This window comes from Falco peregrinus, chromosome 5, assembly GCF_023634155.1.
Source record: "Falco peregrinus isolate bFalPer1 chromosome 5, bFalPer1.pri, whole genome shotgun sequence".
Classification (NCBI taxonomy): Eukaryota; Metazoa; Chordata; class Aves; order Falconiformes; family Falconidae; genus Falco; species Falco peregrinus.
The window spans coordinates 40494751-40638929 of record NC_073725.1 but is presented as its reverse complement, the minus strand read 5'-3'; the positions used below and the strand labels follow the sequence as shown (position 1 = coordinate 40638929).

General features: G+C 38.6%; 1 protein-coding gene across 1 annotated transcript; it reads left to right on the top strand.

The window, feature by feature from the left end:
* The first annotated feature begins 46990 nt into the window (after positions 1–46990).
* Positions 46991–120855, top strand: ZNF804B (zinc finger protein 804B). The gene is made up of 4 exons (XM_027777587.2): positions 46991–47225; positions 84329–84472; positions 110581–110711; positions 113486–120855. Exons 1-4 carry the CDS (start codon positions 47217–47219, stop codon positions 117174–117176), a joined length of 3975 nt encoding a protein of 1324 aa, XP_027633388.2. The 5' UTR covers positions 46991–47216; the 3' UTR covers positions 117177–120855.
* Positions 120856–144179: the final 23324 nt, after the last annotated feature.

Here is a 144179-nt window from a genome sequence, read left to right as displayed (position 1 = left end):
CTAGATACAAAAGTTAGAACACATTTGTTCACAAGCAGTACTTTTTCTGCATAGGCCTTTCTTACAGAGAAAAAAGTTGACTGTAGGTACTTTAAAATTAAGCTGGTGTTTTATTGTTTTGACCTATGTTATTGGATCAATGCTTTTTTTGAGAGGTTTGTGGAAATAGAAGGTGGGGGAGCCGACATTTCAAGGATGTCTTTTGTACACAGAAGAAATCAAGTATAAACACATTTTGGATTCATGAATTTGTATGTTTGTACAGAGTTATCTTTCTGATTGAAATACAAGGACTGCAGCTATATGGATCTTATGCTGAAATTCAAGATACATTTGCTGCTGGTGAAAAGCAGATGCTTTTTCCTGGCAAAACACCTATAGCTTTAGTATGTATAGCATTATTGCTCATATTCTGCTCTGATGTTCTTATGCAAAAGCAGTATGTATTTAAATTAGCATTATATTTTAATGAATTAATTCCCTGTTAATAATGACAGGGTTACCAGCTCCCGTCTCTAGTTACGGAACTTCTTCCACATTTAATCTAGGAGCTTTCCTCATTGATATTAATACATCAAGCTAAATATAACAGCTTTAGATAAAGGGGCAAAACAAATGAATTTCATTCAGCCCTGCCTCATAGTCACAAGAACATTTCTTTCCTGTTCACATATCTTTGCATTGCAGGTCATATATCTCATAAATTTTCAAAATAAAGCCTGCTTATTACTAATTAAATTTGCTCTCAACAGTGCCATTGAATTCATTTTCCACTATGACACTATTGCAAATATTCCATTTTGTTGCTAGCACTGAACATCCTTATGAAGTCTTTGCCACTTGTTATTAGTCAGTAACATGTGGCTTATAACAAGATGTCTTTTATATTCATTTTTTAAATGTTTAAATATCAAGTTGCCTTTACTTTGCCCTATGTAATAAACCACTGAATGTGCAGGAGAAGGTTATTGTAATAGGCAAAATAAATCAATTTCAAGTTTCAACTAATAGCCTTAATAGTTCGGCAAATCTCATCAAAGTTTTCTGTTTGAGGCTAATTTGACAGTGGGCCTAATGTCAAGAAACAATTACTGGCCTTAAAGTGATTCTTGTCTTGATCTCCCATTTTAAGACACATCAAATAAAAATTAGAAGCAGCAAGTGAGTGGAAATGTTATAGTTAACATTAAATTCCTGAGCACGTGACGTAAGTTCATTTTACTTGCATAGCTTGAGAGGCCAATGAAATGCAAAAGCTAGGACCTGACCTCTTTGCATTGTATTTTGTAATTACAGCTTATGGGAATTAATGTAATTGTTTAGAGCAAGGATGCCGTTGGATGTCTGTGTGAGTGAGTTTCTTTGTAATTGTTCTAATGATTTTTACTAAAGCCATAGCTGCCAGCTCATAGTTCCTAGCTGGAGACTCAAAGCAAGGACATTGTCTAGAGTGAGATAGAATGATATCACACTTCTGGCTCCATCAAGAAGCTTGCTAGTAGTTGATTCTTCCTTTTGATGAGCATGGTCACCTGATGGGCTGCAGTCCATGGATGCAGAGAAGTTGTATTAATTCAGAAATGAACAGGATGAGTGTGTGTAGAGGAATGAAGGCAGTGGGTTGATTGACATTGATAACATGCAGCTGTGGCCTTGCCTCAGAGGCAGTGGGTTGGTTGGCATGGATGATGTGCAGCTGTAGCTCATCCTGCTAAGTGGTTAAATAGCCCTGAGGGGTGTGGGAGCTTGGAGGAGTTATAGGGTGATCTGATCTTGGGAGGATGAAAAAAAAAAAACCCCAAAAAAATGGCACAGACAGTAGAAAATGACCCACGGTAAAGTCTTGTTGCAGCTTGCTGGTTTTGCTTGTGCTGTGAAAATTGGTGCCCTGTGTGAGGCAAACTGATTTGGGCTCCACTTGCAACAAGTGTCTAAGAAGCATTGATTTTACCCTGAGACCTGTGTTTCTTCAGACCAAGTCAAGTGAAAGTCCTAGATCCTAGTGCTAGGTAGCATTAATGGCTTTAATAGCTTTCCAGCTTAGTGTTAATTTGCTGCTAAAATGGATTTTGGAAGCTGAATAAAGCATAAACAGAAACACACAGAGAGCTATTTCAGGATAACCAAACTGGCATGCCTTCATTCAAATGATAAGCATCTAGCTGTGTCTGTGAAGCTAGACACATCAAAATGTCCTTGTGCTATCATAAATTCTTAAATTCAAACAAAAAGAATTCAAACATTTTATTCAAAAATTTAGAAACCTGGCCTCAGTTTATTGACTGCTTGTGTGCTGTACTATATCACTTGCCATACTCTTATAGGCAGCAAATATGTCCACTTGGTGCAGTGGACCGAATGTGTAGCAGCAGGTTAGAACTTTCCTTGAATCCCAATATTTGGATGAATAGTCCATACAGAACTGTTCCTACAACATATGCATTTTCTGGTACCAGTGAAGATGTATTGTTGCAATATATTTAACAGACATTGTCTAGCTGGATTTCTGCAACACATTTGATGCTGTCCTGAACAAAATCCTTGTGTGTAAATAGGGGAGACATGGATCTGACAGATGGACCACTCTGTGGATAAGGAATTGGCTGGATGGTCGCACCGGAAGAGTTGAGGTCAATGGCTCGAAGTCCAAGTGGAGACCAGTGATGAGTGGCGTTCCTCAGGACTCAGTACTGCAACCAGCGCTGTTTAACATCTTTGTTGGTGACATGGACAATGGGATTGGGTGCACCCTCAGCAAGTCTGCTGATGACACCAAGCTGTGTGGTTCAGTTGACACGCTGGAGGGAAGGAATGCCATCCAGAGGGACCTTGACAGCCTTGAGGGGTAGGCCCATACAAACCCCATGAAGTTCAACAAGGCCAACTGCAAGGTCCTGCACATGGATTGGGGCAACCCCAAGAACAAATACAGTGGGGAAGGGATTGAGAGAAACCCTGCGAAAAAGGACTTGGAGGTGTTGATTCATGAGAAGCTCAACATGGCCTGACAATGTGCACTGGCAGCCCAGAAAGCCAGCAGTATCCTAGGCCGCATCAAAAGATGCGTGACCAACAGGCTGAGGGAGGTGATTCTCCCCCTCTACTCCACTCTCCAGAGACCCCACCTGGAGTACTGCGTTCAGCTCTGGAGTCCCCAACATAAGAAGGACATGGACCTGTTAGGGTGAGTCCAGAGGAGGGCTATGAAGATGATCAGAGAGAGAGCTGGAGTACCTCTGCTATGAAGACAGGCTGAGAGAGTTGGAGTTGTTCAGCCTGGAGAAGAGAAGGCTCTGAGGAGACCTTCTAGCAGCCCTCCAGTACCTAAAGGAGACCTACAAGAAAGCTGGAGAGGGACATTTAGCAAGGGCATGTAGTGATAGGACAAGGGATAATGGCTTTAGGCTGAGGGAGAGTAGATTTAGTTGAGATACATGGGAGAAATTCTTGACTATGAGTGTGGTGAGGCGCTGGAACAGGTTGCCCAGAGAAGCTGTGGATGCCCCATCCCTGGCAGTGTTCAAGTCCAGGCTGGATGGGGCTTTGAGACACCTGGTCTAGTGGAAGGTGTCCCTGCCCATGGCAGAGGGGTTGGAACTAGATGATCTTTAAGGTCACTTCTAACCCAAACCGTTCTGTGATTCATTTATTACTTCTGGACAATGTCACGGCACATTTCTTACTTGAAATCTTCCATAAGCGATATGATTAGCCCATGACATTCTTTGGGAGATTTTGCAAAGAATTTCATTTTTACTATCATAACCTGATTTGCAATCAGAGTAGCCTACAGTCTAAGTCCAGATTATAAAGCTGCTAATTGAGACCCTGGAAAAAGCTGGTGGGATACAAATGAAAAAAAAAAAAGAAAAAAAAGCAAAAAAAAGGAGTGTAACTACTGATCTTGAAAGCACAGAGAAAAATAGCATGCCAAGTATAAGAATCAAAATGAAAATGAGAATACAAGACATAGATCAAAGCTGACCCGGAACTGGTAATATTCAAGTGACAAGCATAACAGTGCCTGTATTGCTGTTGATAAGTATTTCCTGCAACAGGAAAGTGTTATTTACAGTTCCTATAGGAAGAGGATAGCATCAGGTACCACTTTAAGAAATGTCTTTGGCCAGTTTTTCTGACATGGGTTAAGCAGCAGATCATACTGGATGATGAACATATAACACCTTTCTGACCTTAAAATCTGCAAAAGGTCAAGAAAATGTAGTTAAAATAAAAGTGAAGAAATATGTGTGGAACAGTATTACTACACAGTTGTAGTGATTGCTATTCATTTCCACACATATTTCTTCAATTTAATTTTTAACAGGCTCTATTTCACCTACATAACTGTCCCTCTAGGAGCATGAATCCAACATTTAGATAATTAAAATTCTCACCACTTAATCTTTACAAGTGCCTAAAATGTGTAGTGGTCTATAACCTGGCACATGTACGGGGCACAGTGCAATACTGCCTTGAAAGCAGTTAGATTCATATGGAAGTTGCATTGCACCTGAACTAAATGCGATGCAGGAGTTTTAGAGTTGGCTTCATCAGTCCTGTCTCAAGGATTTCTGCACCATCTCTGTCTTAGGTACTCATGAAATAAGGTTTACTTGTCAGTGATTTAGCCCTGCAGATGTGTGTGACTAAATCATAACAAGTTTAGGAATGAGTGAGAATATAGGTACTTCCTATTTTTTTATTTCAGCTATTCCTGTTCTATGTTTGTTTAGTATCAGTATTCATGATGTATATAATTAAGGCTCATTTATAAACTCTCGGCTTTAATTCTTACATCAAATTTTCAAAAGAAGGATTTGAGCAAAGGAAACATTAAAAATGTTATACCAACAAAACCTATATTTTCAATTCAGCACAACACAACAGTTAGAAATATTTAAAGTTAGAAATATTTAAAGTATGTTTATATATTCACATATTTTATGGGTTTGGATAAACAGAGAAATCTGGTGCATATTTACAATAAGTTTGGAAGTTCAGTAATTATCACCAGAAGTCTTCATTAAGCCTCCAGATAAACAATGAAATGTCACTTGGTTTGACAGTGCAATAGGAATAATTTCTACTAATTATTCCTGTGATGAATTTGGCTCATTAGCTTTGACTAGAGGAAAAGGAAACTGAGAAATCAGTATTTCAGTTCAATCTTTTTTTCTTTTTTTTTTTTTTTTTCCCATCATCTGGGAATGCTAGTTATGTTTTGTGCAGTAATAAAGGGAACCAGAGGACAGTCAAGGAGACTAAAAATGCTGAACTTGGAACCAATAGTGATTACAGTAGATGCAGCTGTTATCAGAATGCAAAGAACTGTTGATTCAGAGGAAAGTTCTGTCCTTTACAGTCTTTCCTTAGAGACTCACTTTTTTCCTTTTCCTTATAAGAATCATATTGATGGCACTTTTGGGCAAATTACCTAAACTAGTTTCTGTGTTGATTCAGCATCACTTCTTTCTTCCTTTGCATGTATAATGTCTAACCGTAAAACTTGTTTATTCTCAGGTTTTTTTTTTTATTAGGGTGTTGTTTGCTACCACTGTAGCTTTGCATTTAGTTTTGCCTTTTTTAGTATCTTCACTCAATCTCACCAATGGTGATGTGAGATCTTCCCTTTGCTGTCCGAACACATCTAGAAAAACCAATGAACACTTAAAGCTTTTTAAACACAGGCATTTTAAGCTGGGGAATTGCTTTGGTTGGGAGCATTGGTCAGCCATGCTTTCAGCTTAAACTGCAATTTGATTAACTGTGATGCCAGAGAAGATGTCAGGATTGTGGTGTGCCAGGAGCAAGTCACCAGCTGGTCTGCAATCTTTAGGGGATCTACAAGGCTCAATCAATACTACTCAATCTAGGATGCATTGCATGCTACTCCCATTAATGAAAAAAAGAATCAGTGTTGTTGAAGACCAGAACTGATCAGAAACTTTCTGACTGAATTTTTTGCCTTGTGAAAATCCTGATTTGTTGAGGAGAAATGTTCCTGTGGTGTGTAGCACATGGGGGAAGCCCAGCTTGTTCTCCAGTATCCCAGATATTGGCACCTATCCCAGCCTCTACCACCCTGGTGCTGCTCACAATCCCACCTTTGAGCACCCGAGACTCCAAAACTTTGACAAAGAGAACCTCAGGGGTGATTACAGAAAGTCAAAGAATAGGATTGTTCTTAGAGTGTTTTGGTTTGGTTGTATACCAAATTTGGTTGGTTATGGATACCACTCTTTGTAGTCATTGCAGAAAATGGTTAAGCCAGAGAATGGTTTCATCTCTTCTTCTTTAAGGTATTTCAGCTGAAAGAGACCATCCTTTGGGAACGCCTGCTTCCTTCCATTGTTCAGAAGTCCTAAATTAGATTTCAATGTAAAACTTCTAGACAGGAAAGCTGGGACAGAAGAACCCTTCCATTTCACCACCATTTCAGTGAAGTCCCTGAGGTCTGCTACTCCAGCAGATGTGCTCTGGAGCAGAGAATTGCACCAAGGGACTGCAGGGAGCTTTCTGTGAACCAGCAAAACCACATAGTGAGTGCAGAGCGAGAGTGGGTGTACTCAGTACTCCCAAGGGTACTGAGGGAACTGGTGGAAGAACTTGCCAAGCCACTCTTCATCATTTATCAGCAGTCCTGTCTAACTGCGGAGTTCCCAGAAGACTGGAAGTTAGCAAATATGATGCCCATCTACAAGAAGGGCAGGAAGGAGGATCTGGGAAACGACAGACCTGGCAGCCTGACCTAGGTGCCAGGGAATGTTATGGAACATATCATCCTGAATGCAGTCCAGCATGTGTAGAACAACTGGGGCATCAGGCCCAGCCAGCACAGGTTTATGAAAGGCAGGTCCTGCTTGAAGAACCTGATCTCCTTCTATGACAAGCTGAGCTGCTTAGTGGGTGAGAGAAAGACTGTGGATGTTGTCCACCTAGACTTTATTAAAGTCTTTGACACTCTTTCCCACAGCATTCTGCTGGAGAAACTGGCTGCTCATGGCTTGGATGGGCATACTCTATGCTGGGTAGAAAACTGGCTGGATGGTCAAGCCCAAAGAGAGGTGAGCCCAGGGCTCAGTACTGGGGCCAGTTTTGTTTAATATCTATATCAATGATCTGAACGAGGGAATCGAGTGCACCCTCAGTAAGTTGCAGGTGACACCAAGTTGGGGAAGAGTGGCTGGAAAGTGCCTGGCAGAAAAGGACCTGGATGCATTGGGTGACAACTGGCTGAACATGAGCCAGCAGTGTGCCCAGGTGGCCAAAAAGGCTAATAGCATCCTGGCTTGTATCCCAGTGTGGCCAGCAGGAGTAGGGAAGTGACTGTCCCCCTGTACTCAGCACTGGTGAGGCCATACCTCAAATTCTGCATTCAGTTTTGGGCCCCTCACTGCAAGAAAGGCCTTGAGGTGCTGGAGCGTGTCCAGAGAAGGGCAACGAAGCTGGTGAAGGGTCTGGAGCACAAGGCTTATGAGGAGCGGCTGAGGGAACTGGGGGTGTTTAGCCTGGAGAGGAGGAGACTGAGGAGGGAGGGACATTATCGCTCTTTAAACTACTGGAAGGAGATAGTAGTAAGTTGGGTGTTGGTCTCAAGGCACCAGGGGAGGTTTAGATTGGATATTAGGGAAAATTTCTTCACTGAAAGGGTGGTCTAACATTGGAACAGGCTGCTCAGGGAGGTGGTGGAGTCAATGTTCCTGGAAGTGTTTAAAAACATGCGTAGATGTGGTGCTTACAGGCATGGTTTAGCGATGGGCCTGGCAGTCCTGGATTAACAGTTGGACTTGATGATCTTAAAGGTCTTTTCCAACCTAAATGATTCTATGATTCCCAAAATGACATATAAACTCATATGTATGTTTATAGTTACAGTTATAGTTGTGTATATGTATATATAAACATATATGCAGATACATACATATTGATACCAATTCTGCATATTTTAATTATTGAGTTCCCTTTTTTTTTTTAAGGATACAGTTTTTAAATCTGGGAATTTCCGTAGAATGGCAGTTCCAGTTTTTATAGAATTCCGTGTGTATAACACATATCTTGCTTTGTCTTTTGTGTAGATGATGAAATCAGAAGTCTGCTAACCACAGATGTGAATGGCATAGCTTTCTAACAGAGTTTCAGAGAAAATAGAGCATGAAAATCAAAGTATTCCTGTAGTTCTGATCAGAAAATAAAACCTTTTTTTTCAATGTTGAAAAATAGTATTTTCAGTAGTCACACCGATCATATTGAAATGATTTTCATCAAAGGCGTGCATACACATAGAAATAAGTGATCTAAATGCAACTCATATTTTTCAGGCTCTCAATATGGCTATCATTCTAGGAAAAGAGGAGTACTCTGCCATTGCTGGTTGAGCTGTTTCAGCATGGCAGTGAATAATTGGCTAATAGGTTCTCAAACAGAGGTAAAGTGGCAGTGAAATGTTTCCAGTACGGTTATTATAAAACACTTGCTTTCTTAGTTTCCAGTGTAGAAGCCTTTGGGCCGCATCAAAGAAATTGGTAACTAAATGAAATCCTTATTCTATCTAGAAATAAATATAAATTTATGATATTTAGAAGACCCTTTTACTGTACTATCTCAGTACCTCACAAGCCTTACAGTAGCTCTACTTATATGTAAGTAGGAAATGGAGGCTCTTGAGTGACTTGTCCAAACTCATCAGAAAGGTCTGTGACAAGAGTGGTGCTGGGCACTGAAGTCTACCCACTTTCAGGCTAATGATCTCACTGCAAGCCACTTTGTCTTTTCTCCCAGCAGAAAAAGTATAGCTGCATGCAGCTGAAAATTGTAAAGGAACTTGATATAGAAAACTGTAGGAGAGATAAAAGAATCAGTAAATTCAAAAGTTGAGGTTGTATCTGGGCTGAACATCTTTATGGCAGCAGAGAAGATATCTAGCTGCAAGCAGCTAAAGGACATTCTGTGGTTTCAGATATATATGCCGCTCCCGTTCCTATTTCCAAGGTTGTTTGCTATTATGACACCATGGTTTGCGATATCAAGTCATCTCATATAATGCTACTGACATTTCAGTGCATGTCAGATATGTTTTAGTACTGCATGAAAACATAAGATTTTTAAAGAACATATGTCTCAATGTATTCCATTGCATTTCAAACATCTAGCAAGTACAGTGTTGGAAATGTGTCTTTGATACCTTTTAAGAAACAGAAGGCTGAATTCCATGGTTACACCCCAGCATCTGCAGAGTTTTCTCTGCAATTCTAAGCAAAACTGGAAACAGAACATTTTAAAGCATTCCTCCATAACCGGATTATTTTAAGGTTTTGGTCTTCTTACTGCAGCATACAGAATCTTCAACATCTGTGACTGACTTTGAATGCAACCTCTGTCTATTTCTGTGATTATGCGCATAGTGAAAACTATGGCTGGATTGAAAAAAAAGCAGGCGTATGGCTTCTGTTAATAATTTTCTTGAGTACTTATTTACCTGGTTACAATTTATGCAATATGTAACAGTAGAATGTGTCTGAATGGCTCACAAATCCATCTTTAAGTTGTGATGATAACAGGTGAGTTGTATCTTCAGTTACTCTCCCAGAATCTCTGAAGTAAAAACCTGGGCAGAGAAGTTGATTTTGGTTTACCTTTAAACTGATATCTAAAAAGTGTTGAGAGCAAAAATGCTGTCTTTTGTTGTAATGGTGATGGAAATTCTCTCTTTGTTTTCAATTCTCTGAATCACATGCACTAGCAGCATGCAGGAAAATGTGCAGAATGCAAAATAGTATTAGATCCCAAAGAGTGTGTGGTACATATTTTATTTCAAAACATCAGTTACACTATTGAAGTAGGACGCTGAAGTTGCCAGCTTATCAGACAATTATGCATAATTCAAAATTTCTGGAGACTTGAGTCTCAGGCTTTCTAGTTAGTTGTTTAGTGACTAAATTTGTAGATCACTGCCCGGAGTTTGGTGCCTGGTTTCGGTACAGTGCTTCAGGAGACATAACTGTCTTATAATGAGATTTGCAAACTGTGCTGAGCTACTTAAGCTAGCCAGTAGGAACTGTTGTGAACAGAGGTGGTCTTAAGCTGTTCTCCAGTACTTATAATTTTAGCCCCAGTGGGTCTTGCAATGCTGAATATCTACTGTATAAGGTGCTATTATTCATTTCTCACAAAATGCATCTGGAGAAGGCAGTGGTGATCCTTTCCTAACCTTTTATCCAATAACACGATTAAAGCACTCACCCAGGTTGCAGGAAAGGCAGATTCAATTGGCTCCTCTATTTAATGGGATTCAACACACACACACACACACACACCTCCCCACCCCCATGTCCCAGAAGAGCATCATAATGGCCAGACTATAGGCTATTCTGAGTAAAGGCTTTCTCAGTCCCAAGAAGGCTGTTTCATGCTGTCTGAAATAATTGGAACTAGTGGTAGTGCTCTTGTAGCTGTAATGGTCTTAGAATAATAAGAGAAAAGCTTGGTGGGAAAAGGTAATGTCTCCTATAAGAACATCTGATGTAGCTGAAAGAAAAGGACAAGCTCAGGGTCATCTAAGACATTCCCCAGATCTACAGTAGAAATGTAACTTCACAATAGTACAATTAATGTAAAAGACGTAGGGCCAAAGAGAGAATTATTATGACATGGGAATGTGGACATCATCTCTACTCAGATGAGCACTTAATATATATTACTTATTCATGGGATGAGGACATGGCATTTGGGTAGCTAAATTAGATGGCTCTAGCTTCATTGTCATTTTATCCATCCACCACGTAAAAATGGATAAAACAGGACATGCAGCTGGAAGTTGTAAACTATTATATTTTTTTCTAGCACAGTTTTTTAAATACTGTTCATCCCTGTCGGTGCTTGACATCCTACAGATATCCTGGTAGCCTGGGAAAGATGTCCTTGTCCAAGGCAACATCTCAGGTTTTGCACATGTGTTCAGTGAGTTATTTCAGAACGTCTCACCTCTGGTTTATGTGGAAAACTGTCTATTTCATGATATTTTTCACACCAAGTGAGAAAACAGAAAACTGCAGAAAACACTTGTTTTTCATCAGAGCTGCTTGAAAACAGTCTTTCATTCTGGGCTGGATGCTCTAGGATCTGCCTTTCCAGATACCCCCCTCCATGGTGCACACCTGGAGGTGTCCCTGTGCACAGGGAAACGTGCGGGCTGGGTGCATGTGGGGTCCACCAGTGTGCCTGCAAGGACAATGATGCTCATGGCCCTGCCTCCCAACTTGGTTGGTCTGACGTCAGCTCAAAGTGACAGCTCTTACCTTCATCTTACCCTTTTTCTCACTTATTAAAGGAGGTATTACCTGCAGTCTGGAGAAAGGATTTTTATTGTTTTTCACAATTACATACACAATGCCAGTTCAACAGTGTCCACCAGCCAGGATCACATCCCAGAGGTCCAAGAGTACAGCTGTACTATTTTCCAGACCACCAACCCTTCATTTACTGTTAACAATCTTGTCAGCATTGCTAAAAAAATCAACATTTTCCTTATTTATCTTGGAGAATTACGTACTGGCAGCTGTAGCCCTTAAATGTTAGGGTAATGGGTAAAAACAGAGTTAATTCATAATTTATTTTTTTATTTTCTCTAGGATTCTTTTGTATTTCAGCCTTACTTTTAACTTGAATTTTAATAAATCTGAATTATACCCTTCCTTCCTGGCCTGTCCTCTTCGGCCTGTCCTCCATAGAAACAGCTATACTATAGGAAAGACATGGGGTGGGGGTAATAAAATAGGATAAAGGATTCAGACAAAAAGTAAAAATGCTAATTCAGATTCTTTGTTTAATCAGCTATAAAAATTCAGTTAAACAATAAGGTCATATAGGGAGTCTTTGGCTGGAAATTCTGTATTTTTAGGTCTTTAATAACACATAGAAAGCATAAAATTCAGTCACATCAAGGCTTAAATCTAATTTGAAAAAGAGTCAGCCTTGGAGGTCTCAATTTTCTTGTTATTTGTGCAAAAATGTTCATTACGAAAACATTTGTCATTAATGGTAAGCATTAAAATCAGAAGAAAAACTCAATGGATTGGTCAAAAGGTTAGGTAAGATAGGTTTACACAAAGTCCAAAGAAGCAAAGCATGCGTTTCTTCTTGGCATTGCAGTGTCATTAACAAGGTCAAAATTTTGCACAGAGCCCTCTCACTGGTGCTACAGGACAGCTGTAAAGGAGGAACTTGTTGATCTGCACTTAGCATTTTCTAAAGTTGGAAACACTTTTAGACCTTTGAAAGTCTTGTACTACTCACTTCTCAAAATAATGATCTTTCATATGCTGAGTGTGATTTCCTGCTTGCAGGGATGGCAGATGCAAAAGTATTGCAACAGCTTGTGAAGTAGTTAGAGCTGAAACATGCACCAAATGGAATTTTACTGAGGCAGTACCATTCACCAAAGACTGGGTGGGAAGATGTCACAGCAGCTGCAATCCATGTAGCAAAGAGGCTTACTATGTGCTATACCCAAAACCTTTAGAAGAAAAGTGGGGAAATTGTGCACTTAAGAATACAGTTTTGTTTGGTTTTTTTTTTATTTTGATAAAATTTTCAAACAAGTGTCAAAACTAATGCTCTCTGCTCTTCAGAATGTGTAGCAGAGAAAAACTCATTTCAGTATGACATGGTTCTTTCACATAATGTCATTATATTCTAGTTGCTACATCAGGAATGCTACTTATGTGGAGCTTTTTTCACGTTGTCAGACTGTATTGTTCATCTCTATTATAATTTTTATTGTTTTAATATTTTGTATTTTTCCAGTGCTATTGAAATGCTTTTATCTTTCTGAGACAACATATTTTGACATTAGCAAAGTGTGACAATTTGACATTATCAAAACAAACAATTCAATATTTCTGATTCCACATTTCTTGGAGCTTCCATTCTGTGAAAATTGATGACATTTTGACATTTCTGTCTGATTTAGAACGAAACCACACTTTTATTTGTAAGACTATTTCATTGAAAGGAACCTCCATTTGGAGATTGGACCTAGTTGTGACTCTGATACTATGGGGAGGCAGATAACCATCATCTAGGAGAAGCAGGCAACTCCAGAGCGTGTTTCATCCAGTTCTAAAGCAGGTGTTCGGAAAGCTGCCATAGATCATCCACTAGAGGTGCCCATTCCCCTGCACTGATTGGGAAATGTGTTTAGGCAATTAGTTTAGACTTCGGCAAAAGATGTCTGAAGTTGGACAGCAGTCCCATCCAAAATGGACCCAAATTCAGAGATAATTTACCTATTACCACGGCAAGTAAGGAATTATAAGTAGTTACAATTAACATTTAGGTTTGAGTAAATAGTGGGAAGGTAATGTTATTTTAATTTACACTATCTTACAGTTTCCCAGTAGGGCTTCTTTTGTTTTTTTCCTTGCTATATTCCTTCTATTGCATTCCTCTTGTAGTCTGGTAGGTTATAAAATCTAAAAATGCTGGCTCCCCTGAATCCATGTTTGCATCGCTTCCGAATTTGACCTAATGTCTTTAGCCACACCAGTCAACTAATCACATCAATCCAATCAGTTGCCTGACCTGCAGCAAACACAGAGTAAAGAATCCTGATTAGCTGGTGAGGATGTTAGCTTTCATTCTTGCAGGACACTCTGTAAGAGTGGATTATGTTTTAATAAGTAAACAAAGTCACAGGGAGACTCAGCTTTAGAAAAACATACTTTCTGATCCGTTATTCTCTTCCCAGAAGCCACATGTGATAGATGTCATTTTTCTTGAGCTGTAAAAACTAATTACCCTTAGCCTTGTTCTGCGGTTTCCTCTCTGCCTCTATTCAGAAAACTGCTTTCAGAGTATAATTAGGACTCCTGATGCTATGTTATACTCCAAAGAATTACAGCAAGAAACAAACTTGTGATTTGTACTGTTCTGCATGCAGACTGCAGTACACAGTGCTATGGTCAGACTAAGACAGCAAAACTCAGGGTTTTGAACAATGATTTTCTTTCCCTATTAAGACTCTTGAGTGATCTGAGCTCTACTGAATTAAATAAAAGATGCCTGCTGCTGCTGGTGACTCAGTCTATGGAGAACAGTCCCTCCTGCCTTTTTCACATGAGCAAAACTGCACAGCTGCGTACCTCACAGAAGTTTTAACACTTTTTTCAGGACGGCACTAATACTCTCCTTGACTCAGCCATGCCATCAGCAGTCAGTGCTTTATAAGCAGAATACATCCAAGATCTCATGTATCTTGCCTCAGAACACCCAGGGAAAGCAGGAATCATCTTTTATCTGTATTTTCACCAATGTGGACTGAAACACAGAAAAGGTAAATCTTCTCTAGACAGTGAAAGCAGATATAAAGCCACCTTGCTCCAAACCCAGCCCCGAGTCAGATGCAGTCCCAGAGCCATACAGCTGCATTCCCGTAGCTGGGAGCCATCAGCAGGGCCCAGCTGAGAGGATGATGTGTCTGGTAACTGACTGGTTTCTGGCTGCCACACTGAAGCTGTGTCGTGGCCGTCAGGGACAAGGAAAGGCGTTGGCGGTGTGCCCATCTGCGATTTCCCAGTCACCCAGGCAGTCTGTGGAGGATCTGGGACTTGGGCAAACCTTACGCTTTGGAAGGTAACAGTATGCCCACATGTTAAAGTGCTCAGAACGATACCAGCTCTGTGAGTTGTTGCAGCATGTATTTCTGAAAGATGTCTTGTAAAACAGTTATTCTGCAAGTGCCCTGATTCATTATGTAAAGCTATAAAGAGCCAGTAATATCAGATGTGAGCCAAAGCTTGTAGGCATTATATAGTCCATTAAAGAAAGACGAAGAACGCTGGTTCACTATGGTTATTGCATGAACTATGCAGTGCTTGTGAAGTTCCATGAGAATTAGTGGACCAAATGGAATTATTTAGTACTCCTCATTAGTGCAATCATCTGGTATGAAAAAGGCAGTCGTGAAGTTTCTTCTTCAGTTTGCCTGCTTTTTACCATTCCTGTGATAGTTTTCACACTTTTCCTTAAACAACCAATTTACTCGTTTTGTTTCTAAAGATGTTTTTCTAAAATTGAGAGTGTGACTGCAGAACACTCGCTCTCCTGCTGTGGAGAGCACAGGTTTCCAAGTAATACTGGGTGCCTTGTTGATTTGAAGAGTTGCAGTGATTTGCCTTTTCTTGTTTTTGCTTCAGAGACTTGCATTACCTGGGGCTATAACTAAGCTTTGCATTACAGTGGATTACAGGACCACTGTCTTGTGATGGACTGTGTGTAACCATGGCTACTACCATTTTTCAGACCATTTTTCCTTGTACAGGGCTGCAGTCATACTTTTGGGGTAACACTATCTGGGTTTCATTTTTGAATAGGAGCCTTTGAGATAGAAGTCTTCTCTGATACAGAGTTGTTCACCATCTCCAGTCCTCCTGACTTTGTGAAAAGAAGTTAGAGTGAACTCATTCAACTTAGACTTCACAATTTGACTGAACCTGTTAAAAGCTGATCACTTCTAGGCAAGTCAGCAAACTCATATTTGCTATTAACAGTGAGAGCTGGTGTTCATGACACCTCTCAGGGAACAGATCTTTCCTTGAGATAAAGCCCAGCAAAGCAAACTGCACACCTTCATCACGGTGCGCAGTGGGAGCAGGTCCTGAGCCAAAGTCTGCTGACATCAGTTGAATCTTTTCATTTACTTCAGTGTTATTGTTTGGGCCTTGCAATAAAGCGAATCTTTTCTACTTCAAGCAGCAAGCAGGAGCATCGGAGCTGTGGTAATGCAGAAGTGTGGGGACACAGTGCAGTGCTGTGAGGTCTGTCATTATATTCAGAGGGGATGCCACTTAGGAGACCCTATCTGAGAGGTAGAATTGATCTCTTAAAACCCGGTTTTCTGCCTTAGATGTAAAGACACTGTCAATTATCTTCACAAAAAAATTAGGAATTTAAGGAAAAACAGTTTTTGCAAATCAGCCAAGCAACAAAACTATCTAACCTCTGACAGAAAAATACTGAAAACACTAAAGAAAACTCTTCTGGTATGATGACTCCCACTGTTCCCTTCAGATCATTTATATCGGAATGAAACTGCATGTAAACGCCAGAGCAAAGCAGTATAAGCCTACAAAAATCAGTAGAGCTCTGCCGACTGCAAATCTGGCCCCAAAGGCACACTTTGAAACAAAGCAATAACTAATTTTTTTCAGGCTGGCTATTAAGAACAATCTATGACAACAACAGCTAATGGAAACAGCCAGTTCCAAAATGTAGAGCTAATGCATTGCCTTCAAAAGAAATGGAGTTAATCAGTTATTACCACTAGCTGCTGTGCTTGGGCACAGCTTCTGCTGGAATAGTGCTGTCTCTTTGGATTCATATAGTGTACCCTGTAGACTAGAGGGCTAAGTCGATTGTAGCACGAGTTTTCATCCTGCTTTTGGAGGGGATAACTTTTTAATTTATATATAGATACATATATTTTATTGGTCCTTACTCTTCACAGGAGACATGTCAGTCAGTAGGTGATAGTTAAAAAAATAAAACATTAAAATATAAGACCAGTATGTGAGGTGAGGTGAAAATACAGCTTATATTGCCTGGTTGTTATATCAGCTTCCTGGCCAGGGACTTGGCAAGCATTTGTTGAAGAATAATAATTCTAAATTTGCCATACTCGTGAGCGCAATTAGCTGAGAACAGACTTCAGGGAATAAGGAGTCTGCTGCTGCTGGCTAAGAAGTGATTAGTAACTAGCGTAAGACTTCACTGTTCGGGGTAAATACAAAAATGAGACATTAAATATGCTAGAACCATCTAAGCTCTCCTTATCACTACTTATGACTACTGACAACAGGCGTGTTTGTGATATGACATGAAGCCAGAATTAACTCCACATACAGAATTTTCTATTCTGCTCACACTGTGGAGGCCGTATTGCTGTCTGAGTGATTGGTTATGAGCACAGCTTTTTGCTTTGATGCACTCTTCTCAAGTCACATTTGCTTTTCACACAGTCTGTTTTCTCACAGTTCATGCTACCCTCATTAGTATTTTAATCAATGCTCCAGAGAAGTGTGGAGGAAACTGCTGGTTAGCTAAAGCTAACATTCAAACCTCCAGACCCTGGAGCCATGGTGAATTTGCTTCTACTGTCTCTTGAGACCTGCTCAGAGACCTGATTCCCCAGCTGAACAAACACCTCAGGCAGCAGCCCAGCTGCCTGGGCCCCATGGGCAATGCCCTGGTGTGGCTGGTACCCCGTGTGCACATGTACACTCCATCTCCCTGTACCTCACCACACCACATCCCCAGAGACTTTCTCCTCATCTGAGGCTGGCTAAACTTTACAATTCAAAGAAAGACTATTAAATGTTATGATATCAGAGCGTGGGAAAGGACATGTCTTCCAAGCGCAGACTGAGTGGACAGGAAAGTAAACACATTTGTGCATAAGCACCAAACTGGGCAGTTTCCTTAAGTGCAAGTGCAAAATGTTTTGCACCGGACTATGGAAGAACTGTTGAAAGCAGCCATGCTTGAAGCTTTAACAACAAATTGAGTTCATGGGATGATAAATTACCGTTTATGATGATGCAGGGAGAGTAAGGCAGAAAAGTGGGGAGTTTAGGCAGGTGTAAGATCAGCCCACCATTTCAAAGTACAACCAGCCTTTTGAATGTGACTCGGTGCTTGCTGATACAGTGTAGAAGCAGTTATGGACAATCCTAGCTAACTAATTTAGCCCTGCTGATCTTGAGCTTGTGCCAAGTGCTTCCTTGCCACAGACTTAACTCAGCATCTGACTGTCCCTCCATCCCTGCTATCACACACATTTTCTAACCAGAAAGTAGCCAGGTAGGGCTTGTAGAGGTTAATGGGTGATTCATTTAGAGTGTGACTAATCCACAGGTCTGTGCAAAAGCTTTGGCGGCAAGCATAACTCATTCAGTCCTGGTGGGTTTAGATACTTGCCAGCTGCATAAACAAATCTGTGTCCATATGATTTAAGAGCATACCCATTTCCCAGTCTCTTCCCCGGCCGCCCTTCTTCCCAGGCACAGCAAATAAGTGATTTCCTAAGCTTTCAGACTAAGTACTGTCCAGGTTACCAGCTGTTTCAAAGAGAGAGGATATTTATTCAGGGTCAAGCTGCCCCTCTACCTCAGACAAGTTCATGTTGATGTACAGAAAATGTTCAAGAGGTAATAATTCCCTTTGGTAAACTAAGAGGAGGGGTCAGACCCTAAGCTTTAACGAAAGTGGCAGGTCACGAGTCTTAATCTGCTATTCCCACCAGCACATGGTCAGGGTGAGATCAGGACAGCAAGGACAAAGTGAGCAGGCAAGGAGTTGTGACAGGTCCTTCCCCCGTGGGAGGTTGTGGCAGCTCATGAGGGGGAAAGGGTTCTGCAGGAAACAGCCTCGCAAACATCTGGCCCACGATGGGAGAGCTGCCACCCATACAAACCACAGCAGGCATTCCTCAAAAGTTTGTTGGTAGGCTGCCTAGGCTGAAGTGTCTCAGTGACAACTTTCTCCGCCCTCCCCCCCCCCCCCCCCCCCAGTTAATTTAACTATTTTTTTGTGCTCTGCAGTTTGCTTAGAAAGGCATCAGTTTCAGAACACTACTGTTACACACATCTTAAATATCAGCCTGTGTCGTTCAGTCATACCTGTTCATGTAATTTGAGAGCTAAAGAAAAGATTGAAATGGTACAGTACTATCCCTAGAGGTTAACAGCCCTGTATTATTGTCAATCTACTAATTGCATTACTATCTTATTAATACAATCCAAATATTTTTTTCTCATCTTCCAGGCTTTTTAAAAGGAAAAGTCCAGGGAAGATTAAAAATCATTGAGTTTCCGCTGAAATTGGTAGAGCTGTACCAACTGTGACCAGGGGAAGAACTGCCTACTTCTTTCAGTTCTACCATAAATCATCAAACTTCAAACCTGTTGGGAATACCTGCACAATTGCAAAATATTTTTATATTGGAAGACAGAAAGTATATAGAAAGATATTTTCACACCTAAGTCCAACTTAAATGAGGGGCATACCAGGTGTCAAAGTCTTTTGTGCATCTGGGCTGCAGGCTCAGATCCTGAAATTGTTCCTGAGCTGTTTTTTTCCTTTCCTCAAGTGGCATATTTTCCCTGAGTAAAGACTAAAGAAGTAAAAGAAAAAGTTATATATATTTGTACAAGCTGGAGAACTTTTTTGTAACTCTCAAGTTCAGTTTAATTCCTACTGACTTCATGTGAAATTTGATAGGAAACGATCTCTGTATTAAATGCCCACAAATATGTCTTTAGATTTAGATATAAGTGGCAATTTATGCTCTGTTGCACAGGTAAAATCTGTAGTATCTTCACTAAATCCTACTGGATTCTTGTGAATTTCAACTTTGTATAACTTTGTATAAGTCACAATTGGACAAGTAAGTTTTAGTAATTTCTTTCCTTAAAGAAAAACCTAATTATGCAGAGGAAAATCTTATATAGAATTATATATTTTTTTCAAGTTAGTGTTTGTATAATTTGGTTTATTTATTAGGGGTTTTGGTTAATGGTGTTTTAGAAAGCCGCTAACAGCATCTTCTACAGAAATTCAGGGTCTGATTTATATTGTTGGAAGTGGGGAATTGTGTGGTATTGCTGCTTTTCAACATCACCGAAATTACAGGAAAACATAACCTTTCCATGTCTGAAGGCTACTGCTAGAATATATATATATATATAGTATTGCCCACCCACTCCTCTCATGTGGCTGCAAATTAATTCACATGAGTTTATTCATTCAGCTGGTTTGGAATAGTGTGATTTACTTTTCTTAAGGCATAGACATACATTCATTTAACAAACAGCTAGAGATTTTGAAGTGTTTATCAGTATACTGTTTTTTGCTAGGATACAGTAAAATTTCTTCATAGTACCTAGTATGGTGCTATGTATTGGATTGCCGATGAAAACAGTGTTGATAAGACAGGGGTATTTTAGTTATTGCTGAGCAGTGCTTACAGAGTGTCAAGGCCTTTTCTGCTTTTCACACTGCCCCACCAGTGACCAGGCTGGGCCCCCTCGCAGAGCAGGGCTGGCAGGACATCTGCGTTACTGGTCCCTGCTGTGCTGGGGCTTTCTGCCCGTTGTGAAAGAGTGAACCACATCTAGGGGTATCACAACCAAATGCAGTGTTAAATAGCTTTAGAATAACCAAATGTATAAATAGGTGCTGAGTGCTATGTATCCTTATGCAAAAAAATGTGTAATGTATTTGGTGTACGTGGAGGTGATAAGGAGGTATTTCATTCAAGATACTTCTGCCCCTGGTGGTACTACACACCAGCATCTCTCCTTCTGATGGGGGCTGCAGCACATAGAAAAGCTGAGTATATATGGCATTTTTGTTCAAGCGATGTCCAGAGAGATGCCAGACCTTTCACTCCATCATCTCTACAGATCTGCCTTGAAAAAATGCAGAAAAAGAAGTCCTTCAAAGCCAAGCATTTTAACATTTAAAACAGCCTGCTGTTGATCAAGGGCTTGTTCTAAGGAGCAGAATGGTTTGCACAAAAATGAGTGCTAATACATGGCTAGAATTTCAGAAATGGCTATAGAATAGGAATAAGCAAAGATTTTTAGAGCCACATCATCTCTAATTTTGATACTCACCTGTCAAGTAAAATTTGCCATCTCCCATTAGAGCCTAGGCTGTCCTCACAATTACTGAAAAGAGCTGGATGACTTGAGAGGAGATTCTTAGAAGTGAATTTAGCTCACCAACAGAAAATGCAGTTGAGAGGGATGTGAGTTGTGTGCTATCCTCTTTAGGGAGTTGGGGCTATACCTGGGTCATTTTGGGGTATAATAGCACCTTCCTCCATCTGAGATTCACTGAGATTCATAATTCTGTTCTCTAAGTTGAGTTAGGTGCCTAAGTAATTTTTATTTTATTTTTTTTTTTTTTTTCAGAAAACTAAGGAAGCAGAGGATTTTTTCCTGTATAGTGTGGTGATTGGTACCTTTCCTTAAGCAGGATATGTAGGATCAGGTCCTCAGTCTGATTTAGAGAATGGTTTTGACCCCAGGTATCTCATTTCCCGCTGGTCACCCTCCCCCTCTGCTCCCTTCTCCATTATTTGAGGACAGGTCTTACCTGTTCTACATTGCAAATATAAAGTTAAAATATGTTGGAAGTATTTGGACATTGAGTCTTGACTTTCTACTATGTAGCTCTTACTGGCTTGTGTAAATGTTTCCCAGCTCCATGGGTGTCCTGCTTAGGGTGTAAAGTGGGGGCAATGTGTTTAATTTAGGGCTGTTAATTACACTGCATTACAGTACTGAATTTTGAACTTAAGTTCCTGTGAGACTCTTAACAGGCTCGGTGTGCAAATGTGTGAAGTTCAGGCCTCATGTTAGTGAGAAACATACAATTAAACAACACTGATTTTGACCTAACTACACAAATATCAATAAAGGAACCCTGTCTGTGGCTGGATCTGGATCTTCTGCTTCTGTCTTCACAAAAATTTGGATTAAGGTCTCCTGGCTTTTTTCTGCCTTTCAGACAGACAGCTCTGAAACAGTCCATTCCATGAGCAGATTTTGAAAAAGGACAAACTTAACTCCTGCTAAAGATCTGAAACCTGATTTAGAAATAAATAAAATCTACCACTGCATGCAAATTTATTCAATTTAGAAGGAGATAATAACCATGGTTACAATAAGGAAATTTTGTCCTCCTATGTTTTTAAATAATAAACTTTTGCTGTTTAACACACGTTCATTTTGCATGTGAAAGCAAAGACAGCTTCTCCTTACCATTTTTTTTGGACCACTAGCCATTTTCTAAAGTATGACACAGCATGCAAAGCAGCATCAAGTTATGACTCTGATATCGAATCCTAGTTCAGGCAACCAAAGCTCAAAGACTGAACACGTGCAGTCATAAAAGGAACATATAATTTCCTTCTCATCAGTTGGTATACTAATGTCAGATTGTTCTGAAGCAGTGCTTTTAAGCTTCTGACATGCAGACTGCTCAGTCTAAGGACTCTTTCTAAATATTCTGTAGAGGACATAAAAAAGAAACAGACCTAGCATTATTAGGCTTACGTTCTCTACTCAGCAGTCTATTTCTTTAATGTAATATTCTTGGAAATGTATATCAAAAAGTTTTTGAAGGCCAATATCCAGTCATTTAATCTATTTGTACCATCAAACCTAAAACACCTTGTACCCATTTGCACATAAGCACTGAGATATGTGGACCAGGCATTTTGGCTGAGTTTGGATCAGTACAGAAAATAGTGCAAGGAAATGCACGCAGGCACTGGATCACATTCGTCTCTGCTATTAAATGTTAGAATGGTTCCTGGCACGCATTTGGGCCCAGGCCAGCTTGCATTTTCCCATATGGTTCCTGTGCACATTTGGGGTGTTATGGAAAGGAGGAGACTAGGTTGTCTCTGTTTGGGAGAGTAAGATAATTAATAGTATGGGTATGGGCTGTTTCAAGCCAGTCAGTTTCAGTGCCAGAGAATGTTCCTGCCATACTGAATGTGATATACATAGCTAGTCCTTTTGCAGATCTCTCTCTTCACTACAGTTTCCATCCTAACTTGTTTCTGAGTGTTTGTATGTATGATTGAACACCTACCTTGTTTTTGCCCAGAGGTGGCTCTGTCAGAATGGCAGCAGGGATTACAATTAGGAAAGAGATGTAAATATAATTGATGTTTTTTCAGTTTCATCTCCTTCAGCAAATAAGATTTTGCTTACTTTAGTTTTCCTTATGTGTGGGTCAAATCGGATATTTATATTATACATGCTACTTTGGTTCAGGTTTTTGTCCAAGGACATTCTTTTTTTTCCCGTTCCTTCAGGAGTGAGTCATAAACAGATCTCAGTTGATAAGCAGACATTTTTACAGTGCTTACATGTTTGTATATCTTCACTATTAATGCAATTTGTGCTCTGGTCTTAAAGCCACCTGCATATTACCTCTCGCTTCTGAACTGAGTTTGCTTTGTGAAACATTAATAAAACAGCAGCTTGTGTCTCCAATAGATAACACAATCCCTATTTGAAAGAAGTACAAGTTGCTGTGTTTAATAAGAAAGTACAAACCATTTCTTAAAATACTTTTAATAAAACTTTTTTGAAAATAGCATATAAAAATGTAACCATCAAGACTGTAAAGCGTGCAAGTGTCAGACTTGGGCTCTTTGAAAAATGTAAATTTGAAAGATTCCGGCAATACAAAAAAACGTGGTTTCTGAAAGGTCACACAGAGGAGAAGGAGCAGGAGTGTGAGTGTGAGCAGACAGGAGCAGAGGGAAGAGGGAAAGGGAGGAAAGGGGAAAGGAGTTATTTGCTCTGCATAACAGGGTAGTTGTTTCTTCTAACTCCTTGAAGACTGCAGCTTGCAAACAGGTCTTTTGCTGTTTCTTTCCCCTACTTCAAGCTAGGGACATGTATAGTGATACACTTGACAAGGAAAAAATTAAGTAACAGAAGCTGCACAAAAAATGTAAAAATGTGCTGATGAAGATGAGACTGTTTCATTACTACTTTTTAATAAGGCTTTTCTCAATCAAAGATCAACATGCAATATGTTATGTATGTTGATGTTTAGAGGTTTGCAAGCAGTTGCCAGGTAGTTGAAATGCAAGTATGTTTGTGCCAAAACCAAAACACAGTAGAGTACAGCTTGTGTGACTCAAGTTGTTACAGTCTATGCCACAGAAAGGAGAGACATTAAATTTAATTTGAACAAGAAATAGAATTAATGTTATGAGTTAATAAAATTAATTTGGTGTGAAATGCAGCCCATGTGAAAGAGCTAAAATCAATCTCCCTTTAGCGGTGTACAAGCAGTACATGGAACTCTTGTAGCGAGCAATCTTCATGCCTTTGCAGAAGTCAAAATACTTCACAAAGGTCAATATTATTCATTTTTATTGGTGTTACAAAGAGTGCTGAAATATGTGAATGCATTGTTGTGCCAGATCTAAGAGATCCAACCAAGGAAACACCACCATGTGCCATCAGTAGCAAACTGTTGGTAAATAGTGAACCTGCAGCTCAAAAACTGTTTGTACAACCTGAACTATAGAATTTAATGTAATGGAAACATTTATAAAAGCAAACCTGTTGACTGTTCACAAATAATGCACAAAAAAAGAGTTTTTAAAAAATGTTTAAAATTTTTGCTTTGCCTGGATTTGTCAAAGACAGTTTCCTCTGCATCATTATAAACATGTGATCTGGTTTTATATTTTTAACTTGTCAGAGATACACAATAGTTGTAAGATGACAGTAAAGCTTTGTGTAGTGATTCTGAAAATACCTTTTATATCTGAAAGCACAAGAAATATGTAGGCCCACAAAAAATAAACTTCAGATGTCGTTTCAGGCCATTCTTTGTGGTTTGAATTTTTGATCAGGTTCTCTGCGAAAACGAAGTCTCCATCTAGACAGATTATTGCACACCTAGAAAATTTTGGAGCTCTTTCAGTTCAGAGGTCTTCCTGTTTATATCTGCACAGTGTTTCTGAAAGGAAGTTTTTTGGCACATCTCCTCTTTAGCTGTGCTGGGGAAATCTCCATTCCACAAACCCAACCCTAAGAAGTGGCAAACCAGGTCTTCCTTGGCCTAGAAATTTCTTTAACATGTTTGTAGTTTTTCAAAGTAAATTTTGTTTCACTTTTCATTGTTCATTTTTCTAGGCTAGTGGGTAAATATTATTGACTGCAAAAGAAGATACAGAGACATTTCATATTAGTGATTTTCAGAGTGTGACTTCAGATTCTCCAAAATTTTAAAGTGTAGATGTAAAACTTTCCTAGCTACAAGAGTAACTCGGTATCTTCTGTTTATATAGAAAAAAGTAACTTCTTTACACTCCTCAGAGGATAAGGTGTCATTGTTCTTTTGCTGAAGTACATGAAAAACTGTGACTTTTGTAGGGAATTAATGTAATCTACAGCAGAAGAGACGCTTAGGACTCCTGCTTTTTTGTTTCTGTCCGTATGCATCAAATGATTACAGCATTCCTCCTGTGCTGTTATGTGAGGTGCTTTCTGTGAAAATCTGTGTTATGTGCCACAACGATAATAGCGGTATCTTTGTATTAGCAGAATTGCTTTACCTGTGATAGCCTCTGGACATAAAGAAAAAAGTAAATTTTGTAGGAAATATTAATCTTTTTTAAATATAAAGTTGGAAAAAACAGACAGGCTTTTGGAAGCGACCTGTACTTCTTCAGGTATTCTTCATGTTTATACAGAGAATATATTAAGAAGTCAGATTTCAAGAAACAGGGCATAATATTCCACTTGTATTAGAAAAGCTTTTCTTGTATTACACCAGTGCTCACAATATGTGATGATTGGTAACAATGTACTCTGTCATAAATTTTTATTATTAATTATATCTATAGTGCCATAGGTGTGTATGGCATTGTACAGGCAAATAATAACTGACAGCTCCTTACCTCAAGGAGTGTGCAATCCAAATTGCACATAACACAGCAAGGGATGACAATAAACAAAGACAGCAGGTGGGGAAATGCAGAAGGCAAAACTTCCATGATTGTGAAAGATGTATTTCATTAGATACATATCGTGCTTGTTCTTTTTTTTTTTTCTTTACCGTCATATAAATGAGCGTATGAGACACAGGGAAATACATGAACAGTGTCTGGAACAGCAGCGTATTGAAGCCATTTGTGTTTGATTTGGAAGATTTGGAGGAAGAGATATGAGATCGTGTTCCCAATAAGAAAGGGCAGATAATTTCTGTCCTGGATTACCTGAGCTGTTCAGTGAAGAGCTGTGTTCTGCCGGAGATCATATGCTTGTGACACCATCTACATAAGGCTTCCTAGCATATGCTTGAATTAAGAGCCGAGTTGCTCAGCCGGTGCTGAGGGACAGATGTCGACTATCCAAGCTTAAGAACAACTAACAAAGAAGTCCAGCAAAGTTGCAGGGAGCATGCAGGTTTGAATAAGGAGCTCCTGACTAAACTGAAACAGAAAAAGGAGTCATGCAAAGGTGGCAGTAGGATCAGGTCAGCTAAAAGGAAGACAGAGACACTGTCCAAGCATATAGGAATGGGATTAGGAAAGGCAAAGCCCACCTAGAGCTGAATGTTGACAAGAGACATCATAGACAAGAAGAGCTTCTCCAGGTATATAGTAAGCAAAAGGAAGGCTAGAGAAAATACAGGCCTTCGACTGAAGGGGGATGGGTCCTAGTGACAAAGGACATGGAAAAGGCTGAGGTTCTCAATGCTTCCTTCACCTCAGTCTTTACAGGTAAGACCAGCCTTCAGGAATGCCAGGGCCCTGAGAGCAATGGAAAAGTCTGGAGCAAGGAGGACTTGGAGGAGGCAGGGGAGGACCAGACTAAGGAACATTAAAACAAACTGGACATACACAAGTCGTCAACCTCATTAAGCTCAACAAAAGAAAGCGCGAAGTCCTGCACCTCGGGAGGAACAACCCCAGGCACCAATATATGCTGGAGGACACTTAGATGGAAACCAGATTTGCAGAAAAGGACCTGGGGGTCCTGGGGGTCACCAGATTGAACATGAGCCAGCAATGTGCCCTTGCAGCAAAAGCAGCTAATGGTATCCTGGGCTGCATTAGGCAAAGTATTGCCAGTAGGTCAAGGAAGGTGATCCTTCCCCTCTGCTTGCACTGGTGAAGCCACACCTGGAGTACTGTATCCAGTTCTGGGTTCCTCAGTACAAAAGAAACATGGACATACAGGAGAGAGTCCAGCAAAAGGACACAAAGATGGTTAAGGGATTGGAGCATCTCTCCCATTAGGAAGGCTGAGAGACAGATGGGACCATTCAGCCTGGAGAAGAGAAGGCTCAGTGGAGGATCTCATCAATGTATATGAATACCTGAAGGGAGAGTGCAAAGAAGACAGAGCCAGGCTCTTTTCAGTGGTGCCCAGTGACAAGACAAGAGGCAATGGGCACAGGAGGTTCTGGCTGAACGTTAGGAAACATTTTTTACTGTGACAGTAACTGAGTACTGGCACAGCAACCTGTTGTGGACTCTCCATCCCTGGACATATTGAAAACCTGACTGGAGCCACCCCTTAGCATCCTGCTCCAGCTGACCCTGCCCAGAGCAGAGCATTAAACTGGATGGTCTGCAGTGGAGCCTTCTGGCATCAGCCATTCTGTGATAGACCAGACCATTACAAGGAGAAGTCTGACAGCTGCTCTGGGTTACTCTTTGCATCGAGAAGTTCATGACCTGCATTTCAGTAGCTTTTTCATTTTCATGTAGGTAAAATCAGAGAGTTTTATTTGACACCACTTTTGGAAAATACTCACCTGTGTGAAGAAAAAAACAGCATAAGTTTTATTACTGTTGTAATTATCCATAGAGATATTATATTATTTGCATAATTAATTTTATGTACAGATGCATCAAAAGCAATTTAGTATGAAACATTTTATTAGGTTCTGTCAATAGCAATGAAGAGAGTTTTATTTCATTTCACTGTAGTTCAAAAATACTCCTAAGGGTGCCGTTTCTAATTTCCTGTTTGGGAAACCAGTTGTGCTATTAGCAAAACAAAATCCTCTATTGTTTTTAGCAGCAATATTCATTTTTTATAATTATTATTTCTTGGGAGATATATGCAGACATTGAAATGGAAGGGATAAGTCAAGTGACATATAAATCTTCAGAATTAAATCCTGAAAGCATGTTCAATGTGATGTTTGCTGTGATGCAGTTTATTGGTATTCCTAACCTTTTAGTGACACCCTTTTAGTTACATTTATAATTAACTATGCTTTCAGCCATATTTCTAGCAGCATTTTATTTAGAAGGTATCCAGTGAAAATAGTACTTTCGTGGAAAATACAACAGCTCTTCTATCACCATAGAGTAATACTGATATAATAAAAATGTAATTATTTTTGCTAATTAAATGCTAAGGTTGAAAGAGAGAATGACTAAGACATTCTCAAGATTGGTGTAATTGCCTGGACCACAAAAGAATGGAATTGAACCCAACATTTTGTCAAAGTTGAAAATTGTTTCTTCTGTATATTTTCTACTGTGTAGATTAAATGAGTATACTAAAATAGCACATTAACTTTTGCATACAAGGTAAACACGATATATATCTATGATGTACTCAATTTAACAGTGCAGTACACATATACTAGATATCTATCTGATTATATATTTAAATAATGTTTGTTTTTATTTCTAGTATAGTTCTTGAGAGCTAAGTGCACTCAATTGAAGTTTATTTGCTGCTTGAGTCTCTCTAAACAGAATAATTTCTTAGAGAGTGCCTATGAGCTACCCATGCAAGAAAAAAACATTAGTCAGTGTCAAAAAACATTACAGGGTAGAGTGTTATCTGTCTGAGGAGTATATTGGTGTTTATTCTGGGTGTGTTGTTTGTATCTAGCTTATGTTTTGTGTTTATTATGATTTTTTGTCCTCATGACTGTTTTGCTTTATAATCTGTTCAGGTAAGAATCTTTCAAAGACTGTTACGAAAGCTATCAGTTTAGTTCAATACCATTTCATTCATAAGAATTTCTTTTCCTACAATGTCATTTGAATGTCTTCTGAAAGCTACTGAATTTTTTAATGACCTCATGATTATTCAAGTTGTGTATACCTTTGATTTTTTCACAGAAGCTTTAGAAAGTGTCCTTTTAAGTGGAAAGGAAATTAACAGAAAATTCTCTCCTTCAGCCTCCTGCCTCCTTTTTTAGTTGTTCCACTCTGACCCTTCAGGACAGCAATGAAGCACATATTTAAGCATGAATATATGCCAGGGTCCTGTGGAATCCATGAGTTATGTATGTGTCTGAGTGCTTGCCTGAAGCACAATTAATGTAAGCCAGGTTAAGAAAAATTGCAGACATCCAAAGCTGATGTTGCCAAGAAAAATCCTTAAAAATTATTGATAAATGGTCATCATTTGCAGCCTTTCACACATATATCTTGCCAGCAGAATGATGAACTTGATGATCGTAGCTGGCTAGCAGATCTGAACTTGTGTCGCTGAGTTGCCTTAGAAACATAGCTTACATTTAGAGCCTCTGTTTTGCCCAAGTGCTAATAAAGCTAAGTAAAATTAAATAATACTTGGGACAAAAATGCTGCCCATGTTTTTAACCTTTTTGAATTGTTAATGTTTCTCATTTGGGGATAATTTTTCCAAAGGAAAAGTTACTTGAAAAAATGATTCTGCTTTGTGTTTCTGAAGGTTTATGAGACTGAGTCATGAAAAGCATGATTGGGACAAGCAAAAGTGTTTTGACATTATTTCAGTTTTATTATGAGTATGTTGCACACCTTGTATATAAAAAAAACACCTTTTTTTGTAGCTGTATTCCTATCAAATTGATTAAGACTTTCACAGGAACCATCTCTTTTAGCATAATCCTCAGCCTACAAGAAGAAGAAAAAAAAAACAGTAAGGAATACTCTTTCACAAGACTTGCAGCATTCAGAGCTTAGTTTGGCAGATATGGAAGATTCCTAATGACAACAGATAAAAAACAGTTTCAAGGGGGCAATAACAAGCCTAAAAAACAAAGGAAAGAGTCAGGGTAAGAAACAATAGTCTTGGAGTAAGTATTTTATGGAAGGACCCTAAGGATCCTTGGTAATAAAGATAGTCTAGAGAGATGTTTAGCTGATGGATGTTGAAGGGTTTTATCTGTTGGGAAAACTCAGAAGAACAACCAAAATTAAGTTTTCTGTTTCATATTCCAAAGTTGGAGCTCATAGATCTTAACTCCCAGTCTTACATTCTTCGAAGTCTTCCATTACTTTTTGCTCCAGAGTCACATGGGCACGAGAACATAGGAGAAAAAGTAGTAGAAATGGGAGTAATTTAGCAAAAGAGATGTGATCTGTCTCGGTTCATTTAGAAAGCTGAATTGTTTTAATTGTGAATCTGACACATTTTTATAGAGCCCATTAAAATATAGGCCTGGGTGGTTTTTTTTAAGGTTGGCCCACAGGGGTTCATTCAAATCTTTGCTGAACAACTCACTGCAGCTCTAATTGAAACATTTAATTTGGTGCTCCATGAAAATACCTCAAAATACATTTTATCACAGTACCAGCATATATTAAATGTTACATATTACAAGGAGGGAAAAATAATCCTATGAAAAATAGATTTTTGCTTCGGAGGTGCCAGAAAGAAGCTAATCAACAGAATGCACGCTACAATACATGAAGTCAGTCAGTTTTGATTATACAGTGAGATTTTCAGTGTGAAAGTAAAGTGTATTTTCTCATTGGTTTTGAATTCTTTTTTAAGTAGCATGTGGGAAGATCTGTACATATTTACATGTACATAATATTGCGTACTCTTCACATTGCAGGTATTGCTTTAAAACTCAAAGGTATCAAGGACAACTGTACCATAAATCAAGGACAGGTTGAAGAAAACTGGAGCTATATAAAAGTGCTTTTTTTGTTTTGCTTTGTTACTTTTCGTGTGTGTATGTAATGAAATGGCTTTTGAAGAAACTCTCAGTTATGTCAGACATTTTTAGTGATGAATGCTGCTGTTCACTGGGCATACTAATAAGGAAAACATGGAACAATTGAATATCATGAAGTAAAATGAGGGTCATTTTAAAGATATGCATAGCGGAGTCTTAGCCACTAATAAATGCAGCCTGTGTAACCCAAGCTTGGTAAGAAGATGAAGCACCATGTGTCTGTGAAAGAACCTGCAGAAGTCAAATTCTTCTCCTGCATGAAAATGTCTGGCTACTTTTCCTCTTCCCTAACATTGCCACAAAAAGTCAGGTAATGTTCTTTCTCAAACTGCTCTGCAGTTTTCTGTGAACCCAAGAGAGAAGTTGAAACAATGCATGAGTCCTGCAAGGCAGTGGGAGTGTGGGGCACTGTAAGCACACTCATCAGCACTTGAAGGTAGCACACAGGAAAGCCACCGTCAAAGTTGTCAAGTAGATATCCTGTATCTGGTCAGGAGGAATGAATGCAGCTCACTCAGCAGCTTATTCCATCAAACCACTTTATTGGCAGTATTGTCCTGTGAAGTGGTCGTGGATGTTATTCCTGGGGAAAATACGTTTTCATTCTTTTTTCATTATAGCAAATTACTAGTACGCCTTTTTTAGAATTAACAGGTAATCAATGATGTAGAGATTTTCATTCTGTTCTTGCATTTATGAAGATTTATTTAATCAAGCATGAATTTCCTGTGGGTTTTAATGAATTAAAAGGATACATAATGTTTGACCAATTCATGAGCCATTACTCAAGAAAAACAAGAAACGAACCTCATCCTGAATTGTTTGCCGAAAACTCATCAACTTAAGCATAAGGAAAATGCAGTTGTATATTTTATCATTATTACAAAACTGCTTGGCTTAAAATAAACCTAGTGAATCTGTTTAAAATGTGAATAATAAAAAATAATCCATTCTAAATTGAAAACTACAAGCAAAATGTCAATTTTCTAGCAAATACTGATTTGGGACTATAGAACTGGTTTTGTATAAGTTGTTATACAATTCTGGTGTGGTCAGGAATACTCCTGAGTCTTCAAAACTCATAATCTTTCAATTACTGTGCTTCAGTTTATCTCAAGTTTTCTGGTGAGGCCAATGCTTATTCTTTCTCTGCTCTAATATAAGAAATAAAATGAAGCAGAAAGAGATGACTGTGATCAAAAGACATATATTTAATTCATACATTAAAACATTAAGAATGCCAGAATTCTTTGTTATTTTTCAATAGTTTATTTTTGTCAGCACCAAAGAAGTGAGCCTTAATAGCACAATTTACTGAGTGAAGTATAGAAAGTAGGACGTTAGTTAAATGAAGCTGATCTGTGGACAGTGGAATCATGGAAGAATAGATAGACAGACAGACAGACAGATAGATAAAAGAGGACTGAGACAAATGAACATCTGGGGGTTACATTCCTTCTTAAATGTGAAACTGAAATATGGTACACTGTTGTAAGCAATCCAGTCTTGAGAAAGTTGAATGTACTGAAATAGTTCTAAAAATTCCAACGGTAAAAGGAACCAGCAACATCACAGCAGCACAAGGCAGGAGTAATAGAAATCATCAGACATCTAAAATCTGAAGGATGGGGCTATTTTTAACAAAATAAAAGATCGTTTAGCCTTGGAGAAGTTGCAGAGAGAAAGAAGTACAACTGCCTGACCCTGATCATATCAAACCCTGACCCTCGTCAGATCATACCATCCATTCTTTCGTTCCCAGCTAGCATCAAGATGGTAGATCAAGATAAAAGCACTTGAGGTTTTAAGACTGCCTTTTTAGAAGTACTTTCACCTTTGAAGGTCTGCAGTATTAAAAGCTGTTTCTCTTTATACTGATGAAAATCTTTTACTGTACTCTAGAATTATAAAGTTCCTAAGATGAGTGTAAATTAAAATGCTGGAAAGAAGTATCTACTGTAAATGGAAATACTCATAATTATTTTTCTAGTTGATCTCAAGATCATAAAGTGAGTCTATATTTATTTGGGAAACATTAACTTAAAAAATAATCTGTTATAATTAACATTTCTTAGTACAATAAATGAGCAACTTTTAAATTAGCTTTTCATTTTAAGTTCAGTAATAAAACGATGTGCAGAGGACACTGCATAGAACCAGCGAACACACAGAGTAGAAGTGTGTGCCTCAATAGGTCAATATAGCAACTCTGAAACAATAAGTCAAGATTGCTTAAAGGTTTCCTGAAAGAGGAAATCTCATGTTTGTAATGTTCAAATAGAGAATGATAGAATCATTTGAGTTGGAAAAGACCTTTCAGATCATTGAGTTCAACTGTTAACCCAGCACTGCCAAGTCCACCACTGAACTGTGTCCCTGAGTGCCACACCTAGGCATTGTTTAAATACCTCCATGCATGGTGAATCAACCACTTCCCTGGGCAGCCTGTTCCAATGCTTGACATTTTTCCTAATACCCAGTCTAAACCTCCCCTGGCGCAACATGACACCGTTTCCTCTTGTCCTATTGCTTCTTATTTGGGAGGAGATACCAGCACCCACTTCTCTACTACCTCCTTTCAGGTAATTGTAGAGAGTCATAAACCTGCCCTGAGCCTCCTTTTCTCCCGGCTAAACACCCCCAGTTCCCTCAGCCGCTCCTCATAAGCCTTGTGCTCCAGACCCTTCAACAGCTTCATTGCATCCTTCTCTGGACATCTTTTCTTAGCATCAATATCTAACTTTTTTCTTTTTTCCCCTACAACCAGTTTATGCCTATTTAGTAGTCTTCCAGCATTGTCCTTTTCTTCAAATAGTTCTTGCCTTCCCTGGTCATATAAAATAGGGAGAAGTCATGGGGACTCTCAGCTATCACTTTGCAATGCAGTGGTAACTACCTCATTTTCTTCCTTCTGACAACTGAAATGGCAAACTTTAATTCTATCATTCCAGTGAGATGCCTCGAGGCAGGCAGAGCCTGGCTTCAGGTCCAGATGGGCTCACCAGTGGACAGCGCTGTTTCTTATTCCATTTTCAGCCCTCCCATCCTCAGGACACTCCAACAGTACCACTTGGATATATATTGCATATGATAGGCATATTTGTTTGTACCTGTTATATTGAATAAGCTTCACATTTCCTTAGTATACTGTTACCTTTTGTGCCAAAGTCTTCAGTGAAAACATGTAACAAGATTGGTATTCATCTGGTCCTTCCTGTCTAGGCTCTGAGGGCACTAACAGGCCCCATGTCCCTGCCTGGCCTCCCCGGGTGTCTCCCCATGCCCTGCACACAGCCCCGGACCCCATTTCACCCCTCTGGGGCTGCCAGTCCCTGACATAGCAACACTGGTCTGCAGCTCCCCACAGCCAGGCCTCCAAGCTGGGCCCGCTGTGGGCCGACATCCCAGCCTGGGTCCAGCGTGGGTCCAGCCCAGCTCAGCGCCCAGTGCCTGGGTTTGGGCTGCCCCAGTTTCCCCCCCCACACATCCCAGCCTAGCCCCAGCTTGGGTCCAGCCGAGCTCAGCGCCCAGTGCCTGGGTTTGGGCTGCCCCAGTTTCCCCCCCACACATCCCAGCCTAGCCCCAGCTTGGGTCCAGCCGAGCTCAGCGCCCAGTGCCTGGGTTTGGGCTGCCCCAGTTTCCCCCCCACACATCCCAGCCTAGCCCCAGCTTGGGTCCAGCCCAGCTCAGCGCCCAGTGCCTGGGTTTGGGCTGCCCCAGTTTCCCCCCCACACATCCCAGCCTAGCCCCAGCTTGGGTCCAGCCCAGCTCAGCGCCCAGTGCCTGGGCTTGGGCTGCCCCACAGCTGCCCTGCTCCAGTCTGGGGGGCATGGGGATGGGCCCCAGCTGTGAGGCCCAGCTCTGCCCCTCGGGGACCCGCCATGGCTCCGGGCCTCTGGGAGTCCCCGGCCCATGCGGCACCCCGACACCTCCCTGGTGCCCTCTCTCTGGCCATGTAATTGCTTTCAGTACAGCCATAATGGCCAGTTCCCCACCATCTTTGTTTTAGCTAATCATTTCTATAAACATCTGCAAAGGTATAAGTTTTATAATGCAGTTTGCTTTGAAGTTTACTTTGGTATAAAACAGCATGCCACATTTCTCTCCTCAGAGAATACATCCTAGCCACCAGTTTTACTCCAGCTAGCTATTAAACATGGAGAAGGAGCTGCTGCAAATGAACTTTCAGGAAGACATCAAGACTAAAGACCTTTATGCCAAAAAGCTGGCAGAATCTTCTCCTGTTGACAAAACAATAAGGCAACGTTATGTTAGTCAAAAACATGCTCTTGATGCATTTAACTCCTGGGTCTCTTTGGAAGTGTGGTTCAAAATTGTCAATGTGATTGGCATTTGACAAGCCATTGCTGAACCTTTTGTTATTTCTTGTTACCCTCTTCTTCTGGATCACACTACTGAGCTTGGTGGGAGCTGAAAGAACTGAGCTCCTTACTATGAAATAACATTTGATATCAGATATCCAGTGAGAATATTCAGGGTCTGTGCATTCCAGGGACTTGGCAGTGATTCTATATGCACAACTGAAAAAGATGCAAGGTGATGTAAAAGTCAGTATTGGAGTATTTGCACGTAATAGAGGATATTCCAGCCAGAAAATATTCACTGTTTTAAAAGCTGATAAAATCGTTACTAGAAAGTTCAGAGACACACAGTTCAATAAGCACTGTCAATCTAAGTTGAAAAATGACCTGTGAAAGGCCAGCAAATTGGAGTTGGAATATTAGGAACATGCTTTCTGCCAGCTTCAAAATTACTTACTTTTTCCAATATGTTCTCTTATCAGTATACCTAAAGTAATTCATGGGCCATCACAAAGTGTTAGGCAGCATAATTTTATTGATAACATTCAAATGTGAGGTGCAAGTGCTTCCAGTGCAAGGCCCATGTCTTTAGATGTTCATGCACTCATTTATGGAAACATTTGTTTAATCTGGCATTAGCCATCTAAAAGTTTTCTTTAAGCATCTCATTTACCATAACTATATTTAATGGTGAGAGATACTCCAGGGAGTCTTCTTTCCCATCATATTACAGATCAGCCTTAACACTCAAGTGATTATTATTTTTTTTTAAGTAACTGTAAAGAAAGCCCAAATAAATAATAGCCTAGGTATCTACACCTTTGTGGGGTAACATTAGGTCAGAAAAAACACGCATCTTGACAAATACGAAGATGTTCCTTGTTGCCTGTTTTGTGCTGACCCTTTCACCACTATTGCAGTTTATCTGAGACTATGATGGTGATACCGTAAATGTGTTTTATGGAAAGGAACATAAAGAATGGCTGAATTACACCAAATGTATAAATGAAGATATGCAGACCTTTAATAATGCATGACAGAACTGAAATGGGGTGCAAAGCATTTCAATTTCTTGAGAATGACTGATCTTTCCAAAAAATTGCATCATAAGAGAGAAAAATCACAACCCCGAACAATAAGTTACAAAGGTTTAGCTATCACAGAATGTTATGGACCATATATATGATGAACATGTTGCTGTGTTTGGGACCTCAGTCATCTCAGCCTCAACAGGCTGTTGCAGTACTAGGGATATGGTTCAGCAACTAACTTGAATGAACTGAAGCATTTTTCTCTGTACAGTTGTGTGATAAAATTAAACATGTTATATGTGTTGCACTGAGGCTTTCAGGCAGGCAATGTTTCTGATTTTCATGACAAGCTAAAATAGCTCTTTTTGTCTGTGCCTGACTTGTGTTTGGGATGTGGGAGCTGCCTTTCAATATTACCTTCAAGTGTGTTCTTAGTACATTATGGTAAGGTAACATAAGCACTGAAGGGATATTAAAATTAAAGAACAGAAAAGGAAAGAAGTGCAGATTACACTCCAGTTTCCCAAAGAAGAATTGGGACCATCCTCACTCATTTTTTTATCCTATATGTTGTGACGCTTAAAAAACATTTGTGAACATTAATAAGTATACTTCAGCCACCTAGCTAGATAGGGATGGGCCTGAAGCCTTTAAAGACATTTGCTTCTCTGTCAGCTATGTGTGGACCTTGAACACTTACTCTAGGAGATCTAATTAATTAACAGTAAAGGGAAGTGCATGCTGCATGGCTAAGTCAGGTGGAATACATCAGCCCAAGTTGTGTTTGTCTTTTTTCCTATGCCCAACACCCCCACAAATTTCTCCTGAGAAGTTCATTGGAAAGTTTTGTTTTGAAAAAATCTCCAAACATTGTTCCTATGGCTTGACACTATTACATTAAAAGTTTAGTTGACTTTCTATTGTTCAGGTTAATGGGGAGCTGAGTGAGTTACGCTGGTCAGTGGGAAAGCCTGGTAGTATTGATTCTATGAGTTGAACTCTGTAGCTGAAGTACTCAGGCAGCCTGAACACTGGAGCACAGAGAGCACAGTGCACAGAAATTGAAATGGCTCCAAAGGAATCAAATAGGCATAGAATCATAGAAAGACAGAATCATTTAGCTTGGAAAAGAACTTTAAGATCAAGTCCAACTGTTAATGTAGCACTGCTGAGTCCACCACTAAACTGTGTCCCTAAGTGCCACATCTATGTATCTTTTAAATACCTCCAGGGATGGTGACTCAACCACTTCCCTGGGCAGCCTGTTCCAATGATTGACAACCCTTGCGATGCAGAAATTGTTTCCTAATATCGAACCTAAACCTCCCCTGGTACCTTGAGGCCATTTCCTCTTGTTCTATTGCTTCTTACTTGGGAGGAGAGACCAGCACCCACTTCTCTACTACCTCCTTTCGGGTAGCTGTAGAGAGTCATAAACCTGCCCTGAGCCACCTTTTCTCCAGGCTAAACACCCCCAGTTCCCTCAGCCGCTTCTCATAAGCCTTGTGCTCCAGACCCTTCACCAGCTTCGTTGCCCTTCTCTGGACACGCTCCAGCACCTCAAGGTCTTTCTTGCAGTGAGGGGCCCAAAATCAAACACAGTATTCAAGGTGCGGCCTCACCAGTGCCGAGTACAGGATGATCACTTCCCCAGCCGTGCTGGCCACACTGTTTCAGATACAAACCAAGATGCTGTTGGCCTTCTTGGCCACCTGGGCACACCGCTGGCTCATGTGCACCAGCTGTGGACCAACACTCCTTTTCTTCCTTTTCTTCCAGGCAGCTTTCCAGCCACTCTTCCACAAGCCTGTAGCATGCATGGGGTTGTTGTGCCCCAAGTGCAGGACCTGGCACTTCTCCTTGTTGAAGCTCCTACAATTGGCCTCGACTCATTGGTCTGGCCTGTCCAGATCCCCCTGCACAGGCTTCCTGCCCTCCAGCAGATCAACACTCTTGCCCAATTTGGTGTCATTTGCAAACTGACTGAAGGTGCAGTCGATCCCCTTGTCCAGACTGTCAATAAAGATATTAAACAGAACTGGCCCCAATACTGAGCCCTGGGGAACACCACTTGTGACCATCGTGCCAACGGTATGTAACACCATCCACCACTCCATCCAGCCAGTTTTTTACCCAGCATAGAGTATGCCCATCCTAGTCATGAGCAGCTAGTTTCTCCAGCAGAATGCTGTGGGAAACAGTGTCAAAGGCTTCAATAAAGTCTAGGTAGACAACATCCACAGTCTTTCTCTCACCCACTAAGCAGCTCAGCTTGTCATAGAAGGAGATCAGGTTTGTCAAGCAGGACCTGCCTTTCATAAACCCATGCTGGCCGAGCCCCGTCACCTGATTGCCCTGTATGTGCCACGTAATGGCACTCAAGGTGATCTGCTCCACCATCTTTCCCAGCACTAAGGTCAGGCTGCCAGGCCTGTGGTTTCCCAGATCCTCCTTCCTGCCATTCTTGTAGCCGGGCATCACATTTGCAAACTTCCAGTCTTCTTGGTCCTCCTCATTTAGCCAAGACTTGTGATAAATGATTGAAAATGGCTTGGCAAGTTCTTCCACCAGCTTCCTCAGTACCCTGAGGTACAAGCCCCATAGACTTGTGTGTCTGTGCTGTTAGAAGGGCAGCACTGAGCCGGAATTGGTAAACTTTTCTCAGCTTCAGTTGCAGTACATACCTGATAACATCAGTGTCTCTGTAAATTGGCTTCCTATGTTTTCCTGTATTAGAAAGGTTCACTAAAACTACATAGAACCACCTCAGTGCAGACTCCATGCTGCAGAAAATCAGACTTAGTCTTTCTGGGCTGCGGCTGGACCTGGTAGCTGTATAGCTATGTTTTTTGCAATGCTGCACCTGAACAGTGCATGGTCTTGCAGATCAAACATATGGAGCTAGCTCCAACATCCTTCTGTAATATAAATTACAGTTGTAATAAAACTCCACTGGTATTCCTCTCAGGTTTACATAGCTGCCTACTGCTAAGAAAATTGCCTTGCTCATTATTCTGACAATGCAGCCAGTTGGATTCTGTTTTACAGATATTTCCCATCCTAGATAGCTAACAGACGGGTACAGAAGCTATTTCAAAGACACCAAAGACATTTCATCCTCTCCAAAAAGACTTTAGCTTCACGAAAGACTGTTATTTCACTATTGAATGTTTTTAAAATGTTTAATCTGTTTCACATGGAATTGCAGTGAAACACCAGGAAAAAGAATCTCAAGCAAAACTGAACAGGTCAAGAGTTTTTGGAAGACAGGTATAGGTTTGCTTTTTCCTTTGCAAAAAAAAGACACTTTACTTCAAAAGAAAAAAGTCTGAGATGTGGATTACAGCTAGCATTGCATCAGGTTATCTGGCAGAATGCAGGAAAGGTGCTCCAAGTAAAGGATGTCATTCTGACATCCATGCAGTCCAGTCATGCACCAAAAGCTTCCTCTGTTTGAGGCTCTGCTGCCTGCAGGGTCTTCATTGCTTGGAAGGGAACAGATTCTGCAGCATCCAGTAAACTGGTCCAGTATGTTGAAATCACATAACAGCCTGAATTCTACCTGTGAGCTTTGACAATGTCCCCAGCTCCTTTCTAAATGGCAGGTATCTGACTGAGTACGAGAAAAGTCCCTGTTCACCGAAGTCTGCCTTCATAATGCAAAATGTTTCTTCCTTGCGTATACGTATAGACCAAGTACAATCTGATTCTTTGTTGTTTGAGATGAACTCACTTCAGTGCTTTACATGAGGCTTGTTCTGCTGTAGAATGCCTTACTGAGTAGAATAAGAAGGTTTGTCTTTGTATTCAAAATACATGGGAATTGCCAAAGCAGGCCAATTTGAATCTTTTCATTTTAGCTTTAAAATCTATAAGAAATAGACAATCAAGAATGGATAAATAATTATTGATCCAGATTTTCAGTCTAAATTTAAACCTTTGTTTAGGTTTACAAACAATCAAGTAAATGTTGAGCTTTCTTCTGTTATTGCAGGCCCTCAGTTTTTCTCGTTATAGAAAGGGAAAATGCATTGAAATACACCAAGAAAGGTCACCCAAGAAATATAATGTGATAGTCTGTGCAGACATTTTCTGTTTCATTGGCCCAAATGCGTCCTTAAGAGCCTAGGTTTCTCAAATAGTTCAGTTAGGATTGAGTAGGCATCTGACCTGTTGGGTGGCACACAAACTTAATGAGTAATTAAAAACACAATCTAAAAAAGCCCCTGTATAAACAGAACCTTTAATCCTTCTGAGGTAAAACAAAGACAAGGAGCAAATTGTCTGTCAAGAAACAGCTGGCAAATAAATCTGAAAAGATCTTTTACTGACACTAGTCAATTCCCTGTAGAGGAAAACATGCCATGCTACTCTGTGTCAAAATAAGAGTACCTTTTGGTGCATAAAAACTGATGTGATGGAAACTCGGCAAACCCATCCATACTGGATGATGTTATTAACAGCATTCCAAAAATTAAAAAAAAAGAAAATGGAAAAAACTAAAACCACCCAGAGCCTTTCCATACATGTCCAAATCAATTTGGGGTCCTCATGAACCCCTTATGAATCCCTTACTAGTACCATTTGAAGTAATTCCCAATTCTTCAGGCTTTGGAAGAGGGACAGTTTGTTCATCAACCAGTTCAGCAAGGTTTGCTGTATCACCAGTAACTATGATGCTTACTGTATCGCTATCACTGTTACAATGGTTGGCTTTTCTTTGAGGAGCAGAATATGCTAACAGGTGTTGTAACTTTAACTCTGGTACTGCTTTCTTACTGGGAGTTTACCCTGCACCCTGGCCAAAAACAGGTGAGGAATATTGCCTTCTGGAATGCCCCTCTCTCTAGACCCTGTAGAGAAAACTCAGAAGATTTTGCACAGCTAAAATTCGATTATGTGAATGCTTTTTGACATGGCAAACCATCATTGAGATTCACTTTCTTAAAGGTAGGCATGTCCTGAACTGCTTTACTTATAGCCGGCTTCTTCAACTAGCAATGCAAGTCATTAGGACTGGTGCTCATCAGGAAAGGTTCAGTGATACTGGTAATACCATTTAAAACACACAGAACAATGACAGCGTAATGAGGTTCATGGTTTAGCATGAAAATCAAAATCGTCGTAACCACAGAAAGTAATGTGAAGGTATAACCTTATCTCACTGTCCACATAATCATGGAAAATAATTCACAACTATGGCCTGCTCTTACTCTCATTGAAAGTGTGGCAAAAGATGCAATAACTTTCATCACTGTTAGATTGGAACTATAAATCCTCTTTGGTCTCAGCTCTTAGATAGTCCTCTTGTCCAGATGCTATTCACTTACCTATAATCTCTATTGGAAATATTGCTGTTAAATTCATACATATGATCAAATGTAATTTGCAAACAGCTTAAAGACTTGAGATGCATTTTAAAGTGAACTTCTGAGGCACAGTATTGGTTAATCACTTCCTGGTAATAATTATTTTTATGACTTTTATCCCCTTGCAGCTTTTTAGTTATTTAAAGACCATAAACCGCAGAACTGTTTATCAGAAAAAAGCAGCAGCAGCTCTTTTATAACGTAACATAACATAACATAACATAACATAACAACATAACATAACATAATGTAACGTAATGTAATGTAACATAACATAACGTAATATAATGTAACATAACGTATTTTACTGTTGATTTATTAAAGGATATATTGAAACATTTTTAAAAACTGATAGGATTTTTAATCATAGTAATCAGCTTCTGTAATGTTCTAGTTTTCTGTTCTTTGCATGTCCTTTATTATATCATCTATCCTTTTAAGTTAAACTACTTCTGCCATTGACAAGAGGAAAAACCTGTCCATTTCTTTGTTAAAATTAAGTCTTCCTATTCTCTCATTTATGAAGGAACCTTGTCATGTATCTGAATTTCAATGTGTGAGTAGGAAGTTAGATTATTTTCACATATATAATATTTTTTTCATTATTTCAGGCTAAAAACAGCCTTAGAAGTGTTATTCACAGCTCAAATAAATTATCTTAATTCATTAGTTTGAGAAAAAGATGTTACAACATGTGAAGCAGTGAGGGATTTAAGTAAGAAGAAAGAGAGAGAGTCAATATCTTTTTTTTTTTTTTTTTTTTTAGTGGAAAAGAGAAGTAGTTACTACTTATGGTACTAAGTGGTATAATGCAAGACAATTGCAGTATGCCAGCAGACCAGTGTCACATATTGATTCCCTGACATTTCATATTAGAAGGAGTTGTGTACTTTAATTCCCAAGTATGTCTTACAAGGATATTTTATAGGCTCGCTTTTAGGATTAGGAATGAGAAAATGCAGATGTAGTAGTGTAAAATGTTCTGATATTAATAACTTTGTAAAAAAATTGAAGGTAATAATATATATATATATATATTGCAGCAGGTATGCATAGCTAAATTTTACTCATATCTACATTATTCACACTCCCACATTATATTCCACAGTTTAGTACAATTACACATTATTTTACCACTGATTGAGAACAGCTTATCCTTGCCACTGTTTTGAAGGAAAGTCGGAGGTGCCAGGAAAAGTTGACCTATGTAGATATGAGAGACAGAAGCCACAAAGATTTTTCATTCTACAAAAGTATCTCCAGAAGCTACTGGAACTTACATCTTTGATACTGTCCTATCTACTTGTTCCATGTAGCGTATGGAAAACTCCGTAATACTTGTCTGTGAAACATTATGTCCCTCAAGTAAGGGATATGTTTCTTACCAGAACTGTGCTGACTGGGTTTGTCTCCAGAGATTTGACCGCAGATGAACAAGCTCCTCTAGGCACTCTGAAAAGACTATGAACAGACCTCTGGAAAGTAGCTGTGAGAATAGACTCAAAGGGAAGAAAAAAGCTTTCCAAAGGTCATGGCATTGTATGGTGGAATCAGTGAGCCACAGAAAATAACTCCTATCCAAGAACAGAGCAAGCAGAACACTTTGAACAACTCTGGGCATGGAGAATTTTGGAGATCCTATACAGGCAAACAGGAGAAAATACAACACTGCCTACTGGTAGTATTAGACACAGATGATGTGATTAAAGTGAGAATAAAAGACAGAACTCCTTCAGGAATCTTTCTTGAAGATGTATCGTTCCTTCATTCCCTTTGCTCCTTAGATGAAGTGGGAGAAAATAATAATTCATAAAAATGCCAGGTTTCTTTTTTTTGATTTTCATTCCTTGATGGGAGATGCTAAGGGTTAAAAAAAAGCTTTTTTGTTCATATGATATTATAGAAAGCATTTATTAGGTGTTTTACCAAAAATAAGTTTATTTCTAGTATCCCACAGATGCTTTCTCTAAAATTCTCAACTGACAAATCCCCATCCTGCATTTAAATACTATGTAAAGAAGCAGGATTGCATCACCTGTTTCCATGCAATAAATATTTCCTTTCAATAGTTCTTTAAATGACAAATATACAGGGCAGATGGAGCATTTGACCTATTGATTTACCTAAAATTTAATGTTTTGACTTACTGACAAACTGCAACATATTTGTAAGATTTAGTAATAAAATATTGGGGTTCTTGCCTGTACTGGGTCTTATAAACATAGTTTTGCATGAAAAAAATACAATGTTACTTAGTGCTGTTTGACAAAAATTACCTGGATGGTGTAAATGTCATTGCTATATTCCCTTTAGCAAGCGAATTTGCACTGAATGAAAATATTTGATCTTTCAGATATCTCTCACATTAGCAACGATCAATCTTGTGATTGATGTGGTTATGCATAATTCTAAATGTAGTCTGTCAGCCCTTGAGAAACTTGTGCTCTTTTTCATTTACAAGGATCAATCTAATTTAGTAAATTCTTTCCAAATAAAAACATTTCTCATTGTTATTTTGCTGACAAATGTAAATTTTTACACTATATAATTTGCAAGGATAGTATAATGAACACACTAGATCCTAAGGTGTTTTTCAATAACTTTTGTTTAAGAAAAAATGAACATTTCTCATTTATTTAAAAAAAAAAAATCATGCATGAAAAATCCTTATGAATTTCTCACCAGATGTTTTATGGGATAGTTTTCTTTGGATAGCTATTTATGTACCTTATAGTTTACTTTTACATAGGAGGTTAATAAAAAACACACCCAAAGCAATTGTGGAAAGAGATAAACAGTACTTGAGGTATCCATACAACTTTTCAGAGATCATTGGAAGAAGTCACCCAACTAACCCTTCAGCTAACTTCTTACAAATGCTGATGAAGGATTGGCTTAATTTTTGTTATCTTTGTCTCAAGATAAAAAAAAAAAAAATCTCTATTAATTTTACTCTTGTATACATTACATATCTTCTTGATTTGTAATACTATTTGACAGCCAGAATATTTCTCTACATTCTTAGGAATTTTGGAAAGGTATCTTCAAATCCAGCAATCTTTCATAATTGTATCTGCTCAAGATCTTTGTTCAACTCCTCCACTAAATATAGAATTTTGACAGTTTGACAAGTTTTAATAGACTACTTCTTGTGCTTTATTTTCACAATGTCTGTGTTGGTAGCTAATCAGCAGTTGGACTGCAACATTTGAATTTTGTTTGTAAAGGTTTGTAGACATCTTACTTCATAGCCTTAAGGACTAGACTTTGATTTTACAAAGCTCTGTATCTCTTGGGCTTGTGGTGGCATGACATCATTGTTGTCCCGCCCAAAGCAAAGATTAAGGAGCAGTAGAAAGAATTGCTTTCTGGTTGTATCTATCACTCTAACTGATTTAATACTGTCTGAGACTTGTTATCCAAACTTTTAGATTGCTAAACCTAAAAAAATATGAATCCTCTGAGCTATGATGTTCATCACACAATAATACGGAAATTTTTACGATGGCATAGAGATCCATAAGATTTATCACCAGACATTATGATTTATTTAGTTGGTTAGTTTACGTTTTGGTTACAGATTTTGGTAAAAGCATATATTATGTATGGAGGGATGAGCTTGTTTCCATAGATGAGTTTCTTGAAGATAAGAGGTATTAGTAACTTGAAAACGTAATTCATATATCTAACACTGGAACACAGAAAACTTTCACATTTCAGTATTTGCACACCAGACCTGCTGTCTGTCTGAAAAGATACTGAAAAAGATTTTGTATAGCACTTTTTGACAGAATTATTTTTTCTAACCCAGAGTCTGGCTAAGGGCACCCACATGTGAACTGCCCGGTGTGTTTTCCCACTCAACACAAAAGACTTGAGGAGGTTTCCAGGTACATCTGGAGACTTCTCATTTGGTTATGACCCTGTTGGGTGGAAAGTTCCATTCCTAATAGTGTTAAACAGCAAAACAGCAACACTTGTTAGTGAACTGACTTTTTTGTGATCAGCGAAATATTTAACAACTAGAAGTTGAATAGCCTCCTTTGTCACAGAAACTGGCAACACACTTCCATTAATGGAATAGTCCAGTCTTTCATTAATTTCATTCTGTATTTATGCCTTTGATAGCCCATCCATCTTTTCCACACTTTCAAATATCTCACAAATGCATACGTTCTCTACCAACATCTGAAATTTCAAGAACTGGAAAATGAAACAAAACATCAAAAGCATGTCATTAGTGTTGCAGTCAGGATTGCTGAGACATCTTTTAGCTTTGTCTCAATATAACCTGGAGTGGCACAGGTATGGAAATTATAAGTACTGGGAAAACAAAGTATCCTAACATTTATTTAGATAGTATAATGTGGTTTTGAGTGATGTTTTCTTCATTGTTACTATTGTTTCATCTGGCTAGATTGAAATGGATGCACTTGACATGTTATTCTGTCTTAATTTTCTCTCAGTCTCTACAGAACAGTAAAAATTATTTTGCTTGTTTCAGAAATGCATTAACAGAAGTTTAAGCAGCTCAGCCATTCAGCTGCTTACAGTTGTGGTGCTGAACAAATGTGGATGAATGACTGAAAACTGAAACTTGACCTGTAGGAATAATTTATCTGAGTAAAGGGCATGGGTGTGTAAGCATGGAGTTATAACTTAATTTTCCCCATGCTGAAAGCACTTAGAGCTGCTGGAAGCAGCACAAAATAGAGACAATTTGCTAAAGATAATGGGAACAATACAGGTGATGGTCACATATTATAAACACCTAAAAAAGAAGGAAAGCATTTTTACTGTGACCTCTTCCACTCTCTTCTAGTAGCATTATTGGTATTATTAATTGTATTAATTGTTTAATATTAATTGTAAAAGAATTTGTAATGAAATTTTCTATGTTTGTGCAAAGTAATCTGCACTGAATTGTTACTCATGGGGGACACTTTCCTTTTCCAAACAAAGGCACAAGTTTGCTTGTTGTGTTTCAGAAGTTGCACGTTCTCTTTTTTATTTTCTACTTTGAATTATCTTCAAGGTTAATGAATTGGAAATTACTTTGCCTTTTCAGTTCCCAGAATCTAGCATTAGTGGAATCTCCTGTTATGTGAAATATTGTGGCAAAGTGTAGGCAAAAGAGCTGCAATGAGGGAAAAACATAGAACATTTTTGCATGTGGATTTCTAATGTCAGACAAAGACAGACGTTAAAGGCATTGATTAATACACTTGCAGTTGATTCCGTTTGGATTACTTTCATTCTCCAGTAAGACATAGTTTTAAAGGCAATAATAGCACAGAACACTGTGGTTAATTGTGTGTTATAGCTTCTAAAATTGTGTACACGATTCATTTGGAGGTCTTGTAATGTACATGCACAAGCCAAATAAATTAAAAATAAAGTCCTCTTGTTAATAATGATTTTTTGACACTTGGCACAGTCTTTTGTGTTGCATGAAAAAATAGACACACAGCTGTTAATTGACAAGGTAAGTAATAATCCTTTGATTACAGTAGCTAAAGGCTGTCTTTTAATGGATTTTACTTGTCACTTTTAATTCTTTTTAATCTTTGTCTGCATTTCATTAGAACAGCTTTATCATTCTGATGGCCCTCCTGTCGTTATTCTGATTGAGTTAATGGGTTGTCGTCATACCACGAAGCTCCAGTATAAAATATAATAGTGTTATATTTATAGTCTTCAGGGACATTTTTAAGATGATTGCTTTGCCAATCAGCTTTTCTGGTTTTACATAGTACATTATTGTAAATGGAGTGCTGTATTTTGCTTTCTCTTGCCTGGTAGGTACTCTGAGCAAAGCTTCTGTCTTAATCTTCCATGACTTAATCTACCTAGAAAATTCAACAGCCAGTTGGTGAGGGAGCTACAAAAGGTCTGTTACAATTTTCTGTCCTGCTCTTCAGCTGCGGTTTAAAAGCTACATGCCTGCACTGCAGTTTTCCTAACAGATGATACAGGTACTTGAATATTACTCAAAAACTTACCCGAGGTCTCATAATGCAGCTATTAAAGTGGATTTGTTGCTATCTTGTGTTCTCAGCTACAGCTGTAGAGCTGAAGGATGCGTGATATTTAGGCCTTTATGCTTCATTTACTTATCTTTGGAAAATGTAGTGTTCAAGGTACTGTATTTTTTCCATGTTACTGAGAAGTCTGATAAATTGCTAATAATTTTAAAGATAATACAATTTAATGGAAGAAAACCTTGTTAAATAATTGTGGAACATATGTTGGGCAGGTCATGATTACTTTTTCAATTATATTATTTAAAAATTATTCTGGTTGCATATATAATAATGCTTGGGTGGACAAGAATATTTGTCTTTTTAGGCTGAGAGAAGCAATGTACCATACAATAAACTATTATAGAGAATCCATTAATACAGTATTGATTAGATCTGTGATACAAGTCCAGCTGTGACACCAAGCCATGCTATTGGTATTGAACTATATAATACTCTGCTGCCGAACAGATGTCATAATTATAATAGGCAACATTTTATGATGTGTTTTTGGAAAGTGCCCTAGAGCATGACTTATCTATTTATAACAATGAGTTAATCTTTCCTACAAGCTAGGAAATGAGGAAGGTATATGGAAAAGAGCTACCTAAATTAATACATTTTTCCTTTTAAAATAATTCTAGTGTAACAATTTCATTCCTCTCTTTTCTATAGATACTTGCTAAAATAGGCTGCAGTTTTCAAAGAACATTTGTACTTATATTTATTGTCAAAAAATTCTTGATGAAGAAGCACAGACATGCTGATAATGTATTATATCACTAGGTAAGGTTTTCAGCACTGTAAACAGAAATGCAGAGGACTTTTTAAAAGTGTTTTCCATAAAGAAAAAAGATCTGTTATATTTGGGGGACTGTGAGTTGGTAGTGTTAATCAGCATTTTCTTGAAGAGGGCTACTTATCTACCTCGTGTTGCTTAAATCTATTACAATGTTAAGTAGCGTAGAAGAAAAATGCTGTGTCTCTTGATATGTATATATTCCTATGTACATGTATGTTCGCTTATGCTCACTGTTCTTGCAATTAACTGTTTAATCAGAGGGGGGGAAATTAAATATTTGTTTTATTTTAGTCAATTAAACTTTTCTTTGAGACACACTTTCATATGCTGCACGATTAGTAGACCTTAAGCATGTAACAGATACCTGACTGTGACCTTTGTTCTTCCGAGTTCCACGGTATTAAATTGCAGACGTTAAAGCTTGGTGAATTATGTGCTGCTGTTGCTGCCACAAAAGACTGGCCTTTTGTTGAAGTTCCAGATGCAACTATATTTAAATGTTCTAATCAGAGGTAGAGGCTCCAGAACAATAACCTCTATGATTTTCTTCTGGAACCACCACGAGACATCCTTTAGGTTTTCTAGCTCTTATATAATTACTATTATTATTATTTGCATTCCTATAGTCCCCAGGAAGCCCAGTTGGGAAGGAAATCCATCTGAGTCCTCCCATACTATTTCTGCATAAGGAGAATCCAGTATGAAATCTTTCCAGCACAGACAAAGCTCACTTTGAAAATTCTGTCCCGTGCAAATCATTGAGAACAAGTACAAGATATGCAAAGATGTTTTTGATAGTAGCAACTTTTGCACCTTTTGAAAACCCTTCAAATATGGGTATTTTCAGAACACTGTACTTGGTGCCCAGGCTCTTGTAATCTGATTTTCCTTTTTTTGGGTAGCTACAGCAAAATGGTTCACATCGGCATTAGTATATTACAGAGAAGTCTATATAATGGCACTCTGAGGAATGGAGAGATTATACCGGTTCGCAGGCATTCCCAATATCTTGTAATTTTTAATGATTTCCAACATTGTACCCAATGTCTAAACTGTTTTCCAATTCCAATATGTCAGCACTTACATAGATTACTACTTGACCTGGATGGAAGTAGCCTCTCCTGTCTTCTATACTTAGTTCAAGCGTAATTGTCTTTATAGCTCACTTAAAGACTGGTGCATAGATCTGTATTGATTCATATCTCTTTCTCTCCTCTATGAATTTGCATTTGTGGATGTTGCCAAACAAACTCAGCAAATTTATTATAGTATTATTCTAGACTGACTTAAAGGATAGGCAAGAGCAGATGATGGTTTCACGTGGGACCTATTAAAATACAGTGGTCATAGAACTGTAAACGCTTACCAGAAACCTACAAGGCAATAAAATTGCTCCCAGAAATAGTGTAGATTTACTCCACTGAGCTGAATCAGCAGAGGAAAATTCATAAATTTAGAAGTGTTTTATGAAAGATGCATTCACTCTCAAGAGGTCTGCTGGACTACCCTTATTCTATATCAATAAGTGAGGGCTCGTTAACAGAGGTAGATGAGTGGTGAAATACAAAAGAGACAGGAAAGACAGTATGGACATTTAGAATATACTGGGTAGAGAAATGGAGGCAAAAATTGACAGAAAGCGGGGAGGGAGGGGGGAAAATCAGAGAAAGACTAAAATAAAAGAACTTAGAAGAAGTAATAAGAGAAAATATGTGGAAGTTGAAGACAGCAGGATTTTAACTTCAGTTTAGACTGATGATATTTAATGCCCTAAGTCTCTAGATATCCTAGCAATAGTTGAGCTTATCTTTTTCATCTCTTTTTGCTTCAGCACTGCACTATGGGATATAATTAAAGTTGGGCTAAGATAGCAACAAAATTGAATAAATTATTCATTGAAAACCAGCAACATTTTCTAAATAATGTATTCAACAAATAATATTCAACTAAAAATAGGTACAATATGCACACTATTCTGTGCAAACTCAGAGTTGGTCCTTGGCCCCCATTTTATCATAAGTAGTAGACAGATTTAATTTTTTTTAGGGGAGGCAAGCAAGAAATACTGCTTTTCTTTCTAGCCTCACAAGATAGGATATATGAGTGCATTTCACTGTTAGAATGTTAAAGTTCATCTCAGTATCATATTCTAATAAGTAAAAATTAACTAATCCCTTCAGTGGAACTAAGTGGTGGCCTAGACATCAGTGATAATGATATGATTATGCTCAGAAAGAAAGATAGTTCCAACCAGCTAGATGTATATTTAGTGCTTCAGAAAAGCTAGCTTTCAAAACTCAAGTAAAATTAACAGAAAATTCTGACTAAGAGCCAAAAGGTACACAGAAAATTTTAAGTGGAAGTGGATATGAGAAAGGATTTATGGAATAGACAGAAAGCTGCATTGCCTTCCTGAAAAGAACATCTACTTCTAAAAGTCAGTGGCAGCTCAGTGGCAATACAAAAAACAGCAATTGTCAATGAAAAGCAATGGGGGCAAAGTGGAAGAGTACAAAAATTAACAATTTTAATTAATAATTTGAAAAAATATTTGATAATAACAATAAACATGGGAGTATAAAACGCAGAGTACTTAAGATTAAAAATACAGGAGAAAAGGTGGTCTGTTGAGCTACAGCCTATGAGCTTCAAAAAATACATTATGAATGAAATAAATTTTGTCAAAGTTTGTATCCTATAAGTAATAAAAAGATCACATTTTAAACATATTTGAAATTTATATATATGTATAAAATGATGCAGAGAGGCCAAATATAATTATAGAATCATTTAGGTTGGAAAAGACCTTTAAGGTCATCAAGGCCACGACTGCGGAGACCATCACCAAACCATGTCCCTAAGCACCACATCTATGCATTTTTTAAATGCTTCCAGGGATGGTGTTTCCACCACCTCCCTGGGCAGCCTGATAAAACAAATGCTTGACTGCCCTTTCAGTAAAGAAATTTTTCCTAATATTCAATCTAAACCTCCCCTGGCACAACTGGAGGCCGTTTCCTCTTGTCCTGTCACTTGTTACTTGGTGAAGCAACAGATACCTATATAGAGTAGTGATAAGGTCTGCCCTGAGCCTCCTTTTCTCTGGGCTAAACACCCCCAGTTCCCTCAGCCGCTCCTCATAAGCCTTGTGCTCCAGACCCTTCACCAGTTTCGTTGCCCTTCTCTGGACACGCTCCAGCACCTCAACGTCCCCCTTGGTGTGAGGGGCCCAAAGCTGAACACAGTGTTCGAGGTGCGGCCTCACCAGTGCTGAGTACAGGGGCACAGTCACTTCCCTGGCCCTGCTGGCCTCACTCTTCCTGACACCAGCCAGGATGCTGCTGGCCCCCTTGGCCACCTGGGCACACTGCTGGCTCATGTGCACCAGCAGTGGACTAACACCCTAATGTCCTTTTCTGCCAGGCAGCTTTCCAGCCGCATTTCCCCAAGCCTGTAGTGCTGCGTGGGGTTGTTGTGCCCCCAGTGCAGGACCCGCCACTTCTCCTCGCTGAAGCTCCTACAACTGGCCTCGACCCATCAGCCCGGCCTGCCCAGACCCCCCTGCAGAGCCTCCTGCCCTCCAGCAGATCAACACTCCTCCCCAGCTTGGTGTTGACTGCAAACTGACTGAGGGTGCATTCGATCCCCTCGTCCAGATCATCAATAATCAAAACCTATTTGCATAAAACGAATATGGTGAGCATGAAGGTAATGGAAGTGAGATGACAAAGTGCTATCTGTTCCTTTAACATTATTAATCTAAACACAAATAAAGTATCCACACTGTAATCCACAAAAATATGTGTCTTTTTCAAATGACCAGGCTTAGTACACATATTTCTAGAAGTCATTGGTCTTAAATGGACCTATGAAATATTTACATAGGTGTTGGATGATGAGGGATATTCTAGAAAGCTGAAGGAGTACTGGTGATATGTCAGTATTCAACAAGGGTGGTGGGATATTCCACAAAACCATCATCCAATTTCAATTCTAAGCAAAATAACGTAAAAACCCCTGTGGGAAGAGCACTGTCAAGATATGCCAATACCTAAAGTATCTGCCTCCACAGATGTTGTTCTCTTCCTTGGTCTTTTACAGAAGCAAACTTACCCTGTCCTGCTTATCCTATCACTACAGATCTGCAGCTTTTCTTTGTGGTTGCCAGTGCAAAGGAAATAAGACTGGTGGGATATGTTTTTCTCCTGGTACTCTTATCAATAGAATACTTGTGGTGGGAACCCATCTTGCTTCCCTTGAAACAGCTTTGGTTAGAGAAGACAATAAATTTAGTATAGTGGCTTGTTTAGTTATTTTTTTATCAAGATTTTTAGGAAAGTATTCCATGTTAACCAAACATTTCTTAGCTAAAGCCAGTTTTTTACATGTATAGACATGGAAAACATACAAAGGAAAAAAATTATCTATTCTTTCTTTATAGTTTTCTCATTTAAATTCTAAAAAAAAATTGGTTTTGTCTTTACTACATAGACAGGGAAACTCATGTAGAGCTATTTTTCAGTTCTGAACCCTCAGTGTAATGCAGGTGGATACATTAACTCATTATTCATATTATATTCTAGTAAGTTAGAAGTGTTCACAATACAAAGTCAAATGTTAAATGGTTTTAGAACTGTCCGTTTTCCTCCAATTGCTAAGGAGTTGGACCTGTTATAATTAGTTTTACATTATCATTTTGGCTTACATTGTACTGCATAAACATACTGTTTAGTTTTACATTAAATAAATAAATATTTTTAAATCCACTGTCAAAATAATCTTGTTGAAAAGTGGGATGATGAAAGAGGAGTTATTGACAGAACACTGACTTGAGATAAACTGAATAAATTGTTTATGGCTTTATCACATGAAAGCATAGTTGCCATTCTGTATGGAAGTCATCACCACCCCACTTGACAGGACTTTCTAAAATAAAATCTATTAAAACCAGGAACATAGAAAGCAATTTAGGGAAAAATATCTGTGTTTTGGCTCATTCAAACTGCTCTTGTTAAAGCATTTGCAATAAATAGAATCTCTCAAAAGTTTCTTGTTCAACCACAATCACTGTAATTGCATTCATTATAATGTTTTGCATTGTACTCATTTGACAGCAGAGCTAAGCAGTCAATATGCTCCTTTTCAGCAGTCTCTGCTGTACCAATCTCATATTGTTAACAGTTGAGACAGATGCACTGTATAAGAATTTCACAATTGTACCAAATGCTTGTTGGCCTCTTACAACCTTCTGTTCACAAGCAAATGCGTAAAACAATAACTACCACGATAACTTCTTGCTTAGCTTTTAGAATAATTTAAATGGAAGAGCTGAAATCTGTATTTCAAATCTAGAAGAAAAAGTGGTATAGCAATGTAGTTTGAAATACATACAAACAAATTATTATATAAAACCAGCAGTTATAAAATCTAAAATGTCAGTATATGCAAATACACAGCTAAGACACCCAAACAAACTTAACTTTATGTAGGCCATAAAGAAGACAAAGATCCATATTATATACAGTCCATGCTTCTAACTGATATAAACTTTCTTTTATTTATCCATATATCTATCTAACTACATTTGTTTCTCTCTTGTAAATCATTTTCTTTGAAGTTTAATTGTCTTTTATATTTAGAATAATGTTTCATTGAATGTATAAAAATGTCAGATAATAAAGTCTACATAATACATCTGCTTAATGCCACAGCTGTGTTAGGCAAAGAAACAAAGCCTAAGATGCCCTGAAGTGGCAGTTAAGAAAGTCGGTACATGATATGTAGAATCTAAATATTTATATGAGTTTTGAGGTGGTTTATATTTTATAAATTTCATATTGTTTCTAATTTGTGTGTCTGAAGGCTGACATCATAGAATCATGGGACCACGGAATTATTCTGCATGGAAGAGACCTCAGGAGGTCTCTAGTCCAACCTCTTTCTCAGGCAGGGCCCACTGTGAGCTCTGACCAGGTTGTTCAGGGCTTTGTCCAGTCTGGTATTGAAAATGCCAAGGATATAGAACATGCAGCCTCCCTGGGCAACCTCTGTGATTGTTTGATAGTTCTTATTGGGAAAAAGTTTTTCCCTATATTGAGTCTGAACTCACCTTCTTTCACCTTATATACACTGTCTTTCATCCTCCCATCCTGAACCTCTGTGATGAGCTCTTCTCCTTCTTCCTGATGAACCCTTGTAAGTACTGCTGTTAGGTCCCTCCAAAGCTATCGCTTTCCCATCATGACCAAACCATAGCCCTTCAGTTTCTTACAGGGCAAGGGCTCCATCCTGACCATCTTGGAGGCCCTCATCAGACAAGGAAATCTCTTGTAAGTAGGTAGTATATATCTCTTGAATTGCCCAGTGCAAGAGGCTCCTGATGCCACCATGTTAGGGTGCTTTAGCTTTATTGCAGAAGGACATTTCTAGAACATTAGCAGTTCTTCCTTTCCTTTACTTCTAGTCCCTGTCCACTGGGTGGGTGATGGTTCTACCTGTGACCTTATTTTTCACTTTCAAAAACTGAGATTCCATGCAAAAAAAGAAGATGGATGTTTTTAGACTAGAAAAAAAAATGAAGAATTTTCAATTCACATTTTAGCCTAAAGAAATCATTAGGGATCTTTTGAATTATGTAGAGACATGAAAAAATGTGATGGTTACATGTGTATTACCTAGTAGATTTTTATGACAATTACAATGTATAAATAATATTGGGTTGCTTAGCGTGCTCTGTGTACTAATCCATCTTCATATGGTAGTGACATATTTAATATGAGAATTTTTATGCCAAAAAAAATCCTAGGTAAGAAGTGTTAGCTGTTTTGCTACAGTTTACAGAGGTTTTTTTGCAAATTCTTTGTACATAAAACCAGCTTTTTAGTATTTTGGTATACACTCAACCATTAAGTAATTATATTTTTTAATAATTACCATAATATATATTTTTGTTATTATTGATTCCCCAGTTTACAAATTAATAAATTATAACTTTTACAGACCACGTAACCTAAACATAATGTTTCTAATAGTATCATCAATTAAGGTTTCACAGGAAATGAACAATATGACAGGAAATCTTTGAATCCATTGATATATTTCTTTTCTTATCCTTTATGCTTTGATCTTTCACTAATGTATTTTGGTTGTGTGCAGTATAATTCTGAGGAAGGGAGACTTTTTATATCTTTTTGTATATGCAGTATACCGTGTAGGTTTATTTGTAACAGTAGTTGCAAAACCATTTATAAACTTATATTAGATCCACAAAAAAAAATTATTCTCAATTAAAAATAAATCTTTGCTATATATGATAAGCTTGAATTTTAACCTTATACTAAAACGATAATCAATTATAGTCATGGCTTGTGGTCTAAGAGCACAATCAGTTTCTTAGATAGGTGAGACGAGATCATCCTTTTCATTTCAACTCAGAAAAGAATGCACTTGAATTCAATCACAGAGCAATGGGCAATATCAGACGAGAGATACAGACACAGAATCACTCAGCACCATGGTGTATATTTTTAATAGAATACCCCTCTCCGATGTTAAAGAAGCAGAATAATGAACATGTCCCAAATGGCTGTACTAAAAAGTGTGAAACAGAGCCAAAGAGTCTTCTAAATGGAGAATGATTTTTTTTTTCTGTTTCAGAAACACTTTATACTGTGTTCTTAGCTGCTATTTTGATTCTTTCTGCTTTATGCAGGTATATACCTACAGTTGCATTTTTGTGTGTGTTAAGTTCTATGAGCAATAGAGAACTATGATTTGTGAAATGCTTATGTGCTCTATGCCAAAAAATGGAGTTCAGACCACCTGTCATATGCAATCTTAGTCTGTGGCTATGAAGTTGCAAAAGTATGTCTCTCACTTAGTTACTGGAAGGACTGTATAAAATTAATGAGAAGCTCTCTTTTCCCAGGGATCTTCTTAAGTACTTGGCTAACGTTTTAACTTTTTTATGATTGCTTAAAAAAAATGCCATTATATAATTAGCATTGGAAAAGTCAGTGAAATCGAATATTTTTCTTTTAGAATAATTCAATGAAGATAGTAATAATTTTCATATCATATCTGTTATGGGAAATTTCACTGAAATTTACTCTTTGCATAGACCAAATTTATCTTCACTTATTTATCCTTGAAAATGTTCTTTGCCTACAAATTTGCAGAACAAATATGGAAGAATGATAGGCTGGACTGAACTTTAGCTGACTACATTTGGGCACAAATTTGTGTCTAGAGAAAGACCTAAAAAGTCATTTATTTCTCAAATTCTCCTCATTAGGAACAAGTTTCTGTAGGCATCATTCTTTCTTCACAAAACCTACCTAAGCTTTCCTGTGCAAGAACACACTGTTCTTCTGTGTTTATGCCAGATTTTGGTTAAGAGTCTTGAGTACTACTGCAATATAAACAATTAATAATTATTATTATTACTATATTAAGAAGCAATGTGTTTATGATGTTGTGATTAAAGCCTGGCATCACAAACTGGCAAAAAATGTCTGTTTTTATTTACTATTTGACTTGCTCTTCAATGTGTCATTTAATACTTACAAACAAAATATTTGTTCATCTAATTTGATTTGGCAGTTGCATAAAGTACAGATTATATAAGGAAATAGAAAGAGTGTTGCCAGTTTGGTAAACACTTGTCATGAGAAGTTTCAAAACCTTAGTAAAATAATAATGTCAGAAACACAAAACACTACTAAAACCAAACCCACAGAATTGAAACTTTGGGCTATGGCAATAGACAAACTACTTGTGGTAATAAATAAGAGAATCAATGTAGAATTTTTCCCTGTTGAGAATTCTACAGAGAAAAAATATCTGCAGTTATTGACATGGATTAAATATTTATTTAAAACAGTGTCTTGGTATCAGGCTCTTTTTCCTAAAGCTACTGGGTATAGGGAGCTATTAAAAAATACTTACTCTAGGTTTTAGTTGGTTTCAGAGAAGCTATTCATTCTGCTAGAGAATGTATTGCTTTGCTAACATACTGGAGCTATGGTTTTGGCCAACCTGCTCATTAATTTCTAAGCTTTCATGCACGTTGTTCTCAAATATGCAAATATTGATTAGATTTTTCAATGGAAAATGGGCATTTACATGTAATTGATGCAAAATACCCTGATGACAAGCTCATTCCAGCTCATTATTAGTTAAACATTAAACATCCCTGGAATTTTAGACTTTGCAAATGAGTTTGCCACTGCAATCATCCTCCATTTGCTCCAGCATGATAAGGGATGATCAAACAGCCATTTATGAACAACTTCAAGAAAAGCAAACAATAAGCTATACAACTCTCCAATTATTAATAATCTTCTTCCTAACATGCATACTGTTTTAAAGAATATCTTTGCTACACAAGTGCAATTTCATAGTATTTATCTATTTTTTTTTACCATTTAATCAAAGGACCAGTGCTCATAGACCTGTTTTCCAAAAAATTACTCATTCTTTCTGATTAATTTTACAATATATTACTTCACCAAGAAGTTATATTCTCTAATGCAGGATGGTGCCTACACACCCTTTTTGATATCCAGCTCAAAGCCATACTCACCTGAATGGTTTGTTCCTCCTTGCTTAGTACCACTACCTGTGAACTCACCTATGAAGACACTGGCAATATACCAGAATAAATGGGGACGTTTGGTGTGCTTTGTCTCAGTCTCTACCTACAAAGACCATTAAGTTTCCATATTATGTGTTTAAATTTGTTATCATTGAGCAAATGAGTATTAAATTTTTATCCATTATGAGCATTTTTGCAGTCCTGATATTAAACATTTATGGACATCAAAGTGTGGGCAAAAATGTTGAGGTGACCTGTTTTACAATATAACCATCCAGAAAGATCAGTAGAAAACTTGGGGGAAAAAAAAAAACCAACTTCACAGTTGTTTTCACATAGAAAGAAGGTGATATAATTCCTTACAGAGGGTCAAAATTAAGTATTGTTAGATTGTGGAACTGGTTGTAAGAGTATGAAGGTTTACTGAGCTCTAGGGTTAAAATATAATTAAAAGACTTTTCCAGCATTAAAAAAATAAAATACACTGACTGAGAAGGCAGTTTTGATAGCCATCTATAAAGCTTAGCCATGGAGTGGTAAACAAAAAGTCACAATCTCCCTAGAGAGTGTGGTAAACAAAAAGTCATCATCTCCCCACAGGCCACCGTTACAACATGACATTCAGGAACAGCGCTGAAATAGTGGCACAGAATCTGACACACCTTTAGTGGGGAAACAAAACAAGGCAAACAAGAATCCCAGAAACGGTCAATCTCATTTAACTTTTGTTATCTAAAATCAGGTGTCTACTTTTTTCATCCCAGACCCTCAGTATTAAGGACATTTTATCTCCTCGGCTTTAGGACCTCTATCTTACAAGGGCCATTGTTCACGTGAGAGTTGTTTATTTTTTGGCTCTAAAGGAATTCTGAAGTGAGCAGGCCTGGCTAAGACCAAATCTAATTTTTAGGTGGTTGAATCAGAATAAATCTATCCATGTAAGATTAATAACAATTCACTGGTAGTAAAGCAATATGTGGAGTGAATTTTCACCATGGGTGTAGAGATGTACCATTGAGGGCTAGTGTCAGGACTGAGCAGTTTCTGTTCAGATGTGCACATTAATAGTTACAGCTTTGTAGGGATTCAGATTTTACGATAATGGAGAAATGTCTGTGGTGGTGTAGAAGCTGAATATCTGTGAACTGGAGTAGTAAATTGCTGTAACACCTGAGCCTCTAAAAGTACGTGCATGTGTATCTGTGTCTGTGTGTGTATATGTATATGTACATGTAAATCTGCAGTCACCCTTGTCTCTCACTCATTATGCAAAGTGTAGATTCAGGAAAGGGCATAAAAATATTGTGAAGTCCTTGTCATCTCAGAGCATTTCTCTTGACAGAAAAGCTTGATCGGTGCTGAGGAAGAGGAGTTCACCCTGCATGTGAGGTTCAGGGCTCATGCCCTGGGGAATTATGAAATTATCTTTATTATTTGTATTACAGTACCATCTGGGGCTACTAGGCTTGGAGCTGGAGCCTTCTGTGGCGGGTAACATGCAAACAGCCAGAAGGTATCTGCCCTGGATTTTTTGTAATTTAAATTAGAATGCAAAGAACAGCAGATGGATATAGACAGAAAGGAGAGGGGGGGAAAAGGAGGAGGGAAGGGGGAACAGACAGTGAGATAATACTATATTAGTAGCCAAAACACCTTCTAGTTTTGCTTTACAGCAAGGGAGAGGCTTCCCAAGCAAAGTGGAGTGACCTCATGACTTGCTGGATATTCATAGGTACCTGCCCTGCAACATATGGGAGATCCTGAAGGTAGGTGTGAAGGTATTTTAAAATCCAAACAACTAAGAGAAAAACACTGATGAGGTCAGATTTTGGGTTTAAAGCAAGGAAGAATGAGATCTCCTGAGACCCTAAGTAAACATGAGCATAATCTGTGTTGAGCTTTGACAGCAGTTATTCCATGAAGTTCATTCAACTGGACAGAGACTATGTTAGCCAACATTCAACCAGATGTGTTTCTTGCCACATAATTATAATAACAATTATTTCTTGTCTTTCAGTTACAAAAAGATAAAATCTTCAGTATATTCTTTTGTAATTGTTAATATGCAACAGGAATGGATTTATAAATACCCAAAGCCATTAAAGCAATTCAGTTCGTTCGTGACTTGTACAATCATATATCACGCTCTGAAACTTGTTTTGGAGAAATGGTTACATAATTGAAGGATAATTAACTGGGCCTACTCCAATAGCTCCATTACAAAACAAGAGTGAAAAAATGAAACTGCTTCAAAACTTACTGAATATCTGTTCTGGCCTTCAGGGTATTTTTTAGAAAGCCTGACAGTCTGTGAGAATCCATTTAATGACCTTGAATTTGAAGTTGCTCCATCACTACTAGATTTTGTGCCATTTAATCAGTTATATCCTCAAGAACATCCTGCAACACAAGTGACACAAGGTAATTCAAAGCTGTTAGATAAGGGGATATGAGGCATTAAAAGCTTGGGGCTGAATTTTTAAAACGTGCCTCTCCTATGTGCTTGGGCAACTTTGACACACAAAGCTATGCACATCCAAAAAAAAAGGGAATACACTAGACACTCTTCAGAAAACTGTAACATGAAGCATTGCTCCTGAGAGGTGAGCTTCAGATGTTAGCTCTGTAAGTAAAGCAGTAGATTAACATAGAATGAGGTGAGCTTCTAATGTTAGGTCTGTAAGTGAAGTGGTAGATTAATGTAGAGTATCTGATAGCAAATAGAATGTAAGGAATCACTCCATTTTCAATGGATTTAATACAACTGAGATAGGCCTTTCATCTCTAAGAAAATCATAAACAAAAAATATTTCCATTGTCTTTCTTTCTTGTTTTTTTCCTCTAAATATTATAGCCTTTATTGATGGGAACAGAGGAGAAACAGAAGTATAAGATTAGGTGTCTTTAAAATGATAAAACAGAGTGAAATTTGTTTATTTGTTGGTTAAAATTCTTCACTGTTTTAAAACTGTGAACAAACATGTAAATAAGGCAGAAGTGCCTGAAACAGCAATGTCCATTTTGCAGATTGACATTCTCTGAGTCTGAACTTCCACAGCTATTTTAAGAGCACTGTGTGCTCCTGAAATCTGTAAAGTATGATGAAATGTGATTTAATTGACAGGAGTTTGGTTAATAAAACTGAAATGTCAGGTTACTTAAGATTAATACGTGACTTACCTTTCACTGACATTATCAACAGTAGTTCAAACAGTGAAAGGGCTGAAATTTGTTTTAGGTAGTATTTGTTCTCATTTTAAGCTGAAAAGCATAATAAAATAATACTGTGTTGGGTAGTACAGTTATCTTTCACAGCTATGAAGGAAGGAAGGTGAAATAAGGAATTTAACAAAGGTAATGAAGACTAACAGTCAATGAAGACAGTTGACTGGTGTGAACAGAGCATGTACTAGTTTTGCTGTATCTGAGTTTCTGGGAAAAAGCAGATGAGGTCTCTGGGTTGCTGTTGATCAGAGAGCAGAATAAAATGTTCCTTTTGAGGACCTGGTGTAATTTGGTGTATGTTCACACAATTGCAAAATTGCAAGCAATTGAATTAGTCATCTTAAGGAGTTTCTGCCTGCGAGCACAGATGCAGTAATAGACATACTCCAGCCCATCCAAATAGTAAAGCAATAACTGAGTTTCAGGACGAGGATGGGCAGATGTTTATGCCCATCATCTCCATCCTGAGAATTCCTGTCACTGTGGTTTACAGCTGTCAGTAGAGCCAACATTACTGATCAGCAGATGCTGAGGGAACAGCTACATAGAAAGATCATATTCAAGACTGGATGCATTTCAAGATGAAGACAATGTACTTAGCAGTGTGTTCAGATTCTCCCTCCTTAGCACTCTGTAGAGACTTTGGAGCCCCTGAGAGCTGCACTCGGAGCCCTTCTTGGTGCCCTGCATAGTTTGGTTGTCACGGTGCTGGGCTTGGGGATACACTGTGAGGTGACTTTCTTTTGTGGCTATTGAGGAGACAAGAAGAGAACATGCAGAATGGCATGAGATATCAACTGATTATTCAAAATATACTTGTTCTTTTACCTTGTATTTATATGTTGGATGTTAAATCTCCAGAAATAGAGGGAAGTTATGAAATACAGACTAAATAACAGAAGAATATACTAGACTAGAATTTCACATTTTACTTCATTAAAAATAGTGAACCATACAAATAATGAGTGCTGGTGTAATCAATTTGATAATATAGTCATATAGTTAAATGTCTTTACTTGCCATTTAGTAACACTTATTGTTTTGACACCATTGTTTTCACAGGCAGTGCTTAACATTCATCTATTTATAAATAAACACACTGGCAAACCCATACATTTCTGCATATTCTTTGTAATAGGTATTACAGAAAATTGCTGGGTGAGAGATTGCTAAGGTAGCAGGAGAAAAAGATGGTTTATATAGCAGCATTTTTTCCCTGCTGGTAGGTACTTGGACAAGATTTGGCTTTGAAGTAATAGCAGGTATAAGACTTACTAGACCTGTTTCATTTTCCATATTGGATACACTAGAGGCACCTGAACGGGAGAGTATTGAAGTGTTGAAATCAAAAAGATGCAAAGAGCCAGTGTGGCCATATTATCAGAAAGCACACAGCTTCGGCCATTTCCAACCACAGTCATGTGCCTTTTATCTTTTATTTGACTGGAAAGCAGGCTTTTAACTTACTCTGTTTTGACTTTGTACTTATGCAGCAGTAGCATCACACAGTGTTGTCCAGCGTTTTTGCATGTAGGAGCTTCCACTGTGCCATTTTGATTGTATCAATGTGTTCAAGGCGCAGCTTGAAGCAGACTAAGAATGCCTCTGAAGCAGACAATGAAGTTATGTTTATCAGTGAGCATTTTCCCTAGTATTGTCTCAGACCTGGTGTTACTTAAATGTCCCAAAACTTCTGACAAACTATAATTGTATTGCATGTGTGTATAATAGCAGTGGAGCATTGCAGTAAGACTCGACATTTTCTTAGGTATTAGAGATGAGCACTAAAATGGGGATCACTTTCTGCAGCCCACAAAAGGTAGGGGATACAGGCATGTCAGAAGCATGATAGGAGCACTCTGAGTTTGTGTGTGCACCCAGCCTTAGTTTTTCTCAGGGACGTACTCGGAGCTGGTTCCTCTGGTACACCAGCAACAGTGTACTGTTTACAGTACACTGTAACAGGCATACTGGTGTTTAGGTCACATTTTGGCTTTGGAAATTATTTCCTTCTTCTTAACACTCTCCCACTTGGTCATTCATCTGGGTTCAGATGTGCACCTTGTGAGTTTGCTGAGCATTGTGGAACAGACAGGATAAAATATGATTCGGCATTGTATTTTTTTGAAGGCAAATATTGTGACTCAGAAAAAAATATAGTCAGGAAATGCTGGAAGTTTTGTAAACTTTATTTGCTCAAAACCAAACAATCTAGTCTGCCTGTCAGCAGACATGTACTTCAGTGCCTCTGTATGTGCTCTAATTCAGGTATTTTCAGTATGTTCTAAGGTTGTAGAGTAACAAACAATAGCCATCACCTTGTTTTATCATGTATTTTATACTAAAACCAACAGAGATGGTCTGGTATGTAGTATGGGCAGTCCTATTTTGAAAAATGTAGCAACACAGAAGCAATCGGTTTATTGATCCTGTCTCTCCATTAGTTCCTATCTCACCTGTCTTTTTCCTCGGCACTATAAACAGTGAAGCACATCAAAGACAGTGCCGGAAACATTCATAGTAACTCTGAGACCAAATCCCACACAACAGAAGAGCTATTGCAAATTGTATGTTTTTCTTCTGAAATAAGAGCATTTTTAAGTGCAGTCTTTGGATCAAGATGATCTTCATGTAATTTATGCAATAGCAAATACAGTCCTACAAATACAAAAGTCTTTTACCAGCAAGATCAGTGAGTCTTTCCCTCCCTCTAACCTCCCATCAGTGTAATGGGCAATCCAGTGATGTAGGGGAGATAGGGAACACGCTGCCAGCAGCCTGGATGAATTCTTCTTTTTTCTTTCACATGTGTTTTTACAATTAAGTCTACCTTACTTATGAACTAGAAATTGGAACAGGTTCTTCACAGAGCTTTCCCAAGCTTCATGCCACTTTTTCACTCTGCTGTTGAAAATATGCTTTTACACAAAGTAGCTCACTTCCACTAAAGAGAGCTGTGAACTATTAAGAAAGTACAAAAATTAAGGCATAAAAGTAACAAAGTGCTGTAGAAAAGCCTCTGAAGAACTGCCCCAGTCAGAATGCAGTGACAGAATATTCCCATCTTGGGATCATCCTGAGGGAAAAATGAAACCTCATGAGAAAGGTAGAAAAATTCCGGCTTGAAAGGATCACAAAGGATTAAATTAAAAAGCCTGAAAACATTCAGAAGTTTAATGAAATGACTGAGTCAGTAACAGTCCATTTCTTTGGTCCTTCTGGCACATTTCATTTTAAAAATTAGATTATTTGTATTCTCTCCATATTCAATAATTCTCTACCTATTTTATCATTGAATTACATTATGTTTCCTAACTGTACCTTTTTTTCCTCAGGGTGTGGCATTTACCCTTTTTTGTCCTCAACAGAGCTTTTTACACTGAAATTTTGTTCTTACCTCCTGGTATTCATTTGTGGTGTTTTACATAATTTTTCTGACGTTCTATGAATGTGTATATGTAGTGTTTCTATAGCTACTAGAAATGAATCTTGGGCTCAGCAAATTAGCACAGCTAATGAATAATTGTAAAAGCTAGCTAGAACTGTATTTGCCAGAGACCACAGAAAGGCTCAGACAAAAGGTTTGTCAGTGTTTAGTTCCTTTTGGGGAACCAATTTTACAAATGTTGAAGCCAATGTTACCTCACAGCTTGCAAGCCTGAATTCTTAATGTACGCCCCTGTTGAAACCACTGGACAAAGACATCTTCAGGTTTCTCTGTTTTTGACTCCATGGAACAGAATGTTTCCTTTTGGTTAGAGGTTTTAGGAAGGAGAGGTTACTCTTATTCTGATCACACCCATATAAAGTTAGAGAGTACTAGAGACAGCTTGTCTAATACTGATCTTTACAGTATTGGAGGGAAATCTATTTTCCTAACATTTTGAATTTTCAGAAGTAGACTCATCTTTTTGTGTTCTCCATCAGTCTGTATGAAAAAAAGAGAAACCCTTTTGGTGTTTCCACAAAATATTTAACACTATTTTAGTGAGAATAGAATAAAAAAAACCCCGAAAAACAAACAAAAAAACCCCCAAACACACAAAAGAACAAAATCCACACCTTTTTTTCTTATTATTATAAAATTTGGTAATGTAATTTTGAGCAGTCTTACAGTCAAGGTGGCTAAGACTTCAGTGGTCTGTGTAGACTTCTTAAGGAGTAATGCATATGAAATTGATTTTATCTAGGTTATTGTACATTGTAACTGAAAATTGCCTACTTAAAGTGCAATCACTATCTTCATTTCTGCAGTGCTTGCAAGTACTCATAGGGAAAAAATGCAGGTATGCTGTGAGGTTATCTACCACACATTGAACTCTGGCATCCCCCGAACAGTCCAACAGATCTTTATGAAATAGCAGCAGAAACTATTATTTGTTAAAAGTCCATTCTCTTCTTTTAACCAAAATACCCTGTGGCTGGAGTGTAGCTACACAAACAAATTTATCCCTACAGACAAAAATAATCTGAAGACTGTCTTTCTAACACCACTTATTGTACTGTCATAGCATATTACAAACCCCTACTCCCCTGTATTAAAGAAGGAGTTGTGGCTTTTTTTACTTTATGGTGAAAAATAACTTACAGAAGCAGGTTTTCACAGGAAGGATTTGAACACTGATAAGGGTCACACTGGTCACTTTCCTTTTAATCGAATATAAAAGAGAATTACATGTGGTGGAACAACTGCAGAATAAGCATCGTTCCTCACTCATTGGTTGGCAGTTCCATCATCCCTAATGAGAAGGATGGTTAAGGGACATCCCCCCTGTGAAGAGATGCTTGGTTTCCACTAATTCTGGAAAATACAGAGTAATAAATGACCTGAAAATTAGAATTTTTTAAAAAATTATTTTTTTCTTTTCAGTGGATAGTCAGTGAAGTTGACAGGACAGTGGAAAGTTTTTCCTAGCTTTAAAGTGGGAAGTTTTTACTAACATGCTTTACTGGGGATACAAGCTCCGCCAACCTAACCTAGAACAGGTTTTGAAGTGATTAAAGCTTGGAAGTCAAAAAAATAAATTTCTCCAAATTAATGTCCTAATCTGACAAGGCTGATCTATTTCCCTTGTCCGTTATAGGTGTCAACAGAAAAGATTTGAAAAGATTTCAGTTTTTCCCTTAGCTGTAAACACTTAATTCATATTCCAAGATGAGACTCATATCCAGACTGAAACATCTAAGTTTACATGTCTAGACATGAACTATTGACAGGATTCACCTGCCTGAGTTTCCTCACTTAGTGACATTTCCAACACCCAAGGATATTCCACCTGCTGTCCAGGTGCCTCTTCTAAAAACATGTAAAGTGGGGTCCACTGCATCAGAAGCCCTGTGTGGATGTCTTGATAACCACAGACATCTCAAAAGGCACTCAAAATTCTGAGCAGCACAGGCCATTTAGTGTAGAGAACAGCTCATGTTGCTCCAAAGTAGATCTCAAGTTTGGCTGAACCTTCTCTCCCAGCCCACTTGCTCAGCTGACAAGGCATTAGATGCAACTGCCCTTGTCAGCATCTAAGGTTAAAGCTAGCGCATAGGTAGGAGATAGTATCTAAAGCAGATTGATGCTCTTACAGAGCAGTACTAAGTACATATCAGGTAACGCTGGATGTGTGTGGGCAGCAGAACCAAACCCCAGCACTCGACTGGCTGTAATAGGAGAGCCTAGACAGTGCACATTTAGACACCTGTCCTTAGGTGAAATGAATACCTTTCTAAATGTCTGCACTAATGACTGCATGGGTTTGTGCTCAGTATGACTACCTTGTTAAAGTCATCTTCTGTTACTCAGCTGCATGTGGTGCTTTGGCAGCCCATGGGAGCGAGCATCCTTGCAGGGATTTCTGGCTCACTGCTCTTAGGAAAACTTTTCTTGGAGCTGGTAATGAGAACGCCCTCTATGATGATGGAAAGCGGAGTGTAGAAATGTTCTGTGGGTGCTGAAGGTCAGCACCTGTTTTCTAGCTTTTCGTGCCCTGGTATTGAATCTGTAGTCGGATCTTTTTGTGCCTAATCTGAGCAAGCTAATGGAACTGTGCAAACTTACTGCTGTGCACACATAGCAGATGACTGTACAGCCTGATGATGTACCATAGTATGTTTCTCGGTGGCCTCAGATAAATCTGAGGGTACGATTTAAAGCTGATGATGTCATTTTATTGGTATTTTTTGTTTATAAACAGATAGGTGTTGTTATAGCTTTATCAATTCTATGCCGTATCACCTACCCATGGTATGTATGGTACATCATTATTTACATCAGAACTGATGTTGTGCAAAACCATAGCTAGTGAAAGTCCATTCCTATAATTAAGGTAAAATTAGTGCTATACTGGCAATCAGCTGACTACTACAGCACTGCCCCAAGTAAGAAAGCATTGCAGGGATGGATAGGAAACTTAAGAAAACCCAAAAAATCCTTTTTTACTCTAGGTTAATTCTGTATACAGGATATATAAGAAGGACATGGATCTGTTGGAGTAAGTCCAGAGGAGGGCCACAAAGATGGTGAGGAGGTTGGAGCACTTCACCTGTGAAGACAGGTTTAGAGAGTTGGGCTTGTTCAGCCTGGAGAAGAGAAGGCTCCACTGGGACCTTCTAGTAGCCTTCCAGTACCTAAAGGGGGCCTACAAGAAAGCTGGAGAGGGACTTCTTAAAACGGCATGTAGTGATAGGACAAGGGATAATGGCTTTAGGCTGAAAGAAGGTAGATTGAGATTAGATATGAGGAAGAAACTCTTGACTATGAGTGTGGTGAGATGCTGGAACAGGTTGCCCAGAGAAGCTGGCAGTGTTCAAGGCCAGGCTGGATGGGGCTTTGAGACACCTGGTCTAATGGAATGTGTCCCTGCCCCTGGCAGAGGGGTTGGAACTAGGTGATCTTTAAGGTCTCTTCCAACTCAAAACATTCTATTATTCTGTGATTCTAAAATTCTATGTTATAGCACTAAGAGGATAATTTGGTTTATAAGTATTCTGTCTCTAAACCAGTCTTTGTCTTGAATCACTTCAAAATCCACCTGGCAGTATACATTTCCTGGTGCCTCCAGGCCAGATTGCCAGCTTTGGACTGCAGGCAAGTGCCTGCCCATTCTAAGCCAAAGCGTACTCCTCCGTACACACATCCTGTGCTGGAGAGATTAAACCCCAGAGGAAAATCTTCTGAACAGTTCCAAAAATACCATCCCTCTTCTTATTCTTCTCTGCCAAAAGAAATTACTAATATTTGCCCTATGTAAAGGCTCCAATAGCATTGCTGTTTGGAACTCAGCTGCTCTGAGACGAAAAATCCACCCAATAAATCCAATAAAAAGCACAGAAGAACAAAAAATAGGGTATTACTCTAATACACTTCAGGTATGTGAGCATGCAACTGTCACGCAGTTACAGGGAGACGGACAAGATCATCTAGACTGTATGTATTTTCTTCTCTATCAAAAATTGTTATGGTTCTATAATTAGATCAAAAAAGTCATGCTTTCTTCAGCCTGCAAGTGGTGCCAGGTGTTATCAGCATGGAAAGGCAAGACATTTAAACCACTCAGGCAGGTGAAGTCACTGTCACTGATACTATTTTCCTGAGTGCCGATAACAGTTGTTCAGCTAATCCAGTTCATAGACTGCTTTGCTACATTGTAATGATATTTTTACCCCTGGAAGAAAGCCATATGCTATTGAAATGATGCTTGATAATGTTTCTGTACCAGTTCTGCTTCAATTGACCTGACTGTGGTGTTATCAAAATGTTCAGTTTATAGAACCTAAGCTGTATTTGGTGTCTCCTTGATGGAAAAGAAAAATCAGCCCCTAAACGTAGTGACCTTAATACATAAGTTATAGATGACACTTTTCTTGGATGCAAGAGGGAGCAAATTAGCTTTGGGAGCTCACTTTCTTTTCACTGCTATTTGAAAGCTACACATTGCTAATGGGCTGTCCTTCGCTTCTGCACAGAGCAACCCTTGTGTTTGACCCCATCTCCCTGGTGGCAGGCTGGATGCAGGCTGGTGAGTGGGCTATGCAGTGAGCTTGTATTAACATAACTCAGAAAGCTACCATTCCCATTTTTAACATAAAACCCTCAAACCCAGAAAGATATAGAGAAGCTAAAAAAACAGCTGTCGACCAAGGAGGTGCCATGTCATACAGTATGCTGACAACTGGCCTACTGTCGTGTAGCAAAACCTTTGTGCTTTACTGAGTTCAGGTGAAACAGGGACAAATTCTGACTGGGGAAGTTGCAAAAAGGGGATCCTAGTCTGCTCTGACTAGCAGGTAGCCAGGCCTTGTCTACAGTAACAAATAATTCAGTATAGCAGGAGTGGATCTGTGAACTGAAACAGTTGGGTTTGAGACACCTACAGCCACCTTGTTGTTTGGAGATTTTGCTTTGGACAAGTTTTAGGCTGCTCACTTGGAGCAGATGTCCCCACCATGCATATGGCTCAGAAGTGTTTGCAGGATAAGTCATTAGTTGAGACGTTTATGTTTCCATTAGTGGTTGGAGAACATTTGGCATGCACCCAGGGCAGGCTTCTCCTCTAGTTTCCCTTGAAAGAAAGCTAGCTCCATGCACCACAGCTGCTCCATGAACCAAAACAATGTGCAGGAGGTGGAGAAGGCTTTTAGGTTTGCTTCAAAAGCTCGCTACTGCTTTGATCCAAAATACTAACACAGAGACAGCCACACTCTCTGAAGAACTGCTTGAGGCCTTTTATTTCTAGCGTAAGTAAAGGAAACATTAAATAAAATGCATTGCCTCAAACTTATCTATTTTAAGTTTCTCATCTCTGCACTGCAGTTAATTTCCTTTTGCCTTAAGATTCTTGAGTGTCTCGTATGAGGTGGCCTGGCTGAAATGTTTTGATGACAGAGGCTGTTATACAAGAGTAATGATTACACTGAAACCCTAAGTTCTAGAATCTGATAAAAGCATGTCAGCAGCTTTTGGGGTCCCAGAGTCCAACCAACCCCAACAGCTCTTGACAACACAAAAGACTAGAAGACTGAAGTCTTATTTCAATGACAGCAGGATGAATGCAAACATGGGGATCCACAGATGTGTATGGGAATACTAACTCAGAATTCCCAACTGCTTGTTTTGCTTGCAAATAAAGGGAAAAATAAGCTTAAATTCCACTTAAAACTGTGGCACGATCAGACAACATGCGGCCCTTGCCCTTCCACCAGTAACTTCGTAAACCTTCATAACCTGCACACTGACACTCGTTGTAAATGGAATTCAACCCAGTGCACAGTGCTAGTCAGGCTCCTAATTTTTGCTCAAGGGAGAGCAAAGAAACATAAGCAGGTTTTCTATGCAGGGTTGAGTTTCATCCAAAATTAGATTCCAGTGTCACATGGTTACATTTCAGGGCAATACAACTAATTATCAAGTGCAGGTTCTGAGGAGAAATGAGGTAGCTTCAGAAAATGTCTTGGTGAGCAATCAGTGTTAAAAAAAGAAAAGGATTTTTTTTGTTGTTATTCAAGATATGATAAATTTGTAACCAGGAGTGTAATTTCTGAATAAAGAAATATATGAAATGGGCTGAGCTTGTGTATGTTGTATGAATATCTTGTTTGCTTTGTCACTTTAGTTTTACATTATTTTATTGTATCCAGACTCCTTTTTGTTTATGGGAAATATAAGCGTGACATTAATTTCATTATCCTATTCTGCATGCAAGCGTGTATTACATTTGCAAATGAAGAAATGGAAAGGAGAAGCAAACTCAGTAAAGGGGTTTATTATGCATGCATAACCAAGCTAGTACTTGTTTTAGAACAGTACATCTTGAACAGTTGCGATAAGGATTGCCAGGATTTAAGTATGAGTTTGTGAACAGAAATTTTTAAAAAGTAACTACTATAGAAATTTCTTCAGTTCATTGACCTCTGCATGATTTATCTTGAGGAGCATGACAAATTGTGATATTCATTACTAGACTGAATTAAAATCTGAAACAGCAACAAGGGTTAAATATGGGTATTATTAAAATATGTAACTTGTCATAAACTCTCATTATTGTAAGTAGCTTCTTTTATGGCATCTTAAGTAAAAATAAAAAGAACTGCAAAAAGATGTTTTTCAGCACTAACCATAAAAACAAAAATCTTGAGAAAAATAATTTTGTACATTCAAACTAATCTAAAATAGTTGTTCCTGTAAAATCTGCACTTTGCTGTAAATTCCAAGATATTAATACTATGCATGAAGTGATGGAACCATAGCTTTACTTGAAGTGATTTGTGAAAATGCAGCTCATTAGCAAAGCCAAGTTGGTAGCAGAGATAGTAGTAACACTATTTCTCCTTATGGGATAGTATAATGTAGCAACATTATTTAGATTTAGTGATGCCAACTTCTGTTTCTTGTAAAGTCACACTTACATATCTGAGCACTGTTTCTAGTTCATAATGCAGGTGGCCTATCCTCAGTGACACAATGCTATATGAAGGATACTAATGTTAATCATAAATTTTTTACCATAGAAGCTTGGTTGTGTAATGGAATATTGTGACTTGAAATATCAGTAGCCATTTCACACAATATATTTCTAGATTATATTATAGTTATGTAATTACAATATATGTGATATATATTAATTTAAAATATTAATGATATAGTAAAACCAATACCGGTAATGTTATATTTAGCAATATTATATTAATATTAGCATTAACTTGATATTATATATAGCCTTATATTTTGATTATACTACAGTACTAACGATATAGTAGTATAACAATATAATGTAAGTAATATGTATATTAGATGGAACTATAATATAGTTTCATAGTTATATGTACTTTACAACATGAATGATACATACTATATAAACTGAACAGACAGAAAGATTGGAGCATGTATATCAATATACTTGGGGGGTTGGGGGTGTCACCTAGGTAATATAGCATGAAGTTTTTCTTTCTTTCATCTTCCATGGTTCTGTTTTCTCTTTCCTCCTTTTCTCTGGTGCCTTGTCATTTTTTTTATTTATTTTCCAACCATCTTCATTTTCTTTGCTGTATTTTTCTGTGCTTTCTAGATACCTTCCCTCACTAGAATTATTGGGGATGTTTCTCATGCAGTTCACTGGGCTAAGGCTGGAACATGGGGTGCTATTTCTGGCACAACCACAAACCTGCAGGCAAACCTTACTCATGTCATCTCACTGCTTGCTTTCACTTTCTCCATAGTGCTAGAAGCGTATAGTATTGTACTCTGTCTTCCTAGTGATTAGAAAAGCGACGTGAATAAATGCAGTGCCATGTTCCCAACTTGATCAGAAAATTCACCTGTGGGCAGACATGTAGGAAGGACCAACAACTTTGTGAGGAATTGCTTAGATATTTAACTTCAGAAAGGGCATCCAAATCCCTGAAGGAAGGACACATAAAGCTCCATTTTTTGTCTTGGTATTTCCTAACTGTCTCATTCAACATGCTGGATTTATGCTGGGCTCACAACGGGCAGCTGTGATGCCTAATGCAGCTCTATGGGTTCCTGGATGCAGCAAGGTGCATACAAGTTCAGTGGTGCAAAGTTGAGTATGGCGAGGCTGAAGTCCTAGCACTGCATCCAGTGCAGAAGCTAGTCAGGCTTCAGAATGATGTTTTGAATATTAAATGTAAGCTTATGCAACCATATGACAAATAGACTTGGAGATTAAGACAGAGATGACCATATAAATCACTTACAGACATAGTTGCTTTTCTATTTCCCTCTATAAAACATATATAGTAATTTTGGCAAAACTTGTCACAGTTATTCTACTAGAACAGAATAGGTCATTTTGCATAAAAGAAGTCTTGTACTGAATTCATAACTGGAATTTACTCTATAGAGGTCACTGAATATTGTTGAGTGTCCAGCATTTAAGAACCATGTTCCTCTCAAACAGGGAAAAAGACAATTTGCAGGACAGCAATAGCTGCTAATATGAAGTTTGACTCTCACCTTGTTACCCCTGTCATAATGAAGAAGAAGGCCTGATTGTTTTTAAATCGCTATAGACTCGCCTTCTGAATGGTCTAGTCATAGTCCTAATGAACTGAGTCATAACTTCTGCTTTAGTAATTTCATATGGCATAGTACTTGTATAAAACAAGGAGGAGAATTTTTTCTAAATACAGGCAATGAGACCTGACAAAAATGTTATTCCCCAGACATTTCTACGGTGCACTTGTGTTATTCTCCACCTGTGTGGGGGCTGATTGTAAATACTTGCCCTCCTGAGAGTGCACGTCCTGTCAGACAGGTGTTGATACTAGGGTGAGACAGCTCAGAAGAATCCAGCTTCACATTAAGACATCTAATCTTGTAATGGCCAATTTTCTGTTGGGCTTTCCTGACAGTGTAACAGAAAGCTGCTCAGGGATGAAAGTTAAGTGCAGTAAACCAAAATCACCAGTGATGGAAATGTACCAGAATAGGTTGCTTTAAACCAAAATGTAAGCAGTGAAGTGTCAATGAGGTGTATACGAAATGATGTTTAGAGACTGAGGCAGTGGAAAGTTTGTGCAGAAGGGAAATAATTAACAGAACACCATATAAAATAGCTCCCCTAAACTTATTAATATACTTGCTGGCAAAGTTGGGGGGTTTCCTGCCCATCCACGTTAACTCTTCGTTAAAATGTTCATTCATGTTCTAAGTGGCAACTCAGTCTGAGATATTAAATAGTTTAGAAATTACATTCACATCGATTATGAGCATATACATGGTACACAAAACAGAGAGTGTCCCCTAGACCCTCTCACGCTATAGCCATACTGTGAAGTCTCAATGTACTAGACAGCTACATTGCTGCTAGAATCATAGACTCATAGAATGCCTCGAGTTGTAAGGGGCCCATAAGGATCATCGAGTCCAACTCCCTGCTCCTTGCAGGACTACCTAGAACTAAACCACGTGAGTAAGAGCATCATCCAGATGAAAATTACTCTTCGTTTGCTTCTGCTTTCATACATACTGTTACATAACCAAACATTATTCTAGTGAAGCCAGCAGCAAGCCAGTGATTATAAGCAGGTTTTTTGTTTGTTATATTTTATTCAAGAACAGGCAGTTTACTATGCAGGTTTTAAATACTGGGAGGAAATGTCTCATCATTGCTTCACTGAGTCATCTGTAATCAAGAGTTAGCGAGCTCACATACCTGTATTCATATTCATTAAGGAAATGCACCATCAAATCTGTTATCTAATAAGACGGTGCACTGTTTTATAACACAAGAGGTTGTGCTAGCAGGTTATCTAAAATCAAAGTTAAGTAATTCTGTTCACTTATGTAGCATTAAAATCACTAAATATTCAGTGCAGAATCACGGTTCAAAAATAAAGAAGAATCCAGAGAGTTTGTAATGGATATAAATTAAGTCGTTTTTTAAGAAGACTCAGTCTTAAGAAATGTGACACAGTAAGGCAGGAAATTTAATGACGGTACTCTTGGAGTTGAGAACTCTCCATTTGTATTTATAATAGGTGATGGTGAAACCAGCAATATTCTTTCAAGTTGAGAGATGCCAGCCTAGCTCATTTTTCTGAAATCAAGAACCTCTAATGTTGCCCTATGTTCAGTAAATTCATGGAATTAATTGACACCCCAGGAGGCCTTGTGACACAGCATCAAGAGGTAATCAGCTGCTTGAGTTGTTGTCTCAGGAAGCCTCAGGTCTCCACAGCATCACTAGAAGTGCTTGTTAGATATGGGTAATGTATTCCCAACCAATACTTGTGACAGAATTAGCTCTGTGTTATACGGTTTATTCGTTTGAGGAGAGATGAGGATGGGTCGTCTTTTATTTGTGCAACAAAATATCTATTTAAGATTTTTTGTGCCCCAGACACTGACATATATATTTTAAATAGGATGTTGTGTTCTACAATGCTATTTTGAATGCCAACGATCGTGTTTGGTGAACTCAAGAGCACAATAGATGTTTGCTATCTATTTGGTACCATATTACTCTGTTACTCAAAAATATCACAGCAGAAAAAATGTAATCCTTGATTTTAAGCAGGCATTCTTTTCTACATCATGGGTTTTTTCTAAACCTGCCTCTGCAAGAATATGGTCACCCTCCCTTGTAATAATTTTAATAATCTCAGGAAATCTCCCTGGATCTAAATTTTATCTTCTCTTTTGTTTGGTTTGTTTTCCTACTGATTATGATTGTTATAGCTGAATCTTATGCTCCCATTAGAATCAGTAGCAAAACTTCCATTAACCCCAGCTACACTGAACTGTGCTACACCCTAGGCTGGAGATGGAGGTGACTGTATCTCTGGTTTGTTGCTACCCAGTTTCAGGTAAGGGATGTCACCAAGTGGTGAGGATTGGGTGGAACATTGTAGGAAAGCATTTTTAGATAGCCCTTCATGCCCTCTAGAAATATGTCCTTACCCTGGGTGAGAGAACAGCAAGTTTCTACAGTCAACAATCAAGTATTCATGTTAAATCTTTAAGTATGTCAGTTGCTACTGTCTTTTGCTTATGGACATATTCCTAAGACTTGCATTCATCACACAGAAGTAATTTTGGAAAGTTTTTCTCTTTGGGTGGAGAGGTTACTATCAGGCAATTATTCCTGCATGAGGACTCTTGAGCATGGGATGGCAGAAAGCTTTACTTTGGAAATTGCCTTAATGGTGCCATTAATTTGCAAGTTAAGTGCCCAGTTGTATGTAGATGTAAAATCATAGAATCATTGAATGGTTTTGGTTGGAAGGGACCTTAAAGATCACCTAGTTCCACCCCCCCTGCCATGGGCAGGGACACCTTCCACTACACCAGGTTGCTTGAAGCCCCATCCAGCCTGGCCTTGAACACTGCCAGGGATGGGGCATCCACAGCTTCTCTGGGCAACCCGTTCCAGTGCCTCACCACCCTCACAGGTGACTTTTAATTGCCAGGTGTGCTGCAGGCTGGGTTTCAACCCATGAGCATTTGACTAAAGAGCTAGGAAAAGTGTTCCTTCCTTCCTTCCTTCCTTCGACCCTCTATTCCACCCTTCCTTTCACCCTCCTTTCCTATCCTACCTCCTCTCTCCCTCCCATGCATTTTTTCAATCAGAATGCAAATCTTATACTTTCATTTGGCAGATGAATGAAAGGATATATTTTTTTTTGCTTTAGCTCAGATCAGTGGAATTGTAGCAGGTACAAAACTGCAGAGTTAAGAAAGAAAGTATTTAGAAGTTTGCAGCTCACTTGAATGCATGTGTGGAGGGGCAGAGGAAGAGGGATATATTTGTGTGTAAATAACCTTCCTTTTTGCATTTGGACTTTAGAGCAATTTGGATTCTTTCCTTTTCACTTGGATAACCTCCAGTGCTGAGGAAAGCCAAAGCTTTCATAAATAAATGTTTTGGGCTTCTGTTGAAAAAGAAGTGCACAAAGGGATGCATGAAGAGCTAATGTGCAGAAATACCTTGGTTTCTGGTTAAAAACATGTCATCAAATGCTACAGAATGCAATGATGATGCAGTACTTTCTGGGCAAGTTTTAAAAGAAGGTGGGCAGTATAGATGTAATTCACATGTATGATTGATGCTTACCCTGTAAGACGTTTTTCACAAGTAGATTGCAAACATACATAATATAAGAAAATAAATTGACTGATCTGGATTTACTAAAAGTTTATTAGTGTTTATCATAAAATTAACAACTATTCTCTGTTGCTATGCACAATAGAAACCCACTGATATTAGACATCATATTGCATTATTTATGAAATTGAATTAGTCTACATGAATTGCCTTTAATATTATGGTATCTTCAAAGAAAGAGTCAAACAATATTAAAAAAGAGAGGATGTAAATGTTTAATGTTATTTGTATTAAAGACTATAAAAATCTATCTGATATGATTAGCCTATATTTTATGAAAAAGGCACTTCGTAAAAAAAAAGGTTCTAACAGCCACAGATGAGTTGTGTGATAACTATTCCTATGTTCATAACAAATGCTGTATTTTCTTACAGTTACTGCATGATCAATATCATTATTGTAAAGTGCTTTTAGCTAACTCAAATATGAAAGAACTGCATATAAGTTAAATTGTGTTGTGTTCTACAGAAGAAGGTTTTAGGTCAAAATGTACAAAGACCTTATATCAAGTACATTTCATCTGGAAAGAGATGTCAGTCAAAGAAATACAACTTCATACAATCTATTAAATGCAGTGCTGGAACATGGGTTGTACTCTAAAAATTGCAATTGGAAAAAAATGAGAATAGTAAGATATAAATGGAGGACTAACTCTTCAGATTAATTGATAATACCTCGCTCGTCAGAAAAGAGGTAAAAGAAATGATCACTTGAGAAGGAGGAGAAAGTAGCATGGTATAGTGAACAAATTGAAGGAATTGACTTTAAATAGAAGGCAGACAATAATGTCACAATCAGATTCACTGAAGGACTCACATTTGTGCAGAGAAGCAGGACTGTAAGGAAAAAGTGAGTCATGTATTTTTTTTCTTCTTCTGCATAACAGGAACTTAAAAAAAAAAATCTATTCTATCTGTATTTAAGATAGTAATAATGAAATGTAATTTCACTGAACCCTTACTAGGGAGTCTAGATTTATAGCAGTCACACCAGTCGCCATATCTGCAGAGTAGCTGGAAGCATTCTGACACTTCTATAACTATTTTTTGAGTCTTATCCACGAGGCTTTTAGAATTTGCTTTTAAATGCCAAGAATATAACCCAAACAGTAATAAAACCACATTCATTTCAACTGTTATCCCAGAAATCCTTTCAGCCTTTACAGCTACATCACAATCCCTAACAGTTCTGATACCCTTTGTGCTCTCAGGTCATCCTTTCATCACATCCCTTCATCTTTTTGAGGCTGTTGCTCTAGTTACAGAATGACAGCTTTTTTTTTTTTTTTTTTTTAATGGCAGTGTTAATATTTGGAAATTATTACTTATTTACTTTATAACTAGGAAAGACTTTAATAACTCAAATTATAATAAAATAATTGTAGTATTAATATAGGACATAGATTAACAATGAAACTCAGGCATAAAAATCAGGCAGCATCACATATCATTAAACAGATTTAGTATAATTGTAGATTTTCCTGAATCTTCAAATCAAATGAGTTTTCTATTAGTACAGCCAACCAAACCACATCATATATACCCCTTCATAAACATATCATGCTCCATCTTAAAATGACACCCCCTACTTCAATGTGAAGATTGTTCTTAAGTCTGTTCCACTGATGATGAGAAACCTTCTGGATTCCAGCCTAAACATAGTGAAGGCTTTATGAGGGGAAAAATGTTGAATCACATTAAGATATTGGAAAAAAAAGCCTTCTATATTGACAGCAAAGATTTTTAGTGCTTATACGCTCCATTTATAATGTTGAAAAAGTGTTTAGAAAATCTCAAAGTACAAGTCTGTTATAAAATTACCAGAAGCAGCAATGTGTCTTAGAATATAAAAGCTTTGCTGAAGGTCTGAATAGACCTGCTCGTGTTTTCCTTTGAATTCATATGTTCTATAAGGCTGGTTCCAATCAGAACTGATGATTTTGATAGTAATTAAGTTAGGAATAGGTTTATGACTCCTTAAAGTTACAGCTCTCTATCTGTCCTATTAGTTCCAGCAGGTTTGTACTCTGAAGGGCATGTAGGACCTGCTAAAAGCATCGCACTTCTCAGGTCTCATCACTCTAGTAGCAAATGGAAGTGCATATAATTGAAAATGCTGCAGTAATTGGCTGAGCGTGAAAAATATTAAGATACATTTATTTTCAGAAGTTAGGAGCTGCCCTCTGGTAAGTCAGCTGAGAATCACAGTATTTACTGCTTTTGAAGAAGAAAAAAATCCTTTGCAATAGAGAACTCTGTGATTCCTTACTGTAGATCTCACACTGGTAGAAACTACGCAAAGGGTTTTCAAGGTGGAGAACGCAGAACATGTGTGAGGTAAATGACAGTGTTCTGTATTGCTCGCTATTGCAGCTGAATAAAATCACTTGCTTTTTATTCTCTCCAAAGCTAAACTTCCCTACTTTAGGTAAGACAGAAATGTCTTCTCCAGGGGAAAATTGAGAGCATTCAGAGTAAAGTTCATTAATTCAGCCATCCTGATGTTCAGTTGTATATCTTACTATCAGGACATTTGTGGGGTACTCAAGTTTCACACTGCACACAAGTACTTTGATTACTTCCTGCATTCTATCACCTCCCTGCTGAATTTTAGAGATCTTTTAAAATCTATTAGGCTGTAGCTGCAGAAGAAAAGATGTAAGGGCATAAAAATTATGTGCAGTTATTCCAAGAAGTGGTGAATGAGCACTCAAAATTAAAGTTCTACAGTTGCACTCTCTACCCATCAACATGCAGGTCCTGACCATCCAGAGACCTTCTGTACCAGCCCAGGCAGTTCTACAGATTTCCTTTAAAAAATGTTATTTACAATTGCTCACAGGAATGATCCAATGACAATATGAATTACAGACTGAAAACTAGTTTGCCTAATTCAAGCATGTAACTCACTTTCAAACCTCTTATCCTACTGTCCTGCTCAAGGGTCTCCAAAGTACGTCTACATCTTTCTCAAATTTGGGGACACTATTTATATAATTATTATATTTATATAACTTATGTTTCTTTTTGTTTCAGTCTATCTGAAAAAGTATGAGGGCTATGTTAAAACTGCCTGGGTGGTTCTTTTGTGGCATGATGCTATGTGTGTTTTTATGGCATGCAAGTGTTACTTGCCTTGGAGAAGGCCATGAGATGGGGATGCCTGGGAGGATGCAGTTTGATGGTTGTTGGAACTATGCAGGGCATGGAGAGCCTTGTGAAGTCTCGTCCTTGCCCCCTGTAGAGTGTGGTCCCTGAACAGAATGATATTCTAGAACTGCACTCATTTTTATCTCAAAGAGAACTAACAAGTTTACTCCAAAATGAAAGCCTGAGAATGAACTATCACACATGGAGTGGGCATGATGGAGGGCCAGGTTCCAGGAGCCAAGTTATTTGCTGGTGTAGAGGTACCCAATAGTATTTTACAGCTGACATTTCACCAATACTGAATCAAGTGGAATCATTACCCTCAGCATCTTACATATAACACTACTATTAACATGTCAGAATGTGATTTGCCTTGACTTTCATTGTTGACTTTCATTTAATTTCTTTTCCACTCTAACCTGCTGGACCTTTTCCCTTGCATTTGTGTTTACTCAGCTATTCACAATTTAGTATTGGTGAATGCGATTTCCCCCTCCAAAGTGCAGCACTTGACACACATCTTATTGAATTTTATCTTGCTGATTTCAGACCGTATCTCAAGATTCTTACAGTAATTCTGAATCTTGATCCTGGTCCCTAAAGCATTTGTATGCCCTGTGCTGTTCATTAGTATCATTCATAGATTTCATATATAATCACAGTTCATTTTGTCATCCAAATCACTAATGAAAATGTACTTAAAATTCTTAGATGTAGAATACAATTCTGTGGCTTATTCATGTGCTTATATTTGTCTCACTTCTCTTTTAACCTCTAGTCTGAGAATCCCCAAGAGGCACCTCAGTATTTGCATCAGTATTCAATACTTGCATTCATATTTAATCTGATTCATGGAATTATATTTAAGTTATCAAACTCTAACAACTCTGATTACTTTTGTCCCCAAAGAAAGAGCCGTCTGTCCCTTACTGAGCTCTGCATTAATGTGAGTTAGCAGTAAAGTCACTAATTATATTTTTCTTATATTCTACCTACAAGCACAATGCATTTACTTCACTGTATTTGTAGAAATCCATGGGTTTGTAGAAAACTGAAAGTTTTACTGTATCTAGTGACCTACTTTTCACCTTAGTCCATGTGAACATAGCAGATACATTTACTATCAGTTACTGAGGAAGGCAATGTGGTATTGTTTTGTCTAGATCAGCATACTTTAATGGCCATGCAGTCTATTAAATATCTGTTACAGACTCTGGATTTTATAAATGATTTCTAATTGACTAGGTGTCAGTGGCAGCATTCTAGAAAACTCAGTTACATGGGATTTTTCATTGATTCTCCCTATATTAGAAAATGAAATGTCAGATACCATTAATTGCATTTTCACAATAAGAAGCATACTGCAAAAGTAGCTGCTAAGTGAAAATACTTCCAGCCTAACATGCAATAGAAGTATTCTTTTTAAATTAATCCAGTCATTACAGTTATGTGCCTCTGTAGGTCAAACTGATGTGAATGTAATTACAATCTATAATATGGAACCATTTTGCAGGCTTCTAGGAAAAAATGCATTCATTTATCATCATACATCAAAAAATGTACTCATTGATCCTCGTACAGTACACCATCTGCATCCAGCAACACAGGAGGTGGTTAACCCATGGTTTCTGGAGTTCATACCTACAATTTCTACAGATGTAGTTCTACAGATTTTCTTTCACGTGATGGCATTTATTATGCCAGAATTGACCACTGGTCTCTATAGTCCTAGGGAGATATTAGCAGTCTGGATGTGAAAATTCATTTGACTATGCACAATTTACTGTAGTGCTAGCAGTTCTTATGCTTTTGTAGATGAAGAAAAATCCATGACCTTTCTAAAGTATGTGATGTAGCATTCAATTTCCCTGCATCTGATCGATAAGCACGCAGGAAATTATATCTTTTGCCATGGTAGACAAGCATAATTAAGCAATAAGGCAATGGAGGCAGTTGTGATTATCTTAGGATGCACCTGGGAGCTGCCTTGTTGCTATTTTAAAACATCTTTATGCTAAGGGAACTGTATTAATTTCTGCTGAGAAAGATAAAGTTGGCAGTTTGGAATGCTCACAAGCAGCAGTTTCAGTTGTGTTTCACAGAGAGTAATGTAGTGTGTTCACCCCAAACAACTAGGCTTCTCCTTCAGCAGAAGCAAAGATGGAGCAGGCTGTAAACATTTAACTGACGGTTCAAACCTGGAAAAAACCCAACAAAAACAACCAAAAAACCAATTATGCTTTGGCTGGCTTCCAGTGAGTGCAAAACTTGTATTTTTATCAGTTTAGAATAAAAATATATTGCCCCCAACACTTGACTTCCAGGGAAGACATCTCTGCATAATTAATGCTATTGCATCCACATTCTAATTTATGCATTTTAATTATACCAAAGGCCCAGTGAATAATTAATGCCAGCAAAACAATGGGTCTGTAGCATAAGCTGAAAAGTATCACTTCTTAATAGGCTTTGTAGATTTAAATAACTAATGAAAGCTATTTAACTATTTGATTGCAAGAATATTTCCACTTGATACAATCAAGTAGCAACTACCATTATTGAGCAGCCTCTCAGGTGGAGCAATGTTAGCTCAGGCTACCTGTTTTCACAATTGGCCAGTCAGAGTGTACCCCAGTATGCTAACCCACCTGAGCTATATGCATGCAGGGAAGAGATTTATTTGGATGTTTGCCCTGTGGGAGGCACTGACATGTCATTGGCATCATCTGTAAGATGTAATATCAAAATTTCAGGCACAAAATTCCTCTTTAACCTCCTGTCTTCGATCAGGTCAATTCATGCCAGTTTCATGGGGAGATTTAGAATTGAATATAAAGAAATGCAATATAGAATTCATTATCTCTGAGTTCAGCAATCTAAGAATTAAGGATGTAGACCAGGTTAGTAATTTAGAGCCTTGCAGTGGTCAACAGAGAGAGATTGCACCTTTGGAGAGTTCCATCTCATCCTAAACCAGATTTTTTAAATATATGGAATTAATAACCATTTGGCAGTAGCTATCATTTTACTGTTTCTTACACTTAGGATACTGCCTTAGACCATACACCTAACTTCTAGACAGTGTAGTTAGGTGATGTTAATCTCACTAGCAAGAGTAGCCTCTAAACTACCCTGTGAGAAAGACCTACTTGCACTGACCTGAGTGCATAAAGACCAGGCCAGAGCAGAAGGACTCACAGCACAGAGCTCTCCAAAGCTCCATGTGTCACATTGACAACCAGCTTGATTAAGTCTCAGACTCAAAACATGTGACATTCATTAAGAAAGCCCTTCCCTCTCTGAAAGGCTCAACATGTATGTTCCTGTTGTTCTGCTGTGCCCAAAAGCTTGCCTCCATCCTGGTGTGGTCCCTGGAGCAATGCTGGGCACTGTGATATGTGATGAGCAGGGTGTCCTAGATCTGCAGTATGTCCTGGGTTTGGTGTGCTCTCTGTTTGTCATACAAAAGGTGGCAAAAGCATGTAGACAGCACTGACTGCATAGCATGGAGAGACTGGTGGCAGAAAGTACCCATTTCTTCAGGTGAGTAAAGTGATACAGCAAACAATGAATTATGTTGGTCCTTGGCAGTAAATTGCATACACTCAAGTAATATCAAACTGTCAATATGAATATAAAATTAATATTTTTACCAACATTTTTTTTTCATGTTTTGCATGTCAGAAGTTTGATCTTTAAACTTGAATGCGAAACATCTAAGAAAACGTTGTAATAATAACAATGTAAAGAAGGACTTGTAAAAGGACAGGTTGGTAAAGGCTACTGCCAATTTTGAATATCAGGCCTCAGTGCATTATTTGGAGCTCAGTAACTTTTGGGTCCTATGTTTTAAGTTTTCTCTTTTTACCTAATATAATATATTGCAAACAACGTCCCTGACTCTCCAGGGCACCCACATGAGTCACTAGGGAGACGTGCAGGGGCACTGTGTATGAACTGATGGTGTTTTCCCTGTTTTCAGCTGTGTTTGCCTAAGCCTGGACATGGACAAGTACTCTTATCAGTGATTGCGGTTTGTGGTTGAGGGGGTGACAATTCCATTCAGTTTTGGTGTCCTGGGTGGTGTGTCCCCTTATGCAGATGGGAGGAAGGGATGAGGTGGCATGGAAAAGGCTCTGGTTGAGGGGGCTCTGCTCCAGAGAACTCTCAGCCAGCCATAGCCAGCTGCTGCCTGGCCCTGCTGAGTATTTCATAGAAGGCCGAAAGCAGAGCACAAAAGAAAATCTGCCTTAGTATCTGACTAAAACTGGTTTCTTTCTTCAGAGCAATAGTACTGAAAGAGCAGACACACATTGGTGCAAACTGGGAGTGCTGTTAACAGACTGACCCTGGTGGCTTATGTGTTCTTCATTGCTCAGCTCCCCTGCCCAGGAGCTGGGCAGTGTCCCAGTGGTATTCCTCTGCACCCCATTCCTCTCTGCTTTTCGTACTGAGTACCTCCAACAAGTAGCAAGAATAATCGTTCAAGAAACGCTACTATCTTATTAAATCCAGTTTAAGACCGAAACCTCCTTAGCATGTATAGGGTGGAGCCCAGTGATCTAGCAGTCCTAGCCAGTGTAGTGTTTTTAATGTGAATGATTTAAAAATAGCTGCTGAAGCTCATGATCTCTAGTAAGTGTCTCCCTTTGCTTCTGCCTTTGCAGGACTATGCTGAGAAGGAGAAAGCTGCAGCCAAGGCTCTGGAGGATGTGAAGGCTAACTTCTACTGTGAACTGTGTGACAAGCAGTACCACAAACACCAGGAATTTGACAACCACATCAATTCTTATGACCATGCTCACAAGCAGGTAAACCTGACAAATAACCATGCATGCTACGGCAGTCCATCTTCCTTCCTCATTGATTGTGGGAGGTTTCTGAATTCACTGAAGTAGAAGACAATTCATCACTTGATGTTTTAAATTTTAACATGCTGTTTTTCATTAAAATAAAATGTTAAATATTCATTGCTTTAATCTTCACCACAATTTCCTTTAAGCCACTCTGGCCGAAAGATCTCTATCTATGATTTTAGATAGGTGTTCAATACCAATATTCATACTGAATTGTATATATTTAATTGTGGAATTACTTATAAATTAGAGGGAGGGGGAAGGATCACTTCCTCAAAGGGCCAGGTTCCTCTTTTGGATGCAGAAGGCATATGACCATGCTGTTCAAGCTGGTCATGCTGTTTCAAGGACAGAAAAACAGGTGTTTTTTTTAAAAAAGCATATGTTTCTGAACTTGAAATTGTGTCTCATAACATTTTTCAGAGTGGAATACATTTTGTCTTGTATGCAGAACATAATATAAAATAATGACTATTATTGAACAAGATATTAGATTCCTGAGAAAAGATAATAAATGCTAATTTTTTGTCATTGGTTTTGTATCAATATTATCAGGTCTATACGTGGTAGGTATATTATACCTCTATATGCCTATAATCATAGGTTAATAGAATCATTTATGTTGGGAAAGAGCTTTAAGGTCATCAAGTCCAACCACTAATCTAGCATTGCCCTTTCCACCACTAAACGATGTCCCAAAGCATTGCATCCATGCATCTTTTAAGCCCTCCAGGGATGGTGATTCCGCCACGACGGTGGGCAGCCTGTTTCAGTGTTTGACCACCCTTTCGGTGAAGAATTTTTTCCTAATATCTAGTCTAAACCTCCCCTGATGCAACTTGAGGCCATTTTCTCTTGTTCTTATTGCTTTTTACATAGGAGAAGAAACCAACGCCCACCTGCCTACAATCTCCTTTCAGGTAGAGAGCGGTAAGGTCCCCCCTGAGTCTCCTCCTCTCCAGGCTAAACACCCCCAGTTCCCTCAGCCGCTCCTCATAAGGCTTGTGCTCCAGACCCTTCACCAGCTTCGTTGCTCTTCTTTGGACACGCTCCAGCACCTCCGTGTCTTTCTTGGAGTGAGGGGCCCAAAATTAAACACAGTATTTAAGCTGTGGCCTCACAGGTGCCTTTCCCTCCTGCATCCCAGTTTTCCTCCTGTTTTAGCAAAATCCGTATTTCAGTTGGCATTATGGAAGGAAAATGCAATTAATTCACCTAAACACTTCAGAATTCGAAGAAAATGGCTCGCAAAGCTCAGGAACAAGCATTTCTAAGCCTCTGGTGTGATAGATCATATCTTCTCATCTGACATGTACGAAGCTAGAACATGTAACTAGGTTCCATAGATGTATCTCTTTTTCCTGTGTTTCTACTAGTGCTTGCATTATATGGTTCTCATGTATTGCGTGCACTCAAGTGGCCTGAGTATTAGTGTCTTCTAGGTGGGTGATCACACTTCTGGGTGCTTGAGGGTCACATGCTACCTTACAAATAAGTGAAGCATTTAGAAGTTGCAGGTATTTCTGACAAAGAACTAGAGACAATAAATTTTGAGTAAAACAAACTGACGTGCTGAAGGCAAAATTCCTGATTTCACTGCAAGTAATCGTATTGTCTTTCGCAGTATTATAAAGGATGTAAATCAGTCTGGAATTTTCTGTGTGCATCTATCACAGCACTGCATTAACAGTGGGTGTGTGCCTACACATCACGCTGAACCATCCTGCTGAATTCAAGCAGCCCAGACTCAGCTATCCATGGCTATTAATGGGACATTTTTGGCCCATCACTCCAAACGAAATTACCAAACTCCAAATTAGATTCATCTAATGCATTTAGTATTAAATCAAAAGCAATTCCTCACAGCACCATTCCGTTAATTAATCCATAAAAACGGTTATAATAATACAAAACAAATGCTTTTCCAGATCCTAAACATGTGACTCTAATCCCTACAAATCCCCATTTGCTACACAAATAATTTTTTCACCCTTCAGCTGTTTTTTTTAACTCATCAGAAGTGCATCTGAACTCAAATGGATTCATTTGTGCCCTTCCCTCTTCATACACTCCCCCTGCAAAGAGCAGTTTATGTGAAATAAAACCAGCCTGCTCGATGCAGCACCATCTATGATTGGGTTCCAGAGGAGAGGAGGTTTTGGCAGCTTTCTGTTATAGAAGGGAATGTTTAAGCAATAAAACTGTTTTTAAATTTTAAGTAAATTTAGTGCTTTAAAAGCTGCCAGACATAGCACTGGGAACTAAGGCTTTGCATGGAAATGCATGGCACACTCAGAATATCAACTGGCAGCAGAAGCTGAGCCTGTCCTGCCCTTTCAGACGTAGTTCAGAAGCTCGGTTAGCGCAGGATTAGCTAGCCACCCTCCTGATGTGACAGAGTAATTCAGGCTCTTCTCCCCGCTCGCTTCTCGACTGCTCAGCCAAGTCTGGGAGCAGCATTAGTTTGCCTCTAGGAAAATCGTGGAGTGCCCTTTTCACTGACTTTTATAGCCGGTCACAGAAGAGCCTTTATTCTTACTTTTATCAGAGAAATCTTCAAAGAAAACAAGTTAATTTATGGTTTCCTGTGGAATCAGTTAGCTTAGTTTCAAAATGTTTGTTCTGGGAAGGATAGCAGCCACCAGAAAAGCTTCTTTCTCCTAAGGTATGTTTTCTATTTCCCAGCAGGAATTTGAGGGTTCCTTTAGTCATTTGCACGGATATGTTCTAAGCAGCATTCTAATGGAGAGTAAATTAAAACAAGGGACTCTTTACATCTCAGTAACAATACACTGTACTCCTCCCACGTGATTTCCCATCTAAATGCTACTACTTCAAAATGTATATTAAAGTAGCGATGCTGTTTAGAGAAGATATAAAGGCAGAAAAAAGGATACTGAGCTGAGTACTTTGTTGTAAGTCTTTTGTTTCTCTTCCAGAGGAAACAGATTTGATTCAAAGAATTATGACTCTAATCTCCCAATATTATGGTTTTATAAAATTAATTTTGTGATCCATTTTCTGATCTACGATTTCAACCATTTGTTAAAGCAGAAAGTATTGAGCCTTGGACTTAGCAGTTGGTATATCAGCCATTGCCTTCCCTGTCCTCAGAGGACTGTAAAATGTTATGATGACAGTCTGGCCTTGTTAGCATAACTGGTCTTTCTGCTCTGTTAGGTTATTCTAAAGCAATATACTCAGAGAGACTCTCCTTCTGCACGCTACATGCATTTCATATATATATATCTATAAAAACACATATGCATACAAAGACAACTTTGACAGAACATCAAAGAGCTCCCCTACCTATATCTTCATTATCTTCTAACACCCTTCTAATGACCCTGGAGGGGGCTAATATGATTTATATATTTTTGAGTAATATTGTCTGAGCGTTAAGCAGCTCTTATTTTCTTTGGTTGTCTTGACAGCATTAGTCTTAATTCATGTTGCCAACATCTTTCCTGACACGCTACTCTATAATAGTTTTTCATTGATATTACCTGTTATTGGAAATTAATTTCTTTCAGTGCAAGGCTGGAAAAGTGAACTCAGAAAATCTGTTTGAGTGAAAAGCTGCACTCCCACCCAGCTATACATGAGCTCTCTGTTGTTAAGCCTGATACTTAACAAGGCTGGGGCGGGAGTGTGGGTGACTTTCCTGGGAGCACCTAATCTTTCATCACTGTATAGCCCTGTGCATACATGTCTCATTGGCAGAGCACATACTAGCTAACTCACTTGAAATCAGCATCTTTTCTCCTTTGTGTTTTTCCTTTGCTATGGAATCTATGACTTTATAAAGTCCTCGGCAGCAGTCACAGGCAGTAGCACATTTGATAAATCTGCTGTGTCTATCATCAAGCATCAAGGTGAGCGATGCTTGCTATCACTTGCTGTGTTCTCTGCAACAAAAGTTAACTGCATCAGAACTGATTACCTTAGCTCTGCCAAAACTATCTGAATACTGAAAAGGATAAGGGTCCTAGTGTGAAGTCACTCGAAAGTGACTAGTATATAGATAATCAATATAGGGTGCTGCCTTAAAATGTGATATATGTGGATGTATGTTGCATGCTAAGCTGCAAATAATATGGAAGCATATTTTTTTTTTTTTAACAGGGTTGTTAAGTCATGTGCATCTATAAAAGGAAGCCAAACTTGAGCAGAGATGTCTATTTGGTTAACATTATTAAATGGAATCTTTTAATACCTCCAGGTCATGCATAGCATTCATCCATTCAGTTAATGTCGAAGTAGTTGGAGCTTTCAGTTTTTGTATAAATAATCCTTAGCAATCAGCAAGGCTTTTAGATGTCAGCAAAGGAGAAAATCACAAATCTGTTCCATGTACCGCAATATAGTAATTGTGATGATAATGATAGAAATAAGCAGCAAAGAAAAACAAGACTGTATTGCCATCTTGGGGTTTCTGATGACAAAACAGGTCTTTTCATTTTGTTGTCAAAATTTAGCCATACAGTTAAATACGCCACATGCTCTCATATGAGAAAAAAGAATTTCTAAATTTTCATGTTCTTGAAGGAGTCAGCACTGTATAAGCAGGTGAACAGAACTTTGTCTACACTGGTTCACCTACTGTATCTTAGTATTTAAATCCATGCATACTAGCACTTTGGTGTATTTGTTGCACGAAAGTCTGATTTACTGTGTACAGCTGTGGGCACTTGCCGTTAAGCCTTTATGGTGCTTGTGGATTTAAACTCTTAATTCAGGCAGAGATTTAGTTCCTGTTAAACATCAAAGCTAACAAATATGCTTGCATTTTTAGCTAGCGTTGCCTCCACCACCTAGAAAATGCACAGATAAGTGAACACACAGAAAGATCCAAGAATGAGTGTAATGCTGAGATTTTGTTCATTCATCTTTAGCTGAATGCCGTTTTTTCCAGTATCTGCATTTTTACTGGAGGAAAGTTAAGTCCTGTATTTTGGCTCTAAGGAAACTGGTTTGGCAATATCTGAAAGAATTCACCTTGGGATCTGGGAAATTATGCAAACACAGCAACACCAAGAAACATTCTTCTGGACAAAATATCATATACTTAGCTGTAAGAGCACACTAATCAAACAGAAAGGGCTAAACCAGCATGAAGATCCACTACTATGTGTGCTTGTGTTGTCTCTGTTTTTTTAACTTGATATATAGGTGGACCCACTGTCCCTCTTGTAATCCCACATGGACAAGGCTAATGTCCTGCCCTGCACACCCTGCTTCTGTCTCTCTGCATCAGGACACTGGCCATTAAGAACAACCTGCTTTTTAGGGCCAGGTTTTGCACGTGAGGTCTGTACTCTGTGGCCTCCTTAGAAAATAACCTGAAGGGCAAAAGACCTCAGCATTCCTTGCTCTCAGTTAGTGAGAGGTGCTGTCTGCAGTCATCAGCATTCTGCTCCTGTAACCTCACAAAAATCACCTTGGTTTGATGCTTGTTAAATAATACATGCATACTTTTAATAAAATTTTCACAGTCGTCACATCCCTAGTAAGAAAGCCCAAACTAGAATTGTATTAAAGATAAAAGAAGTCAAGCAAAACAGTAATGTGATGCTAGAGTCCCTCAAACCGCTGGTTTATAAGTGGAAGTGATAGAAGAATTTTGAATCTGTGGTAATTATTGTCCTATTTTGAAGTACCAACAGACCGCTATGCTCAAAAGCAACTGTCACATACACAAGCTGTTATGTGTGTGCACTCAGGCCCCGTCCTGAAAACAATTGTGAACTTTTTAAGATGTATGGCTATAAGCAGCCCCACAAAAATAAAATATTCAAATGCATAAAATGAAGGATACTGAGCTGTTTTACATTTTTTTTACGATTGATTTATAAATCATAATACTGAAAATATGATTTAATATGTCAACAGTTTCTCAAATTTTTCCACAAATTATTCTTTCATTTCAGTGAAATGTCCATTTATTTTTAGTTTTAGGCAAATCTATTACCAGTTTGTCTTAACTATTACCATTAGACAATTATTTAGAAAGATCATCTATGACTGTATACCCCTCGTCAGACACTTCTGTTTTATGACAATATATATTTTTGCTTGATTTTTTGCGGTTTTGGTGCTGAAGAATTCTTAACTGTTATTTTATTCATTTTTCAACAATACACATTCCAATGCAATTTTCCCTGCTCTTTTCTTTAAAGTACATCTTTCTCTTCTCTTGGAAACAGTATACTCTTTATATTTCTGGCATAAGTCTTGGTTTTTTTCATGTGAAAACCAAAGCTAAAAGCAAGAATCCATTTCTATAACCTACCCTATGATTCAGTATCTTTTTGCCTTAAAGACACACTGTTCTCTTGCTCATTCTGAAACTAGTGATTTTCTTATTGTTATTTATGCTTATGCTACGTATTACATTCTCTAATTTCTTTTATAGCTTCACACTTTCTTAGCTTTTCATTACACATACTGATTTTGCAGTGTGTCCTTGTTCATACTCCCAAGAATTACTTCTGCTCCAACTGTAACTGTTCCTGAAGTGCAGGTTTTTGACAATCTCTTGCTGAATAGTTTTCATTTTCTTACACTGCCTTTTCCATAATTAACTTAAAAAGTTCTTATTCTTTCTGAATTTGCTCTTGTGGATTCATTTTTACTCATCTCTTTTGTTCCTAAATTACTTTTGATTACAAACTGGATTACCCCATGGTTTCTGCTGGATTGTTAGGTACAGAACTGTCTGTGATGCTTACAATTAAGGTTCCCAAGCACTTTATATTTTAAGACCCAGGTTTCTGTTGCTCCCACAGATTGGGCCGAAATTTTCTTTCTGGATACCAAGTTTCAGTAAATTACAGTAAAAATATATAGTATTTTCAAAGTCAAGAATAAGGAAGTGATTAGGCACCAGAATAAATACAGTTTGGACAACTTAATCAGATACTTTTATGTATCTGCTTTTTAATAAAATCTTTAGTCTCAGGTTGCATGTGGTTTCCCCTAAGGAAAGCTCCCTGACTTAGTACTGAAGATGGACTGTACTTGAGGAATGAATTTATCTTGTGCAGCAGATGAAGCTGTTGGCTACAAAAGAACTGATCGTGTGAAATGAGGGGAAACAGAAGGAGAAGAAGTTGGTTTATGAAGTAATTATGGGAATAGGTGTAATGGACAGAGAGACAGAAATTGCCAGAACAAAAGGGCCTGGAAGTATCACTCTGAAATTAGAAGACAATGAAAGGTGTGTACAAAAGAGGGAGAAAACTGAGTTACAAGAGGAAAAGCCTCAAGAAATAATCCATAAATAAGGGAAAATATCAGGATAAAGCATAGGAGGAGACTGTCAATGTCGGCCCTTAGAGCCACCAATGTCTAAGCCATACCACTTAGAGCTGAGGAACTGAGTGAATCAACCAGATAGGCTATATGAAAATCACATTTCACAACTCTAATTCTGTTAACAAGAGTACCACAGTGTCGTGGTTTAACTGTGATTTAACAGACAGATATTATGTTGGCACAAAATGTTGTATTGAAAATAATTCGAAGGACTTACACAACATAAAAAATGGCTGGGGTCTGAAAAAAAAGTAATGAAACGTGTAATGCTTTTGCTCATATACAATTTCATGTTTTACCACTGAAAGGTAATATAAGAGCAAAATTTCTTGGCCTGAATCCTTCTTTCTTTTATTTAGAAGTAGAGAAATCCTGCCTTTCTAAAAGCATGTTTGCATCACAGCCGCTGTGCTTCAAAATACCTACAATCCAATATCTTTGAAATTCTATACTAGCAGTTCAGTGAAACAGACAATCATGTTGTGTCACATTACAGAAACTAATGTAAATAAAGGTAACATAAAGCAATAAAGGATGACATCAGCATTTAAGCAAAGGAGTAGTGCACAACATATGAGCAAAAGCAGGATGTAAACAATATGATAACTCTGTGGCATCACTGTACCTACTAGAACAGTTATTTTGCCAGTTTGAAATTATCTTAAAGTGAATGCTTAGTTCATAATATCATGCAATATTTTCTTAAATGTTATGAGGGGAGGCTTGTATTTATAGCTTTGCTACACAGAGATGTTTTAAATGCACACTACAGCCAGTGCATGTACCAGAGTAGCTATGGAGCAGCAAAAACAGCATTATCAAATACCACTGAGCACACTGGTGATTGGGCATGACTCGAGGCAACAGATTCCAAAGAAATGTCACCAGAAACAGTTCTTTAATGTAAACTTACCAATCTGTGCAGATCAGTGGGCCTTATTAAGAACTGCTGAACCTGCTGCCCTACCAATGCTTTGCTGCTTTCTTATTATTCAGTGATAAAGTAAATAAATTGGCAGAATTCATCCTTTTTAAATTACATGTTGCTTAGAATAATAAGATTCCTTTCATCATTAGCCCTCAAAAAAACTTCTTGCAAATAATGCAGAGCTTCTTTTAAATGTAATGTCTTGATAAGCTAAATTGTTAAATGCTAGATGCCATGGAATTACTTTTGGTGTTCTTTAGAATGAATGCTTATTAGCATGTAAATTAGCAATTTAACCCTCTTTAAATTGGAAAAAAACCCCATGGGACACCTAATTTCATAGCTGTTAATGATGGTCCAATGACTGTAAGATATTTCTTAAGCATTTCATTACGTAAGGAATTACAGAGGTATATTATCAGATCTTGGCATTTAAGACATAGTAATAATCAGAATGTCAGTTGGAGGAAGTGCTCTTCATTAATGCCTGCATTATTGTCCTTTCCATTCTTCTCAAAGGATATACTTTTTAATTACTGAAGTTTTACAACTGATTTTTCAAACGGGAGGAATGGGTGATGCAGTGGAATGGATGGTTTATTCAAATAAGAAAGGAATCTGAAGGATTAGATTTGTAAAAATGATTGTGCCAAACAGCTAACAAGTATGAAATTCTGCCTGAAAATACGTTCTAGAGTTTAATGTTGTAAAACTCCCCACCCAGAACATGAAGAAACTTATTCTTATTTAATTATATTTGGACAAAAGCTGCAGTAATTCTGGTTGAAACTCAGCATCTCTGGTTCAAATAATTTCCCATTATTTCAAACTTTGCTTCCTTTTCAAATATGGATAAGAAAAAAATTCTCAAAACCTAATTAATTAAAACATTCTGTTATGGCTGATTTAACAGAGCAATTACAATTTAAACCAAATAAATTTTGAAACACAAGACTTTCTGAAACATTCCATTTAAATAAAAATTGTTTTTGAGCCAGCCGTACTTGGTTTTCAGACTGAGTAAAAAGGAGTGATTAAAATCAACATTGGTTCTCAGTTCTGAAATCCTAGTACATGTAGTACATAAGATACTACTTAAGAAAATGGGATAGCTATGGAGAACTTAAATATTTATGTTTAGATTATTATTCTCCTTTTCAGTTAACCTTTAGGGCAGTCAGACTGGAATTGTGCCTGTATCGTTTAATGAACAAGATAAATTATATTGGGCACTGCTGTCCTCTTGTTAAATGTTTGTATCCAGTTGTTTTTTCCACTTTTTAAAAGCCAGTAATGTGGACAGAAGAAACAGAATATACAGCTTGTTTTCTGCCTGCTTCTATGTAAAATGTTACCATTCATGCAAAAATGTTTATTCACCATGAACTAATAAGAACCAGGCAAGACTGAATACAGATTTACATTATATTTCATGTGCCAGCTTCAAGACTGGCAAACATAGGTACTGTTGCTTATAGGTCACATATTTCCACTTTTTTTGGGTTTTGGTTTTTTTTATGTTGGGTTGGTTTTTTTGGTGGGGGAGGTTTGGTTGGTTGTTTTATGGGGTTTTGTTGTTTGGTTGATTGGGTTTGGGATTTGGGGTTTTTTTTGTTGTTGTTGATAAATCAGTATCTGGAATAACTGGTCTTGCATCCATAGTGAGGTGATAGGGACAAAGCACTGCCAGATGCTGTGTTTGTCTTTGATTACTGTCTGTTCACAAGTACTTCAATTCATATTTTCGAAGGCTGTGTAGAGTAAGGGACTGTTCAGCCAGATTAGGGAACCTGTTGTGCAGGTTACAACACAGCTGTACATGTTTTATCTGGGGCAATTTTGTGCCATAGTCAGCTTTTTGGAAATACTGGGCAATGAGCTTTGCTACTAAAATTTTGTAACCCCAAATGTTCACAGAAAAATTGTGTTTCTGTCAGCTTCTGCATAACTTTTGAACAGTGCTGTCTTGCTCATATCTTTCCCTCCTCTGGAAAAATAATTCTTGTAATCCCGTTGGCATCCACAAAGTATATCAGGCCCTATGAACACCTGTCTAGAATCTGCTTCTGTTATAGTTCTGTTCATTTTTGACTGTCTGCACCTTCCATGCAGTAATTAACGTGCAGGAATGTAGCTGAGCAATTGATTCCTGTGGAGCTTTAAAGTCCTGCTAATCAACTATGCTTGTGTTTGAGTAACTGTGCAATGTGCCTTGTACATCTTTAAGGGGCATTCATAGCAGAAACAAATATTTAAAAGCAAACCAGAAATATATCTGTGCATCACCAAGACAGCAATAAAAATAGTGAGATTAGTCATTTATTATCCTTACTTAGTTAAAAGCATTAATTAACATCTTTTAACATGTCTCTAAGGAAAAAGAAAGGAGGTAACCCAGACTAATTATCATTTCACAGCTTTTTCAATTTCTTAATAATTAGCCTCCACCAGGAGCTATTAAAAATATGAGGGCTCCTTAAACACCTTCTCAGATTAAATCGCAAGAGAGTATCTAGAGAAATATAGACGATGGTCATGTGAATACCAAAAAAATATATTATCACAGGTGTTGGGACAGTAAAAACCAAATGTTTCCTGAACAAAAAAAAACCCCAAACTGACAACTAAACACTTGTTTATCAGGAAATTTCAGAGTAGAATGAGGTAGAGTAGAATTTTAGAGTAATTATTTTTGGAGTAGAATGGTTTTGCAGGAAGGTGAGAAGATGAAAACCATCTTTTGTTCAAAAGGTTTACATAATTTAGTTTCAGACAGGTTGAAATGGTTCATAAAGATTGAAATGCTTTGCTTCGACAGTGTTACTTTAAAAAAAATACTTCTACAATTACTTGTGTATTATTTAAAAATACTTGTAAAATATTAATTGTAGCATATGCACGCATATTCACTATTTCTGAGATAAATGATGAAAATTATAACTTTTAAGGCATTATGTCTCATTGCTATTTAGATGCATTGACATCAAGTCACTTGGAAGCCCTTGAAATTTTCATTTTTTTAATAAGTTTTCAAAATGTTACCCCTCCCACTAAGACTAAAAGGTAAAGAAAACCAAATGTCAAAATTCCTGCAGAGCAGAAATTCTGGTTCTTTAAACAGGTGTGTAAGTATAGAGGTATTGATGAAAAATAACCTGGAACCCTGTGGGATGCTTTATGTTTGTAGTTAGTGTTTCTTTGCTTGTTTTCAGCCCTTAACATGTTGATGGATTCTTAAGGCCTGCTTCCTTCAAAACAGACACTTAAATACTTTGCTCTCTATTTACACTTTCCATTTAGCATCTGTGGGATTTGGCAAGGTACTAAACTAAACCATATCCAGCAGAAGCAATATAACCTATTGCTTGTATTCTGAACTGCCCCGGATCTCCAGTCTCAGATAACGATCTGCTTGTGTGAATATCAAATCATAATTGAGAAATTATTGCGTACAGTGATATCATGTTTAAGGGTAAAACAACACAATTTCTTAAATAACATTGTTACCAGTATTTGTATACAAAGACATTACCCAAGAGGTAGAATGTAATTTTCACCTTTTAAGAGGAACCCAGAATATTCAGATTAAAATCATCTTGTTCTTTACTTCAAAGTAAAATTCAGACTTCTCATCAGCTCCTAATGACCATCTTTTCTGAGTTCTGCATTACTTTTCTATCATTTGAGGCTGGGTTACACCAAACATTCAATTCATTGACATAATTGTGGCTCTCAATAGCCCATGTCAGATTCTGGTTTTCCTTTCCATCTTGAAATTTAGCACAGCATAATGTCCCTATGTTTGGTTTAAAAAGAAAATGAAGATTCTTGCATGCAATTTGAAAATAGTCATAAATTGGACCTGTACACATCCAAAACAGCAAGTCGTAGCCTAGTAAATCTGAATATGTGGCATGTGACAAGTGTACAATAATTGTTACAGAAATTTATAGGAAATTAACACTTCATTATTCCTTATTTATTTTTGCACAAGTTCTTTCTAAAATTTAAACCAATAATACTTGGAAAAACAATGCAATATTTCTTCAGGAATTAAAATGATAATGTATGATCTAGTTGCCCTACTTCTCCTTGTCTCCAGAATAATTTACAGTATTAACTCACCTGGTCCGAAGAATATAAAGTCACTATCACCACATTGTTTCTGTGTTGGTGCATATTTTAAGAGGATTGTTGTTCCATTTGAGCACATAAACTCACAATCTTTCTTTTTTTTTTTGCAAGAAATAATTATAATTCAGGGGTGTAGAAAAGTATGGATTGCTGGAATAAGAAACCATGGCATAAATAAAAGAGCAACTTTTACAGGAATAAAAGTTTTCTGGGAAGGAGTAGTAGAGCAAAGCTTGCTTAAAAGGTTTTTTGTGTCAAGTGACAGGAAAGAACTTGACAAGTGACATAAAGTATTTCAGAAGTAGTGAGTGATAGAACAGCTTTATAATATTAAAAATGTCCACATCTATGTGAAAAACTAGATGTGTGTTTATAGCATCATTTGGTGTAAGAGTTAATACAAACAGACATAGTCTGGAGCTGGGTAAGAGGGGAGAGTGGGACATTAAATGTTACTCCCTTAGCTCCTCAGCATGCAAAGGGAGAAGTAGTTTGGGATTGCTCTTATAAAAGTGCACAAGGCTCATTTCCACCCCTTTTCCAATGGAAGGATGTCAAGTTGCAGCTCAGTGATATGTTACGCACCAGTGGGCTGAACTACATCTCTTGACCACATGCTTGCTTTTAGCTCCCTCTCTTAGTAAAAGCCTCAGACACTGCAGGTTGCAACAACAGTACGTTCAAGAGGACACAATACAAACAACAAATTGCAAATAAATAATGTTATAAGCACATGGCAATAAAAAGGGTAGTGGATAAGCCAGAATATCTTGGCCTTTATAAACCGGAAAATTAGGACATCATTCCCTCTGCAGTTTGGTCGTCTTTTTCCATGACACACTGAATTTGCTTAGGAAGCACCTTATCACTTTTGCTGTTTCAGAGGGAAATGCTGCTGAACTGGGAAGAGAGATGAGTAAGTCAAGTAGAGGGAAGAAAGGACACTAAAGTCAAAAGAGGCAGCACACAGAATACATAATAATGATGTGAGACAAATTTGGGAAAGAATTAAATAAAAGAAAAAACATGTAATCGAAATACCTTATTTTAATCAGTATAATTTACTGAGATGTGTTCTCAGAAGACTGTCTCAGATAATCAAAGGCTAAACCAGGCTATTGCAGGAGTGAATTACCCTTTGAAAAAAATGGGACATCTGTTCATCTCCTCCTGTAAATAAACCATAGACTGGAACATAAACCACTAGTCCAATCCCATGCATGAAGAAATTAAAATTAACAGATCATCCATCTGAATTTGCTGCCTCCATGGGCCTCCCTTCTGTCAAGAATAGCACAAAAATACTTCATCCACATTGTGGGTCTCCAAAAAGCTGATCTTGAATCTATATGTTATTAGCATTATGGTGATCAACATAGGCGTGCAGGAAATTAAAAAAGCCAAATGATTGTATTTAGTAAATGTAAAGAAAATATTTGCATGCGTTTGTATAAATAACAAACTGTTACACACACTTCTTTAAAGGAATCTAGTTTCATAAAGGTGAATGAGCTTGCCAAAATGGACTGGGAGGATGAATTCAAATGGAAAGGTATGAGAGAGACCTAGGAAATTTTGAAGAGCACTTGGCAGATGGTTTAAGAACCCAAATCCCACAACTGAAAAAGACCAAACAGGTTATAAACAGCTAATCTCATTTAGAAAGAAAGTCAGTGCTCTGTGTCTTAAATTTATAATAAAGGAGAGAAAGAAAAAATGGCTGGTAAAGATCATAAATCAGAAGTGAAAAAATTGGAAAAGGTGATGGAGAAAGTAAAAAGGGGCAAAAAGAAAATCTTTAGTCATCAGAGGTGAGGGCAAGAAGGTTTCTGAGAGTATATTGAGAACATAAAGAATCTTCTGCTCCAAATAGAAATGAATTACTTGTTAGCAGTGATGTAAAAAGGACTACTCGACACAGATTTCTGTTCTATACTTGGAGCAAACCCAGATGATTTAGTCACATCTATGCTGTTTATGACGACTGTGAAGTACCACTCTACCAATAGCTAAAAAGGATATTAAACAACGTAATCTAGAGTTAAATATTTTTGTACCAGCAGGTTCAGGGGACTACCTTTTGAAGTATAAGGAAAGAGATGGCTATAAACTGTCCTAATCGTTAATGTTGATTTTTAATAACTCTCAGAGCACTAGAGGAAGATGCATCAAGCTAGAAGCTAGAAAATGCCATGCTAGGATTTAAAAAGAATAAACAAGAAAATCTGTCATCCTGACATTAGTGCCAGGGAAAATACTGGCATGACTGATACAGGACTCTGTGAAGTATTAAAGAACAGTAATGTAATTAATTTAATGTTGTTTATGTAAAATAGATCTTGTCAAAGTAACTTGATTTTATCAATTTATCTGTTAAAACATAGCGAATCAGGATGTCCCTTGTCTTGTGTTATTGAAAAATTTTGATCAGGTGATTACAAAAGTTATTTGTGGCCTTTTCTTATTGACAAAAACCGCAAGGAAAAGTCACTTATTAAACCTGTTTTACTTTGAGCAGGCATTTTGTTGTAGGTTGCTAGATTCCTGGTTACCTTTAACTCTCCTACTCCAGAACAGATCAGTCTACTTTAAGCAAATGCAAGAGAGAGAATATTTTGATCTTGACTGGAAAAAAAACCAAAAAAACCCAGCCCCTAAAACCCCAAACCAAACAACCAAAAGTGCTTTTTATTGATAGCTATTACATCCTATTAGAACAAAAACCCACCAATATTCCACTTCCTTGAGATATTTGATGAGGCTTCTGCATATAGCTGCCTTTAATATCCTTAATGCACATATTATTTTTCACTGTTTGCTCTGACCATACATTTTCATCTAAAGTGCATCTGAGTGGTACCTATAAACAACACCTCCAGTGCATATTAAAATAACTTTTTTTAGTGATGAACTTGTTCTCTGGTACAGCACTTCAGTCTGCTGATTCAACTGTCCTTTGTGTAACCCTATGCACATAGCACAATAGTTTGTAACAGATTTATCCTTTATGATTTATTGTTGTTCCCTCAGCACTACTGTATTTATCAAGAATCAACTGGTTGTACAGGTAAATCAAATTTAGGCTTGATTCAGATGTCTGGCATCTTTCTTTTGTTTCAATGAGCTTACAAAGAGTTAATGAGATAAATATATATATGTATGTGCTGATTTAGCCTCCTCCATGCTCTTTTCAGAAGTCACTCCATCTCTTTTTACCTTCTTTTCTTTATTTCTAAAATGATATCATCGTAAAGATACCTGTTTCACAAGAAGCCTGAGATCTGTCTATCTAAAGTGCTGCATGAAATCTACGTATGGTCATTTTTACTGTCATTTTTGTTACCCTGAAAGTCTGAAGACTGCATTGAAGAAAGTTTGAGGTGAGGCTTTGGACTCACCTGTTGAATTCTTGGACAATCCAGACTCCTGCTCTTTTCCTGAATATGTAGGTGATTTTGTATTCCACCTGCTACGGTTAGAACAAAGAAAAAAAAAAAAAAAAATGGTGAGACAGGATTAAAAAAGATGGGGAAAAGGCTTATATACTTTTTGAAGAAGATTACAAGAAGTACTGAAAGTTTTGAAAGGCAATAGTCTTGCACAGGGTCTGTAATACCCCTTTCTTTGCTTTAAGCTGTTTAAATCAGAAGGAAAAACAAATAAAATATATGAGAGGATGTTTTTTCTCTGGTTAAGAAAGCAAACCCAACACCCTGACGAGCAAGGTCATACGTGGATGTGCAGTGAAGATACAGTCCCTGCCCCAAGTTTCTTATCATTCAAGTATGTTGCTTTTACTAGGTGGATTACTCTGTATTCCAAAGTGGCACGGAATATGTCTAATCAAATTATACAGTGTGCAGTCGGCTTGTTGAAGTATATGACAGTAAGTTCATTCGAACTGATATAAACATGGGTGGTCAAGTGGAGCATATGCTGGATCCACAAATAGCTCAGGCCTTCAGATGAGTGAGTTGCTGCCACAAAGTGCCTGTTCTATCCTCTACAGAAATGGCCCCCATGAAAACCATCTGTTTTAACTTTACTTGGGGAACCTCATGAGCAGTACAAATGGATGTACTTTCATCCAGCAATGGCTGAAATCAGTTTAATTAGCAAAAATACTTGCAGATCTGGTTGAACAATAAGAAGCTCCCACAGAAAATACACAGGTGCACACTAGTAGGTCTTGATACTTCCGGCATGAAGACCCACTACACTAGATCAGACCATCTTTCTATACAGATTTAACACCAGTTTCTATGAAGACATGCAGAAACAAACCCTCCAAACAGTCACCTGTAATTTATCTTTCTGGTTGGATCTGTGATCAGCATCTCATTCTCTAAGATGAATTCTGTAGTGCATGTCTGAGGACTAATTTTTCCCCTCTCCTGCTATCATCTCATTCCCTAACCTAATCATATCAGGATATTTTCTTTCTGTCTTCCCATTCACTCCTGCTAACAATATTGAATCTGTTAAGATTGACTATAATATAAGCTACTCCAAAAAATTATTAGTATCACACACTTCAAAGTGATCTGTAGCTATTTAAAACCATAGAATCATTTGGGTTGGAAAAGACCTTTAAGATCACTGAGTCCAACTGTTAACCTAGCACTGCCAAGTCCACAACTAAACTGTGGCCCTAAGTGCCACATCTACATGTCCTTTAAATACCTCCAGGGCTGGTGACTCAACCACTTTCCTGGGCAGCCTGATAAATGAAAATTTATCAGCCAGTTCTTGAGTTTTGTATCTCATGTTTAATTCCTGTATGTATTTTGGGGATTTTGTTTACCATAGTAGAAGGAAATCCCTTTGCTGCTGTTTCCTCCCCTTTACTTAGAGAGCTAATACCATAAGTTTCAGACATAAAGTCTAAATTATGTTCTCTAGTAACTATCATTCTCTTTTGATGGTTTGTGTGAATTCATTTTACAAACAACGTAATTGGTTCCAGTGTTAGGGTTACAGGCAAGAAAATAATTACTGAAATTCACTTTCCTTTTTTTCCTTATTTAACCCTTCTATGGTGAATTTGTTTAGAACTTAAGGAGCTTTTCAGCATAGTAGAAATCAATCTCTAAAGCCTATCAGGCACTCAAACACTCACATTAGTCCATGGACTTAGATCCAGACAAGGCTCTCTAAATACGACAGAAGATGTATACCTAATGCTGACTGAAGAAAGCAGAGGTATATACTATATTTTTACCTGCGGCTGCAAATGCATTACAGAATGATGAATATTTTGGAGGATGCATTGTGAATGAGACTGTGGGGAAAAAAAGTCTAAATGTAAGTGGAAAAAATCCTTTAATTCATAATAACCTGCCATTTTCTAACTTAATGCATGCAAAATTATGTTTTCCCCCAAAGCTGCCTTCTATTTACATCAATGCAGTTACACTACTGTGAATAAGAAAAAAGATTTGCTTCTCAGTATACTTGCAGCAGCAGTTACTTCCTCCAGAGTCTAAAGCAGTTATACTGAGAACCCTTGTTAGGCCTATATGATGGGATGAGCATGACCCCTGGCAGAATGCTCAAAATGAGAAGTAAAGCTCTCCCTCAGTACTGTGTTCTCATGGTCCTCAGACTGAATGAGAGAGCAATATAGAAAAAGTGGCTCCTGAAGCCAGAGACCGCCTGGAGAATGAGTAGCCGCAAATCTGGCAGAGAAATGCAGATTATGAAAACCTTCTCTGTATTCTTGGCGATTATTTATAAAAAAGCCCAGATGTCTTCTTCAGCTTTCTATTACATGTGCCAAAATTGCACTAATTCAAAGTACTCTTAAGCAACCTGTAGACATGGATATTGTCTATAGCAATAAATATGTACAAATAGCACCAATTTCCTCTATCAAAAGTCTACATATGAGATAGAATCATAGAAGAATTTGGCTTGGAAGGGAACTTTAAAAGTTATCTAGTCCAGCTCCCCCCTGCAATGAGCAGGGCCATCTTTAACTAGATCAGGTTGCTCAGAGCTCCATCCAGTCTGACTTTGAATGTTTCCAGGGATGGGCATCTAGCACCTCAGTGGACAGCCTGTTCCACTGTTTCACCATCCTCATTGTAAAAAATGTCTTCCTTATATCTAGTCTAAATATACCCTCTTCTGGATTAAAACCATTACCCCTTTTCCTATCTCAGCAAGCCTTGCTAAAAAGTTTATCTTCATCTTTCTTATAAGTCCCCTTTAAATACCAAAAGCCTGCAATAAGGCCTCTCCAAAGCCTTCTCTTTTCCAGGATGAACAGCCCCAACTCTCCCAACCTTTCCTCGTAGGAGACGTGTTCCATCCCTTTGATCTTTTTCATGGCGCTCCTCTGGACCCACTCCAACAGGTCCATGTCCTTCCTGTGCTGAGGACTCAGAGCTGGATGCAGTACATGAGAGCAGAACAGAGGCATAGAAACACCTCCCATGACTTACTAGGCACACTTCTCTTGATGGACCCCAGGATTCAATTGGCTTTCTGGGATGCAAGTGTCTGACTTTCCATCCACCAGTACCCCCAAGTCCTTTGCAGGGCTGCTGTCAATCAGTTCTCTGCCCAGCCTATGTTTGTGCTTGGGATTGCCCCAACCCAGCTACAGGACCTTGCACTTGGTCTCGTTGAGCCTCATGAGGTTCACACGGGCCCACATCTTGAGCTTGTCCAGGTCCCTCTGGATTGCATCCAGTCCCTCAGGTGCCTCAGACTGGTATCTGCAAACTTGCTGAGGTTACACTCGATCTCACTATGTCATTAATGAAGATATTAAACAGTACTGGTCCCAATACAAACCCCTGAAGGACTCCACTTGTCACCAGTTTCCATCTGCACATTGAGTCATCGACCACTACCCTCTCGATGGGACCATCCAAACAATTCCTTATCCACTGAACAGTCCACCCACCAAATCCATATCTCTCCAATCTAGAAAGAAGGATGTTGTGGTGGACCATGTCAAAGACCTTACAGAAGCCCACATAGACAACATCTGTAGCTCTTCCTTCTCCACTGATGTAGTCACTCCATCATAGAAGGTCATTGAGTTGTTCTGGCAGAACTTGCCCTTGGTGAAGCCATGCTGGCTGTGTTGAATCACCTCCCTCTCCTCTATGTGTCTTAGTATGGCTTCTAGAAGGATTTGTTTCATGATCTTCCCAGGCACAGAGGTGAGGCTGACAAGCTGGTAGCTCTGAGGGTCCTCTTTTCTACCCTTTTCAAAAATGGATGCTATGTTTCCCTTTTTCCAGTCACTAGAGACTTTATCTGACTCCATGACTTTTAAAATATCATGGAAAGTGGCTTGGCAACTACATCACCTAATTCCCTCTGGGGGACTCTGGGATGCATCTCATCAGGTTCTATAGTCAAGCTCTGCAGGGGGATCTGGACGGGCTGGACCAATGGGCTGAGGCCAGTTGTATGAGGCTCAACAAGGCTCAGTGCTGGGTCCTGCACTGGGGGCACAACAACCCCACACAGTGCTACAGGCTGGGGAAAATGGCTGGAAAGTGCCTGGTGGGAAAGGACCTGGGGGGGCTGGTTGACATGTGCCGGCTGCACATGGGCCAGCAGTGTGCCCAGGTGGCCAAGGGGGCCAGCAGCATCCTGGCTGGTGTCAGAAACAGTGAGGCCAGCAGGGCTGGGGGAGTGACTGTGCCCCTGTACTCAGCACTGGTGAGGCCGCACCTTGAATGTTGTGTTCAGTTTTGGGTCCCTCATTTTAAGAGGGACGTTGAGGTGCTGGAGCGTGTCCAGAGAAGGGCAACGAAGCTGGTGAAGGGTCTGGAGCACAAGGCTTATGAGGAGCGGCTGAGGGAACTGGGGGTGTTTAGCCTGGAGAAAAGGAGACTCAGGGGGGACCTTAATGCTCTCTACAGCTGCCTGAAAGGAGGTTGTGGTGAGGTGGGTGTTGGTCTCTTCTCCCAGATAACAAGTGACAGGACAAGAGGAAACAGCCTCAAGTTGCATCAGGGGAGGTTTAGGTTGGATATTAGGACACATCACTGAACAGGTGGTCAAGCATTAAAACAGGCTGCTCAGGGATGTAATGGAATCACCATCCCTGGAGGTGTTCAAAAAATATGTAGATGTGGCACTTAGGGACATGGTTTGGTGACAGACTTGGCAGTCCTGGGTTAATGGTTGGGCTTCATGACCTTAAAGGTCTTTTCCAACCTAAATTATTCTATGGTTCTGTGATTCTATGAGATATGCGTGTTCACGTTGCTCAGGTGGTCACAAACCTGTATTTCTCTTACAGTGGGAGAAACTTTGCTCTCTCAGTCCCTGTCTTGCGGTCCATCCACTCAAGAGGTGTAGGAAGAGAGGTTGCCAGCGAAGACTGAGTCAAAATTATTGAGTACCTCAGCCTTCTCCTCGTCCATTATTACCAATTTGCCAGTCTTGTTCATCATGGGGGCAATATAATTTCTTTGACTTTCCTTTTCTGGCTGAAATACCTGTAAAAATCCTTGTTATTCTTTGCATCTCTTGCTAAGTTCAGCTCCAGCTGTGCCTTGGCCTTCCTGACCCCAACCATATACAACTGGGCATCATCCCTATACTCTTCCCAGAATACCTGTACCTGCTTCCACTGCTGTGCATTTCCTTCTTGCCCTTGAGTTTGACCAACAGGTCTTGATTCAACCATGTCAGCCTCCTTTCCCGATTTCTTACACTTGGGGATTCAAGAGCTCTTGCATTCTGTGGAAAGCATCCTTAAAGATCTTCCAGCTCAGTTCTCCTCCCTTGTCCCTGAGGGTAGCTTCCCAGGGGGTCCTATTGACTAACTCCTTGAACAGCTGGAAGTTTGCTTTCCTAAAATTCAGGATCCTGACTTTACTCTTCACTCGACCCATACCCCTCAGGAATGTGAACTCCACCAGGGCACGATCACTGCAGCCCAGGCAGCCCCCCATCTTGACATCACCGATTAGGTTACTTGTGTTGGTTACCAACAGGTCCAGTATCACATCCCTTCTGGTAAGGCTGTCTATTACCTGACTTAAGAATTTATCCTCAACACATTTCAGGAACTTCCTGGATTGCCTACAGCTCACCATGCTACTTTTCCAGCAGATGTTGAGGTGGTTGAAGTCCCCCAGCAGGGCAACAGCCTGTGAGTGCAATGCCTCCTCTAGCTGGAACAAGAAGATTTTGTCAATAGGCTCTCCTTGATCAGACAGCCTGTAGGAGCCAACAACCCCAAGGTTCCCTTTGTTGCCTTGGTTTCTAATTCTTACCCATAAGCTTTCAATGTGCTCACAGCTACTTTTCAGAGTTAGCTCTTCACATTCAATCCATTTCTTGATGTAGAGGGCAATCCCTCCACCTCTGCTTCCTCACCTACCACTTCTGAACAGCCTCTAGGCATACATAGCTGCACTCCAGCCATGGGATTCGTCTCACAAAGTTTCAGTAATGGCAACTAGGCTGTAGCTTTCTAGCAGCATGGTGGCTTCCAGCTCCTCCTGTTTGCTGCCTGTGCTGCGTGCAGTTGTGCAGAGGCCCTTCAGCTGGGCTGTCAGCTGTGTCACCCTCTTAGAGGAACAGCCCTTAATAAATAAGATAGCTGCCCTTAATACCCTCCGTACACAATGAAAAGATCACTTTATCTCTCTTGTTTTAGACAGCTGCTTTAAGAAGAGGTGATTAGGTCCCTAAAAGTGCTTATTTCTTTCCAGTGCTTGTAAAGAAAATCTAAAGCAACTACTATAGGCATCTAAATTTGACCAGATGAATAGCAATCCAGAGAAATGTTCACCTGCACAGGGAGGAATAGAAATCAGGATCATAACTCTGGAAAGAAAGGAATCTCAGTACTGCAAATGCAGCTAGCAGTGAGTATGTTACAAGTGCTCATAGGTCAGTGAAAAGCAAGTACTGACCACAATAAAGTGACAAGTTTAAAAAAACAACCCAACATTAAGAATGGGGAGAAATTGCTAAATTACCGGTATTTGGCCACAGATATTTCATGTCTAGCAAAAGTACGTAGCGAAGATGCAGCTCCATTAACTCATTTGAATCTCCTGGTGATTCATACCAGAGTTCAGGAGGAAAAGAACAGATTCAGCGGTTTTTGAGAGGCCAACATGACTCAGACCTGGTTGTATAAGTACATCTTTCCATAAAAATCAATACTATTTTGTAGTCTTTTAATATTCTGTGTGGGTGTTTATAAAAAAGGGATGGGTTACTTTTAGATAAGGCAATGTCCACATGCACATGTGCACAAAACCCAGAGGAAGAATAGAATATGAGTCTAAAATTTAAATATAACTGCATGGCAATTATATTTGTAGCAGGTGAAGGACAGACCACAAGATTGCTGTTAAATAAATCATAATTTATTACACGTGCCTGTATATGAATGCCCAGTTAAGTACCTAATTACATGAAAAATGCAATTGCTGTGTAAAGCGATGTTAATTTTCAAGTGCACCTGCTGAGTTTAGGGTTGTCATTCAAGTACCTGCTCAGTGCATGCTGTTGTGCACCACCTGCGGAAAATATTTGTGTGCCTGTCAGGAGTCTGGCACAGGTTATTAGTGAAGAAAACCATGGGTTTGCAGGTTCAGCAGGCAGTCCCATGGTCTATCCAACATTGCTGACAAACTTCATTATGATTCCTAACTGGAGCTCTGGCAGTGCAGCTTTTTTTATTTTGATGAGGGGATGTGCAGGGAGAGCCCTTTCTCTGCTCAGACCGCTTTAGATTTCTTGGATTTCATCTCTGGTTGATGAGTCCTCTGCTATGTTTACCTACATTTTTTCTGCTCTTTTCTCCTTCCTTGACACATGCTGTATGCCATTACAGAGCAAAAAATACTGCTAGAACTTCTATTCTTAGTGTTGGTCCATTTGCTTTGTTGATTATCATCCTAACTGTCAAAGAAGTGAAACGGCATTGCTTTGCAATACCTGCACTCCATAGTGCCAGCTTTCACATGGTTCTTTGTTTCCCTGACAGGTAGAAACTGTTTGTGTTTTTCCCATGAATGCTTTATGTGTGGTACCAAACAGCTCACAGTGACAACTAAAACCTAGCAAGCAGCACTAAAGGACATTTCTCAAATGTGTTTCTTTGCCCTTTCTTCACATTGAAGATGTTAGTAAGACTCAAGACTGACTATGTTTTTCTATGGAGGACAGGATCTGTACTGCTTAAATAACCCTACACTCTTGCAAATATTACTTAGGTGACAGAAAGTGGATTCATTCTGGGAAGATTCTCTGATTTCTTTTACAGTTTTGGCTTTAACATATTATTTGAAAAGCTTCTTTCTTGGTCCAAAGGTAAACTTGTCTTACATATTCATCCATTTTACTTTGCAGGGAATGAGGTTGAGGGAATGGAGCACTGTGTGACTGGCCTGCCAAGGGGTGAGTGGCCAGTGAGGGAAGGCATGTAAGGGGGCAAGAAAAAGCTAAAAATGTGGTGGAGCAACCATTTATTTCCAAGGAACTTAAGCCTAAGAGCTTTAAAGAGGACTTTGCAGCTGTCCTGTTTCAAAGTCTAGTTCAGTAAAGTACTAGATGTTGGCGCTGAGAGAAGCTTTCCAGAGAAACATACAGATTTGACAGACTGTAAATATTTCTGATGAATACGGTTAAACTTTCAACAAGTGGCAGGATGGTTCTTGCTGGTCGGTGGTGCACCAGTTCCCTGAGCAACTGCCTTTCTGGCCTTCTCACCCTCATCAAAGGGAGTTTGCCTGTGCAGAGACATGAGAGTGGTTGAGAGCCAACTCTTAAGCTCCCTGAGCAGCTGATTTTTGGGCAGCCCAGCTCTCCCAATCTCCAGATCAGTGCTCAGAGGCATGTGTCTTGGGGTCCAGAAGGCTGATAGCAAACAAGAAACTTCTGCTCTTACTCTCCCAGCATTTATGTATTTTTCTGTCACAGATGTTACCTGGCTTTTAAAAAAATGCCATACTTGAAGGAAGCTGAAGTGACAGTGGTGGGAGATACCTACCATAGCTTTCCAACACTCTTCACAGAATGTAATCATGAACCGTGCATGGCCTTTTTCCACCAAGGGTTCCTCTATGCCTCTCTGTCATATTATGTCATTGCCACTAACTAGATGACTTCATTTTAGCTGGAGAAAAAAAAAGCTGCCATCTCTTTAGATGGTATAAAAGAACCACACAGTGGTTTTCACCTATTCATTTTGCCTTCATCTACTGACAAAATCTAGACCTCTCTCCAGAAAGCCATTCTCTCTCATCCATTTGTCATTCTCTTGACCTTTACAAGTTGAGGAGTCAGCCCTGTTTTTCAAACGTGGATGCCTGCTGGCCTGTGCAGACCTCTGTGCCATGGCTAGACTGCTGCACATACCTGAGCTGCAAAAAGCGATCTTTGCTGCTTACAGTGCTGGGTCAGCCTCCAGTTTATCCTACTGATGCACGTTTGCATGTCTGGCCATGCTACAGGGAAACAACAGCATGAGATGATGGTAACAATTAGGATGTTGATCTTTAGGTGCTGGTGGGCAGTCAGGTAACCGTAGATGCTGGCAGCTGAGCAACAGTTTAAAAATGACTGTGATACTGCCTTTCTTCAAGTCTAGCTTGCAAAAACAACTCTATGGGCTCCATGGAAAATTTAGTATTTTCTGGTGTTGATACTGTAGTTCTGAATTTCACAGAAGAGCACAGGGCTGCCTCCAGACCAAGGGGCACGTGGATGCAGTGGTTTAGTTCTTAGTCCTTATTCTCAAGGTTTCCAGTTTGGGCATCTGACTGAATGCACCAGAGCTCTCTTCTGGCTGATAAACCTGCCTTCCCCAAACACCATGGAACTGTAGAGGTAGTGAAGGGAGGAAGGCATTTCTGTCATGGAGCACGGAAGCATGGATCTGAACTGGGAAGTTGTGAGGTTGGACGTGACCTGCTGAGTCCTAGAGAGCACAATGAACTCAAAGGCAAGATAGCACCACTTTTTTTCAGAGGATGTTCTTGACACTGTTTGGTTTCTGTGTTCTTCACTTTTCCTTATACTATCAGCAATGCAAAACCACGTAATAAAAAATGTAATAAAGACAAAGAATTTTGCTCTCTCCAACAAGAATTACCTGATTTGTAGATGTTTGAGGAAACTAAAAAAATTGTGAAAATAACCATAAAAGTGTTTCCTGATCAAATATTTCAGACAGTAGTTCTGTCTTTTGAAAAACAAATGCATCTTCAAAAGCCAAGAAAACCAACACAGAAGTACACATATATCCATGCATACATGTGCAAGTACAGAGATCTATAAAATACATTACACACACGAGCTCAGCTTTATTCCACTGTATGCCTGCGGGCTGAATTTCAACGGACTGAATTTCTACTGACTGAATTAAATAGGAAAATTTCAACTACATTAAATGGAGTCTGGTTTTGTGTATGTATTTGTACACAACAGAAGATTTGTATATTCAGAAGAAACTAAAAAGCTATCATTCATATGTAGGTATACATCAACTAAATAGCAATGGCCCAATCATGTCATTTTGTTAGGCAAAAATAGCATTTTCGATCTCTCTTTAAGATGATAGCATTTTAAGTATATTTTTACTCTCCATTTACATGCTAACTTCACCAAAAGCAAATAAATTGAGCAAGAGGAAATGCATCTGCTGTGTACATATTTAATCCCTTCTCTTTTTGTTCTTTTCACACAGAGATTGAAAGATTTAAAACAAAGGGAATTTGCTCGAAATGTGGCTTCAAAGTCATGGAAAGATGAGAAGAAACAGGAAAAAGCACTCAAGAGGCTCCACCAGCTTGCAGAGTTACGGAAGCAGTCAGAATGGCAAGTATTTAAAACTTGTGTTATGTTTTAATGTCCTCTTTCCTCAGTCCCAGAAGAAATCTCCATATTTTTACTCCTACACTCTGTAATGTACAGAGATTGTGTACACTGTAACCTGTTTTCAGCTGTCCCTGACTCCAAATGTTCCTGCTCTGCAAACCATAAAATTGAAAACCCATGAATTAATTACTTGCTATTTGAAGGTTTGTGTTCTTCTTTCCTGTAGCCAGTTATTCTCATCTCTTCTGAACTGAGCCATTTGAAGATGGTTTTATAATATCACCATTTTACCTTATTCAGACTGACCTGAATAGGTAACTGTCTTATCATTTGATAGTAGGTGAATGGGAGAGGAAAAACACCTTTAAAGCATCTGTAGTTAGTCTGTGTATCATTTGCACTACTTTTAGTATAGTGAGGTTATTCTCACAGTTTCTCAGTAGAGTAATGAAAGTGTCATTATGTGAATGAAAAACAAGCAATTAACCGAGTTAAGTTTATCCAATACCGTTAGCTCTATTGATGAATATCAAGATATTAGTACAAAGTTTACACAAATAAACCATTACATTTGAGAAATCTCCTTTGTTTAATGACACTGAATGCTTCAGTAGAATAGATTGCCACCAGACCAATTGTTTATGTTAATCTATGACCGTAACGAGTTAAGTAGATAATTAAACTGGCATCCTTTTAAATTCGTATCAAGCTTACTGTACCCTGGAAATAATAACATTCAGAGTTTATTATACACTCATTTTGGCCTATGTAATTGCTTTTGAGTAATCTGCTGCAGTACAACAGTTTAGTGCTAATGTATCACTTTTATGGTTACAACTCCATCTTCATACAAATCTACTGAAAGAAATGTAACTGCCTGTGGGAAGATGCCTTTATGTCCACACACTTGAAGATGTAGTCTCAGATAGATTGATAAGGTCAGTGATAATAGGAAAGCCAGAGTGAGGCTGGGAGGGAAAAAACAGGTTTGCTTTTAGGTTTGTTTTGGGGTTGGTTTTTTTTTTTTCCCTCCTTTACAAAGAGCCTGGAAAGACAATGCTTGCTATTCCTATTTTTAAGTACTAATAGGTTCAGGCGTGGCTGAGAGCCATGATCTTGGCAGAGGGGTGGTAGCATCCCGTTGCTCGGGCGAGACAGAAAGTCAGCCTTTCTAAGTAAAATTCTGCACACACACACAATTGCTATTGCCCCCGAGTACAGTGTCTCAGGTTCCAACAGAGCTCCTTACAACAAGCTAATACAATTTGACAACGAAATTACTAAATTACTGTTAATCTCATGCACAGAAAAACTGGAAATACAGCTTTATTTTGCTGTTTCAAGGAGACTTTGAAAAGGATTTTTTACATGTCTTCTCCGAGAGGTAATTTCTTCCTAATGTACCGTAGTGAATTTGTATCTCCTGATGCCAAATTTGTGGTAAATGCAAATGTATTCTCAGAAATGTATACATACTCTCATACTCTGAGTTGACCCTACTCTAGGGAGTCTTTATGTCATTCCCACTGCTGAAGATCAATGCATTTTTGTAACATTTATAAAACATGCTAGCCTATTTATATATAGCTGTTACGCAGATCTAGCAGTCATAATTTACTTACATTTAATTAAAATGTCTGTAATTTTTAATCAAACTCTTTACTGAAGCTGGTTCCAAGATTTTTTCATGTATGTGTACTGTGGTACTGCATTGATAGCAAATTTAGATAACTGGTCTAATGAAATGCATGTTTAAAATACTGCTTGGAATAACATGTGTATGGTGGCTGTATATGTCTCATCTCTAATGGAAAATGGCAACAGTTATTCCGATCTCATTTAATTATTTATTGCAAGAAATCAGTGTTTTACCATGTTTGTTAAGGTCTTCTTAGAATAGAATCATAGAGTCATTTAGCTTGAAAAAGACCTTTGAGATCATCAAGTCCAACCATTAACCCAGGGCTGCCAAATCCATCACTGAACCATGTTGCTATTGATATTTCTTTTTAAGTACAAAAAATCTAAACCACAGATTTAAAATCTGAGAGGTCTGGGGAAGAGAAAAAATGTTATTAATGAAAGTAGAATACAGAAAGAGAAAGTATAGTAAGAGTCAGTCAAATGGTGGTTGATAATGAGAGCCCTGAAGTTCCATATTGATGGAAATTCACCTTGTCTCCTTTTCCCCACCAATATTTAGTGATAGTTTCAGCATTAATGTCTCTTTGAATATTTCACAAAGTCATTCATTGTGAAATAATATAAAGATAAAATAAAACTCTGCTCTTAAAAGTACATACAACCCCCAACAAGCAAGCAGAATGCTGCCTTTGCTCTATCTGATAGAGTTTGATTCTGCAGTTGATTCAAGTGGAAATGCCTCATTTTGAATAAGGCACAATTTCCTTTGCAGTGGCCTCTCAGAAAACCACAACTTACCACAGACCAGATTCTCCTTGATATAAATTCAGAGTAAAGACAATGTTGTTTATTCTTGATGTATATGGGCACAACTCTGAATAAGATCTTTCATGTGCTGACTTCAAATCATAAAATTTTCTGTATGTAAAGACTGTCTTGCCCATTTAGGAGCAGAAGTTCAGGGCTAGACTGCACATTTAACTTTTTGAATCTTTAGAAATTTAGTTCTGCCTCATAACAGCATGAACGACACACTTCTTTAGCAGACAGCCATTGTCAAATGCGAGTTCTGCCTTAACTTGGTTACTTAATAGAGCTTTCTCTTTTTTTTATATTTATATACCTTACAGCGTCACTGGGAGTGGACCATTGCTTAAAGCCCCCAGATTAGTTGTGGAAAAGCAGCAATCATCAGATGGTATTTTCCTGTACAAGGGCGGCAAGTTCACAGCCAGTTCTCAGAGAACTGCCACAAGTGAAGGACAAGGTTTCTCCAGCAGTGTACTAGAGAAACAGCAGCTTATCATAAGCAGGTACCAGTCCTCTACTGAAAGACCCCATGCGCTTGGAAATCAAGTCTCACAAGTGTTCCCAGATAGCACCAATACTTCTCAAAGGGCAGGAGTGTCTTTCTCATTCTCTAAAAAAGTCCCTTTGAGGCTTGAGTCCTCGGCATCAGTCTTCAGTGAGAACTCTGAGGAAGGAAATGATTGTAGTGAATCCCCCAACCATAAAACAAAGCAAGCTCTTGAGGACTGTCGTTCCAGCACACTTTTAGAGGAGGACATGAAAGCAAGCTTGGATAAAGGGCCACCTGCTACACAAGGCCAAATGGATTTGGATAACAATGCATCAAGTCATGCAGCTGCAAAACCTAAAATGCTAAAGGAAAATGATAAAAGTAGTGATAGAGAATTAGAAGAAAAGGTCAGTGCTCATCCTTCATTTTCCAAAGTCAAAATACAGCTTTCAAATTTGGATTTTTCTGGTTCACTTAGAGAAACAGAGCAAGAGAGCAAATTGAATGAGTCTGAGCAATTGTTAGAAACTCTCATTTCAGCTTCATGCCAAGCTAGCAATTTTTGTACACAGCTGAACACCCACAAGCACAGCAATGCACACCTGCCTGACCAGTTACCTGAGCTCCCAAGACAGCCAGCACCTGAACTGGCATGCACAAGAAACATTAATGACAGTCCTGGGATGGTAAAAAGAGAAAGATCTTCGGAGAGTTTAGGAACCACAAATGGGAATATGGAAACACATCCAAGGGAGACAACGGTTAAAGAGGTTAAGCCCCAGGCATTGCCTTTCCTCCACGTAGTGAGCAAAGATGGCACCACTGCGCTGCAGTGGCCCACAGAATTACTTTTGTTTACAAAAACCGAGCCCTGTATTTCATATGGCTGTAATCCATTGTATTTTGACTTCAGACTCTCTTTAAATCACAGAGACAGTAACCATCATGCAACAAACAAAGACACCTGTAAAGAACACTCTATAAATAGGACTGAAGGTGAAAATGAAGCCTCAGGTTTAATAACACACAAGCAAATGTCAAATGAACAAGATAATCAGTTGTTGAAACCAAAGAAGATGAAAGCTTCCCTAAATCCAAGAAAGGCCAAGCAAAAAGCTGAGTCAGACATAGGGAAAGAAATGAATAAAAATGGTCAAAAATGCATTGCAGATTATTTGAATGAAAATATACCCAAAGTGCCTGCTTACCTTGATGTCTCACAAAAGGATTATATGACAGAAAAAAGTCTTCATACAACAACACTGAGAAGACCTTTAAAGTATCATTTTCATAGCTGTGAAAGAAAAATCCAGAATATTAGAAATGAAAGCATTTCATTTTCTGCTTTTATGTCTAGGATTAAAAAGTCTAAAGCTGCAAAATGTCATTTCATTTATTCTGAAGAAAAACGTGAAAACCAAAATGACTGCAGATCCATTCAAGATGTGGCCAGCTGCAGCAGTGACATAAGTGACAGTGGAAAAGACTCTAGTGGAAGTTTCCTTAGTTATCAGTCCAGTTCAACAAGCAGGTATTCAGAAAATGAAGGATGCGGAAGTTACACAAGATGCTGGAGATTCCCGTCTCCTCAAAAGTCCTCCTCTGACAGACATTCCAGCTATTCTGACACTTCAGTTAGCAGTACAAGCAGCTGCATAAGCTACATGAGTCCCACATCAAACAATCATAGCAGAAATCATTTGCTTTTTTGTTGTAAAAGAAAGAGGAAGACAGCTGAAAGGCACAAATGTAAACACAGAAAGCACAAGTGTATTTTCACTTCTGATGATACAGATGAGGATTATCTTTGTCACAGTAGAAGTCACAGAACTAGAAACTGTACACAGAGGGGCACAGTTAAATATCAAAGATGTTTGAGACATAAAGTTTTACAACACAGAGACAGATCTAAACACAGCCGACGTAGGCACCGGCATTTTGGAAAAGTGCATAGTAGAAGTAGAAGCTACCATAGCTCCAAAAGTTGTTCCACCAGAGATTCAAGAAGCAGTGAAAGATCATCCAGTAGCAGAACATCAAGAGGCAGCAGTACAGGATCCTTCTCAAAAGAGGCTGACAACTGTGGAAACAAAACAAAAGAGGATGCAGAAAGAGGTTCTAACACCAAATCGGGAAAAGCTGAAACTGCACATTACGACTCTCTGAGTATGAGTGGTCAGGCAAAAAACTTTGCTGCCTACTCTTCAGAAACCCTGGCAAAAGGCATCTGTGGAAAAAGAAAGTCACTGACAGCCAAGTTACTTTTAGAAAGAGTGCAGTCCAAGAAAACCCAGGGGCAAATGCATGATTCAGAGAGATTTTCAAATGCTTGTGGGATAGAAGTAAAGGATCACTCACAGAGTCACTTTGCTCTTCAGTTTCCATCATCGGTAGATGACATTGCAATGTTACCTTTGCCAGAGAAACTGCTAAACATAGGTAAAAATGACATGGGGCATGATGAAATCAGTTCATTGGAAACCAGTGGGAAGGAAAACAACTTGGAAGCGTCAGAGATAACTAATGTTGCTCTTTCAACAGGCACTGATTATGATCATTGTCTTTTTAAAGACATCATTCAAATAGGAACAAGCTATCAGAGCCGGAGCATAAAAAGGAACACAGCAATAAAGGAACAATCCAATCTCTTCATTAGTGAAGTGCAACCCTTTATACAAAGCTGTGACCCAGTACCAAAAGACTTCCCTGGTGCTTTTCCCTCTAATAAATATTCTGTTGTCACTAATTCAACGGAGACCAAAGAACAACTACATGATGCAACCATGGACTCGAACCGGGCAGAAGGCAGTTTGGACTCTCTTTGTGACAATGCTATGCAGAAGTATGATGACACAGTAAATGACCTGGAAGTGTACAGTAAATCCACCTCCTCTCCTTTAACGCAGCAGCCTATCACGTTTTCACCAGAGGAAGTAGACAAATACAGGTTGCTTCAGCTGCAAGCCCAGCAGCATATGCAGAAACAACTTCTGGCGAAACACCTGAAAGTTTTGCCTGCCCCAGGGCCAGCTGCCTTCTCTGCAACACCAGCAGTTCCTGCCCTCCCTGTTCAGCAGCACGCCACTGTCACCACCATCCACCACACACTGCTGCAACGCTTTGCTGTCTCAGCATCTGTACATCCCCACGGCAGCCATCTCTCCCTGGCACACCTCCACCCCTTCTCTCAGGCACATTTCACCCCCATATCACTTTCCCCATTAGCACCAGCCCTCATTCCCACCCACCCTGCTTTGCTGACAGGACACCCATTGCACTTGATGTCCACCGCCCCCCTCCACCCTTCCCCACTGACCTTCCCCGCACTACCACACACTGCATATATCCCAGCCATATTTACACCGCACCTGAATGGAGCCACACCTTCTGCTATACATCCAGCTCCTTTAGTTCATCCATTATTCCAAGGGCAAGAGCCCCATCACTATTCTTACTCTAGCCAGACCCAACAGTTACCTACAATAAAAGAAGTTTTCAGTGTTTCTAGCTATTTAAACTAGCCCAAATAATTACACCACAGCTCCAAAACCAAATCTGAATAAAATAAATTATTCAGTGTTCAATCATGTGTCTGAGGGGAAATCTACTGTTTGGCTGGGAGCACAACAACAAATATTTTAAAATCCACATTCTGTCTGATGGCATATGAATGTTGATTTTGTTCTCCTATCGGTGAGTAAAAGCTGGTTTAAAGCATTTTATGATACTATCACAAGGAGGACGGGGTCCGGCTAGTGTCATTCTGCAGAAGGTTTGGAAAGAACAGCCTGAAGTGAAGTCTGTGACTATCAGTAGGAATGGGACCACAGCACCCAGACACAACAGGACCAAGAATGTCAACACTGATGAGTGATTTAAAGCCACACAATTTAAGGTAGAGCAATCTTGACACACCTCAAAGGTTTGTTTTTCTGAGTGTGTATATGCAACAGCACAGGTCTTGGTCTGTTTTTTCAGACTGAGCAAAAAAGAAGGTGTTTGGGACCACAAGTCCCTGGTTCTGCCTCCTGGACAAAATAAACTGGGGAGCCTCAGAGTGAGGGGTGATGAGTTAACTCTGGAAGAAGAGGGTCACAACAACATCTCAAGGATACTTTAGTGATCTTATCCCTGTGATATGTTGCTCAGACAGTGTAAAGGGACTGCAGTCTGCCCACAGGTATGTAACAAAAAAATCTCTTAGCGTAGGGGCCTCTGTGATGGCACAAGCAGGCTGCTGTTTTTCCCCCTGAGCCAAGCATCCAAGAAGGCAAGGGAAAGAAGGGGAAGAAGCCAAGTTCTTTGGCATTGCCTGCATGTGGCTGTAGCATAGGGTATGTCGGGGGTAGCCCACAGCAGTCCAGAGCAGCCAAGCAGCTAGTGTTGTCTTCGAACCTCAGAAGTCCTTGGCCAAGACTGCAACACTTCTTTCCTATCAAACAGAGCTCTGATGTGTGGGAGAGTCTTGCCCAAAGAATGTGTAAATATGTTTCGTCCCTTTCACAAACAAACAATTGTCTGGTCCTATAAAAATCCACTGATATTCAAAAAAATGCAGAAGTAAAATTCCAATTGGAAAGTGGCTCTCCAGGTCAAGCCTCATAGAAAACCATGCCACAGTTCTCAGCATTTCGAGGTATACTGAACCTAAACAAATATGTCAAGATTCTCGCATGGCTTCCCAAACTCTCAGCATACAAACCAAAATTCTGAATCTGCAATGTTTGAATGCATGTATCCAACTTTCAGGGTGATGCGTGGTAGAAATTGCTAGTAATACGTGTATCTGGAAATAAGTGAGGGCTTCAGGATTTCTTTGAATGGCACATTTTGACTATTTCTATATTTTTTCTAATTCAATATGGGATATTTAGCATGAAATTAAGTTCATAGTTGTGGTTAGACTGCAGGCATGCTTCCCAATATAACTGGACAGTGAAGCGTCCAAGAGACAGTGCCTGATTACTTGGATTAGAAACATTTGAAATAATTTCAATCCATTTGCAATAAGGTAGCGCACAATTAATGTATACTTCATAATTGATATAAAACACATTTAAAAACCTTTGGAGGATTTTATTCCATTCTATTTAGTTATCTGAAGAAACTGAGAAATCTAATTGCAATTGAGTATTTAAAATACAACCCAGGACCAATTTTCTAACTTAGTTTTAATCGAACTAGATTCATCCATTGCAATAAAATGGTATTGTTTTAATTTCTAAAAGCAGTTGCTTCAGCATAAACCGGTATTATGCCAAACGTTTTAAAAGGCTTTACAAGTTGTAACTGGGTTTTTTTGTATTTTCAGATTAGTTTCTTTTGATACTTAACATTTGAGCCCTCAAATAAAAGCTGTCAGGAAAAAATCTGGAGACTGAGCAGAAGCAAAACATTTTTGTATTGAAAAAGGTTAGAGAAACCAGTACCCTCAAATATCTTTTGGTTGGATACACAGCTGATCTATTAATTACATTAACAAAATGGATTCATGCCATTTTGGAGTTACTTATCTTTATGGTTTAATTTTCTTGTTTTAATTATAGAGAACATCTTTAATTTAAATAATTGGTTCAGAATTACCGAAGTCAGAAATGTTCTTTGTGGAAGATGTTAAAAATAAACATTTCCACAGTTTTGAAATTCTTCCTTTCATTTTTGGTTGAAAATCTTTTAAAATTAGATCTAAATTTACATATAGTTTCTGTGCTCGTGAAATGTTATTTTCTGAGAATCAAACATATTTTACTGAATGTGACTTACTTCTGAAAATTAGTACTTGCTTGCCTGGGTGGAGATCCGTCACTCAGTGGACCACTTGGAAGCATTAGTTATAATTCTGTAGAAACACTTGCAATTGGACATTTTAAAGGAGCAGGTCAACCTGTGCAGCTGACTGAGCTGCACAGCCATCACCACCAGTTCAGGGCTAATGCCAGCCTAAAAAGATGCATTTCCAGCCCTGCAAGCTGTTAAATTTATAGGCCCAGTTCCATTCCTATTCAAGAAAAAACAGCTGTTCTCATTGTATATAAGAGTTCATTTGAATCCAAAGTAGGTACACAGAATAAAGTGGAACAGAAGAAATGACAGACTAATCTCATCTTTAATGTGTACACACATTTTGTATCCCTGCTTCTTACAGGCAATGTTAATATTGTAGAAAGTCCTATGGCAAGAAACCTGACCAAACGAAATTTAACAATACCCTACTACATAGATAATTTATGGAAAATAGTTATATAAGTTTCCCTTAATGTATGCACAATACAATGGGATTCTAGGAAGGAACCGAATCATAGGATGTCCATGCATCATTGTATATACCAACAAGGATGATGTGGTAAGGCAAATGAATAGACAATAAGGATTAAATTTAATTCTTGGAATAATGGGAATTAGGATTTTGAGAGGTATTGATGGAAAAAAGAGAGATTAAGAAGGAACAGAAACAGCACAATAGCAAAACAGCAATCATTGACTACCAACAAAGGGAATGTCCAATACTGAGAAGGGATTTTCTTGGAGAAATGTAATAAAATTATCAACACAGCTGAGATTATATTTTTGCTCTAATTGCTGCCATATTTGATTTTCATCAGTAATGTACATTAAATACATACCTTTATTATTATTTAAAGCATAATTGAGCCTGATGTATGGAGCCGTTCTACAATTTTGATTTTATTTATACTGATTTTTAAAAGACTTACAGTATCCTGGTTGCAGTGATATATACACTCCAAGTTAATAACCTAGTTTAGCTTGGTTTTATATTCTGGACACATAATCCAACAAAACAGGTCACCCACACTGTAATATTCCAATAACAGAAGTTTCCTGAATAACACAATGATAAATTTGTTTGTTTGTTTGTTTTCATTTTGTAACTGAGTCACTTCTGGAATACATGTAACATGTATATTTGTTGTGCAGATTTGCATAAAAATGCATTTGACCAGATTGATTTTAAAAGTGTTAAGTTTATATTTAAAACTGGATAATACTCTGGCTAGTATAATATGTAAACTAGTAATTTTGTTTTGTATTCTCTGTATAAAGTGTTTTATATTATACAGTAGCTAAGTGAATTGCACTATTGTACATGCAACACGGCTTTTTTTTTAGGTTATTCAAGGAATTCCTGGGAATGTAGTTTAATGCAATAATATTTTTTTTCAATAAAAAGGCTTACTGGTATAAAGAGTGTCAGTCATGTATTTTTAATGTAAAGCATACCAAAAGGCAGCAACATAATAAAATGCAGAATGATGCAAACATATTCTGTATTTTAATCTGCAGAACTGAAATGCATTTAATTCATCCCTGTGGCTATAATCCTGAAATTTCTTAGAATGTTTCCTAAAGATTTTAGTATGTGTTACAAAAGTGGGTTGTTTAAATGGAACTAAAAATAAATATTCCTTACAAAAAAATATTCTATCTATGTGGTTTTTGCAAGTACTTTTAATGGAACAACATCCTTTTGTATATTTTAATGCACTAATCAGTTTATTTAGAATGACACTTATAATTCACTTGCCAGGTTCCCCACATAATGCCTCTGAGCTATGATTCCTAATGCTCTTGTAGAAGGCCCTTTGGTGAAGAAGCTAACAGTAGGATCCAGAAATGTATCATTCATTCACCTTTTAACCTTTCTTTAAAAATTATCTTAGTCATGATAAGTATCTCTTTACCCCATGTTTTCCCTTTTACCTTTTTATTGTATCTTTTTCCATCCTTCTTTCATTTATATTGTAAGCTTTCTGGCACAAGGCTTTGGGTTTTGTCATATAGGTACTCAGCTTTGGAGGTCCCATGCATTGCTGCTATACTAACAGTAATTGTAAGGCTAGTTATAGCCATCAGTAGATGGTTTCAGTAGTTTCATGTCTCCATGTGAGCATAAAGACTGAAATAATGTAAAAACAGGTGTCTGCACTCTTGTCTTTTGAGGTGTGGTGTGACAGAGGTCATATTCCATTAGGTCTATCTGTACAGCTGGAAATACCTTGGCCAGTCTCTGGGACCAAATTAATCTACTGTGCAGGGACATCTCATGACTCAGGCATTCTATAAAATCCTGAAATCATAGCAAATCAACAGAGACGTTAATTGACACAGGGTATCTAATTCCATTCAATTGTGTTTCTTCATCAAGTTGTTTCACAATAAAAACAAAATTCAGACTTGGACAAACTTAAAGAAAAAAAAGTGGAGAGTCTGAAGGAAATCTCCTGCGAAGTAGTATCTGTACCATTAACTATTAGCTATAGTAGGCTTCTAGTTGAGATCAGATCTCACCCGTTTGCTGTTGAACAAACAGTGTTACTGTTCTGACTAGGATGTAATATGTTATGAAATTAAGTTGCCCACACCTTCCTATTCCTGGTAAAGCTAGCTACTAATTCCCCCTTCTTAAAGCTTGAATTCCAGATCTGTTTAACAGTTGAGTATAAGCTGATTTTTTTTTCTCTTTCCTTTTTCTTTCTTTTTTTTTTTTTTTTTTTTTAATACCACAATGTATCTGTTCAGGCCAAACCTACATTTAGGACTTTTACTTCCTTGAGAATGAGAAACAAATGTTTTGCCAGACTTGAAATGTCTCTTATCACCAGATGGAGCGACTTTTTGGAGGAAATACATTTTATTTAACTTAAAAAAGAAAGCCCAACAAAGCAGATATTAGAGACAGTGTAAAAGAAAAGAAGACCATATTTGTAGCTATTTATGCCTAAGTTTAGCTTCAAGACACTTCATTTCCACCAGTTAAAATACTGTCTCAGTGCAGTGTCCAGCCGTAGGAAGATCCAGTCATTGCCTCCACTCCACAGGATCTCAAATGGTGAACTGGGCTGCTCTTAGAGATCCTATTTCCCCCAGTGTCTTCTCAAATGCTCAACCTCTGAAGGCTTCCTTTAAGTCAGGTGAGCTCTCAGAGCTTCTTCCGTCACAGTGCTGAGTACTGCAGCTAACGTGCATCCTGCTGGTGGGCACAGGCTAGGCAGTGTTATCACCCAGCCAGGCAGAACACAGAATGAATATGATTGCAAAATAGGCTAGACTAGACTTTTTCAGTTGCAAGGGACCTACAGCGATCATCTAGTCCAGCTGCCTGACCAATTCAGGGCTGACCAAGTTAAAGCACATTATTAAGGGCATTCTTCAAATGTCTTTTAAACAGTGACAGGCTTGGGGCATCGACCACCTCTCTAGGAAGCCTGTTCCAGTGTCTGACCCCCCTCTCAGTAAAGAAATGCTTCCTAATGTCCCAGTCTAAACCTCCCCTGGTGCAGCTTTGAACCATTCCCTCGCATCCTCTCACTGGATCCCAGGGAGAAAATCTCAACATTTCTCTCTCCCCTCTCCTCCCCAGAAAGCTGTAGTGAGCGACGGCGTTGCCCCTCAGCCCCCTTTCCTGCACACTAGACAGCTGCTCCTCACAGGACATTCCTCCCAGCCTTTTCACACGCTCCTCCGGACACATTCAAGGTCCTTCACACCCCTGGCAAACCGTGGGCCCCGAGCTGCGCACAGCGCTCCAGGTGAGGCCGCGCCAAGGCTGAAGGCAGCGGGACCAGCACCTCTGAGGGCTGGCTGCGCTCTGTGCGCTGCCCCCGGGGCGCAGGCTGCCCCTCGGCTGCCAGGGCACACCGGTGACTGACACCCAGCTGCCAGCCAGGCCCCCGGGTCCCTCTCTGCACAGCCCATCTCCAGCCACTTCTCCCCCGGTTTATACTTGTGCCCGGCATTACTCCATCCTAGGTGCAGAATCCAGCATTTGGACTTGTTAAATTTCATCCCATTAATTATAGCCCAATGCTCCAATCTATCTAGATCCCTCTGCAAGGCCTCTTGTCCCTCAAGACAACAGCACTCCTCGTTTGGTATCATCGGCAAACTTGCTAATGGTGCATTCAACTCCTGCATCCAGAAGTAATCTAATAGTTTATCTGGTTGCAAACAACCCACTCAGGATCCAGGCACACAAGGCTAATTTAAAGATTTTCCATCCCCTCCTCAACAACCAGGCATTGGTTTCAACCCCCACATTGCAGCGTTTTTTGCTGCTTCTCTTCTCTTCTCTTCTCTTCTCTTCTCTTCTCTTCTCTTCTCTTCTCTTCTCTTCTCTTCTCTTCTCTTCTCTTCGCTTCGCTTCGCTTCGCTTCGCTTCGCTTCCCTTTTCCATTTTCCTTTCCTTCCCTTCCCTTCCCTCTCCCTCTCCCTCTCCCTCCTGTGTTCTGTTTCACTGTTTACTCCCTCAATCAATCACATCAGCAGAGCCAAAGAGGGGAATGAGACTGAGCCAGGACAGGAAAAGAGAGAGAACAACACAGAAAGGGAGGCTGGAAACATAACAGGCCAATTTTCTCCAGAGGTGATGTTTGAGTACTTGTGTCCTCCTGCAACACCAGCCTACAGCCTGGTGGGAAGTATTTCACTTCACTGCATAACCTTATTATGCAAAGCAGGCATCTTAATATAAACTTTATACAGAAATATAAAGAATTGCTTGGAATGCAGCTCATTGCCTCTTGCTTTTTCTAGACACTAGGCACAATGATAACAATGTGCGTGGGGATAACAGGAATCTGCAAGTCAGTGAACTGCACTGCTGCCTTGCCGAGATTGGAACACACCATTGTGATGTGCTTGAATGTTTCTCTGCCCCAGGGCTGAAGGGCATTTACTCATTAACATTTCAGGTCATGGAAATACTCTCTCTGTCTTCAGGACCATCAGGCTGAGCCTTAACTTAACACCTTGCTTGTCTATAAAGCGCACAGCACTTTTAAAATGTTTTTTTATTATTCTTTAATAAACACATTATTTTCTTTAACTGAAAACACAGAAGAAGCCAAATAGTGAATTGCAGAAATTATAGACAGAAATAAATCTACAGTTACAGTAATGGGTATTTATTCTAAGCATCTACTGCTTAATAGTGACCTATGTGTTTTGTGAATGTGCTTAAAAGTGCTCTTGACTGAGATGTCAAGCAGTAGATATGTGACTGTCTTAAAAGAAGACTCAGCCCAAACTCATTTTTTATGACCTAGCTATAAACCCCTCAAAATAAAGATAAGGTTGAAAAGCTTGATAGACTTCCACTAAGCAGTGTAAGCAGTTCTGCTGCCTCTACTCAAGTGCACATCTAAAACTTATATTACACACAAAAATCAGTATTTCATTCTTATGAACGAATACACTTTTTAGACCAAATACATTTGTTATTTGCAAATCAATGAATTAAATGTAATTATCAATTTTATATATAAATCTGTTCTGTGTACTCCAAATGGTGTATGTGTGCAAATCAGCAACATTAATAAATAAATCATTGTGAATGGAATGTTAGTCTCAGACAGCTGTAAACCAAGTATTTCTATACAAAGCAATATGTTCAATACAAAAATAACTGAATTATAATTTGCTTTCTTTTTATGGGCTAACTGTTCTCTGCCAGCCCCAGAGAGAAACCCCACAGAACTGAACAGAAATAGCTATGTGTGTGCACAATGGGAAGGAGCCGTGTGTCTTCTTAAGGGCACACAACTGCGTCTAACAGAAACTTATACCCCGAGATAGAATTCTGTGTGTAAATCAAAGGAAAGATGTATGAAACATCTTTATGAAACAGGTATGAAACATCTTTAATCAACTGTTGCATATCGTCGCAGGTGAAATACTACAGAGTTCCCAAAACAGTCTTTTCCACCCCTGTCCCTCATGCTTAGAAAGTGTAAATTGCTGAGGAAATGCTTATCTGTCAGTGGTCCGCTTGCTATGAAGTGGAAAGTCCTACCTTCATCCAAGAAAATGAAAACACTAGAAGTGTTGCTCCCTGTTAATGTCAGTATTTCTCTGAAAATATTCCAGACTTCTTGAGAGTGAGTTTTTCAAGTGAGTTTGCTTTCTTCAGAGGGCTGGAGCACCTATGGGCCTGAGGATGGAGACACAGCTAGTCCCTTCTGCTTAAATGTTGATCCTGTCAGTTTAGGTTCCACATAGAGACATCCAGATCCAGGAATGGGTATCCAAATTTTAAGATTTTAAACATATTAAGAGAAAACTTAACAGTATCTGTTAAGTTGCTAGTTGTCAGCTGGGACAAGTTTCCTGCTCACACAGGACTGGATTTTTTGTCTTATCCATTGCATGTAACACATACCTGAAGTATACAGGAGAGTTTTCAGAGCCATGTTATATTTCTCTCTCTCCCGCTCCCTGCAACACTTGAGGAAAATGGCTGGGAACACACACACCACCACCACCACCACCACCCATCAATTAAGTGAGATGATCATCCTTGGTCTAGTTTTTAGTTTGCTAGTAATCTCTTGAAAGGTCTCTGTGACTTAAAATACTTAATGCTTTTATTAATATCACCTGTAATTACAGGACTGGTATGTACTGCTGACATATTATGGGTTTAATCCTTAGCAATAAGCTTTCCTACCATGAGTCTCCCCCTTTTAGTTCTGTTCTGTGACTATTCTTTCAAATGCTAAATTCCCTGGTTTTGGTGTTTTGTTTTGTTTTGTTTTTTTCTTAAGTAATGTATTAAATAAGCACTTCTTGTATGATTTTTATTGGAAATTATATGGGTCAGAGTGAAGTATAATAATGGATCTTAGTATGGGTTATGATCAGAGTTTATGAGTTGAAAATAATTTTTTCTTTCATCTCAATGTTGCCAGCCCCCACTAGCTTATCACAAGAGATTCTCAGATGCTGAGGGCTGGTGAGTGTGCCAAAATGGGACAGCAGAAAGAAGCACAAGAGCACAAGGTCTGCTTGTGAATGATAAAGGTAAGAGAGAGGGCATGTATAAAGTCTGAAGAGCAATGTCAGATTTGTGACACTTGGAGGAAAGGGTATGTTAATTCCAGAAGATGCAGAGGACACCAAGGAAAGGTTAGATTCATGATGAATAAAGCTAGAGAGGTTTGCAAGCTCAAAACCTCAGATGAGCCACTGTGATAGTGATGTCAATAGAACTAAGACAAAAATTCCTGGTGGGATTTTTTTACACATGGTAGGCTGTAACTTTTGCAAAAATATTTGTTTTTCCATATCTGCTCCCAGTCCAGTCCTAAGACAAAGAGGGTCAGATAGTAACAAATAACTGTACCAGTGTTTCAAACAGTACACAAGGATGCATTTAGCTACTGAGTAAGTGTTTGACCAGTTCTTACTCTGCTTGATCTGCTCATTCCTGCATCAGGGACATTTGAAACAGCAGGTTATGGGCTGGTCTTGAGCAAGGATAAGCAAACAGCATGAAACACTTCAGCCTGGTGAAATTGGTTCATTCAGATTTATGAACAGAGGAAATGAGTCACAGCTCTGTTTGAATCTCAAGAAATTTGTACACTTGGTGAAATGTAATCTAAATTGTGAATTAAAAATCTGTTAAGTGGAAAAAATGTTAATGCTTAACATTAGCATTTTTTTCTAGAGAGATAACAGCAGTGTTTTTTCTAGGACATAGCCAGGGAGTGAAAAACTGGAAATAAAAATTTAGGAAAATAATTTCCATTGTATTTCATAATGTGTTTGATGCATCAGTGTCCCAAGAAATTGTCGTGCCTTTCAAAAGAGACCTTTACCTTGTTCTTCCTGACAAAGTTAAGCTGAGGTAGAATGCCTTTGCTGGAGCACTGACATCTTAGTAGTTATGAGGAATTAATTACCAAATTCCCCACAGAAGAACATTTGTGGTAGCTAAAGCAGCAGTTCCACAGGACAAGAAGCAGCTCCTCCACCTGGGTGGACCAGCAGTCCATAGAAGATGATATGGAGAATACACTGCAGAGCATCAGTAAACAGTCTCCTAGCTATAAGTCTAGATATGTTTCATATAATTACTGGAAAGACCACTGTTGAAATCTCTAGGCTCAGAAATATGCCTCATGGTATAGCATTTCCAGGCACTATAGACTGCTCATGACTCAGAATCAGCACATACATTTAGGGGGGAAAAAATCCAAACCAAAAAGTGTCTCCTTAATAAAAAAGGAACTATAAATTCTCAGCGTGTCTCAATACCACAAATATATATTAATGCTAACCTTAAAATCCTTCTAAAACTGTAAAATACATAAACACTTTAATCGTGCTGTAAAATTCCTATTGCCGGTGCAACACAAATCCTTCCTCTCTGCACGATTGGATCATCCTGGTGCTGGCAAACCTTGCAAAATGAACACTGAGAATGATATAGTTTTTTCCCCTGTTGCTAATTCAATAAATACTTGGATTAAAGATGTTCTTGGATTAAAGATGTTCTCATCTTTTCTTTCTAAGGTCACTCATCTGCAGTTGGAAGCAGAGAAAGAGTAGGACTATTGCTAAGGGTATATTTTCAAAGTGCAGCAGAGAGATTTAGCCACTTAATTCCCATTGTGGGCAATCCATTTGAAAGGCTTTTTGACCTTTAGGTTAGAATACATGGGTTAATATGTAACTTGATTTTTTTTTGGAAGATTTCTCAAGGATTTGTCAGGAAATTGGCTTTAGAAACTTAGAGTGGATACAGACATGATCAGCATGATCAGACAGGTTCAGGCTGAGAAAGTCTCCTTGGCAGCTTGGAAAACTAAAAGCATTACATGAAAATCATATCACAGTCCTGTCTGTCAGTTCCTGTTAGAAAAACACTTAACTTTTCCTTAGAATTTCTTTGGCCTTCACAAATCCAAGAATAAAATCACTGTCTAACACTCCTGCTGAACAATTTTCAGGTCTAAGCGTGTAGGTACTTAGGGAGAAACTTAACATTGGGTCAAATGCTGGCTCAACTTTACGCTCTCTGATTCTGTGCTACTGGCTTCTTATAAGCTTGGTCAGCAAGACCAGTGGGCTCCAGAAGCTCAGTGGTACATTACCATACACCCCTGCCACTGTGCAAAGACTGAAAGGCACAATGGCCAACAAGCTGCCCCGGTATTTGTGTCTGCTTCTCTCTACCTTCATAACCCCGTGCTTAGAGTTTTCCAGACCAGAAGCCAAAGCACAGTCGTGCCTCCTGTATATGTGTGACAGATACACCCCAGTGCTCACACGACACATTGCGTGGCCAGATCTGCTAATGAAAGCGCTCTGTGTTATGGAAATGATGCAAGATCAACTCATTACATGCAGCGTGCAAGAATCCTCCTGCCACATGCTTACATGGCAGCACGAGATACATTTTAGAGTTCAAACATCAGTGTAAGATACGTATTGCTATGTTTTGAACATTTGAAAGGTTTTTGAAATTCAAAGCTGGAATCATTACAGCTAAACCGATTCATCATGATAGAGGTACTACTTCTGCTTAAGGAGCAGATGAAAAAAACAAGGTGGAAACCAAAACAGACCTTTATTTTCAGCTATTTCTAGAGAGATGCCTGTTAATTGCCTGCCCTGAGTGAAGTCAAAAGAGGGCTGACATTTCAAATACGGGCAGGTTTAGCTCCCGTGCTTTACAGGAGTTGTCTAGGATTATTCACCAAAATATTTTTTGAATAATACATGATTACAAGTATATTTTTAAGCAGCTCATGACCAGTCTATGAAATGAAAAAGGATAAATTTAAATAGGTTATTTTCTTCAAATTTTTCACTCAGCTCAAATGATAATTCAATTAAGTTCTCACATATGTTTGCACACAGTTCTAGATTAATTTCTTGCTTTTAAGTTTTACATTTCTCTTCTTTCTCCCTATGCAGAGAGATACTTTCCTCATCATCAGATTGGTTGACTTTCAGTGCTAGTTTGCTCTTAGCTGGTATTAAACAGTCAGTCATTAGTATCCTGTATGCCACATAAACAGTAAATACAATATCTGGTTTTCATCAGCTTTAGCTGCAAGAGATGAATGAAAGATGCAGCAATGGAACATTTCAAACGGTTTTGTCAAAGAAATGTGTGGGACTATCCTTCATGCAAGTCCAAAAAAATCTGTCGTAAGAAATGTAGATAAAACGATAACCACAGAAAGAAAATGACAGGCAGAAAAGAGAGCATTCAAAGAGTCTCCTTTTGATAAGATGCAATTACCACAGAAAATAATATTATTCAGATCAGGGTCTTTACTCTCTGACAAACCATTAAAGCATCTGCTACAAACTTTGAGCAAAAGATGTGCCATAACATGATATTCATAAATAGACCTAACACAGTGATGTATCATGGTCTTCTTTCATGAATCATCAATGCAGAAGAAATCCATGGTCCAAACAGCACTGCAAAGGACACTTATTGATTCAAGTTGGTCAACTCTGTACTCTTTCTGACGTATTTCAGACCCCAGGGAATAAAGAGAAACAAAGACCTGCTATGATGTCTCATAACCTTCGCTGGGGAATAGATGGTTTTAGAAATGTGAAGGCACAGGCAGGCCCCAAGGGAGCAGAAGGCCGGGGAGTGAGATCACGCAGCGGCAGGGGAAGCTAGGGAAAGCTCCTAGGCTGCAGCCAACAAGAGGAATGTTCTAAGATGGGCACCTGCAGTGCTCTGCTTGCATGGGAAAAGGCTTTAAAGGATGAGCCTGGCCCAGCTGAGAAAAACAAAGCATGGGGATAATCAAGCAGACTATGAAAGCAAATTGCCCTTCAAAAGAAAGATGGCTCATTTTAACCCTCTTTAATGTTTTGGGGGTTTGTTTAGTTTTTTGTTTGTTTTTGTTGTTGTTTTTTTTTTAATTTAAGATGTGCTTAAATGAGCATGGAGACACTATCTAAGGGCAGGACAGCTCTCACATCCACATAGATTCCCATGGCTCTTCCATGGGAATTCCAACATCAGGGCTGGTTGCCATAAAGTCTGTGCTTTATGGGAGATGCTATTCTTTCTGTACAGACTTTCTACTGCATGGACTCATTCAGTCTCATTTTCTGACTTGAAAATGTTACTCTGAGAGCTATATAGAGGTTTAACCTTTAAACTGTGACACTGGTGTAATAAAAAGCCATTTAAGCAACCTACAGAGCTGCTTATAAACTGATTACAACTGTAGTAGACAGTGGTGATGGTGGAGAGAACCTTCATATACTATACAGGGGATGCATTATGCCAGTGATTGGGTATAGCAGTTATCTGTAGATATCTTCAAAGCATAAACTGCCGAGCCATTACAGTTAGTGCCTGAAGATTACAATTTCTCAGGTAGCTCCCATTAGGATCCAACAATTCATTGAAATGTGCTCAGAGAATATATTACACCACAGAGCCATCTATATATCTCCAAATAAGGACTTGTACTGCTGGAAATGTACAGAGGAAATGCAGGGCGTTCATTGTATACAAAACTGCTCTTTCCCATTGTAGTCCTTAAAACTTTCCTTTCAGTCCTTAAAGGTGGCTTATAAGAAAGATAGGGACAGACTTTTTAGTAAGGCCTGTAGCAACAGGACAAGGGGCTATGGTTTTAAACTAAAAGAGGATAGATTTAGATTAAATATGTGGAAGAAATTCTTTACTTTAAGGGTAGTGAGACACTGGAACAGGTTACCCAAAGAAGTTATGGATGCCACATCCCTGAAAATGTTCAAGGCCAGGCTGGATGGGGCTTTGAGCAACTTGGCCTAGTGGAAGGTGTCCCTGCCCACAGCAGAGGGGTTGCAACTACATGGTCTTTAAGGTCCCTGACACAGATACCTCTGTGAACATATATATATACACACACATACATATATATTAATATACATATGTATACTGTGAACAGTGAAATTTGTGAGTGCTTACATTCTCCGGAGTCACAAGTGTAATTTCATGGAAATTACATGGACTCTGTTACACACCTATTGCTTGAACATTTCTTTAGAAATCAGCATATTTACATGTCTCTGCATTAGGAACCTGGAAATTATCCTGTTAACCCATTTCAAAACACAGGACCTCAGGTTAATTTCCTCAAAATATCAATACTCTGAGATCTGTGGAAGACCAAGACTGGTAATATAATCCCTAGGTTTATTGCATGGAATTGGGCTCAAATGAATGGCACAGGGCTATCAAATAATTGTTTTTGTATAATCATAGAATCATAGAATGGTTTGAGTTGAGATTTTGTTATGTTCTGTGAACTACTGAGGATGGCTCCCAAGCAGCAGAGAATAGAAATGTAAACACTTCACAGAGGTAATGTCTTGATGGTACTTCTGACTTCCTTTCATAGTTTCAGATTTTACATATGAACTGAAGTTTCACCCAAGGCACTTCTTATATTTTTTTAAACCTAACACATACAAATGCACTGAAAGTTAAAATTAACAGTCTATGGGGTTTTAAGTAAGCAAGTTTGTTCAAGGAAACAATCCCTTCCATTATTTCAGCTGTAAAACCTGATTTTATCCCATTTTCCTGATCTCAGTGTCCCTGTCTTCTATTTTAAACTCTGAACCATCTCTCCCTTAGTTCTGATTCCACTACCTTATTACATTTTGCTATGTCTTTTCATTCTCTTTTCCACCAAAAGAGTATGACACCAGACACAAGGTCTCTCAAGGATTAAACTGTCTTCTCTAGAGACATCTTCATGGCTGTAGCAATGGAACAGACAACCAGGTATTGCAAAGGCAGTGGTGTATATAAGCAAGAAGATGCCTGGCATGGTAGTAGAAAGATCACAGGAACTCCTATCAAGCATTGGTGTCTGGACACTCAGGCGTCCCATTTCCTGTCTTGCATCAGCAGCCCACCCAGCCACACCACCCTAGTTTGGGGCTTCTGCTTTTCTCATACCTGCACTCTTGATTTGATAGATGGGAGGATAATATTGCTGCTTTCAGTTTATTCTGATCCATTCTACCATCTCCTGGAAAAAACAATTCACTGGGTGGGGTATATCCCTTAAAACAAAAGGATGAGCAGAGAGACAAAATAAAAACTTATTTCTTGAAAAAGAGGAGTAATAAAAATATTTTTTCTGTTGTAATTTCTTTCCCACCAATGGCACATTGTATGAAATTATGGGTTGTTTCTGTTTCCTTATTTAGCTAGTATAGCAGTGCATTGAGCTGTTCTGTGTCACACTGAAGTGTGCTGTACCTGTAGGATGGCACCACATAATATGATTCAAGCTGGCATTTTTATTTAGGCTCACTGATAGTGCTTCAGACAAGCATGCAGTAATCACAGAATGTTTAATTTTACACATATGTAGCATAGCCTTGAAGGTAGTGAGGAAAAGAGTATTAAGAAAATCAGTGAGAAAATATCTCTTCAAGGTCCCACCAACATCTGTCTTTGAATGTGGATGGTCACTTTGACAGCTTTCTGTATGTTTGTGTTCATACAGTTTTCCTGTTTCCTAGAAAACGGCTTATTACAGAACAAAATGCCACAGACTGAATTCACAGGAATCTGGCCAAAGCTGCAAGACTTTCTGGGATATGGCCATAGTACACAGGTCAGAGCTGTCTCTTCTACTTCAGTGGACAGTGGCAACACAGTTCCTACAACCCCTTTGGTCACGCTGAAGGAAAATGAAAATGCTATCTCTTGATTTCTGAATCAGTTATTTCTCCATTTGGAGGGGTAGTTTAAGGTATTGACTCAAAAGGTAGTTTAAGAATTCACTTGAAAACTTCTCTGAAGAACTGGACATTTACAGTAGACATTCCTAGATAACAGATCAAACCTACCAGGAGCAATCATATTACATGTCAGGAAAGAAAAAGGTTTATTTCTATTATATGGCTATTAAAAACAACCACACAGACTGTTGTTCATTCTGAGTAGTACAGTTTACCTGTCTCAGTTAACCAAGCTAGATAATTATTAGCACTTTTGCTGATGTGTAGGTATTACAGAAGTAAAACTACAACATGTACTGTTACACCAGGAATCATTAGAAGAATCATTATTAATATGCCATTGAGCCATAGAGATGTGCTGTCTCCTTCCTAATGAAGCAAATATTTATTACTAAACATCTACAATATTCCACTACTAAGAAACACAAGCAAATATTTAGACAAAGCCAAATGTTGCAGGATGTACTTTTAGGACAATTATTTTTTTACAGAAGAATCTGTGGGGGTTATGGGGGTACCTAGCAAAGACTCTAAGGACAACCTGAAATACCAAATTACCTTTTAAGTAATTACGTCAAGTGTGTGTGTGGGAAGATCACTTTGGAATGAGACTTCCAGAAATAAAGCTGTAATTATATTCTTGAGACAAAGTACACAGCCAAGATGGAGGTCAAGGCTGGGATCAATAAAATCAGCTGGAACTTACAAGTATCAAAAATACCTGCCCTTTATTGCATTATGTATCTGTTTCTCACAGATGGAGTTTTACTCTCAATAGGGAACACAGATACAGTGAAAGCTGTGTAAATAACCACACCACAAAGAAGCAGTGACCATCCATCACCTGATGAACGTATCTGGATAGTACAAATCAGAGTAAAACAAGGCCAATGAGTAAGTTATCCTCTAAAGCCTTGGATATATTAAAAGAGAATGGACTTTGCAAATCTTCGCAATACTCATTAACTTCCTGGGTTTTGATGCTTTATTCACCATTGAAATAGTTAATGGTATTTTGGTGGTCACCTTTCAGCTATAGCATTAATAACCTAGTGAAATAAAGGAAGACAGAAAGAAACGATTCCATGATGTGTAGACTGTCTCCTGACTTTTACTATCATTGCATTACTTTTCATTGAATCCTTCATTACTTTTTATGGCTGTGGCAAGGACGAGAGGCATGTGGTCTTCTAGACACAGTGGCTGCTCACACCTCCAGTTAATTTCACTCAGAGCTGCAAGAGGGGGTGGAAGTACAGAGAGTAAATGTCCAGTGAGCCTTTCTACCCTAAACGGCTAGAGGTGTGCTGCCTGCAAGCTTGAGACTAAAGAATTACATATACAGACAGCTACCTGGAAATGAACCTAAGTGGCACATTTGCTACATGCTGTTGCCTTCTAGTTTTCCAAGATGTTGTTTCTGAAGTTGCCAGGTACAACATATTTCATGTATGACTAACCCTCATTCATTCAGTTTTAGATCAGTTTGGTTTTCGTGAAAACTTCCTCTTTTCTACTGCACTGATGCTCTGTCCTTTGGGCTATGACAGACTGAGCACTGTCACTTCAGGGCTCACCGCCACCGGGGTAACAGAGCAGGTTCTCTCACTTCACTGTAACAGTCTGCTCAAAGGCCAGGTGTCTTGTCTAGTGTGCTCAGGAGCTGAAACACTCGAAGTACGTGGCATCTGAAGATGGAATTAACTAGATAACGTGGAAGGCACCGGACATCAAGTGGAAGCAAAAAAAGGGAAATCTAATAACCATGGAGTCAGAAACTCAGTGTTATAATGGTATTCTCCAAGTGTCCAGCTTTTTACAGATGGGAAATTGCTATTATAACAACATGGATAACACTTTTTTTTTTTTTTTTTTTTTTTTTTTCCCCCTACAGGAAATGATTACTTTCATTCAAAACACTGGCTGTCTGACAATAGATTACCTACTGCAACACCTGCAGACCAGGAACGGACAGCTGTATTTTCCTCGTATCACTGCTAATCAGGTTCCTGCAACTGCCAGATCTTTGATTGAGGTTGAGGGGACAGGTTGCCATTATGCTTTTAAAGTATTTTTTTCCTCTTTACCTACTGCTTTAGTTGCAGTTCTTCCCTTACCTTTTCCCACTCCGAAGTACGTTGATGGTGGTGACAGCAAATACAGAGAAGAGAAATTGCCAGTCAACTGATATGAATGAATGCATTATTATAGTCAATAGAACTATATCAATATATGTGAGATGAAAATTAACCCCAAATCTGCTCAAATGCTAATTAGTATTTGATATTATCTGCAATGATTATGTGAGACACTAAACCCACAAAGGAAATTGCAGACTAAGCGAGCCTATTATGGTCAGGTTAGTAATTGTCAGCTTCCCAGTCTCCCTTCTCAGCTAAGATAGGCATTTAGACATGCTCTTATTTCTGATTTTGTTCACTGTATTTTCAAGCATAGCAAAAATGCAGACCACCACCTTTTATAAACAGGATGGAAATGATCTGGGGGCGGGGGCTGGGAATCACTTTCTTCTGCAGACACTATGTGCTGTACTAAAGATTTTTATAATATAAAAAATCTGACATCAAGGGCAAAAATAATCTCACCTTAATCAATACAGTGACAAGCTAAATTTGATGGCAATAGCCTTCACCAGAGCCTGTCCTCCAAACTAACAGCAAGTTTTCTCTAAAGGCTTTGTGGAAGTATAGGGTTATTCAGTGCACATAATTGTTTCCCTAAATAGAAATCTCCAGAGATGGTTAGTTTTATCTACTGTACACACAGCTATATTGGCTTATGTCACTTTCTTCTACAGATTGATGGAGTGCTGTTTAAATTCTTGTAGTTTGCTCCTATAGTATGATGCTGAATCATGCTTCGGAGTAAGCATGAGAATTAATAAGGATGGGCAGTATGTCTATTGAGTTAACCCTGATTATAGAAATACTTCCCTTATAAAAGACTTGCCAACCTTGTACGATTTTTATTGTTTTAAAATTCAGTATGGACTGAGAGTAGATAACAGCCAGCCAAATAATCATCCATAGGGAACTGACGAGGAATCTCGAAGAGTCAGTTAAGACTTGCTGCAGAGCACAATAAAATTATGAATTTATTAAAGTTAAATGGCATTTCTCAATGTCCTAGACATTGTGAAAACACAAATACAACACTAGAAAATTGGTTTAACTAGGTGACAATTGCAGTAGTTTAACACAATCAAGAAAGCACATATTTATTATTTTCCCTGTACTCTACTATTCTTTCTTACCTCTTTCTTACCCAGATGACTCCAAAACTTGGAAGCCATGGATCTCCACCATGTGAGGTCAAGAACAGGTGGTTCTTCATTGTGGATCTAACATAGTTGTCACCCACTTTAGAAGTCTTCCTTGCCTCATTCTTTTCTGAGTTTTAATTCAATAAAAATATGACAGTATCAGAAGACTAAAGCTAAAAAAGCAAGTATTTTGATTCAAAATGGAGCTGTAATTGTCTTGCCTTTCTCTTGCCCTCCACAGGCCAAGCTCTTCGTTTCACATAGGTGATAATCAGGGATATTTGTTCTTCCTCTAGCTAGAAAATTGGAGAAAGGATTTATACTTTCTAAGCGAGCATCCCTTTGGTTCTCCATACATGACTTCTTTTTGCAACACAGATTCCACCAAGCTGTGATATGATCAAGGAAAATCATCAGATAACTTATGAGGCAGCCTTTGAAATTCATCAGATAAAATATTTGAAAAATAGACTCTTCTAAGGTACAGCTAGTATTAGCCAAATAATGATTCTTCCAAAGACAACTGGGTAACAGAAGATATCAAACTTTTTTCTGGAATGGTATAAATATGCTATCTCACTTCAGTTTACAGATATTATCATTGGAAAGGGTAGAGTTTTAGTATGGGGGTGTGAATAGCTTGTCTTTTGAGTCACCAGCTATTTGAAATTTGCAAACTGAGTCAACATCAGGCAGCTTCCACTCTCCCGCCAGCAAGCAAGGAAATCTGCAGGAGGCCTGAAACTCTGGAAAGGCTGAGAAAGACAAATGTTTTGTTCAAGTTGTCAATACAAAATCCCAATATGGAACATGTTTAAAATAAGGATTTTTAACCACAGCACATCCAGCTGACTGGTGTATGGTAAAATTCCCACTCCTGCCTGTCTATATCACCCATCTTTTATGAAGCAAGTTCTCTGGCCCATGGCTTCTCAGGTTTCTCACTGGTTATTTGTACAGACATAATCTGAAACAGCATGGTTTAAGGTGTGCCAGTGACACAGGGAGGTATGCATAGAAATTTTGCACCACTGAAAACCAGCGCAGGCATCTTACTGAGAGCTGCAGGTACAGAGTGAAGCCAAAATCATGTACTGCAGCAGAGCCTGACCAGGATAAGGCCCCTAGGTACTGTCAGCAAAGGCACAGACAAGTAATAACTTTTCTGAAGCAGCTAATGTATGCCGGGAGAGAATAGAATATATTTACCAAGACTCACAAAGCCCCTTCAATTGCTTTTGCTACATATTGAAGGCGGCAAAGTTCAGGCACTGACGACACTGTCAGCGAATCTGAAAATAATAATTTTCCAGTCAACGATGCTCATGATTAGATGCAATGTCATAAAGGGAAGTTTTGAAACATTAAGCAATATTGAAGATTATGTAGAAAAATGCTAAGTATTCAAAAGCATTTTATTTTGCTTTCAGTGCTTTCCTTATTTTAACTTTGTGGTTTCACATAAAAGACATGCTCTGGAGTAGAGCTACAGGAATGATGGTGGGGTTTGCTGTTTTTATAACTCCAGCAACGTAAAATTTAACACTCACAGCAGTCTGGAAAGTGAAAAGTTCTGCTTTTTTTCTTTTCTTTTTTTTGGTTTTTTTTGGTTTTTTTGGGGTTGGTTTTTTTTCCCTTTAAATTGGAAGTTGGTGGAGTGCAAGGGGAAGGTACCACATAGTGGCCAGACTCTCATGACATATCTAGAATAAATCTCCTTGTGCAGCTGTTGGAGGTAGAGCGCTCTTAAGGGTGGATCAAGGTCTAATCCAATAGGCCATTAGTTACATTCCTAAATCTAGGATAGGTCTCATCCCATCCTTAACTCCTGTTCTGTTGCAGTGGGCACACAGCAGCTTTATTTTTCTTGCTTTCTTTGATTTGTGAGAATGCAGTTCAATATGGTCAGTTGGAATATCCAATGAAGGCAATCAAATAGAAAATGAAAATATTAATAAATCTCAAAGAACATAAGGATTGTCAAGCACAGTCCTATAGATCAAACTGCATTTTAAGAACCTCTATAATCTCTTCAAATACTGGCCTACCATGTGTCAGAAAAGTTATTTAAAAAGGAGTCTCTGCCTTTGATGTGCTAACAAAGGGAGAAATGACAGTAGGTATGAAAAAAAATGGTGGGTCAGTCAGGGGTTCAAGACCACTGCTGTGACAGTGGTATAAAACAATGGCTAAAAAGTTTAGCTGGGAAACTGCAAATAATATTTTAATTGCACAATAACATTAAAAGTAATGGCGGTGGTGGTGGTGGTAGTAGGTGGTGTCAAGGAATGCCACAGCAGCAAATATCAGCTGAACCTCTGTGAAAATGAGCAATTACTTGTGCTATGTAAGAAAGGCATATCACAGACCTGGAATCTTTTCTTCGAACTGGGAAAAACAAAACGTCTTTCAGCTGAAAGACACTGAGAGAAATATTGTGAGAAAATAATCAGGCAAGACAGAAAAGTCTGTTTAGGAGACATCATGACTATTGTTATAAGGTTCTTAAGATGGGAGAGGACAGGAGATTAAAAAAAGTACACATATTCATATCCAGTTGTGCACCAGAAAAGATAAGTCTGGGGACAGATCTGGAGCTCACAGGCAGGAAGGTATCCAAGTGAACAGAAGGTTTTCCTACTACTATGGGGAAATATTTAACCTAGGTATCATTAGCTCATGCAGATCTTTCATCTGCTCTCTCTGCAAAGAGCTAACGGATAGGGCTTGGAGGGAATCATGCTCTGCCCAAACCCCAGCTGTCAGAAGAGTGCTCCACGGGACAGATCTGAGCCTTCTTTACAGATAAAAATATAACTATATATGAAGTTGTACTAAAAGCATGTGATCAGCTAGCTCTAACCAGCAATATAAAATGAAAAGTAACCTATTCATTCTAAACCCCATTTAGAAGTTATGGGGCCAATATTCCAGTGTGAGGAAAGGTGGACAGCCACACTGTAAACCTTGGAAAATGATTATGCTATCAAAATAACAATAAAAAAATCTTTAACTATTGAAACACAAACAATTCTGCTATAATTACAAATATTAGGAACTGTAAGAGACAGCATCAAGTGAAGAACTAAGAGAGCAGGGATTACAACCTCTGCTGTTTCGGCAAACGTTTTTATTAGCTAGAGAAGCAATGGAATTAGACCAAAGGGAATGAGTTTCTGGAAGCTATTTACCAACTATAAACTAGCAAAGGAACAGGGAATTCTAGTTACATTGCAAGCCATTAAAGTTGCTTTTTCTCTTTCCTTTTTTTCCCCCCAAATGGCTGTTCAATATGAAAAATTACTCTGTCAGCAGAGACTCTTCATAACCCACCCTGATCAGCAACCTTCATTGCTTTATTGAGATAAACAGGCAGTACGCAACCAAATTATTTTACACAAATGGAATCAAAAATTCAGAAACAAGGTTTTGTCATGTGAGAATAGAAACTAAAACCAAATTTGGATGCAGCCTGTCAAACAAATTAGCAATGAGCAGCCAGTTCTAAACTATCCCTTGATTCAATTCCTCTCAGGTGAAGTTACACAAAATGATTTACTGACTAAAAAACTTTTTTAATTGTTTTGGTCAGTATCTATTTTTGTTATGGACACTAACTATTCCTACATACTCTAGTGTAAACACTATGTTTTTGGTTACATATGATAAATAGAGTATAGTGATTACCTTCTTTTATGTTCTGTTTTCCTCTCATGAAGAAAGAGGCATAAAGGCTTATTCTCTTCATTTAAGCCTTATTTAATAAATAACTTGCAAACATTTTTGATAGATTAATTTTTTCATTGGAAAATAATATTTTCTCAAACCTGAAACATTTTACAATATAACATCAAATGTTACAATATGTTTAAAACAAAATAATGTGAAATGTGGTTTGTTCTAAGTTTTTTCTAACTTTTCTTGATATTTTCTAATTTAAACACAAAAGAAGTCATGTTCTGCCCATGATGTTTTGTTTCCTCAAAACAAAGACTTCAATAACTCATATTCTATCCCATTCCTGAATTAAAATTTTTCAGAATACCTTCCCATGACATTTAAACGGTTTAATCTGTCAATGATAGCCAATAGCTGTGTTCACTGTCTCTAAATCACTCAGAACTCCGGGTTTAGAGAGGTCTCAACAGATTCCCAAACCCCCACTGTTCAAGTTAGGACCCATTATACCTCTGACTTTCCACTTTTTTTTCTTAATTTAACCAGTTTCTTTGAAAAGTATTAAAAATTAATGAATGTTTTGCTTAAACCCTTGCTTTGAGCAGGGCAGAGTACCTTTTAATCCGAGTTCCCAGCTTCTGGCACTATGCTGTGATCTGCCCTGTACGCACTGAGCAGAGCCCTCCAATGCCGCTGCAGGCAGCTGGTGTTGATTCAGCCTTTCTGAGAGGCCGGTGAATCGCCGTCTTCTACTTCTGCACACTGTGGCTTTATCACTGAGCCACCAAACAAATAGACACGCTTCTACCCTTGCTACCATTTCTGCAGCTCAAGTCTCCTTGACCACCTATAGCAGGTACTTTAAGGTTCACTTTTTGTCACCAGCCACCCCACCTTTTGAATCTTGTGATTCCTTTAGGCTATTTTTGAATGCTCTTCTCTCTCCATAATCAGTTAATAATCTCCTGTAAGATTAAATGTTTGGTGGGAGGGGTTGTTTCAGAAGAATAAAAATCAGGAAGTTTTATAGTCTCTTTGAGTCTATTTTTTCCCCTCAAATGAACAGAAAAATCAATTATTAGCTAGCATTATACAGTGGTTCATGCTTCTGTAATGATCCAGACTCTCTATAGACAATGAAAAAATAACCTGCTAAGCTGCACTCAGTAGAGCTAACTTGCGATCATTAGCTCCTGAAGCACTGAAACTTCCCAACTGGGCTAAATGGAGAATCTTCATTAGTTGTCACTAGGGAGGTATATATTTTCTTTGCAAGACAGCAAATGCAAGTGGAATAACCACAAAAACATGAAACTGCATGCAGAGAATGGTGACTGAGTCTGCTTCCCAGCTTCCTATTTCCCAACTTCCCATTAGGGACTTTTGTTAAAAAATATATGTTCTGGATGGAAAAAAGTCCTTTTTATGCTGTGGGAAGGTTGCAGCAGCAATGATTCATGCCAGTTTGCTCTCAAAGCCTTCTTACCAGAATGTTTCTTCAGCTAACTAATTTTCCCACAGACCCAAGATTTCCAGTCCCCTATTAATGGCAGGAGAAAATGGCCATGAGTGTTCGTGCCTGCATGCAATTTCACTGTTTCCAATGCCAGGCGGACAGAAATACATAAAAATACATACTTTGTATAGGAAGAGCATCTTTTTATCCCTTCAAAAAAACAGTGCCACACCAGATTAAAGGTTTTCCCTTATTAAGACCTTTTACTTAAGGGCAAGATTTACTATGTCATAACCAGAGAAATAACACCAGCTTTGGTATGCCATAGACAAACAAATTCCTGCCCAGCTGTATCAGTGTGAAGGTGAGAACAGCTAGCCCTCAGAGGGAAAGGAATGTCAGGACACCAGATGTGTTATGCTGAGGCCTCTAATGACACATTTAGACCCCGTACAAGTGGGCATAGACCATTGCACATCTGCCACCAAGTCCAGTCCCTGCTGCCCTGCCCCTTCCTCTCTGGGACCTGGCTCAGAGCTCTGCCCTGGCCCCTGCTGAGCCACTCCTGCTCCACCGCTTCGCTTTGCCTTCTCACCCTGCCACCGCTCACCATCCAGCTTCTCCTTCCCTACCATGAGCTTCCCCCCTTCCTCCATTTCTGTTCCTCAAAGTCTCAGGTTTATTCTCCGAGTTCTCCTCCATTATCTTCCCCACACATGAACATGGGTTTTATATTTCTGGCATACCAATGGCAAACCCTCATTCTTTTCACCAGAAATCAGTTCATCATACATTAAAAGTATAGAATCAGAGCACATTATTCAACAAAGCATACAAGTTCTGGCTGCTTTCCAGCACAGAAAAATACAAATTTCCAGTGAATTATATACACTGGTATGAAAGTTATAACACCCTGTTGGGAATCCAACATGGATTCTCTCTATATCATTTCTTTTTCCCTGCCCATAATAAATCGCATTATGTGAAAAAATACAGAGCTCTCAGGTATTTTGATTTATAGCTATCTGAAGAAAGTTAATACACATCTGACAACATGTATACCAGCTGCATACAGCTACAGAACTATTTCCATTTTGGAGTAAAAAGACCAAAGTTAAAGAGATTAAAACTGAGAGGTTACTTGTTAGTTAGGAGTAAGAATGAGAAATTAAAATTACATCAGTAAAGAAATAGACCACAACTTTAATTATATGCTTCCAGATTTATTTGTGCTTGCTTATTTTGTAATTAATATTTTCTGCAAGAAATGTAATATTTTGACAGATGCAATGTTAGTAGGATGGCCTGTAGAAGTGAAATGAGTGAAGGCTTTTGCTGATTTTAGTGTACACAGTTTCAGCCTTCATGTTTTTCAGACCTTTATCATCTACTACTGTTGCTGATAAGAAAACTTGCTTTACCTTTACTTCGATTTCAGCAACCAAATCCATTAAGATTCACAGTCAGAAATGTAAGCCTTCCAGAACAATCTTGGGTGTGGGAGTTAGCTAACCTGAGTACTCTCCTAATAGAAGTCACTGCTTCTGTCTAGCTATAGTTTACACGTTTTCTGGTTTGTGTTTGATGGGGAAAAAAAGAAATGAAATTTGCTAGCAGCAGCACCTGTTATTGACAGGAACATCTCTCTGGAAGAAACTGGCACATTTACTATCAGCACCTTCTCACACAAGTATCCCTTGAAGGACTCTGTAGTACACTCTGCCATTATGCACACTAGAAATTACTGCAGTTTTTTTCTTGGAACCATTCTCAAAAGTCAGGATTGTCCATAGCTTTGCTGCAAACTTTATGGTGATAATCTAGCCTAATTCATGGAACCTCATTTTCTTTAAAATCCTCTGGAATAAGGAATTACACATAGAAGTCCTTCTCTCCCCCATGCCAATACAAACCTGCCCTGCATTATTAAAGACACAGGCATACCTGCTTAAGCCACAGCAGCTAACCATGTCAGCTGATTAAAACTCCTTGGGCAAAAGGTCGCAGAAATGAGAACTTCACAGCTAAAGGATGACAAGCTGCAAGTGATGAAGAAGATGACAAACCCATCATTTTTCCCAGTTTCTGCTTCCTCCAACCTGACACAATGTGGTATAAAGTCCATATGGGCTGTTTTCCACTCTTGTCTTAGGGAGCCATTGAAATTCCTCTCACTCCATTGGGAAAAAATGCATCCTTGTACAATCTGTGATGCCCTGTGGTTAAACTGTTCAGCCTCACTCTCTCTCTTCTCTCAGCTAATATCTTAGAAATTGTTCTTGGCCAGAGCCACACAGGAGCTCTCTACACAGAGTGTGCATGAAGCACACCGTCTTGCCCATGTGCATGTAAGTAAACTGACAATTAGCCAGGTAGACTTCCCCTGTAATGGGACTATACTGGTTTCAGTAACAGCTTCCACACAGTCCTGCATGTTACCATATAGATATACCCTCAGTGCTGGTGAATGATTACTATGTGACAAAAATAAGTCCATCCTTTTGGAAATTATTTTCCTTGAAAAAATGAAATCCTTTAATAATGCTTTGACAAAGTTCCATCATAAGCTTCCACATC

Excerpts from the sequence above, each read along its gene's own strand:
- ZNF804B (XM_027777587.2), top strand. Across the intron at positions 84,473-110,580 it reads ATGACCATGCTCACAAGCAG|AGATTGAAAGATTTAAAACA; the intron begins GTAAACCTGACA and ends CTTTTCACACAG. Across the intron at positions 110,712-113,485 it reads TTACGGAAGCAGTCAGAATG|CGTCACTGGGAGTGGACCAT; the intron begins GCAAGTATTTAA and ends TATACCTTACAG.